This window comes from Hippocampus bargibanti, linkage group LG02 (genome assembly GCF_051943395.1).
Source record: "Hippocampus bargibanti isolate YZ-2025 linkage group LG02, ASM5194339v1, whole genome shotgun sequence".
Classification (NCBI taxonomy): Eukaryota; Metazoa; Chordata; class Actinopteri; order Syngnathiformes; family Syngnathidae; genus Hippocampus; species Hippocampus bargibanti.
In genome coordinates, this window is record NC_142735.1 from 8,107,508 (window position 1) to 8,239,006 (window position 131,499).

Below are 131,499 nucleotides of genomic sequence, written 5' to 3' on the forward strand. Positions count from 1 at the left end.
GTCACACGACTATGAAGCTCCTGTAACTATAATTCCCTCAGCAGTGATTGGACAAGCAATGTCATGTTGAGTCATGTGTCTTACACTCCATGGCACAGGTTCCGTTAAACCCCTGAGACCAAATCACTGAACCCGATCGAACCCAGGTTAAGAACCTAATTTGTAGTCATTTTTACCAGGAACATAGCAGACCACTGCATACTAATCTTTCGGTGCCTATGAGTTTCAGATTTATTTGTTATTTTCAATATTTCTTTTTTTTTGTTTGTTTTGTTTCCGCATTGTACCAGTTTTTTAGCAAAAAAATGCACAAAACCGGGATAGATGGAGGACATTGATTCGCTGTGGCGACCTCTGAAGGGAAAAGCCGAAAAGAAAAGAAGAAGAGACCAGTTTTGTTCGCAAAAGTTCTCAATAGACATAAATAAAAAACATTTTTTTTTACTGTATGTGGGCTTGCCTGCCTCAGGTGGTCCAATGTATATTTATTGTGTTGTTGTTGTGTTGTTAAAAAACTAATGCAAGATCAAACATTTGGTTTGCGCAGACTTGGACAAGTAATTAATTTCAGTGGGAAAGAGTGATTAAACTGACAAAAATATAAGATCCCACTCTGCCAGAGAACAAGGAAAAGTGGTACACCTAATCTCGTGTCGGTTGACTGCTTATTTCTGTGGAAAGGTGACCACATACATGTACACACAACATAACTCTGATGATTTCATTTCAGACATTCTAGAAGCATTGGAAACACACACTCAGCAGATTTTAAAGCTAGACAATATCTTGGGAATTGAACAAACTATGAGGTTGAAGTGTTAAGTCTGCAAATTGTCCGTGCGGGGCCCTGCTCTCCCATTGGTGGCTTGCCAAGGAGCCAGATGACAACATTCTGTTTGTGCTGAATGTTGACTCAGACACACAACAGGTACCTGCACTGAACCAGCCAATCTGATCAGTGCGTCAGCTTGTCTCTGATTTGTCCTGCATTGGTTGTGTGACAACAAACACATCGTGATGATCCCATGAAAGAAAAGGTCAGACCAAAGCCTTGGGCCGAAAGCTAAAGGGGGCATTCGCTGAGAGACGGACTGCTACCCTCGGCCCACAACAATGACAAAACAATGGCACTGCTTTAGACAATGTCATGGCAATCTGTCGAGATTCCTATGCAAATGCAAACAACCACTTACTTTCACTCATCAGGAGTTTTATCAAACCTATTTTTTTAGACTGAGTATCTGTGGAAAACCCACAGAGGCAACTAGAAAACATTCATTCTTCAGAACGGTAGGTCAGAGACCAGATTCAAACCTGCAGCCTTATAATTGGGTGGTGGTATGCGAACCACTCAGTCAGTGTCAGCCAAAATTGTCCATTATTTCCTAAATGATTTTCCTAGTCGTGAAAGACCCCTGGTTAGAGACCTGAAAGACTCCCATTTGACATACTTTGTCTTCTGTTTAATAAACCGCAGCACATACAGTATGTCTTATCTTGCCCCGAACCAATGCATGTCTTAATTAAGTCCAAAATGTGCAATGGAGAGAGGAAGAGGAGGAAGAGGAGGATAGTTATTAGAGGAGGAAGTGAAGAGCATGACGCTGCATTTTACTGCCGTTGCTCCCACAAGCTATCCAGAGAGAGGTCATTCAAACAGGATGCAAGCAACAAGTATGAGCACGAAAGCATCATTGGTTTTCTCCTTTTTGTGTGTGCCGTAAATAAAACACACTGAAGATCTCATCTCATCTTCCGTACCGCTTATTCCTCATTAGGGTCGCGGGGGTTGCTGGAGCCTATCTCAGCTGTCTTCTGGCACGAGGCGGGGGACACCCTGAATTGGTTGCCAGCCAATCGCAGGGCACACAAAGACATACCACAGTCACTCTCACACTCAGGGACAATTTGGAGTGGTCAATCTGCCTGCCATGCATGTTTTTAGAGTGTGGGAGGAAACCGGAGGACCCGGAGAAAACCCACGCGGGTCCGGGGAGAACATGCAAACTCCACACAGGGAGGCCGGACCGGGACGCGAACCGGCGTCCTCTGCACTGTGAAGCCAGTGTGCTAACCACTCGACTACCGGGCCGCCCACACTGAAGATGTCTCTTGTAATGCAAACGAACATGCAGGAGTTGCATTCAGATCAGTTGCAATGTCTTTATGCATCAAATGGTTAATAGCTTCCCATATGAAATTTCAATGACAGCAAGAAAAATATGCCAAATTTTCTGGGACAAAGGTTTAATAGTATCTGTCAAAATGATTGTGAAATGTTCTTTAAAATGAAAAAAAAAATGACACCACTGAAATTAAATGTTTCTTTTGTCGTTCCCGCTTGCGTTCATGTCTGAATTTTGTACCATATCACATTGTCTCATATCATATTATGTAAAGACAGCTGTTTTGGGATGATTTTATGACTTCATTGTGACAATTCAAACATTTCAAAGACATACTGTATTTTATTTTATTTGATGATTTATAATCGGAGTAATTGTAGCGTGAAGTCTCAATGCACAGAAAATCTTATTTCTGAAACTTTTAGAAATCTAAAGTAATGTTAAAGTGAATAGTAGTATACATGACATCATCAAGTTATCTGACGACTAGACCAAATGTACCACTAAGTAAAATAAACTGTCAGCTTTTCCAAAATATTGCAATCCTTCTCATTCTGAAGGCCAAACGGGTGATGGACCTGTTCTCGTAAGACACCCACCTCAGAGAATTAAAACTAACCATCACTCTATCTTGACAGTTCTGTTGGCCAGTGTGGGTGGACATGCAAACGGCTCCTCAAACGAGCAGCAGTCATAACGTGGTAAATGCAACAGATGAGTGTCCCGCCATTGGAGGAAAAACCAACTTGAGAAAGTCAGTGATGTAATGGGTGGAGTGTTTGCAAACCTTCCGACTCACGCAGCCTCTCTTCGAACAAACTCTCCCATCACAAATGTCAGGGGGTGGGGGAACCATAAAACCCAATACAGTACGTTTTATATTGAACTCTAAATACAACGAGGGCTAAATGTTGTTGATCGGTGAACAGCCAGTCAATCTTTCCACATCCGGTGCATCCACTACCCGCCTGCATGGTGCACATCCAGAGACCAATATCTTATGTACTTACCTCTAAGCTCAGCCTTGGTCGTCTACCACTCCCACGATATGACACGAGTGAGTACTCAACGCAGCAAATGAGCGTCTTTTTTATGAGCCAGTTCGCCCCTATCTGCAGCCAGCCTCCCGCATCCGATCACATCATCCGCCCTCTCCGGCTCCAGATCGTTGGTCCAGCTCGGCTGGGTGACCAGGTTGCGCTTTCTCTCTGCGCCATCATGTCCAGCTGGAAGCAAGCGGCGCTGTGGAGCTCCTACAAAAGGTGTAGCCAATCAGAGCTGAGGAAGAGCGGAAAAGGAGCGGGGGTGGGTGGTCGGAGCGCGACGCAATCCGCAAGTCAGGTGACTTTCGGGAGCGAGTGGCAGGTAATGAAATCTCCCATCATCGAGGTCGACGTCATACCCGGAAGTATTGTGATGGTTACAGGCTGTTCACATATTTGTCTGAATAGCTGATATAGTTCGTCTTGCTCATTGGCGGTAAGCCGCTCACAACATTGGGAAAACTTGCATTAGGGAGTCTCGAATAAAGATGTCAAAACCGCATAAACACTCTAACCATATTCCAATTATTTTGCATATTACAGATAAAATAATTGTGAAAAAGGAGACATACGGATTAATGCAATTTACTGAAGCAAAAGTAAAATGTACAAATCGGAAAGGTATTTTTAGCTCACAAATAAAATCTGTTTTTTTTTTTTTATTCAGACTTTAGCATCTGGAATTTGTGACCACAAGCGAATCAGTGTCCTCGAGCTTCAGAGGTTTGATTCGCATATTTGTTTTGGCCAAGCTTTTATGTCAGATGCCTAAAGAGTTTGATGTTTCTCTTTCTTCCTAAATTGGTTAGTTGTCAGATCTCCCAGGCAAGTGACACGCAGATGTAATGAGTCCAAGAGCTTGATAGTGGCGTGGAGTCGAGCAAGTCGTGCTGTGGTCTCCATGTGACGCCACAGCCCTTCTTGACATAAACCTCTGTATTTATCCGGGCTTGCGTCCCCTTGTGGCTACAGAACAAGCAACTTTATGAACTTAGTAAAAATGAAGATGCTCAGGAACTCTCCCGAACACTAAATGTTCATGTACCTGTATTAAATTTGAGGGGACTGACTTTCATTTCAGACTCATAACTTGTTGTAAATTGTTTAATATCAGATTATATAATTCAACACGGTTTCTACATTTTCATTTAATGTTGTTAATTCCCCAAAGAGATATTTGGTGGTTTACCAGACACTAAGGTGCTATTAGCAATTTAGATTTTAACAAGTGGGACAGGTTTCTGATGATCATGGAAAAGATGTATATTTTGATCTGCTGTCTCTGTCGGCTAAAATTGTGCTGTACTCCTTTGAATTAAAAAAAAAAACATTGATATTAATTTAAAGTTGTTTTATAAAATGGCAACTTTAACAATAATCTAGAATGGAAAGAAATGAACAAAATTGGGATTTTATATCAAAGAAAAGAACTGATGTTGGTTTCAAACAAAAAAATGCAAAACATATCAAACGTGTTAAATATTACGACAATGTAGCTGGCAAAAAGGCTCCTGAATTCAAACGGGGCCTGAGGTCAAGTCCTCTATAACAGTCAACAAACGTTAATTTGAGTCTAAAATTGAATCTAAAAATACAGCTGCAGGTGTTCCGCTATATTATAAATGCACTTCTTGTGGTGAATTCATACAGTCATGGAAGAGTTACAAGGTACAGATAAATAAATTGTAAGTATAAACAGAGAGCTACATGGGTGTTTATACATATAAACTTTTATTGTGTGTCTCATGTGCTCTCACTAAATTACACATGCCTGCATGCATGTCCACATGGAACACACTGATCAAAACAGAGCTGCCATAGGTAAGTATCGATTATAGCTTTAATTGCTGCATGCAGTAAACGCTTCCAAAATGTGAAAAAAATCACTATATTTTAACACACGTCTGTGTAAGCTCTCTGTCGCACAGGAGTGATCCATCAATGAAAAGTATTATTCAGCCGTCATCTGTACTTCTTTGAAGGTGTCGGACATTTCGTCCTCATCCGAAAAGCTTCGATAAACGGATGGAGCGCTTTGACAAAGCTTTTCGGATGAGGAACCTTCAAAGAAGTACAGATGACGACTAAATAATCCTTTTCATCGATCAACCATAACACAATATATCCAACAGATAGCAGTTCGTGTAACTCTTGGCAGTTATCCGACGCCTACCAACCACTGGCAGGATCTGGCCTCCAAATTTTGGGGATGAAGATGAAGAGGGCTGGTGGAAAGCACTGGAGCAACGATCATGCTCCCGGTACTCCAACAGTGATGCAGGAAGGGAAGGGCATCACCCGGAGAGGTCAGGGGCAGCTGGAGGTCCCGGTCGGGCACAGAGAAACATGGCGAAGAACGAATGGAGCGCAACACTGCAGGAGATGGACGAAGTACCGGTAAGTCACTTCTGGAGATGGCGCACGAGATGCGCTTTCACTCACCATCTGTCTCAATGGGGGATCTCAGGTAGAGCTGAGCCTGCTTGTTGCCTGCTTGAGCAGCTCGTTTGTACAGTACAATTGCCTCCCTGAGACTCTGCCGGACGCCAAAGCCGCTCTCATAGCACTGGGCCAACAGGAACAGAGCAGTATTATCCTAAAGACAAGCAAAAATAAAAACCACAGGTTTATACAGAAGTACTTCATGATAAATTGTCATTTCAAAGCAGCCGTTACAGTGAAATTCATCTACAAGGAAACCTACATGGGCATACATACCCCTCTAGTGTGAAAAAAAATCTTCATGCATTAAAGCCAAACCATCTTTTCTGCTCCCCTTACAATGAAAAATCCCACTGTTGCGTAATATAAAATCAATCTCTCCGCCCTTGCATCGCAATGACGTTTCCTACAACAAAAACTATCCTTCTGCAAAACTGTAATTCAATCTCATCCTGCCAATGTGACTCCGACTGCTCAGCTTGGAAAAAGTATTTGTTATTGTTAGTTTTAAAGCAGCACAAATGTTGCGTTACTAAAATAGGTACCGCACAGACCTTTGTAAAAAAGAAAACGGATGAAGACAGAATAAAAGTAATAAAAATGAATGACGGAGGAAGCACAGAAAAAGACATTATTCAAGAAATTGATGTTATCGAAAGTGAATGCTGATCATAAATGTCACAATCTTCCCTTTTTTCTTTCTACACTGGCTATTTGAAGTGTCAAATAAAGAGTACACATAGGTTTGTGTGTGTGCGTGTGTTTTCATCTGAGATAAAATGTGCTGCTGTGAAAAGTCCCCTGTTGTGAAAAATGGCTTGATGATTTTGCTGTAGAGTTGCATTGTAATTATATCAATGCATGCTGGCATAAAATAATACATTTTCAACACACTTCCAGGTCAACTTTTAGAATATCTTTTAAAATATCTGTATGGCATTGATTTTAAAGGGTGCTGTTGTAATAATAGTTTGGATTGATATTGGTGTTTTGATAACATAGTTTGGTGTATATTTAAAATGAAACCTATAATACAATTAATTAGGAACAGGATTTATTTGGGTGGTGGGGTCGTTACTTTTTCTTTTTTTTTAACTATTTTGGACAGTATGGGATGCACAGGACTTCTTTAGCTGCTGAAATTTGATGTCGCCAACATTGAATTATTTTCTTAACTGAAATCATTGCGTTACGGCTGACATATGTCTTGCTTGCAGACTTTACAACAGCCGCAACTACAACAAAAACCTTTCCAGATATTTCTACAAATATTGACACTTGATCTTAACTTCTCATGCTCGTTTCCTTTCCTAGAGGGTGGTTGAAAGAAGTAACCTTTGGTAAATGTGGCATGAAAAGTTGCACCGAGACACCTCTCTTATGTATTCCAATCATGTGAACGAACTAACCCCAAAGTACTCGTGGGTCATCGTGTTCAGATAGGAGAGGAAAGTCCAGCTGCAAAAATGACAACCCAAGGCCTTTCACTTCCAAACGACAAGCATTAAGAGGAAAGAGTGGTGCTCACACTGCTCTGTGCTGCCATCTGCAGGTAACGCACAGACTTTCTGCCATCTCTCACTGGCTTCAAGGAGTACACAGACGCTAGGCATAATTGTGCCTGCAGACGAAGGTGGTTGATAATATCGCACAGAGACAATATCAATGGTTATAACAGATGTGGACAAAAAATTCAAAACAACACGTGATGATGACTCCTACCTTTGTCAGACCAGCTGCAGCAGCCTCCTCCAGGAGGCTGATGACTGTGTTTAACCTTTCTTCACTTTCATATCCACTCCTGGTAAGGAGCAGCTTTGCACAGCGGTATTGAGCTTGTTTGTGACCTTCTGCCGCTGCTCGCCAATAGTAATGGGATGCCTTCATGTATTAGAACAACCAGTAAATTGCAATATATAAAAATCAACATCTATGTTTTTTTTTCCAGTGTCTCCAAAACAGTGACTCTCAAACTCTGTTTTTTACAACTGAACTCCACACAAGCAGCTTTTATGCCCTAGCAATAGGCAGTGACTTGACAAATATATACACACCATCTCTTGCCCAAAATGAGCCGTGCCAGGCAACATCTTATCCGCCATGGACAGGCAGTATAAAAAAATGCGTTGACAGACCTTCTCCTTGTCCTTGTGGACTCCTCTGCCCTTCTCATAACAGACACCGGTGTTAAACAGAGCCTTGCTATAGCCATGTTGAGCTGCCGCTAAGAAGCATGTGAAAGCTTCCTCGTTGTTTCCATTTTTGGCTTTTTGAAGACCTGTTGAGAAAAGATAAAAAGGAATTCAATCATGAAACACAATTTACATAACAACAAACACCATCACTTTTCACAGGTGACACATAACACCTACATAAATCTTGTTTCTAAAATGCAAGAGGTAGAATACCGAACTGATGATTTCAGAAAGCATCCACGATGGGTTATCATGTATTTGGGATGCAACCGCCAGTCCAAAGTTCATAATATCTCAGTGTGTTTTTTTTAATTTGAATTATCTGATTTAGAGGGAAGCAAAAACATCGCACAACCCACACAAGAGCGTGGTAACACTGCAATAAATTAATCAGAATCTGCGAGAACCAAAACTTGAACTTGAGAGATGGATGGATTTGCCTGTATTAGTCTCGCAGTGGAGAAATTTACATTTCACAGCAACACAATAGACTCATTAAGTGTGAAATAAAATTGGCTAAGCGGGTAGCAAATACAGTAAAGTCTCGTTATATCGATATCGGATATATCGATAGTCCCGGTTATATCGATACTATTTCTATGCACGCACGGAGAAAATTACATGCAAACAGGGTCGGATATATCGATAGTCCCGGTTATATCAATATTTTTTCGGACTCCCTTGAATATCGATATAACGAGACTTTACTGTAATTAAATTGTGATATAATATATACATATCTATATACCAATGATGTTGAGGATTATCGGGATGCTGCTGTCAGCCACTTTTTCAAGGTTCTGTACAGCTTCTGCCAGTCTCTCCTCACCTTCAAACATAGACTGAAAGGCAAAGTATTACATTTTGTCTTATACATAGAAACACCCAATTAAAAATAAACATGACTTCACATGGCGAACCTTGTTATGAGTCTGGTCCCTCTCTGTGCTCTCTTCTGCCAAAACATTTTCTTGCAGGCAGGAGGCAGACATAAATGCATCACCTGGACAGGGTAAATATGTAACTCAAACACTCGGCCAAAAAAGTTTAAAAGTGCTTCAAAGATAGCGGCAATAATAACTTGTACATAAAACATTTTGTTAGCTTCAGTGCAGCATGGAGAGGTGACACACCTTGTAAAGGAAAATCATGGCCCAGTTCCAGGTCATGCTTTGAGATGGTGGCGTGAGCACTCAGGCAGTTCTGATCACTGCTGTTTGACGTGGCACTACTTCCAGTACTGGTCTGCCCAAAGGACTGATTGTGCAGACATGACACGCTCGTTCCTTTGAGTACCACATCATTCCTGGAAACTGAAGACCACCCCCCGCCCCCACCGTCCCAAAAAAGAAAAAAAAAAAAGAAACAAATGGTGTCATGAGCTTGAAAATTCAGAAAGTGCAATTCTACTTGCAGAGATGCAACGCTCACAAATGTCCCACAGGAGGCGGTAACCACACTTCTGCAAAGTGGGTGGTGTCTTTTGGACTGAAGAAGTTGTAGTGGACTCATTGCACGAAGAGAAACTGGAGTGGATCCTCCGGCAGATCTGCATGAACAGCACCGCTGTCGCACCCTTTAAATGAACAGTGGTCACTCTCATCACTGATGAAGGATTGTTAGGTGTGTGTCAAATGATCAATCAATACTAACGAGTTGTGCACCAAGCTGTAACTTTTCACTCTATTGTAAACACTTGTTTATTCAAGGATCATTCAGACTGGATATATGCAGGTGGCCCTTTGTGACACATTCACACCCGAAAACAATGCTGGGTCCAAACAGATGATGGACTACAAAACACTATTTTAACAAGATTGGAATCTTATCCATAGTTGATATTGTATTTGGATAAAACTGAGTATCCCTTCATGAGTATCATTGTGCAATCGTATTGCTTTCAAATCTTAGCATGAGTTTGTTCTGCAAATGAATAGTGTAAATATGCTCAAGCAAGCAACAACAGTTTTATTCTGTGACTATAAAGTGTCCTTGAGAGCTTTGAAAGGCGCTTGAAATAAAATGTATTATTATTATTATTATTATTATTATTGTTATTGTCAGGACTGTGGAAAGTCTGAATTTAGACTGAATGACGGAAAGACTGAATTGATAAGTAAAAACTATCTGATGCTTTTACACTGTCTAGAACGCAGCATTTTGAGTTATATTTGTTTTTAAATGTGAAAAATCATATTCGCTGATCCAGGCCCTGTCGGGCATGACTACAAACACACACAATACAGTATCTACAAAAAAATTTTGGGACGAGCAGAAAAATGCCCTATCAGGTCATTTCTGATCCCTTGACTCCTCCCAGCCTCTCAAGGTAAAAGAAAAAAAATCAATGGACTATGTTTCAGGCTCATTAACAGTTTTAAATGACAAGAAAACATGCCGAAATGGGCTGACTCCGTGATAATATTGTGTGTGGTTGAGATCAGTCAGAGATACCAAAAAAGAGGACATACCCATCCGACTGCATCAAGAGCTGTGTAACGAGGTAGCTCTGTGGAAGAGAATTTAAAGGCCCGCTGTTTCTTCCTCCTCTCATCATCCTCCTCTTTATGAGAGCTGAAAGAGTTTTAAAAAGGAACATGTCCATTACGTACTGTACAAAGGGCAGAATATTCGGAACAACTATGGAAAATACAATAGAAAGATAATGTTAACGCACTGAATTCAATTTTTGTAGAAATAGCTATTTCTGAGCTGAAATGCTGTGGAATTAATTGAGTTGTTGAACTACTGAACAGGACATATAATTGGGATGGTTTGAATCAACCGAGAAACGAAGACGGAGACATCAATCTATCCATTTTCAAAATTGTTTATCCTGTTCATGGTCACGTTGGTGCTCGAGCCTATCCGAGCTCATATGAGGCAAAAGGCAGATTCCACTTTGAAGTGTCGGTCAGTCAGTTGCAGTGTACACACAGAAACAACCAACCATTTATGCTCACATTCACACTGTCACTGAGGGTGACCTGAACCCACGCTACCTGCACACGTCGATTGTTTGAGTGCGCTGTCACACTATGAGTGACGGCAGAAAGAGACAAATATGCTCCATATGAAATGACAGAGCCCAAGATGTCCCTAAATGTCCAAACGGTTTAAAGTAAAAATGATTTAAATTGATCAGGAAAAGTGAAAGGAGGAAGTAGTTAGTGAAAACATTTATTAAATTTGGTGTATGTACTGTGAAAATAGGTGAAGTTTAATGTGAAAAGTGTGGACTTCTAAGAACATGGAAAATATTTCCCAGGATTTTTTTGTAACGGTTTCTTTTATTTAGACAGTGGTATTTTAGGTTGTTTAATTACCTGACATGTTTCGGCGTGCACTTCCGCCTTCCTCAGAGTGTCACTAATATTGTTGTGACGTGCCTTTATCTGCTATGACCTGATTCTATGAGCTGATAAAGGCGCGTCACAACAACATCAGTGACACTCCGAGGAACGTGCACACTGAAAATATGTCAGGTAATTAAACAACCTAAAATACCACTGTCTAAATAAAAGAAACCTTTATAAATTAGATAATAAGGAGACAGAATGAACTTAACACAACTATTTCCCGGGATATTGTAAATTAGTTCCAGAGTTTAAATATGGGATTGGGGAAAGTGGGCAATTTTTTAGTCTAATGTCTAAATCACTTGATTGGTGTTATTTTTTGAGATGTAATAATTTGACATTCTGTGAAAACTGGACATTTTTGGAATGTTAAAATGGTAACTAGTCTGGATAATGGATCAATGGAATGCAATCCCACTCTGAATTTTGTGAATATTTTAAAGTTTCAATGGGTTAAATCAGTGCTGAGATGTGGATGGAGTAGGATACCAGAGCATTAGTGCTCACACAGGATTAATCAAACAGGCATTCTTGTCTGTATTCTTTAAATTGGAAAGCTGATATGGCCAAGATACACGTTAAACAATGAAAGGTCAAACATAGCTTCTTGTGAATGTGAATATACCTGCTGTCAGAAGAAGTTCTTGGGGAGGAGAGAGCAGTGGAGGTGTTGATCACCTCATCTTCGACATGGTGATTTTGGGGAAGACGCAGCGGGTTGTTGGAGTGATACCTATGCAGCACTGCAAACACATAAACAGAAAAAATGTTTTACGAAATGGTGTACATCTGGGAAAGTGACCAGGTGAAACCAGGTGACCTGAAACAGATACAATCACAAACTTGGTGTCAGACGAGTATTTAGAAATATGTTGAATGATCTTAAATCATCGACATTTCTACTATTCAAGTGTTTCCATTATGGCTTTAAAAATAAAAGAAGTTATGTCCCAAAGACAGTTAATATGTAATATTTACAAAAAAATAAACGGCGTCCTTGAATCTCTCGTTAATATAACATTAAAGCACAAGTGTGAACATTTTTTAAACTGTCTATCCTTACGATTTAGGCCCTTTTCCAAACAAACGCCGTGAAATAAGGCGAATAAAAACACTCTGATCGTGCATACCATGTACGACAGGTAAAACAATAACGCCAATATTAAATGTTATAAATAATTATAATTCAACACATTACAAAATACTGAAGACCTTAAATTCACAGTGACCAAAATAAACAGCAGGCCAAATACCGGCGTCACTCGAGAAGTTTCCATGGTGCACAACACATTCGTCTTACCTCTCCAGGCGAGTCCTTTAACTCGCCACATTTTTCTTCTTCTATCTCACCAGAGCTTCCACCACCGAGGAATGCTCATTTTCTCATATTTCGTACCGTAAACAGATATGTCTTTCGTAGCAGGGTCGGTCCATGTCACCAAATCGCACGAAAACAAAAGTCACGAGTGTACTAGCGAGAAGCAACCCGGAAGTGGTCGACCTGACGCAATTGAAAACGTCTGAGTGGTGCAAAAGCGTCACCTTGCGGTGAAGACACGTACCAGAATCTCTTTCACATGGAAACTTGCGTCCGACAGAAGAAGAAGGCTTTATCCTCACGAGAGTCGCGGGGGGAGCTGGAGAATTTCCCTGCTGTCTCCAAGCAGTAGGCGGAGGACACCCTGAACAGGGCAACCAATCGCAGGACACACAGAAACAACCAACCATTCGTGTTCACACTCACCACAAGGGAAAATTTCGAGTGTTCAATCAGCCTCCTATGCATGTTTTTGGAATGTGGGAGGAAGCCGCATCATCTAGCGTAAACCCATGCCGGCATGGGGTGAACATGCAAACTCCACACAGGAAGACCGGGGCTGGAATCAAACCCGGTACCTCTGCACTGTGAAGTCGATGTGCTTGACGACAAGGCCATCCTGACTCTTAATATTTCCAAATTATTAGTATGTTTACTGTTGTAGAAATATCAACCAACCCATCTATCTATCTATCCAAATTTCCCCACTGTGGGACTATTATCAATTCTTCTTTATACATTTAAAGCTCTCCATAACCTTGCCCCCCATACCTATCTGACCTTCTTCAAATTTCTATTCCCTCTTGTTCCCTCAGATCCTCTTCCTCCCTCCACCTCTGTGTGCCCCCCCCTGCTCATCTCCCCCAAACTGTGGAACGCTTCTTCTTCCTCCCAACATTTGTAACATCGATTCTCTTCCCACCTTCAAATCCCATCTCAAAACCCACCTATTTAAAATTGAATTTTCTGTGTAGCTCTATCTCTTGTTTCTATGTATGATTGTATTTTATTTATTATTGTATCCATGCTTGTCTGTGACTGTAAAGTGTCCTTGAGAGCTTTCAAAGGCGCTTGAAATAAAATATATTATTAGTTTTATTATTATAGGCTTTCTGAATTTGATTCTGATCCATCCACCATGACACCTTGCCATTGCTTCGCAGTGTCAAACATGCAAGGTCCTTGCTATCTAACCCACACTTCCAGACAGACGGAGCTCAACACCGAGTTCCTTTGAATTCATAATACAGTTTGAATAGCCTTCCTCTTGAGTGGTTGCCATGGTGATACACTGGCTGGACAGAGCAAAATGTCAAGGATGAGGAACGAAAAAAAATATCTGTATTTCACTCTGACAAGAATGGCACGGTGTTGAACCTATTAGCACGGCCACTTCAGTGTAAGAGGTGCAGGGTTCAATCCCATTCTTCCTGTGTGGTGTTTTCATATTCTCCCCATGCCTACGAGGGAACTCTCGTTTCCTGCCACATTCTAAAAACATGCATGGTAGATTAACTGGAATCACGACTGAGTGTGTATGGTTGTTTATCTATGTGTGGTCTGCAATTTGCTGGCAACCAGTTCAGGTTTGATCGATTTCACTCCCCCAAATTAAAACTCTCGATAGACCAGCAATTACACTATGTGCCCAGAACACAGTAAAATGAACTTGTCATTTCAGAATCAGAATCAGAATACCTTTATTCGTCCCACAATTTATTAGAATAATCAATATTTTTTAAGCATGGTTCATTTTTAAGACACATTCACTTGTCACTGAAGTCATACATAAAAAACAATGGGCAGAAAATGGAAATGGCAAGCAGAAAACGTGCTGAGTTTCAAGACGTTGTCAAAAGGAAGTAAAAACTCAAATTAATCAAACTACTGTACGTAAATTATTATTAATTATTATTGTTATACTGTGCGTGACACGGTGAGGCATTTGTGTTTGATGTGTTCATTACCGCATGCATACAGTAGTTGTGCACGCTTTGGTGAAGTGCTGCCTCCTTGAGTGAAAATGTTTTAACAGGTGTTCCTTTCCTCTAGTAACATGAAGCTCGTTCAGTTGCACAGCCCCATCTATCGTCATGGTAACGAAAGGCCATGTCCATTGACCCCACAAAACAAATGGTGATCAGTGTATATGTATTTATTTATTTATTTATTTATTTATTTATTTATGGATTTATTTTTAGCATGAGACAGAATTGCGAAATTATTTTCGACCGGAGTATTCCAAGTAAATGTAATTCTTTATCACATTTTTACCCACAAATATCAGAGACCTTGATTAGGACATTTGGAAACAGTCTTAAAACGTTGAAAATAATTAATATGTCTCCTTTCATGTTTTGATTCTTTCACATTCAGTAAAATCTACAGGAATGAGAATTCTCAAATGGAATTAATCTGAGTCGTTAATACATAAAGCATGATATTAACTACATTTTCAAATTATAAAGCAATACATCATTTTGTTTTCAATGTTTTTCATTTTCTTTCGTATGGTGCTTTCAATACTTTCTATTATAGACATTTATTTATTTTTTAAGTTATTTGGAAATCACCATTGTGGTTAATTTATGCATAAATCTTATATTGAGTGGAGATCTGATACTTATTTAAGCTCTGTGAACATGTGCAGGAAACTGTATTGAAACTTTCTAACGTTGACTCAGTGTGAAGGGAAAATTGGCAGATGTCTCAGGATCAGGAGACCATGATTATTTTGTTAGCTGTTATCCCCGTTGTGAGGATGCTTTCTACGTCTGTGTATTTGAGCAGTGTAATTTGCCAAAGCCCATGACATGAACAAAACTGATATCGAGATTACTGAAAATATATTGGCTTGTTGTAGTGTGTGTTTGGGGCCCCTCAGCGAGAGGAGACATGACCTGTGCTGACCGACTGCCTCGATTACACTTCCCAGTCAGTGCAGTAGGCTCTCACACTCCTTGGAGAAAGAGAGATAGATAGATGAAGAGAGAGAGAGAGGGAGAAAGAGATAGACAGAGAGGTGAAATTTGTGAACTAAGGGGTGGAGGAAACCAAGGGGGTGGGAGGTTGTCGCCCCCGTTTTCTTTACTCTCTCTTTTACTCTTCTCTTCTCTTGGTCACATACATCCTCACACATAAACACAAACACACACACATATATACAGATGAGGACTCCAGTCCTGCGATGGCGAACACAATTAGCCCAGAGGAGAGCTCCTCCGCCCAGGGTGCCGTAGCACCATTGGAGCCTGACCTGGAAACTAGCGGAGAACCCGACTTAGCAGCAAAGCCTCACCTCAGCGAGGCCTGTTATGAGAGAGAAGATGAGAAAGAGGAAGAGCAAATAGCACTTGGGCAGGCAAATGCTCAAGGTCAGAGTGTGGAGCCAGAGTGGGTGGAAGAGAGATTCAGGATCAATAGGAAGAAGTTAGAGGCAATGTTGTACGGTAAGTCAACACACACAACACAATTCTAATTTTTGGGTAAAATTGGATTCTGGCCCTTTGTGTCCACCTCACTTTTTGACACACGCACACGCACACACACACACACACACACACACACACACACACACACACACACACACACACACACACACACACACACACACACACACACACACACACACACACACACACACACACACACACACAAACAACTGTTCTCGCTCACACTCATATATAGGTACGATTTAGCCTGCCATGCATGTTTTTGGAATGTGGGAACAAACCAGAGTTCTCTGAGAAAATCCATGCAAGCACGGGAACAACATCGAAACTCCATACTTAAAGGGCATAGTCATAGTGAAACACTGCCACTCTGCACTGTGAGGCAGACGTACTAAACTGTTGATCACCGTGCAGATCATTCAGATGATGATGATGATTATGATAGTTAATCACATTACAATATATCATTAACCCATTTCCAGAGAAGGGTGTAAATTCCTGTGATAATACGAGTTGAAATAATAAGCGAAGATAACTTCTGGTGACTTCTGGTGGAGAGGATTAACTTTAAATTGAATATGTTTCAGCATTTGTGCACTGAATAAAAACGGAGGACATTTCATATAAAGACAGGAACCAATGTTCGTTAGACATTAACATAAAATGGCAAATTCCTAACTGTCTGTGCCTTGTCAAAAAGGGCCATAATTGACATTGCACAAGGCCTGGGGTTTAATCAAATGAGCTTTTTTATTGCAGCCAGCCTAAATGCTGTACCACAAGTCTCCCAGCGCTTGTAGCTTGTTGCCACCATCCATGCAGTAAAGTCATGTATTATGAATGATTAATGACACCCAACGGGTGATGCATTCATAAGTCTTATTGCTATTATCATGCCTGTCTGGGATGAGGAGGTAACTGCAGCCATTATTTATTTCAGTCTGGCGGTTTTATGCCGAATGCCTCTACTGTGCCATTTTGAAGATTCATTCTGGCAACGCTGTACATTTTGACTGGTCAGAAGCAACTAGGTACAAATAATTCTGTATATATTTTTTTTTCTCGGTTACTGTATCTGTACTTAGACAAAGAATCTCCATGGCCTGAATGAGATACTTTGTGTTTGAATAGCCTCAGTGAGGCTGTTAATTCTGCATCTTGTCAGATTGCCCTCTCTTTGACTGTGAGGTGTTTGAGTGGATTTTCCTTCACAATACTTTTTAGTTTTGTATTAGTGCTCTAATTTATGTGGTTGAGTGGGAAATATTTGCGTCACTAAATATCACTGGCGTCATTAGCCATTTCCAGGCTAAATTGTGGGTCCCCACTGCTCCCAATCTTTGACACCTCCTCTCTTGACCCAATACTATTCTCTACCCATTCCTCAGCTCTCACTAGAGTTGCCCTTAGTGATGGTGCGTAGGCTGTCCAGGCACTACCCCCAACCTTGTAAATGTCACAGTGGATATGTGGCCTTTTAAAATTGTTTATGTTCCAAGAAATTTCTCATTCCTTTTGTGCCGGTTGCTTGGCTAACGTCAACATTAAAAAACTGTTTGGAGAGTTGCAGTGTGGAAGAATTCACAAAAATGGAAAACAACTATCTAAATTCCGTACTGCCAAGTTTCATAATATTTAAAAAAAAACCCTTTTTCCAAGACAAGGTAGCTTTGCCTGTGCCATTTCGTGCATTTAGGTAACTCAATGTTCATCAGTGTTATACACAATACAATACATTACATATTGGTTTATATAGCGCTTCAACAACAGCTGAAGCTGCTACAAAATGCTGAACATGTTATATAATTAAAATAATAACATTTGTAACCAAAAGAATGTACTCCAATCAAAGCAAAGAAAAAAAAGAACAAATTCAAACATTCAAATTTAAATCAAAAGTTGTTGACTAAAATTACTTAAAAAAGTACATATGTATTATTTAATTTAGTTCGCTGATGTTGTAATTAATTTGCATCACTTGACTGCATTCATTCTGTGTTCGGTTCTCTCCCAGCGACTGTATGAAGGTGCAATTGATTGGTTATATGTAATGTATACTTTCAAGCCAATATGTATGCAAGTATGACAAATTTACAAATGAAGATTTTTTTTGGTATGGCAGAATGCTAACGCTCATGTGAATGAAGTAGATTAAAAAAACAGCTGAAACGTGGCAGTGGTTCATCTCTTCACTTGTATAACTTGATTCATTGCAGAACTGGCACATTTGAAAATGGTTTGCATTTCTTAACGAGGATATATTGATCAAGGTCTTTGGCTGATCCAGAAAGTGGCAACTGCAATGATTTGTAGTCATTTAAATCTGTTTCATTTTGCTTGTATTTATTTTAACTGTCTTTGTTGCAGCTCCAAGGGTTGGAGATACTATGACGGGCGAGGAGTTTTTTGAGAAAGTAAGTTAAACATCAAAAGTGCAAAATTTTATTTGCAATACAACACAAATGAAAGTTTCCTCCTCAGTAGTGACCATTGCTAACATTGCTGCATTAACTTTAGTGAGTAGTTATGGCTGAGAGATTGGAGCATTTCTGTGAAAAGTCCCGCAATAACAGGTGTTTTCATTGAAGTGATGACAGTCTTTGAATTGCAAATGAGCCTTTGTATTCTAAGAATATGTACACATTGCAAATATTCCCGAGACTAACAATGACAAAAGCCTTACTCGGTCTTCGCAGCTCTTTTTCACTCTCCTCATTGTTTGGGCTTTCACAGGTGATGAAAGAAACTGACACACAGGTGAAATGGCCTTCTAAATTGAAGATCGGAGCCAAGTCAAAGAAAGGTCCGATAATTTGCTCATTTATGTTATACCCTGTTCATTTACATATCCTTACCAGTGAAACTACATGGAACAACTTTTGATTATAGATGATGTCAAACTGAGCTGTTACCTCTTGCAGACCCACATGTGAAGGTGGAAGGGAAGAAAGCCAATGTTTTGGAAGCCAAAAAGAAGATTCTAGAAGTACTCGAAACTCGGGTACTGATTGTAATTTTAAACAAAACTTGTATATTGACATCAGTGGCAAGGTGAAATGAAGTCTTGATGCATTGAAATACTCAGGTAAACAAGGTGACCCTCAAAATGGACGTGGCTTACACAGAGCATTCACATGTGATTGGCAAAGGTGGTGGAAACATCAAGAAGGTAATGGAAGTCACGTCCTGTCATATCCATTTCCCGGACTCCAACCGCCACAACGCTGCAGGGGAGAAAAGCAACCAGGTATGTGTATGGAGCCAAAGGAAGCAAGTAAGAAAGACAATTGCCTTGATAAAAGAAAACAAACAATTTTCCCTTGTAACTATTACCAGGTGTCAATTGCCGGGCCCATCGAGGGAGTGGAAGACGCCAGGAGGAAGATTAGAGTGAGTGATCCATTAAGTGGCCGGCAGTGCATTTTGTAGCTGGGCCTTCAGTGAAGTCAAAACACACACATTTTGCTCTGTCCAGCCAACTAAGCAAGGGAAGAACGTTAATGTCATCAAGATGGCCCTCAAGAGACAAAATTGATACCGGCTTTCTTAAGAAAACAGTCTTAATGCATTTATAGAGCACCAAAACTCCAATAGAAGTTATCTCAAGGCACTTGACACATTGAGAGCAGGTCAAAAACCTCCCTCCTTGACAGTGACGTGCGGTGAGGTTCATGGCTGGTGAGGCACTGACGTCATAAATGATGTCACTGCCAGTCTCTACTTAGTATTTGAACGGTAAATATGAAAATTCAGCGATTTTGAAAAAAATCCTAAAACGGTGAAGTTCAATGGACAAGAACTTTAAAGTACAAATCACTACATACATCTAACTGTTTAATTTATTTTTTCATTTGATATTTCCATGACAGCTTTCCATGATGACAGGTGAGGCACTGCCTCACCTGCCTCCACTGACTGCACGTCACTGCTCCTTGAACATATCTACCCAGTTTGTATTTGATAAAACCAACCGAATCCCATATGAACAAACACTTTTTTTGTTTTTGACCGAGGACAGGATAAAATCCCTTCAAGGAAGAAATATCAAACCGAAACTATGTTCTGGGGAGCAACGGTCTGACTTGTTCGATTGGTTTGATATAGACGCAGTGTAGATAGAATTGAGTAGACAGGGGAGAATTTGGATTGGATTGGATGTACCTTTATTCGTCTTGCAGTCGAGAAATTTGCATTTCACAGCAGCAAAGTGATGAAAGGAAAAGGAAAGGAAAGGAAAGGAAGATGTAGAAAAACAAAATACAGGACCTATTGTAAATGCATCTTGAAGTCAAAACAGCAACAACAAAAAACTATATAATAAATAATGTGACAACACAAAAGACACATCTTAAGCACTTTCTTCACCCTTTTTGTTAAATGAAGTAGTTCGAGATGAAAGAGGAGAAGATCAAAGCATCCCTTTCACCAATGGATCAGGCACCTCATGGTGAAATGTGCACATCGGCTACAAGCTAAATGTTAAAAGCAAACATGGAACTGTAGCATCCATTGATGAAAAGAGACTGTCTCATGTCTCTTGTCCCACGTAAATCCACTTCAATTCCAAGCTGTGACAGTTCCATATACTCATCGGCGCTCTGTGCTGACGGTCCTTTCTTCTCATCGTGGGCTCCTCGGGCCATGCATCCATCCAGCCACAGACTGTCCAGCAGCACCAACCTTTACGCTGAACAAAGCAGGGCTGTGAAGATAGATGCTGCCCATTACAGGAGCAAAAAAGAACACTCGCCCCAGAGCTGTATAGCAAAGACATTACACACATATTATACACAGTATGATGAAATTTAATGTGTACTGGAAGCATCAGAATTAAGACGAACATTATGAAATGAAAGCAATACACTACTGTGAATAAATGACAGTCATTTCATGGCACAAATATGAGCAATTAGGTTCTCAATGCAGATCAGTGCTGGTGACATTTCAATGGCCACACAAAAGCTCGTCCCAGAAGTGGGACAATTCATAATTTGACAGAGCTCATTTCTGGGTTTATTTTTTAATTTTACCAGGATATTTGTTTCCATTTGGGTCAGGATTCACTGATCAATAGAATAATAAGAACAACACCTGATCCGCAATTACACCGCCATACAGTGGAGCCAATTATAGTATTTGGCAAAATGGTTCAATTGGTCTTTTTCTGACATCAACTCATGCTTCATCCTCTTTTTTTTCTTTTATATTCTGCTTTTTTTATGTGCTAGGATCTGCAGCCACTGACTTTAACCTTCGACCTGCCTGTCAGCCTGGCTCCTCAGCCCCTGCCAGATGCCAACTCACCTCTCATCCAGCAGGTGGTACAGACGTTAGGGGTGAATGTGAGCTTCAGAGCGGTGCCAACCCAGCCTCAGGCCCAGCCTGCTTTCTTTGGGAGCTGTTGCACAGTGTGGGGCCTGCAGGGTAACACCTCCGCCGTTAAGGTCAGTGCGACACAGTCAGTGCAGAATGCATCGACGAATACACACCAGCTGAGAGCAGGGCAACACGTTCTCATGTATTACGTGGCAGAAGGCGACCTGTGTTCTTATGGAGCTGCTCGTGGGGTCAGAGGTAACAGGGAGCATTGTGAACAGCCAGTTGGACGTTACCTCGCAGCAGCATCTCTTCTTGCTGGGGCAGAACGGAGCTCACTTCCTCAGTGTCATGCACCACACCCAGACTCAGATCATTTTACCGGACCTCAGCGCCCCCCAGAACCTCCCCTCATTGGTCATCCAGGGTACCCCTGATGGAGTGTGTCTGGCCCGGCAGCAGCTCATGGTATGGTTCTCATGGCTGTCTGGAATAAAACGTCAGTGGTCAACAAATTGTGAGGCACTTTATAATCCGGTGTGCTTTATACTGTATATGGAAAACATTTTAAAATACAACATTCATTGAAGGTGCGCTTTATGATCCGGTGTGCCTTACAATTCAGAAAATAAAAAAATTATCAATGTCAGTGTTTTTTTTCTTTTTCTGTGTACACATAGGACTGTCTGCCTGTGTGTTTGATGTTTGACATGCGGGAAGGTGTGGAGGCAGATCCTTGTGTACTGGCTCAGATGATGCAAAACCTTGGTGTCTTCATTACTGTAAAGCCTAAAGTGAAGCAGACAAACAAGGTGCCACCATATTATGAACCCTGTTCAATTGCACCCTACCCATGATTTATTTCTCAACAACACAGATTTGTATTTTGGTTTACACTTTTGTTTTTCTGAAATATTACTGCCTTTATGTATCTATTGCAGTCGGTGGTAGTGAAAGGTCTCGAAAGGAACATCCAGTGTCTTTATGAGGCCCGTCGGCTGTTGCTGGGTTTGGATTCTTATGACTCCACCAAAGTAACCAATGTGGCCCCTGATCCCATTCTAGCTGGGAATGAATTGACCAGTTATTGGCTCAACATGTTACTCCAGCAGCTGCGGCTCTCAGAACATGGTAAGTTTACCCACAATCCAAGTCTTTGAAGACACTTTTAAGTTTTGAGTGTTGGAAATTCTTGGCTTTTCTCTTCCACCTTTATTTGTCCATGTTAAACATTTTGTTACAGCTTCAGCTGCTGTTAAAGCACTATATAAATCAATATGTATAGTATTGTATTGTATCATTGTTTGTATTCAGGTTCTTGTCTGCTCATTCGAGTGTTATCATAACATGAGAGTTAGCATTTTATGTTCTATAAAGCGCTTTGTTTTTTACAGCTGCAGCTGTTGTGAAACCATGATAAAAACACATATGTATTGTATATCATTGGATTCATGAATATTTACATTCAACTAAAAGCTTGTGCTTATAGAAAGTTTTATAGAAGTTAACAAAGATTTAAGTGGCAAGTCCACTTCCTACACGCTTGCACTAAGGCTACAAGAACTATGCTAAACATACAGTTAAATTAATGCATCTCCGACGGTATCACTCAAAATTGACCATTACATTTGCATGTCTGGTTTTGGATCTCATTACATTGTGTAAGTATTCACAATGCTATGGCTAATCATTTTTGGACAGACTGACATCAATCAAATGCCATTTTCACATAACTTTCTCATCTTAAATAGGCCCATTCCCTGCACCTATTACAGAGGTTCAAAGTGGTACAAAGGCTCGCCCATCACCTCCACCCGGGCTTACCTCTCCCACTGACGAAGTGAGGGCAGGACTGAAGGGAACAGACAGTCGTCCTCTGGAGAAGGTGTTTCGTAACTTTCATCGCTGGAAGAAAAGAACACACACATTCAAAGAGTCATTTTTTTTATTTTCAAAATGTCCCTCCTGTTTAGATTCTAGAAAATGATGACCAGTCTGGCCAATCAGATGATGAGAGCTCGAAGGACACGGTGATGATGACATCATCAGAGGATGCAATCAACATCCCCACTGGACCCAGGATGAAAATAATGTGTCGGAGGGGGAGTCTCCAGGGTCCAGAGATAAGCAAAATTTTCAACCAAGTCCGACGACACTCAACAGGGCAGGCGATTACTTGCAGGTAAACGTCAAGACAATCATGATTACTGAGATGGCAGCCACGAAAATTTGAATTTGCATCTTGATCATAGTTATCCTGTTGACCTCATTCGCTCATTTATTTCATTTAGTCATTCATCCATCAACTACCCCACTTGTTCTCATTAACAAATGAGAAATAATGAGCAGTTTGAAATCACAGTAAGCGTGAGCACAACACAATTATTCGTCTGAAAGAAAAAAAAAACAATTGAGTAAACGCCTATAAGAACCCTTCAAATGTATGTTTTGGGCCGACAAAGGGACTTTGAATGGTGGCAGAATCACGTTTAAAATGATTTTGATTGTGGTTAGTTTTTTTTCTAAAAAAGGTCACATCCCATTTCTGAAAGTGTGCCCACTTGTGCAACTGCATTATGTTTTTAACTTTACTTTTCAAAAATACATCCATTCATTTTCCAAACCGCTTTCTCCTCAATAGGGTCGCAGGGTCTTTGGGTGCCTATTCCAGCTGTCTTCGGGCAGGAGGCGGGAGACCGCCTGACCGGTTGGCAGCGATTTATAGGGCACAAAGAAGCAAACAACCATTCACACTCACCTTCACACTTAAGAACAATTTTAGTGTTTAATCAGCCTGCCATGCATGTTTTTGGAATGTGGGAGGTAACCGGACCCCCCGCAGAAAACCCACACAGGGCCGCTGAGAACATTCAAACCCCACACAGGAAGGCTGAAGCGGTACCTCTCCACTGTGTAGTTAATGTGCTAACCACTTGACTACTGGGCCACCCGCTTCTCATGAAGACAAAAAAAAAAAACAAAAAAAACTCAATCATATGATTGAGATTGTAGGCCAGATAAATGATTGGAAAAATTATAGAATAATTTTTCTTGGTCTCTTTTCTAGCTCACAAAAAAATACATTTTATGTCCACTGTAAGGAGCCAATAACATGGTGTTTTTCTTTAGAGAATGGAAGGAAGCCAGAAAACCTGGGAATAGTATCTTTCCTCAACTAGCTGCCTTAAAAATATTATATATAGCATAGCTATGTGTTATCCTATCTTGATGCTGCCCTTGCCATGTCTGCCGTACTTGATTTTGTTGCGTTGTGTCCCTAGGCCTGCTTTATTTGCTTCTACACAGCCACCCAAGTTAATCCTGGTGAATGTGTGTTATCTCCTGAAAGCACAAGGATGCTGAATGCAGAAATGGAGCGAGGGAGGACGGAACGGAGGAATAGCCTTAGGAGAGACGTGATGCTGTCCCGGGATGTTTGCGCAGACATCTCGGAATCGGAGGTGTAAAAGAACACACAGAACTTTCTTTTCACTGTTGTAAATTGCATGATAATTGTGCAAATTAACACTTGGGTGCACACATTAATTCAAACCGATGTCAAATACCATTTAAAAGAAGTATACAAGGAAGATATGGTTCACAATTCTTGTGTTTGTATCTGCATGTTGCGCTTTCTGGTTGATTTTGGGGCTTTTTCGAGAACTCCTATTTAACCATTCACAATCCAAGATTTGTAAAAATATAAATAGGCTTTTCACTGTGGTGATGGCAGGAAGTGGTGTAAGCATTGGCACATATGCTGTAAATGGAGTTTAACATGTCTGATTTCCAAAGGGCAAACTTGATTTTCAACTCCTTGCATTATTTACCTATTTCATATCCTGTTTGTGCGCTGTAGGTTTATGACTATGAGAAGAAGAAATTGCTGGCGACCAGAGGTTAGTGCCTCTAAATCATTAATTCTTTTTCTGGTCATAAACTCTGCCTTCTGATGCAAAGTAAATAGTACAGAGCAAAGTCAAATCAGTCAAATCAAAGTCAAATCACTTCATAAAAAAATGTGCAGACATGTTTAGCGAATCATACATGTCCAAAATCAATTCAAGTCTGCCTGATGCTGAAAACAAAAAGGAAAACATTACATTTTCCTCTTTGGGCTGGTGTCTCAATATTTGTGTACTTTTTAAGGATTCAGGTCAATTGCGGGAACAATTGCTGACATTATAATCAAATTTACACACACAAAATGCTACTTCATCCATCACACAGAAAGATACGTACAGGGAAGATGCAGTGAAATGGGCCAAAATTGCCTCAGTGTTGTTTTATTATGGGATTATGAATTAGCTGTTTGAATGGGCCATCTGCCTTCTAGTCATTTAAACACACGTATTCCTCTCCATGGATGCAAACACTCTTGGCGGTAGCAGCGTTTTGTGCTTTTGTCGGTGTGACACATTCTGTTTCGAGTTCTGTCTGGTGCTGCTTGTTTTTCCTTTGTGTGTCTCAAGTTCACCAATTTGAGCTTGATGAAATATGCTGCACACTGGCAAACATAAGTACTGTTCCAGATGAATCATTTAACACCTCAACTGACTGTCCATTCGGTGAATTGTTGAATTAGCGGTGGAACAACTGCAGTGATACAGTAAACATACTGCATGGATCTGTTCTTGCCAGGACTGGTATTTTTCAGCTTTTTCGAGCTGTCTATCAAATGCTATTTGATTGATTTGTCCTATGACATTTTCAAATTGACCAAGTCAGAATCACAGCCCCACCCAGTTTCTAGGATAGAAACGTGGTCAAATTACCCCCAGTGGATCCTGAATAGAAGTCCAGATAACAGAATAAAATACATTTACACGATTCCTATCAACTTCCATACAAATAGGGAAACATTAAGGAAAAATCTCTCACAAAATAGATCCCATTTCTCATGATTTGCTTAGAGCGCACACAGTGAAATAAAATAAATTCTGAGAGGGGAATCCCGACTGGGCTGACAACAAATTGGGCATTAGCCAGGGGTTACCCTGAAATTGTTCCCAGCCAATTATTTTGTTGTTTCTTTCTATGGAATTAAAATCTGTATTCTGAAAAGTTTTTTATATGACATGATTCAAACGAAAAAAAATGTGAAAAAGAAATTTTTTTTTTTTTAATCTGCATCAAATTTGAAGCCCTGATTTAATTTGCTGTTAACCAGTGTTACAATTGAAAAAGAAACACTTCATCTATCCATTATTTGAGTCGATAATCCTGACAAGGTTCACGGTTCAGCATCTTCTATTCTTAAAGAATCATTGCCAGTATGCAGCATTGTTAAACACATGGGCAGTGATCCTACATATCACTAGTTCTTCCAATCTGTTTTCACAACTATCAAAGATAATGACAGTTATTTGTACGCTTCTTCACACAAGAGTACTTATAATTTATCTCTATGTTATCTTCTTCCAGCGATGCAGAGAAAGCCAGTGGTGACTGAAGTGCGGACACCCACAGACACTTGGAGTGGTCTTGGTTTTTCCAAGTCCATGCCAGCAGAGGCTGTAAAGGAGCTGCGGCACATCAGCCGTCGAAGCTACAAAGCCTACTTGAGCACAAGCAGTGGCCAGGTAAAATGACTACAATGAGCCATCTGACCAGCGACAGCTGTCAGGAGTTTTTCAACAAATGGTGCCATGTAGTGTTTTTTTAAGATCTGTGTGGATTCATGACAACCTCATACAATTATATTAAAATATTATCATAATTTTTTTGCTAGCTTCAGAACTGTCCAACCTTTGTTAATAATGTCCATCTATTTTTTAAAAGTCCATCATGAAAATGGCTTTAACAGTATATCTGAAACCAAATCCATTTCTTCTCCTCTTTCGGCTATTGTGGGATGACATAACCGCAATTAAACATCACAATATATTTGCAGTTTGCCACAGAGACAGCGTGCGAGCTCTGGCAGGTATGGGTTGCCAACTCGAAATCTGATTGGTTAAAGCAACAGTTTCATCGACATTCATTTTTATGTTCAAGAGCCCTCAGAACTGATTGTGAAGGTGCTGAGTGAGGTAGATTTCTGACCCTGAAATGTGATTGGTTAAATGCTTAAATACGAAACACATATCCGGAAGCAGCACAACAGGGGAAAAGCAATCAAAGGTAACTAAAAGACCATTTGGAATTATTTAATAAGAATTCATGGACAAAATATAATCACATATTTTTAGGCCAGAAGAGAAGGTCTTGCAGGCCCTGACGGCCCACCACTGCTTGAAATCATATGTTGCAGTGTCTCTCAAACAGTTTGTTATCTTGCTGAGTGGTGAACCAAGGAAATGCAAATACTCAATCATTCACGCCCTGATTCTTTGGTCAGCACGACCAGTTACATCATCCTGCTAACTTGACGCCTTCTTGTCGTTAAAAGAAAACAACTCTCAAATGGAGGAGAGGGTATCTGACTAGCTACTGTTTGATGAAAGCTATTCTGCCGTTTCTTGTAACACAATGGCGGTAGCACGTATACATAATATTGTGCCGGAAAAGAAGTTCCTTATTGGATGGCACTTGGTATTTTACATTTTGAACAGAACACCATTTGCAAAAATCACAATACAGTATCAGTTATTAGTTTGCTGTTCAAAATGCCCTTGATTAGTTGTTGGTGAATCCCTCTAGTGGTAGGTAGATGAATTACTGAATTGAATATGCACAAGAGTGAAGTGAAATGAAAGTTACTTTTGAAAATCAAATTGAATCATTGCACCATTGCAGCCATGGGCCAACCAAAGCGGGGCAGCATCTCATGGGAGCAATTCAGACAACTGGAGGGAGAGACGCGGATCGCAGCCCGCCTCATCATCTTCCTCCTCATCTACTTCCTCTCCATCCTCCCCACCACCAGCCTCGTACTCATCCTCTGCCCACTTCCCCTCGTTCGCATCCACCAGAAACAGAAATGACAAACCCTGTGAGTCCAAGTCCTTTTCTTAGTATTCATTTGCCCAAGACAGACATTAAGGCTTTGATTTTAACCCCTCGATGCCGACAGCCGAAGGCTTCCCGGGCTGCAACTACTTTGACGACGTGTGCCCATCGAGGAGAGCATCCACCTGCAGTCAGCGTAGCCCGTCTCCCCCGATAATGGATGATCTGCCGGAGCTCCTAAACCAGCTGGGGTTGATAAAGTACATTGATGTGTTGGAGCAGCAAGAGGTACAAACAAACAAAAACAAAACAAGCCTTGGTTTCATGGAACAAACACCAAAATTGAACTAAATACATTGAAAACAAACCTTGGAAACTCAGAACAAAAACAAAACATTCTTTTAGCTGTTATATACATTTTAGCTAGTTTTATACACATAAAATGCAGTTCCTGTTTCTTCTTTTTTAATTGGTTTTTATGTACTATAATGATGTCTATTTAGATTGACTACCAGACATTCCTCACACTGTCTGATGATGATCTGAAGGAAGTGGGCGTGTCCACATTTGGAGCTAGACGTAAAATGCTGTTGGCCATCTCAGGTAATATACTGGAGTTCTCCTTCTACAGTGGTGACTCGTTCTCGAAAGAAATTGAAATCTTCTTTTCCAGAGCTAAACAGAAGCAAGAGGAGACCTTCAGACACATCCAGCGTCAAGTCTGGGTACCTGGAAGGCGGTGCCAGCGGTCGACTGCCACGCATTGCAGACATGGAAGTCGCAGCACTGAGTAACCGCTGGTGAAAGGAGCTTTTTGCCAACTTTGATCTTGTCAGTTATACAAATACAGTTTGAACAGACATCTAATTTTTTTAAATCAGACAACAACAAACAGGTTGTAGTCATGAGTGCCTTATGCCAACATCCAAACTCCAAAGGTTTTTATAAAAATAATGACAAAGAGGTCTTCTCTTCAAAAAGTTTATTTTAATATGAAAAAGGCAATGATTACATGGAAGTTCTTGATAATTCTAAGATGAGTTTGATGTTTGCCTTTCTTCTTGAAAAATGTTGCTTTATGCCTTCACAGCATTAAACGCTATATCAAAGCAATTGTATATAAACTATATTGTCACATTGAAAAAATGTTAAAGTTGATTGCAGTAATCTGCATTTGGCAGAAAATAGAAGGACTGTGACGTATCTTGCATATTTATCTGATTGAATATTTAATAAATACCATTGAAAGTATATTTTAAAATAACTTGGAAGAATGCATTGGAAAAGTGTCATTTATTGTCTATCCTTGCTTCATAAAATGAAACTTTACCATGAAATACAGTAAAGTCTCGTTATATCGATATTCTCGGGAGTAGGAAAAAATATCGATATAACCCGGACTATCGATATATCCGATCCTGCGCGCATGTAATTTTCTCCTTGCGTTCATGGAAATAGTATCGTAATAAGCGGTACTATCGATATAACCGATATCGATATAACGAGACTTTACTGTATAAGCATTCTAATCCTTTATAATTGTTTTTTTAAACATTTGGGATATGGGGAGACATTCAGTACTTGGCCTTATCCAACCATCCAACCGTCCATCCATCCATCAATCCCTCCATTCACCCCGAGTCCACCCGTCCGTCCATACATCCGTCCGTCCGCCCATCCATCCATCCATCCGTCCGTCCATTCTCTGATTTTCAGATTATCCACACAAGGGGCACGGGCATGGTGGAGCCTAACTAAGATGTCTTCTGACAATAGGCGAGGGACACCCTGAACCGGTTGCCAGTCAATCGCAAGACACACAAAGACAAAGAATCATTCACACGCACAGGCACAACTAGTTATAATTCTTTTCTCTTGCATGTTCTTGGAAAGTGACAGGAAAGCAGAATACTTCATGCGAGCCCGAGAAGAATATAACATGTCCAAACGGACGGCCGGAGCAAGAATCAAAGCCTGCATTACTGCTCTGTGAGGCGGACATCTTAACCAGTCGAGTACGGTGACACTAGATATTGTATTTATTTTATCTTTTAAAATGTTTTTAATCAGATTTTTTTGCATCACTTTAATGTTAGTGTCAACATGCAAAAGCCTATATGACAAATGACAATAAAACAATGACAAGTTCCACCAGAGGGCACTGGTGTCACTCTTATATTAGGAGGTCATATTTGCGTTGCATGAATAACTTTTATGAACAATTACAATAGGATTAGCGCTCCCGGCTCGAAAGATGGAGTTGATGGTAACAAATGCATTTGCAATAAATAGATAAGACTAATGGAAATCACAATTAGAGGGGTGAAACTCCTTTTAATTTGGTTGCCTCATTTGACAGGTTAAATTGAATTTATCATCACAGCAACTGCCCATGAGTAATTTCTTATTCAATTCATTTACTGAGGGGCCCATCCACAATCTGATGCTGTCAAGGGGAACTACCTCGCTGGAAGAGTGTTAAATGAAAACAGTGTGAGCACTTTCCAACTGTGGCAGGGGTCGTCTGCACGTGGATGCAAATGAACCTGCACAGAATTTGAACGACAGGCTTTGCATGCTGCGAGCGGGTTGAGGATGAAATTGCCCTTGAGTAGAGTTGGTGGGCTGTGGCAGATTAGCGAGGGATAATCCCTACTCATTAGAATTGATATGCCAATTACTCTGGAAATTTCAGACTGGTGAACCTTCAGTCCCTTACACAGGTTAACGGTGTACTCGCTGCTTTGAATTTTGCCAGGTAGCTAATTGTTTTTCCCGAGTGAGAGCAAGTCACAGTCGGTCTTTGATGATGCAACCGGCATGGGCTGTAAATGGAAGTAACTGCAAGCAGAGTTGGGGAAAGTGCCATTAGTCTCATGGCAAACCCATACTGTAAATTCAGTCACAGTGGTGACTTCAGGTGTGTGTGTGTGTGTGTGTGTGTGTGTGTGTGTGTGTGTGTGTGTGTGTGTGTGTGTGTGTGTGTGTGTGAGTGAGATAGAGAGAGAGAGAGAGAGAGAGAGAGAGAGAGAGAGAGAGAGAGAGAGAGAGAGAGAGAGAGAGAGAGAGAGAGAGAGAGAGAGATCATTTCAGGCTACACGCAAAAAAATCTTATTCTAAATCACCGCTCCCCAGTCATTTAAATGGAAATGCCAATAACACGTTCCAGTCTACTCCCCTGCCCAATAAACACCCCCCCCCCCAAAAAAAAACAACAACAACTCATAGAATGCCACAACTCAGCTTGATGTGCAAGTGCAACCAAAATGTCATAACGAATGACCTCAAGCAATCTCTCAAATGACGAAGTAAGTGCATTGCATGCAATACGTAGCAATTTATCTGCCTCCTTTGTAAAAATCCACACAAAACAGTCAAATAATAGGTGACATCAGCAACAACTGTGTCTGAAATGTTATAAACATACTGTACTTGAAAAGAGAGACGACACATTTTCTATCACATTGGGATATTTTTGAACTGTTTTGAAGAAAGGAAAAAGAAAGGATATCCAGTGCTTTCGTCAACACAAAAATGGAAGGGGGTAAAATTGAATTGTAACATAATATGAGGGTTTAAGTGAAGTGCAGTCCATGTAATATGATTAGCGATAATGAGACGCACAATGATAGAAAAACAACTGGTACAGTAATATCATGGTACTTAGTAGTGGATTTTTACAGCGAATGACATTGAAAAATAAAATAAAAAATGCATACCTCCCTATTCTAAATACAGTTAATGTCTTTTTTTCCCTGTGTGGGCAGTAAGATGGGAATCTAGATCTTACCTCTCTGTGGAGTGTGCATGTTATCCCTGTGGTTGTGTTACAATACCTCTATCAACGCATGTTAGCAGTGTTTGAAATAGCGTCTGCCCGGTGGCCCGGAGCGTACAACTTTTACGTCGGGCGTACAACTTCAAGAAAAAAAAGCGAGGTTTCAAAACTCTGAAGTACACTTTTCAGTGTACTTCAGAGTTTTGAGAGGAGTGTAGTCCGAAGAATGCGTCTGATTGGCTGCCGGTGGCGAGTATGCAAATTGCCAAACGAACTTTCGTTTGGCAATTTGCGAGAGGATTTAACAAACATTATGCGTAATAATTTTTCGCGTCTTCGAACGTTCGTTTGGCAATTTGCATACTCGGCACCGGCAGCCAATCAGAAGCCTGCTTCGGACTACACCTTGACTGAAAAGTGTACTTCAGAGTTTTGAAAGCCGCCGAGAAAGTGCAGTTCAGGTTGCTTTTAGCAGACAACACAACGCAAGTGTTGCATTGTACACCGTGATGACAGCTGGAGCAGAATTTTCAACAATGTATATTTACCATAAATTATTTGTGGTTGGTACTTCCTTAATTTTAAAAAACCCTTCAAATTTTTGGGGGGCATTCGACGTCTTTATGTGTTTTAAATTGTGAAAAATCGGGTAGGCAACTTCATGGCCAGTCCGGCAACTTTTCAGAGTTGTCTGCCCGGGTGTCCACTAACTTCTTGTCATGAGTTTCAGACAATGATGTTAGGTTAATCAAAAAATTTGCCCATGAGCCTGAGCAGTTTGTCTGTACGTGTCCTCTGATTCAGCCCATGCTGACTCCCGCCTCGCGCCAATGTCAGAAGAGTTAAGATCTAGTGACCCATGACCCAAATGAAGACAGCACTACACTCACACATACACAAAATTGAGCCAGTGAATCATGCCAATGAGTTTGATGTACCTTTTTTTTTTTTACATCAAATGTCCATTTACCGACGAAACTCATATCATTGTTTCGTGATTACGTATTGTAGTGTTGTGTAATCTGGATCAACATTATTAAAGTGCATCGCAAAGATGTCCTACATAAAGTACTGACGGATGCCACATCTAAGCAGCATACCAACAACAAAAAGAAACGATGACGACTGGCAGTATAAGGAATCCGAGGCGGAAAGCTGCTTGGGAGACATCTCCAGTCATTAGTCTGTACGATACTCTCCGGCATCACAACAACGGAATATGAATGGGATTGTCACATAGTTAGCGCTCAAACCTCCAATGCAGTGGGATTTGTATTATTTAAAACAAAGACCGTTAATAGTCAAGCGATGAACTTGAAAATGGCTGGCTGGCTGAATGGAGGGATGGGTGGATAATTATCTCTGCAAATCCAAAGTTACACTGGACTGGTTTCAGCATATGTAAAACACACACACACACACACACACACACACACACACACACACACACACACACACACACACACACACACACACACACACACACACACACACACACACACACACACACACACAAAACATGAAAGGTACCTCTGTAAATTTAATTCATTATCATTATTTATAATAATAATAATAATAATAATAATAATAATAATAATAATAATAATAATAATCTGTTAATGAGTTGCCTACTCATTTTTGCATGATTATCAAGCATTCATGTCACAACAAGCAGCAGTTGGGCAGAATCCAATTACAACAATACCCCTAAAAGAAGCTCAAGCTATTTATTGTCATTCCCATCCTAAGTTAAAACAGAGAAAAGAGACTTATATTTTGTATATTTAAAATATCCACACACAGTAGTAGCTTAGCTTTTCAGACTACTAAATCAATGGTAATGTTAATGCATAATGTGAATTGCTGTAGATATATGGACTAATGAACAGCATCTACGTGATTCCAGATCTCTTCCTATGTATTATATTGTGGCCAAGGTCGGCGGAAAAGGAGCAGCAGCATAATGTTCATTGAACTCAAGCAAAAAAAGGTATAAGCCTCTATATGCATATTTATTATATATATATTTTTTGCTGTGGACAGTATTTATCAATGGTTCGTTCACTCAAATCCATTTTCTCCTCGTCGTTCTACAGTACCCATTTCATGACGTCATCCTAAAGTTGGTTACTGCGCACATCAACTATGAAAGAGAATTTAACAGTTGTTTTTACTCAGCAGCGCCGCACACCACAGACCAAACCAAGCTCATTGTCATTCATTTGGTTGCCCCTGAGAGTCAATGGCTCACCGTCATCACTCTGCCCATCTGAAATCGGTCGCCGTCTGCCCACAGCTGCCATCCTCGAAGCGTGAACCACAACCATCGGGCCGAGCAAACGGTGATGTTCCGCTCTGGTGGGTGGAGACCTCCTATTCAAGTGAATGAGACCCAGAATTTGAAAGGAGCTGCTGCAAATGAAAATGGTCGCTATGAAAAAAAATGGATGTGTTTAGTCTTTATAGAGGTGGCTTGTCACTTTCTGACATACAAAAAGGAAGTCTCTGTCATTTTCTCAGATTGGGCAGTGCTGATACTTCCAGTGGAGGAATGAGCAGGAACCCTGAATGGGTGGGAAAACAATATATTTAGGTGTTTGTGGAGAGGAATTTGCAATTAATAAAAAATGTTAACCGATAACCGGTCGATCTCGTCCCAACCCTCATCTATGGTCACGAGCTATGGATCATGACCTTAAGAAAGAAATCCCGGATACAAACAGCCGAAACGTGCTTTCTCCATAGGGCGTCCGGTCTCTATCTTAGAGATAAGGTGAGAAGCTCGGTCATCCGGGTGGGCCTCAGAGTTGAGTCGCTTCTTGAGAGGAGCCAGATGAGGTGGCTCGGGCATCTGATAAGGATGACTCCTGGATGCCTCCCTGGTGAGGTGTTCAGGGCATGCCGCATTGACAGAAGAACCCTGGGATGACCCAGGACATGCTGGCCTGGGAACGCCTCGGAATTTGCCAGGAAGAATTTGCTGGGGAGAGAGAAGTCTGGGATTCCCTACTGAAGCTGCTGCCCCTGCAACCCGATCCCGGATAGGCGGCAGAAGATGAATGGATGGATGCTGATTCAGCATCCATCACATGACCCCTTTAATGCTTTAAATTGAATTGAATTGTAACAGTGTTGCATTATTACACCTAAAGGAGAAAGGAGCGTCAGCGCAGAGCGCCGATGCGTATGTGGAACTGTTGCGGCTTGGAATTGAAGCAGATTTATGTGGAACAGGAGATGTGAGACAATCTCTTTTCGTCAATGGATGCTACAGCTGCGTGTTTGCTTTCAACATTTAGCTTGTAGTCGACGTGCACATTCCACCATGATGTCCCTGATCCACTGGTGGAAAGACGCTTTGATCCTCTCCTCTTTCATCTAGAACTGCTTCATGTCATCACACAGAGGGTACAGCAAGTCCTGAAGAATGAATGTCTCTCCGTGTCTATGTTTTGTCATATTGTCTCTATGCTGTCATATTATTATTATTATTATTTTTTTTTGTTATTTTGACTTCAAGACGGCGCCGCGAGAGTGGCTGCCTTTCCAGCAGCTCATGTATTTTGTTTTTCTACTTTCATTCCTTTCATCACTTTGCTGCTGTGAAATGTAAATTTCTCCACTGTGAGACTAATAAAGGCATATCCAATCCAATCCAATCCAATCCAATCCAATACAATCCAAACATTTTTTACTGATTTTTTTGGTCATTCTTGAAAAGCCATGGAACAAACTCAAGTGCTATTTCAAGGCACTGGTGGATACTCAAAATGCCTGAACCAGGCTTTTCTCTACTCAAGAAAGGGGTCAACTCACCACACTTTTGGCCTGTATATCTCTGAGCGACGGGGGTTTGCGCATGGCCCGAATAGATTTTTTTTTTCATCGGCACAAAATTTTTAACATGTTCAAATTTTCAATTCTGTTGCGACGAGACGAATGATATTGATTTAGGTGAAGACACTGATTATATTCGGCTTTCATTATTCTACTGCTGTTAATTGGGAAGATCTCCATTGTGAGACAAATAAAGGTTTTGTGTTCTTATCTGATCACATAGACACAGAGAGGACAGTAAGGTTCAAAAGACACCCAAAGTGCAACTTTACTTAAATTGTCAAACTAACAAAGAAAAGTTCACTTGGTTGGCGCGGGTTGGGGATGCTGAATACAGCCTCTTCTCTGCTCCTTCTTAGTCCTCTCAGTTCAGGGGCAGCAAATTCCAGAGTGCCCACGCGCAGCAACCCAATCTCAAGTACTAGCAAAATAACAAATTGCTGTTATGTTACACTCTGCACCCACTGCTATCGCCTTGCATTGCAACTTCCTACCTCCTGAGATTGGGAAAAGAACAAAAAAAAAAAAAAAAAAACAACAATAAGACACTAGACAGCATCAACATAGCGACATAGTATTGTAGCAGCCAAATAGGTATCACGTTCTGTTTTAAGCCAAGCCAGGTAAATCTCTCTTTTACAGGAACACGATGAGAAACATGCAGCAACAACAATAACGACACACCATTAAATCTCATTGCTACCTGGTCTTTCTGAGACAAGATCAAGAGTTAAATAATTTACAATCTTCCGTGAAATGGTAAAGAGAAAGAGGGAGCGTGTATTTGCAAGAACATCATTGAACACGGACAGAATGGAAGAATAATGTTGGGATCTACACTGGGGAAGGTTCTGTCCATATTTACATCCAAGACACTGGCTTTTGCATTTTGGGCAAACAGACAATAAAAGAGCAAGGCCATCGAGATGAAGAGGAACGCTAGTCCATGCTTGAATATTTACTGCGCACTGCCAATTCGGAGCAGAAAAGACAAAGGTTTTGTGTTTCCCTTCAGTGTTGGGAGAAACATTTTGGAAAGGAAAGAATGTGGCCAGAGACACAGACGAGGGCAAAGATGCGGATGGAGTTTACAGGGCCGAGTTCAGCGAAAAGATGGACTTGCAGTCGCGGCCACTGGAATGGATGCTGGAGTGGCTTCAAATCTGTGCTGGACTTTTCCTGGTTTGGCCGACGACAGTGTCAGAACCAATGGGCGGGGCGGAGCTACCAAACATAGCCAATCTCGTCATCTTTGTCGTCTTCTTCATCGTCGTCATCTTCAGTGAGATGCCGGGGGTGGATCCGCCCCCGTCTCTTCTTCTGCCGACCCTGTGAGGCTTCTTCCTCTTGGTCGTCGAGGAGGATGACTGCACCGCTGCTGCCGAAATCTCCCGAACTCTCCTGGTCCTCATCTGAAACAAATTCAGCACACACTAAATGTCTCTCATAAGTATTGGCAGTGCCCCCTTAGATGGTGCTGTTCCACCAATCTGCAGTAAATTTCATTTAATATACAGTATGTTAAATTGTAATGTAAACTGGAATACATGTTAAATGTGTGTCAAAAGGCAGTGTTCCTCTTTTTACTGTCCCTCAGCTCAATGAAAAATGTGAGTTTCTTCCATTCGGGTGCTTTCCTATATTTTCAGATTGGTGCCACCAGACACCTTGTTTTACCATCAACTACCATGACAGCTAAATCAAAAATGAACTCTACATAAAATGCTAAATCAGGACAAAATATGCGTATCACATAACTTGATCAACAATGAACTATACTTGCGCTTTATTATTCATTGAAGAGTAATTCAAGCTGTTAACATATTTTTCCCATAGAACAACAGTTAAGAATGTTCAAATAATATACTTCTTGCACACTAACCCATGCGGCCAAAAGCGGACCATTTTGACAAAAATCTTCACTGCCCACCAAGTGAGGCACACTGCAGATCGAACGTTGTGATCTAATAATAAAATTGCAATCCTTTATAGGGGTTTAAGACTCAGTAAACAGCATACTGTACTGAATAATTGTTGACTGAACCGCCAAAATGGCATGATTGGTAAGTAAGATGAGGGCTTACATAAAGAGAGGTCATGAGCGAGATGAGTATTTGGATGACAAATTTACCACAATTGGTTTTCTTGTCACAAGGATACATGAAATAAATATAGGTTATGGAATATACAGTATACTGTACTGTACATACACCCTTATGAATGGTTTGCTGTGCTGCCGTGGCCATCTGTGTGTCACTTATATTTGAAATGTGGAAATGAATGGTGTACAAGTTGCACCCAAAAGCCTACATTTTCTTCAAAAGACAACCCGGTGCCCTAAACGCTGGGGCATCTTATATGTGAAGTAATATTGAGCCGCAACAGGTTTCGCAACTACTGTCAGACTCCATTTCCCCCTGTAGAAGAAGTAGTGCGCGGTCCATGGTGATATATATTAAACACCGTTTCATTTCATTAATCTCTTAAAATTATGTTGCAAAGGGGAATTTTTGTGGCATAATGATTAGAAATTGATTTTTTTTGTTTTTTTTTTGCTTGTTTTTGTATTTAGTGCCTCAAGAATAACAAAATGTGTTCATTTCTCATTTTTTAGGCTTAAATATTAAATGAAACCCTCTAAGGAACATAAATGTTTTAAAAAAGGAAAATTTGTAATCTCTGAAAATTATATTTATTATTGTATTGTAATAAACTGAGATGAAACCCTGGAATATTTTTGAGCTCATACAAATGGAGAAAATACCACACATTATACTATTGTGCAATTTGTATTTTTGTGTTGGACATCACATAACAGAGTGTTTAAATATGAGAGATTTGGAAGCACACTAAAAATTCTCATCGGTCTTTAGAGTTGCAACAAAACAATTGCTTTCTGCATTAATACCAGGTTGTCATTATTTTTCTTCATTCACTGAATATTTCAAGACAATACATGGCAGTTGTTTGTTGTGTGGACTCTTATTCCCATTAACCTGACTGAAAACGTTGACAGCTGTGCTTTGCCGTCTCGTGTGACAAATTCTCCTCCTTGCAGAGCATTGGCGTTTTATCAAAGTGACACCCATGAGCAGAATATGAAAAGTAAACACAATCCAACATGAGTGACCCGAGGTTTGCTTACATTATCAAAGAATTACGGATGTATGAGAATAAAAGTAGAAATATCTGAAACAGTTTATCACAAACAGCACAAAGTTCGAGACATAGCAGTCAATCTGTAAGAAACTGCATGCTACGACAAGAGACAGACCGGAAGGGAATTATTACCTAAAGCTGCGCCTGTCTTACCGCAGTTTGGGTTGCCTTGCTTTCTGGAGCCGGCAATCTCATTACCATACTTGTCCACACACCAACACTGACCAATGCTGCCATGACACTGTGTTGGTTTAAAGTAGCCCTCTTCTGTACAGCGAGGGATATAGTAACCTGTATATTGACCACAGAATACATGGGAAATATTTAGGGACACACAAGAGGAAAAGTGTACAAAGCGATCAGATGATAGATGTCAAAGCTCTTTTAGTAACAGTGGGAGATTGCCCAGCAATTAGTACTGAGAGGTTTGTCGTACAACAGCCATACATCCTGCTTTAAGGCGGGCAATCACGTTCAATAACATAGATAAGCACACACAGGAAAGAAAGACTTTTGGCCAGACTCATTTTTCAAACTGTGTTTTTTTGCAATGTGTGATGGTGGGACAGATGGCGCTCAATGAAAAGTGCTCCCAGGAGAATTTAGTTGGAAACTCAACCAAACAATTGGAAGCTCTATACTGGATTGCAGATGGACAGGATCTCTTTTTCATGCTGTACTGTATCTACACTTATCCGCCCTACAAAATGGAAAATTGGCATCCACTTTCTCTTTCGACAGTGGAATCTGGACAATTCGAACCCAATTCATTCATTAAGATTCCAAATGACATGGGCTAAATGGCACGTTGACTCACACTAACAGATTGAATGCGCCGCTGTTGAAAAAAAGGTGTAAAAGTGGGACAGACCGCCATTTTTTCTTTTTTGTGCCTTTCGCCGTGGACCATTTGAGTGTGAGCACCACATGCGCAACATGAAGTGATGGAGTAGGAATGCTTTGGTGTAAAACAAACAAAACATGAGAGAAATGGATACACTCTCTTTGTAAATGCAGAATTGAAAGGAGTTTTGTCATTTTTTACCTTACAACTACTCCTTCTTGTATCGGCTCCGAGTTCACCTTTGGATGATTCGGAAGGTTACAAAATGACATTGCCAAATAGTCAATATGTTCTGAGAAACTTTTGTTCCTGTCATTTGACAAATAATGGGTAGAAAAGATCAGTTCTCCCATTTTGCCTGCACCTCCTGGTCATGAAACTGTACTGTAATTTGGCAGATTTTGACACGTTTTCACACATGTAAATGTGGCCCTTTGTGCTTAGAATGTGAGTTTTTTTGTCACATCACATCTCGTGTACCATTTTCTGTTCACACCATTTCTTTAAATAGGCCAGTCAATTTAATTAATTACACGATTCTTGGTGAACTGATGAGTTGAATTGATGAGTTGAAGAGATGAGTTGAACTGATGAGGATGCGGTTCAGCATTAATTGAAATGGCCCAAATCAACACACAAAGTGCCCGATTTGTACAAATTATTCAAATATTTCACACAAAAATGTATACACTAAAATTTGCAATCATGTCAAGCACATGTCATGACTTACATTCAAATACTATGCAGCAGTTTATTTTATTTCTTTTTTTTTGTGCGGACAGTTTATTGGATTGCACTGTTTTCATTGTTTTTTCTGCATCACCCTTGAAAAATCTACTGCAGGAGACTACACAATCCAATAATGTCGCCATTAAGCACATAAAGCTGTATACCGACCTATGAGGCTTTTCCTGCGACTCGGATTCTGGATCCTGCTCTTCTCAGCTTGGCAAGGCAAACCTACACACAAAGAGGCTCATCAACTTTTCACCCCAGTTACATGATTTTTTTTTCATGTTCTAAATGCATTTGTTTACACCTACCCAAAGATCTGAAAATGCTTTCATGTTTTAGAGCAAATTGAATGGTTCTGCCACATACAGAGTTCAATTGTGTCATCTTAGATTGATTTGATGTTCTCCCGAAAAGTCAAATGAAGTGCATTTTAAAGTGTGAGAAAATGAAATGAACTCATTGAGATTTTAATGGGTTGTAGTGGTGGCTCTATTTGGGAACATCCAAAATTGGTGCGAGACGGCTATCAAGCAAACATTATTACATTATATGCATTTTGATCGTTTCTCGGAAATGGGAAAGAGAAATTTGTCAAATATTTTTTTGCTTGCTGCGCAATAACGGTCCCTGGGCAGCAATACGAGAGAGATGTAAAGTGAAATGCAGAGTGAGCAGTTTGTTACATTGGTTCGATGGTCCGATCATTGTGTGAAAAATGACGAGTCTGCAATGAATTTTAGCTGGGTTAGATTTTGACATGGATTATTATGAGCAAGTATCCTTCCAAAAGACATTCAAACCTGTCTGTCCATGCTCACCCTCGGGTTTCTGGAAGCAGTAGCACCACTCGTTGTTTGACAGCTTGTCGTCCTTGAAGGAGTCACAGGAGTTGAAGAGGGGCTTCATGCACAGTTCGTACTTGTCCATGTAAATGGCACTCAGCTCGGATTCGTCCAGCAAGAGGTCAAAGTTTACATCTAGTTTGTTGAACATCCATCCCAGAGACTCTTTGCAGATGGGCAAGATACTTGTGTCAAAGTCTAAAAAGTCAAAAGTGCAGACAGGCCTCAAGTGAACATTTTACAGTGCAGCCCACAGGCTCTCTTGTCTGTTATGGCGGAAGACTGTGTCTTTTTGCGTGTCACTACGTGAGTCTAGTTTAGCTGAGTTGAAACATGATGACTTTACAGAGAACAGCGCAGGGTCGCTGTCAACATCGCTACCATCTCACATGAGGATAAAAAAGCTGCTATACAGAAATTGGCCACACTCACACACTTCAGAGAGCTGATGTACTCACGTCCGGTGGCTGAGTCAGAGCTGTCAGTGGATTTGAGATCTCTGTTGGCATCGAGGTGGAGAACTCCGAACCAGTCCTTGAGTCTCGCAGCCAGGCTGTGGAGCTGTGCGTCAGTGCACGCTATGCAAACACAAATGTGTGAACACTGAATGATAGAATGGTGTGTTTGTGGGATTGCAGGTGCATGATTGAACCCACAAAACAGCAGTACCACCATTGTACCCCAACATAATTGTGCATGATTTGTGCTGGAAACATTTGAAAAGGATATATTTCAAATCCAAAGTAAAACAAGCTTTCCCCTTTGAGGAACATGTTTCCAACTCTTGAGTGCCTAAAGGTTCTTTTTAGTGTAATGTCTTAAAACCCTTTAGCATCATGGTTAACACACTACTCTTACACGCCTCATAATCTTGTGATCTTGAGATGATCCATAGCACAGCTTTAAATATATAAAGAAGAATTTTTAAGTTGATTCTATATTTGACTGAGAGCCAGTGGAGCTCTTGGAGGACGGAGGTGATGTGGTGAAAGGATGAGGTTCTGAAGAATTCTGGACTAGTCTGTGGAGAAGTTTCTGAGGGACACCAAGGAGAAGTGAATGAAGTGTATGGAGCAGACTTCAGTGTATCTAACTTGCAACTTTCCAGATGACCGATCTACAACCCCAGCCAAACAGACACTTTTCTGTGTGCACGAAAACATTTGACCAAGTCCATTATTATTTTGACCCTCCGGGAACAAATGCTACAATTCAGTTGAAAACGATGAGCCTTCACATCTGAAAATAAAACTTTGATGCAGATATATGGGGTATCTGACCACAAGGAATATGGCTCGATTAGTTTTTTTTTGCTTCTCTCTGAAGTGTACTTTTTTCCTTCGTATCCCTTTTCCGTCAATGAAATATTGCACTTTTGACATTGCTCTCAAATTCCCATGACAGATTCGCTCATTTCCCATCTCTTCTGTCCTACCGCACTGTATGCATTTTCTGAGCTTGATATATACACCTGAACTTGAACTCGCTTGCCTATCCTTAACTCACTTAGAGAACCATGTTGATATTGCTGTCTCCTCCTGTTTCTTTTGCTCGCCTAAATTACTTTGAGAGCTACATTTCCCATCTCTCCTCTCACACATCACCCTACAAACTCCAGCGATAAGTGCTTCTATGGCTCGCTTTGATATCCACTCACTCTGTCCTCCTTTTCCTCTCCTCACTTTTTCATCCTTTGCTTTGACCGGTGCAGCTCTCAATCTCATGTTCTCGACACAAGTGTCCATGGTCTCTGATTTTACTTCACTTTGTACGATCTAAATTGCTTCTGGAAGAAAACAATATTGTCACCTGTTCTCCATGTGTAAGAAAGAAATCTGGAAATAAAAACATTTGCGCACGATGGGCAACTTGTTTTGTTTTTTTGTTGTTGTTTTGTTTTGCTTTCTGCTACCCTTTTTTTGGGGGGGAGGGGTTGCGGGGTATTACAAACACAGACTTTGTCCCCGTGGCACATATTTTAACTCTTGTTTCTCCTCAATCACCAAAACTATGACAGTATATTGTATGTTCCAGAGAATTACAAAGCAATTAATTTTTACAGATTTTTTTTGTAGTAGTGAGGCTTTTGGTGAATAGCAATTAAACATTCTGGCTGGAACGAGAAGGGCCGATGTCAATTCAGTCTCAAGTACCGTAGTTTGTTTGTGCCCTGTCTTGTGGGACCATTCACCCAGGAATAATTATTCTGCTCAACACTGTACTTGTATGAAAAATAGGAGTTCAAGGCATTTAAGAGAATCTCCAATACCTCACTTGGATGAAAATTAAATCAAGTCATCGAAAATATAAGAAATTTACTATTCCTTTATTTGAAATCTGCTTGAAAATAGCCATTGAAACTGCCTCCAATTGTTGTTGTTTTTCTGGTCAGTACATTCCAAGTAGCACAAGGAGAAGCATTTATAAAGAACACAACAGATGCTAATTTGTGATGAGAAACTTAAGCCAATAAAATGTGTGCCTGCTTAATGATCAATGAAATGACTCCGAGACTTTATTATCGGCCAATTTCTGTAGCCTTAACAGATCACTCGGAAACGCTTTTGGGTACAAGCCAAATGTTTTATGGAAGGCTGAACTATAGTAATCACAACGTCTGTTTCTTTTCATTCCAAAGGTGTTTGGTGCAGTTTAGGTCAGGTCTCTTATTGTTCCTCACAAACTTCACTCAAGTGCTTTATTCTCCCAAAAATTCACAGCATTTCGGAAGTGACTACAGGGTCTTCAACCTCTTATTGGCGAATCACATGAGTAAAAGCACCATTTATATATATATTTTTTTTTTCCAGCTGAAGAGAACCTCTCTAAATCGTGCCAGACGAAAGGGCCGTGTTGACCTCCAGACTGTGGCGAAGACAATTGACTGGCGCAGTGGATGTGCAGTATTAGGTGACACTTCACAAGTTATGAGTGGCTGGGAGCTGGATGGGTCAGTTTCATTAAAACGAAAACAACAGCATGCTGGATTTACTTTTACTCGTTTGCCCTTTATCACCAGCACTGGGGGTGATGGGCGAAGGCTCAGATCATGATCACTTTTACATTGCTCCTTTAAAAACATTCAACAGCAGTGATATATAGACCGCACTAAACATTTATTAGTAAAATGGAAACACATTATAGTTATAAGTATAGCAAACAGTCTACTCTGTGCCGTGTATACAGATAGTGCAAATAAAACTGTAGTTGGGTTGTTTCAAAGAGTTATTTGAGGACATTTCGTTAGTCATCATACAGACAGAATTAACGGCTTATTTGTTTTAAAGAAGGAAAGAACATAATGGAAAACAGAAAGCGAGTGGTCACAAGAAGTGAAATTATCGGTCAATATGTCAATAGATTAATTATTGAGTGTCTTTTTTCCATTTGTTAATATATTGGTGCAATCAAACAATTTGAATTGTCACTGCAACAGTGACTGAAAGAGGTCGCAAATTCATTTAATCCAATATAACTATTAGCCTATGTTTCAATACAATTCTGTAAGGATATTCAAATGAACACAGAATGAAATGATGCAAAATGAGAAAGCATGGCTACATTGGTTTGTGGGCACCAGAAGCATTAACAGTGTAGTCCTAAGGCCCAAGATTTAACGTGCCAGCATTTGATAATTTGGAGGAAAAAAAGACTATTAAAGGTTGTGGAGCAACAGGGTGAAAAGTACAATATAAAGCATATGGTGTTTTTACTTCTTCATCCAGAGATGTCTTAATGGTCATTGGAGATTACAGGAAACTAATGAAAGCCCTTTAATGATGATCAAACAAACCCAACAAAATGGGCAGTCCTTTTTCGGGGGCAAACGTTTGAAACCATAAGGTTTACACTGATAATGGTGTTTATACGCCAATGGCTGCACAATGGGCTCCCACTTAATTGCAGTTCCACAAGCGTAGATTCAGCAATTTAGAGATTTCTTTTTTTCCTGGATATTAACAAACTTTAAGATTTGTGATCTTTCTTTTTATGAATAATGCTTCAGAGTGGTGTATCATTTCAGGCGTCGAGATTTATTTATGTTTTTGTTAAAAAATACAAATCCACAAAAAAACTGGTAACTTTGGGTGATCCAGGGCGATCCATTGTGATGTTCCACAGGAAACCAAGCAATTGGCAGGACCACATAACCAGAGTAAACATTCTGACAGTACATGGTCGTGTATCTTGAGAAAATAAAGAGGTCATTTAGGTCAGCTGAAGACTTCATTACATTCCTTCCCTCAAATTAACATAGACGGACGGCATAGTTAAGGTTGTCGAAGGAATGTAATTGAACAACCACAAAGTAACCCTTTTTGTGTTATACACATACAGTACTAATCAAGGCAAATCCAAAGAGCATTTATTTGATTTTTCATAACGATTCATATTTTAGCATGGTAGCATTGCTATCATTCTGCTTTACTTCTGTCGCTTCAGCATAGACTATTTTCTTTGGTTACTGCTGGGTTGTCAAAACAAAGCCCATTTACATTTTATTGTACATCTCCTCTGGATATCTGAATATAAAACACGTAAGCAGCATTACATCAATAAAATAGGTTTCATTTCCGGCTTGGGGTGAGAGCACAGTTTGGTGTGTACGATCACAACTTCATGTTTACTAATATCCAAGTTAAAACTGCTGAGTCTTATCAACAGAACATAATCTGGCACACATGTGGACACACAGGCACGCAGACACATACACCTTTAGTGCCAACTCCATCTGTTTACTATTCTGAGCCACTGATCTGATGTGAGATCCTATCAGGTTGGGTGACAACGCATATGCCGCATCCGCAAGCATGACATTTACTGCCCGAGTCAGCAAGAAATTTAAAAAAAATGTGACATTGGGATGAGAGGCATTAGAGAGGACTGCATTTAAAAAGCCAACTGACTGTGAGAGTGAAAGGAAGAGACCTCGGCAAAATAAATTAACTCTGGAAAGGGCTATACTTTCTGCAGTCCAAAGTCGTAGACATACACAGTTGAAACTTGGTTTTGTTCCTTTCAAAACAAATCTGACTAAAATCAAATTGTGCGAAAAATACAGCAATATTTTAATGACTTGCTTTGAAACACGCGACAAAATAAACAACAAAAATAAACATTTCGTTTAACATCCTGAAAACAGGGCGGCCCGGTAGTCGAGTGGTTAGCACACCGGCTTCACAGTGCAGAGGTCGCCGGTTCGCGTCCCGGTCCGGCCTCCCTGTGTGGAGTTTGCATGTTCTCCCCGGACCCGCGTGGGTTTTCTCCGGGTCCTCCCGTTTCCTGCCACACTCCAAAAACATGCATGGCAGGCAGATTGACCACTCCAAATTGTCCCTAGGTGTGAGTGTGAGAGTGACTGTTGTACGTCTTTGTGTGCCCTGCGATTGGCTGGCAACCAATTCAGGGTGTCCCCCGCCTCGTGCCCGAAGACAGCTGAGATAGGCTCCAGCAACCCCCGCGACCCTAATGAGGAATAAGCGGTACGGAAAATGAGATGAGATGAGATCCTGAAAACAATGGGAAATATACAGGACTGACTAAATTCAATAAACATTTTTCCTCCGTCAAAACTGTTGACCTATACTGCATGGCAAAAAAAAAGGAGATGGAATAGATGTTTGCATCTGGAAGCGGAATCTGACATTTGTACTTTGCTACAAGGGCCATTTGGTAAACCTACGGCGTGTCAGAAAGGAATAGCTAGGTGGAACCTTTCTTTGGCACCATGGTGGTTTATAGAACAGGCACGCTCGCTAAATAATCTCTCCAAATATGGTCAAAATACTTGATGTATTCATGATAAATGTAAATTTATCCACTGCGAGACGAATAAAGGTGGATGTACCTTTATTCGTCCAATCTGTACCTTTATTCCAATCCAATCTGAAGAGATGAACTGAGCAAGTGTGCAAAAAAAAACATTGGAATTTTTCTGTTGTCGATCTGAGTGGTCGGAGTAAGCCAAGATCTTTTTAATACAGCACGTCTGACAAGATCTACACACATGCATGTAGTTATCGGAATACCCGGTGAGTACAATGCATTTCATTTCAACCAATTTTTGGACGTTTCGCCTCCTATCCAAGAGGCTTCGTCAGCGAACTAAAAACTAAAAACTAGTTCGCTGATGAAGCCTCTTGGATAAGAGGCGAAATGTCCGAAACCTTCAAATTTGTACAGATGACGGCTGAAGAAACCTTCTCATCGATGGACCACTCCTGTACGACTGAGAGTTTACACAGACGTATAGACTCTAAAAGCATGCACCTGATGCATGCTGTTGTATTACCTATAGCATTAATGGTTTCTATTATGGGAATGTGACAGTGGGTGGGTGGATGAAGGTGGGTAAGTAGCCACTGAAGGCGAAATGCATGGCTGGCCGCTGTGAGAGGGCTGAGACAGACGGTCAAATGATGGATATATGGCTGAGTCCTCCTCCTCCTCATCATCCCACTACTCCCACAAAGGGAAGGGAGGATTTTTTTTTTAACAACCACAATCCGTCCTTTTTTTGTGCTACACCACTTTAGATTGAATTTCTCCCGAAGAATCTCTCCATCTACCTGACAAAATCCTATTTTTGTGACAAACAACAAGACACACAGACTCAATCCATCAATGGCCACTGTAGCTGTCAAAGAAATGGCGTCGGGGGAAAACAATATAAATATGTGGAGGAGTGAGAAAGAAGCTAAGGAAACGTGAATTGCTGGATATTTTGAGGCATCACGACAAATAATGTATTTTTTCTTTTGTAGATGGCGAAAAAGTCAAAAAATGTCTAAAGAATTGAGGGCTGAACTCAAAAGTGAATTCAAGTATGACAGACGTTCTACTCATCTGCACATTTATTTATCCAAACCAAATAATCAAATTCAAATAGACAGTTTGGCATGTAAAGAGATTAAAGCAAATTATGCAGCGTACTCACCAGTCCTGTCAGTCTTCAATTGTGTCTTGCTAAGCAATTGTCCAGGCAAACACGGACACTGCCCATTGCATTTCACTGATATCACCTTTCTGGCAAGGCAGCTCTGGAAGTCAAGTTTACACTGCCAAATGATTTAAAAAAAAATCACAATTAATTGGGAACTTGCGTTAAAATTCAGTTAAAATAAAAATGGATCTATTGTGGCAAAGGAAAAAGAAAGGAAGGGAAAACAGACAGACATTACGCATATTCCTTCCTGGGGTACGCCAAACACTCAATTATATTCGTGAAGGGTGGATTCTTTATTCATTGTCTCAATTTTTTTTTTCAAAAAAAAAATCTAATTTTGGTTGGTTTTGCACACATCCGTAATGACAGTGTCTGAAACTCATGACAAAAAGTTAGCGGACGCCCGGGCAGACAACTCTGAAAAGTTGCCTGCCCCATTTTTCAAAACTTGAAACACAATAAGACAACTAATTGCAAAAAAACATTGTTGCGAAGTATAAATGATTTTTTAAATTAAGGCAGTACCGACCACAAATGCTCCCTTGCTTAATTTATGGTAAATATCCCCTGGTGCACAATGCAATATTTGCGTTGCGTTGTCTGCTCATAGCCACGTGGACTCCTCTTTCTAAGCGGCTTTCAAAACTCTCAAGTACAGTTTTCTGTCACGGCATAATCCGAAGCACGAAACAGGCTTCTGATTGACTGCTGTGCCGAGTATGCAAATTGCCAAACGAATGTTCATTTGGCAATTTGCTTTTGGCAATTTGAATACTCAGCACGGCAGCCAATCAGAAGCCTGTTTCGTGCTTCGGACTATACCGTGACTGAAAAGTGTACTTGGCAGTTTTGAAGGCTTAGAAAGAGGAGTCTACATGGTTTGTAGCGGTTTGCTTGTAGTATTTGCTTTATTGAATAAAACAAACGTTTGATTTGACTTTTTTTTCTTGAAGAAGTTGTCGGTCACCCAGGCCGAGATGTTTTGAAAGTTGTACGCCCGACGTAAAAGTTGTACGCCCCGGGCCTCCTGGCAGACGTTATTTCAAACACTGGTAATGATATGCTGCAGTGCAGATTGAGTTGAAGATATTAAACAGTAAAAGCAAACAAACTCCTTTGTATTAGTGTATTTTCCGGTGTACAAGGCCTTGAAAAAGCCTCAATTTTCTTCAAAAGATAACCCTGTGCCTTATACGCAGCTATGTCTTATATCTGAAGTAATATTGAGCCACGACAGGTCTTGCAAATACTGTCTGCAGCCACCGACTCTGTCCCCCCCACCCCGTAGAAGCTGTGTGTAACGCCAGCCTTTACTGTCCTGCCTATAATGTGGTGTGCCTCATATTTGGAAAACTTTTATATATTTATATATTATATTTGGAAAACCTTTGTCATTCATTGGAGGTGCACCATATATTCCGGTGTGCCCTATATATGGAAAAGGTTTGAAAATACTCCATGCGCCTTATACTCCGGTGCGCCTTATACACCGCTAAATACGGTATTTAATTCCCTCAGGTGGTTGTTGGGGAGTGTGATTGTGATTATTATTTTTTTTGTGCTTTGTGATTTTCTGGCAACCAGTTCAGGGTTTACCCAGCCTACTGACAGAAACCCTGTCACCTTGTCCAGGATAAGCAGTATTAGAAATAAATGGCTGGATCGGAAAATGGTTGGAGAATGTATCAATAAAGATTTAAATCGATAAGTAGTACTGCAGTGTTAAAAATAGAGGCAGAATCACATATGAATCTGTCCTTCTGCATCTTCTTTCTGCATCTTTTAATCAAAAGAACCACGTTCAAAAGTACATTTAAAACGGGAATGTTAGTAGTGACTTTGTCTTGTCTTTTAAACGTATTGTACAGTATACACTTTATTTAATTTCAATGCAAAAGTCAAGCTTTTGCATATGGCACGGTGTGTTTCTATAAGTAAGATAATTGGATACCACAAGCATGGATAGATGACATTGAACTCACACACACCGCCAAGGCACTTGATTTTTTTTGACACATTCTTTACACTTAGCTCGACTCGCTATACCAACTCATATTTCTCATCTGTATCTCTGCTACTGCGACCATGATAGCTTGCTTGCAGCAGCATAGAATCATATGTAGCTGATTATAGACTTAGGCAATGTTCACATTGCAGCTAAATTGCAATTTTTTTACCTGTATGCGACACATATCTCTTTTTGTAAACGGTACAATTGGGACTCTTTCATATATGGATATAAATTGGATATGAATGCAACATGGTGGCCGGGTTGCCGAGTGGCGAGTGTGTCAACCTCACAGGCAACGGTGAAGGGTTCAATTCAGGCTCCAACCTTCATGTGTGCAGTTTGCATGTTCTCTCTGTGTCTGCTTTTATTAAACGGGAAAAGACAAACATCAGGTAACTTTACCTTTGAAGAGTAGGTGTGTCCATCGGAGCCACACACCGGATTTGAATTCATTGATGAACACAGTTTGCAGTGCTCATGATGCTTGTGGCCCAAGCTGCCTTTCTGGGCTTTCACACTACATGACAAGAAAGAAAAAAAAAACAATGTTGTCTTGAAGAAAAAATAAACCTATGTTACAAGAACGTATTCAGTTCCACGGCGAAAAGATATTCCTCCGAAGCATATGTGCTAAGTAAGTGAACAAGAGCCAGATTGTACTTGTGAATAAAACAATAAATAGCATCATGTATGAAAATATACCGTCCTAAATAGAAAAAGAACACATTTAAGAGGATTAAACAAAAAAAAAAAACATAAAGGAACATTTGAATATATATTCATAGATATTTTAAATATTATTTAATTACCTATTTGCTTATGGTAAAATGAATCCCATATGGTGCCAATGTGGTGTTAAATATCCGACTGAGCATGGGGAAGTATCTCAAAATAGTAACAGCAATAGCAGTAGTATTTGTTCATATACCTTTTTTATTGCAAATTTTAACTGCTACATTAGTTTATCCAATATTTATTTACCAATCAGATAATGGCAGGCCTGGTCGTCGAGTGGTTAGCACACCAGCTTCACAGTGCAGAGGTTGTGAGTTCAAGACCTCCCTGTGTTTAGTTTGCTTGTTCTGACCGGGCCCGCGTGGGTTCTCTCTCGGTACTCCGGTTTCCTCAACATTCCAAAAACATTCAAGCCAGGCTGATTGATCACTCCAAATTGTCCGTTGGTATGAGTGTGAGAGTGAATGGTTGTTTTTCTTTGTGTGCCCTGCGATTGGCTGGCAACCAATCCAGGGTGTCTGCCAGCAAATGGCCGAAGAAGGCTACGATAGGCTCCAGCACCCCCAGCGACGCTAATGAGGATAAGCAGTCTAGAAAATGCATAGATGGACAGATTGATCGTATATTTGAGTCAAATGCTACTCCAATAAATAGAAGAAAAAACAGTTAGAGCACATGCAAAGCTGGCCTGACATGCATACCACTGTACTTTCAGGCATTTCTGTAGGAAACCCTATAGGATACTGGCATTAAATTACAGCAGAAAATGTGCTGTGCCTTTAGATTCAATCCATTATTCACCAATCAGAGCAGAATATAACCACAAACATACAAGTACACAAACTTGATGAATTAAAAATATACGTCTAGCATACTGCATACAATAGGCGGTAAATATCTTTACCGCACCATCCCAAAAATGTTATCATATAACTTGCAAATATCAGTTTAAAAAAAGTAAATATGGACAACTGGATACATCAATTTATCACATTACCATAAAATACAACACTGGAAATATCTCCTCTTCATTTCTCAAGTTGCACAAAGCTCTAGGATGTCGCTAGAATTTCTCATGCTGCACTAATTAAGAAAGGCTACAATTTCTCAGAATTAGAGCCTCCTCCCTGCAGGATAGAGGTGGGTAAGAATTAACACGGGAAAGCTTATTCTGGATTCTTGAAGTGTTGCTGTTTGCGAAACAGCGTGTATGGGGGGGGGGGGTGGGGGGGTGGCATCCCATACGTCCAAAGCACCCCATACGGAACCCCCCCCGTGTTGAACGGTCTCTTCAAGTCCCCAAAGCACAAGTACACTGGTTGGGAGTGCTCCCGTGCAACCTCGAGGACCCTGCCAAAGGTGTAGAGCTAATCCACAGTTCCACAGCAGGAACAGAAACCAGAAGAGACTTCAATTCCCGACGACCCTCCTGTCCTGCACCCCAGAATTGACCTGGTAGACTGAGGAGTGTGATCCCTCTGTAGTTAGAAGACACACCGCTGTTCCTCTTCTTAAAAGGAGGGACCACCAGCCCAGTCTGCCAATTCAGAGGCACTGTCCCTGATCACCATGTTGCAGAGGCATTTCAATCAGGACAGCCTCACGACATCCACTCATCTAACACCGGGGAGCTTTTTAACCATGTTGACTTTAACCTCAGCGGTAGGACAGCTCACCTCAGAGTCCCCAAACATTTGCTTACTCTAAGGAAGGCATGTTCGTAGAGTTAGGGAGGTCTTGGCAGTTCTGCTCACTTACTTTCAACTTCCCAGGTCGATGTCAGTAGCGTCTCAACACCACTAAAGTGTTAAGTGTGCACAGTCTTTGTTTGTGCCTTGGCAACCGCTTTCAAACCCTGTGCCACAGCACAGTGTTTGATAAACATTGCATTACATATACATTTACATACATTATGTACCTCAAAGTTCAATACACCAAACCAAATGTTGTACAAACAGTACCATTCGAGTCAGCTAGGGGTGAGCCTACAAGAAATCCTCATCTGAAATCAAATCCTCAATGATCTGCATAAAAACAAAGTTATTGAACCAGCAATGATGAAATAAGACTATCATGAAAACAATTTAAAGCAGGCTAAAATTACTTTATGGTCCATGGCTTAAGTGAGTGATGCATTGGCAAAATACAGATTGCGTTGGAATCATTTGATGCATTAAGCGGTAAATTGGATGTGTTATTCGTTTAATATGAGGGGGAAGGATCAAAACAAATTGATTTAGAAGCTAATGACTGAGAAGCAAATGAAAAATCAATTAAAACCAGTGACATAAGACAGTTACAAAAAAATTACTTTGAGATGTAGATCATGAGGTTTCATGATGAAATGTTTTGGAAGTAACGGGTTAATATTGGTATCATTGCAAGGTTGAAAGCACAGACAAATTAAAACTGATAGTGCATTGGCTGGGTGCAACGAGTCTGAAAATAAGTGTAATAAGTGTATTGTTTGACAAGAATGAATTGGTTTTTCAAATAAGTTTAAGATTGTCATTGAAGCACGGAGTAGTAATTTTGCAGTCTTATGTTTTCCCCGTTATCTACCAAGTCTTGTGGAATTGTGTGTTGTAACCATCATTCTCAACCCTAAATTACGCATAATAGGCCATAAAGCAATTCCTTACCTCTGAGATGGCTGCTTGTGATTGGTACATATGGCTGTCTGGTAGTCATGGCTGACACACACCTTATGAGGGGGACAGTGCACTCTGAGACATGGGTTCTTTGTGGTGTCAGAACCTAAAGAGGAAGAGATAATATAGAACATGTCATCTTTGGGGGACACTCAAAATGAAGACTGAAAAATATGTTATGGTTTTGAGAAAAAAAGGTCCCTGAAGAAACAGCATTGGAGCATCTTTAATAAGTTTAAGAAGCTCTCAGTCTATACCCAAGTGAATGATTCAACAAAGAAAAGGACACTATCTTTGTCTCTGGCAGCCAAGGCAGACGTTTGTCCAAGAATTAATGCATGAATTGGGTTTTGGTCATTTTCTTCCCCTCATGTGAGGCATGTGCTATCCCAGTATCAGTGGTGGGCCCGGGAGGGATGAGGCCACCACATTATCTTCCTGCCTGTGGTTGGGATGCCATTCCGTTCCCTGTCAATCCAATACGTTCTAATAGAGGGCCTTCATGTGCATGAAAAATGTCAGAAAATGGCCAGTTATAAAGCAAATTAATGTACAGTACTAATGAAGTAAGATTCCAAGTAATCAGAATCCGAATAATCTTTTTGGCCAAGTATGTAGAACACACAAGGGATTTGTTTCTGGTAGTACAGGCTGCTCTCGTATAATCATAAACATGGACATTACAAATAACTATGGAAGGACATTCCGTATTGTAAGTGTACCGATGTGCGATGATACAACCCAATAACAACTGTGTGAAAATGCGCGAAGTATCAAGAAGAGCTAAAAAGATCACTGGTACAATACTATAACAGTGGTACAATTGGTGCAGAATATCATAAAGTGACCAAAACCCTGCTTTTGTGGACACTACATTTACCTTCACACAGATTTCATCCAACACAAGGTGCAAAAGATTTTCAAAATTTAGTGTACGCTTGCAAATACTAGACTAATAAAGGCAAATCCAATCCAATCCAATCCAAATGCAATGTGATCAGAACATAAAACCATGCCAGCAACTGCTGAAACAGATATTTCAGTGAGGGCTAATTATTGAGAAAGCATGCACAAGTCCTTGCCCCGTTACTGCAAGCATCATGTAAAATGACCTTGTCTTCATTAGGCGGATAACGGCTTGTATTTGTGCCCCAGCTGGCATCTGATGAGATCAAAGTACTATCTGACCTGATCCCACAATGTTTACAGGCCACTCTAACAACATTACTGCAAAAGACAGTGACATGATTAAACTGGCTTTACTCTTTCTTGCATAATTTTCCAATCTGCTTCATTCTCACAAGGCTCCTGAAGCCTGTCTCAGCTGTCTTTGGGCAGAAGACAGGGGACACCCCAAACTGGTTGCCACCCAATTGCAGGGCACAGACGAACAACCATCTGCACTCACACCTAGCGGCGATTAAGAGTGTTTAATCTGCCTGCCATGCATGTGTTTGGAAAGTGGGTGGAAACCGAAGGACCTGGAAAAAAAACCACGCAACCTCGGGGGGAACATGCAAATTCCACACAGGGAGGCCGGAGCGGGACCTCTGCACTGTGAAGCCGGCGTGATATCCACTGTAACACTGAGCCGCCTTAGCTGGCTTTACTGTCAGTCATATTGTCATGCAAAAATCACAAAGTACTTGCTACTGTCAAATGATACACACAGTGAGACAGTTTCTTAATACATATCACTATATGGCATACCCAAGCTTATTTCACACAATCTGTGAAACATGCATTGACACAAAAAGCACATTCCATATCATCGTGTATTTCGATCACATGGTTATTTGGGAACATCCTCACCTCTATCTATCAGTGCCGGGAAAAAAGCCATCTTATATCACTTCATTTGAAAATGACTTTATCTCCACAGGGGAGTCACAAGCGAGTGTGGCAAAAAGGGCAAGAAGTTAAGAGGATAAGAAGGCAGAATGATCGGTGGGGAATGAGAGTTCCAGCTAACAGATGATTGGAGGACAATTAAGGATTAGTGTGTGACCTCTGCTCAGAGAAAAAAAATGAAAATAAAGACACATCCATACAAATGAGGGATTTTTATCTCAGATACACATTATACACTCATTCAGTATCTGAAATATAGACATTTACACAGGCAGTACTGTTCTCTGAACATTAAAATATGTTGGGCTCTATTTTTGTAGACACTTGCAGTTCGAGGCGGCGGCGTAGGCAGTGTCATGTGACTGGTGATGGTGCAGGGAGACATTTTGAGCTCCACTGACGTGTGGTAAACATCATCATATTTCATTCATTAATATGACAGGAGTGTGCATTAAGGCCTCTGAATCATTGTAGAAATATTGTTGAGCAAGTCATCATCCACATCTTTATTATATTTTTTAATTCACGCGTGGGTCACAGCAAAACTGCAAAATTGTAGGTTGAGGATACCCTTGCCGCCTGTTGAAGTCTGCTTGCAATTCTTTATAAACGTACTTTGCATGCTTTGCATTGATTGTCTGCATAGTCTTAAGCGAGTGTATTGCTCCTTCTGTAAAGTTAAACACTGTGTGCACCTCTCATGTTCAAGGAAGGGTTTGAAGCGGGCTACCTTAGAGCTTGCATTTTGATTTTTAATTTCTTTATTTCGAATATGTGAAGACTTATCGAAGCTCAGAAAGTAATGATGACCCAAAATGAAATAAATGTTCTCATCCCTCCTTATTTTCGTGGGATGCCCCAAAATGTAAAAACTGACCAGTAGAGTAATAAAATTCCTGAACCTACAACATAATAGCGTTTGACCAGTAAGGAAATAATTTACTGCATTAATTTGTGGCTACCATGATACTTACCAAGTAAATGAAAAATCTTTGCAGATGTAATAACCGAGCATGTAATGATAACTTTAAAACCGCAATATCACCATATTCAAATTTCCACTATATTGCCATCATGATATGAAAGATCACTCATGGATTTTATTTCCCACGGAAAAAATGTTGGCTAGTAGAGGGTTGTGACAATGTGTTGTGTGTGTCAAACGATCTATATTTGTGGGATCTGCTTTGATTCAAAAATTCAGGACAACGTATCTACTTCAGTTAACATAAACAATGGCTGTGCCTCATTCAGCTCTACAGTAAGTGTCTGGATGAATTAAAAACAGACTACAGTCGTAAAAAATACTCAATACTTTTATGACATCTAATTAACTCAGAATTGAAAACTGAGTACACAAGGTCTCAGCATCTCATATCAGCCTGAAGGCATTGGAGCACTTAACTTATTTGGACAGTGTGTTTGCATATTTGCACTGATTTTCATCAGAGCAGACTAAAAACATGACAATTTGTTGATGCAAATAGGAAAAAAAATGATTAATATTCAACCCAGGACACATCTAAAGCATCATGAAACTGCTGCAACACTTCAAACAAGACTATGAGAATAAAAATATGCAATATAAGTTGTAAAATGGTTCGACAATTGCAACTGTCAAGTAACTCTTAACAAAATAATTGTCACTTGGTGCACTTCTGTTGCAAATCGAGTCAGGCTTTATTAAATGTGGGTATGTCCTTTAGGAAGCAAGAATGGAAACTATTGATTGGAATGCACAGTTCAATATAAGAGTCTAAATTGCTGACAAGGCCTGTCAGACACAGGAAGGTGACCTCAGAATAATTGCGACATACGTGGACGAGGGTCAACAACATATTTTTGGACTCTGTGTGCATTGTTTTGATTCTCCAGCAAGGCAAGACGTCTTGGGGTGACACCACGAACAAGGAGGCGGGACATTCTGAAACCGGCCACTTCCGGGTTTAATTTGAAGTAGTTTTTGGACACTTTAAGTCATTTATTGGTGGTTTGCATTTGACTAAAAATATCATACTGCGTGTTTTGGGTATTTTAGATGCTAGAAAACGTTTTTCTGATGTGAAAACAAAAAACAAAAAAGTAATGTCGGTTGTCCTTTAAAATTAAATAAACAAGAGCTTAAAAAAACAAACAATACCCGGTGGACAAACTCATGGCCGTTGTTAGAAACACAAGCATCACTGTAAGCCCATGACTAATTACAATTGTCTTTCTTTTATTTTACCTGGGGGTAGGGGCTGCTACTGAGGGAAACAAGACAAACAGATGATGAGGAGATAAAATTGCCGCAATTTCCCATACCTTCAATACTCCCCAGGGGTTCACTGTTTGGCCTGTGAGAATCACCGGAGCACAGGATGATGGAGAGATGAAAACACAGAGAGGGGGCCTCTGGGAGGATGTGGTGACAGAACGGCTTCATCATGCAGAAAATTAATTATTGAAAACACGGGTAAATCATATCATTGTGGATGTAAGTGAACAATAGAGAAGATAAACAGCCTGCTGTTGTTTGGATATCAGTGGAAGTAGTTACACTGAAGCGCAAATCTTGGCAATAGATGGGTGAATCCCAATTCTCAACACCACTGCAGTCCGATTATAAACCACCCAAAAATATAGTGAACATTTCTGCATGCACACAAGGGCGGGAATTTGTTGCTGGCAGCTAAATATTTTATTTAGACGAGCATAAAGGAGCCAGCTTAAGTCTTTGAAGGCAGCTTCAAAGTGAAATCGCGTGAAGGATTAATTTCAGGTAGAAATGTTTTTTTTTTTGCCAGAAACAAAACACATTTTGCTCAAATTGCGTATACCAAGCAACAAATATCAAATACAAAGATTGGCTTGCTCAGAAGAAAGCAAAACAAGGAAAAAAATGGAAGCATGGTAACTATAGGTCAGTCATCGTTAAATGCTTGTTAAACGCGTTAGTTATTTATGTCATTTGTTTTGTAGAAAGATATTCAATAATCACCATTATAAGTGTACTGGAGAAAAGACAGGAAGCAGAGCTGGAGGTAGCAGAGCTGAAGATGTTGAGGTTTTCTTTGGGAGTGACCAGGTTGGATAGGATCAGGAATGTGTCCATTAGAGGGACAACTCATATTAGAGGCTTTGGAGAGAAAGTCAGAGGGGCCAGACTGAGATGGTTTGGACATGTCCAGAGGAGAGAGAGTGACTATATCGGGAGAAGAATGCTGAGTCTTGAACTGCCAGGCAGGAGACCAAGAGGAAGACCGAAGAGGAGGTTTATGGATGTGGTCAAAGAGGACATGAAGGTAGCTGGTGTGAGAGAAGAGGATGCACAAAACCGGGATAGATGGAGGACATTGATTCGCTGTGGCGACCCCTGAGGGGAAAAGCCGAAAGGAAAAGAAGAAGACCATTATACGTGTACTCAATACCATCGATGAAAGTTTCTTCAGCCATCATCTGTACGTCTTTGGAGGTGTCGCACGTTTTGCTTCTCATCCAAGAGGCTTTGTCAGTGAACAAAAATTTTGCTGGTAGCTCTGGCCATATATATAGTATATACATATATATACACACACATATATACATACACATATATATACACACACATACACATATATATATACACACACATATATATATATATATATATATATATATATATATATATATATATATATATATATATATATATATATATATATATATATATATATCCTTACTGTCCAGGGGTGGTGGTGCCAGACCTCTGCTATGATAGGTCCCTGCTCTAAGGTTGGGGGGAGCAGAGGACTATTTCCTGAGGCTACACTGATTACTTCTATTGTCCTGAATGATTATGGTCTACGACTGGCCTGATTGGCCCATTTTCTGTGGTATATATAAATACCGCTTCTGTAAGACTGAGAGCTTACACAGATGTACTCAATACCATTATTTCCTATATTATTTGCTATATAGACATCAGAGGATGTGTAGATGACAGGGCTCTGATTTTTATGCCTACCGAAAGCCTCCTAGGTGAGGTGTAACGGGCATGTCACCCAGGTAAATAGCCTTGGGGTCAACCCCAGACATGCTGGAGACGATGTCTCGTGGCCGGCCTGGGAAAACCTTGACATCCTTCTGGAAGAATTGAAAGAAGTGGGTGGGAAAGAAAAGATTCCATGCTTAATATGATGCCTTCCCATTTAAGTGGCTGCTAATGGATGGATGGATGTAAATTCTCAAAACTAAAACTTCAGAACCAATAAAATTTAGAGTCTGTGTGTGTGTGTGTGGGTCGGAGGTGGGGGGGGGGGGGGGGTGAGAACCCACCCGAGTTGGTTCGCTACCAAGAAAAATATCTCCTCTCATTATCTTTAAATGTGGCCCGCAAAAGGTATACAGCTGATCCTTGACTTGCTGTAAAAAGGAAGTGATTTTCTGGTGTCTGACAGCAGGTGCTTAACGTACATTTATAGGGAGCTGCAAGCAAACCTCCACGGACTAATGATGTAAAGTGAACTTGGTACATCACAGGTGTGTGAGATGGGCACTTGGAGACCATCTAATCGTTTATGTCAATTTTTCAGAAGTAAAATGATAAATTGGCATTCCGTTTATCTTTCTGTTGATGTTATCAACCACGTTTTCATTGCTCACAATATACAGTTGTACATAATCTGATGAAACAAGAATGTGATCCATGATACGTATTCATCCCATAAAGCACATAAGGCACAAGGCTAAAACAAAGTCACATTTTGTTGCAATAAATACTATGATTATTCTCATTGATAATAATTAAATATTAAACATTTTTTATTTAATTCGTAAGTGGCAGAAAATATAAATATATGCACTATAAGCATTATCATCATTTCTGACATTCGCAAAACAGCCTCCTTATATCTGTGGTGATTAATATTCAGAATAAAAAAACATGTACACTTATGTTGTTATTTCAATTTGCATTTGTGATTAGTTTCTTTCTCTTCCATTTGCCCACATGTTCTTTTAAGCAGCTTTCTGCAGCCTCATAGAAAAAGTAGCATAAAAAGTAGCCTCATCATTGGATATCTGTGAGAAACTCCACCACATTTTGGAAAAAAAACTGAAGCATCAGGATCAGAATCAGAATACCTTTATTCGTCCCACAATGGGGAAATTTGCAGTCCACAGCGGCAATTGAAAAGGGATGGGGTTGGGGTGGGGTGAAATGATGGAAAACAAGATATTCTAAGCATAACAAAATAAAAATGTCAACTGTATACTGTGCAAATGTAAATGTGCAAAACCGTTCCATAAGAGAAAAAAAAAACTGTACATAGTGCAGAATCAAGAAATGCATTTTGATATATTGCAACAACCCATATTTATAAGTGTCCATTTTTTTTCCACATGTGATCATTGAGAATTGTAAAGCCTGACAGCAGTCGGTAGGAACAAGCGGCGGTACCTCTCCTTCTTGCAGCGTGGGTGTAATAGTCTCTGGCTAAAGGAGCTACCCAGTGCTGTCAGGGTGGGCAGGAGAGGGTGGGAGGGGCTGTCCATCATAGCTTTTAGTTTAGCTAGCGTCCATATGTTGCCCACCTCCTCCAGAGAGTCCAGCGAGCAGCCCACGACAGAACTGGCCCGCTTGACAAGGCACTCCAGTCTTTTTCTGTCCCGGGTGGTGATGCTGCCTGACCAGCAGACAATGCCATAGTGGATGGCTGATGCCACCACAGAGTCATAGAAAGTCTTTAGGAGTGACCCCTGAACTCCAAAAGACCTCAGTTTCCTGAGTAGGAAGAGGGGACTCTGTCCCTTTTTGATTAGGGCATCCGTGTTTGTTGTCCAGTCCAGTTTATTGTTGAGAGTAACACCCAGGTACTTGTAGGAGGTCACCCTCTCAATGTCCGAACCCTGGATGTTCAACGGTGCAGGTGACGATTGTTTCCTGCATAAGTCCACCACCAGCTCCTTGGTTTTCCCGGTGTTGATCTGGAGGTGATTCTGCTGGCACCAGTCCACGAAGTCCTTTGTCAGTCCCCTGTACTCCCTATCGTCGCCCTCTGTAATGAGGCCGGCAATAGCTGAGTCGTCAGAGAACTTCTGAAGGTGGCAGGTTGGGGTGTTGTAGTTGAAGTCCGAGGTGTAGAGGGTGAAGAGGAATGGAGCAAGGACTGTTCCCTGCGCCGCTCCGGTGCTGTAGAGAAGCCTGTCCGACTCACAGTTCTTTACCCTCACGTACTGTAGCCTGTTTGTGTGGTAATCTGTAATCCAGGATGTGAGGTGATGGTCGACTCCGGCATGCCGCAGCTTGTCCCCCCATTGCACTATTTAAAACCTCCTAACTTGTACACGGCGGCCCCGTAAACCAGTGGTTAGCGCACAGTGCAGAGGTCTTGTGTTCAATCCCCGCTTAGGCCTCCCTGGGTGGAGTTTGCATGTTTTCCCTAGGCTTGTGTGGGTTGTCGGTTTCCTCCTAGGTTCCAAAAACACGTATGATACGCTCTAATTCAGGCATGTCGAACTCAGGTCCTGGAGCGCCACTCTCCTGCATGTTTTACATGTCTACCTGCTGCAACACACCTGATTCAAATGTGCAGGTTCATTGTCAGGCTTCCGCAGAGCTTGATGATTATCTGATCAGCAAGGACAGCTGCCCTCCACAACCAGATTTCGACTACCCTGCTCTAAATTGTCCTGTTGTGAGTGTAAGTGCAGATGGTTGTTTGTCTCTGTGCGCCCTGCAATTGCCTGGGTGTCCCCGAGGACCGGTTAAATATGTATAAAATCCGGTGGCATGGTTGACTTGGTAGCGCAGTTGGTGGCTGGACTTTTTGCCTGACATTGTCAGTCAAACTGTAAGATATCCCTTTTCGGATGATACATGTGCGTCATGTGAAATTGCAGGACACCTTGCACCTGTACAGATTATGCAATTCTGCATAATCATAACTGATAGGTGGTGCACCAGGGAAATTTACCTTATGTGCCTTTACTCCTTAACATTCCATGACACATTTAATGTTTTGTGACTGTAATGATGTTAGTGCTCCAGCTAAAATTGGAAATAGATCCATGTTCCTGAAGGGGATGACTTTGATAATTTTGCAAGCATTAGCCATGCTTCTAACTGCAGGAGATGACAAACTGCATACTTGGTTCTCTTCCCATTCCATACTGACATATCTGAACACGACCTGAGACAGAGCACAAAATGCAGTTGCACCAAATATGGCTGTTTTATGCCCACGGTTTCATGGGGACCAAAATAACAACGCAGAACATTTGAAGCTCATTGTAAATTATAAATCCTGTGGCGGAACATGATTGGCTTTCAAGCAAAGCTTTATGCTGTAGGAATTGATGTATTAAACAGTGGTGCGTAGTGTTTCTTAGTCGTAATGCAGGGATCATACAGCGGTGTGTATGGATACTGTAGACTGGATGTCCATGAAAGGTCCGGAAAAAAATACAAATGTGATGTTATGACAAATACTAAATACATTTTATTAGAGGTAAAGTTGCTACATGACACAAACAATATAGAGGGTCAGGAGGTCCATGGATCTGATGGAAATAGTTTCTCAAACTCACCATCCTGCATATTTTTGACAGAACCAACGTGAGTCTTCCAGGCTTCGTTCCCGCCCCCCCCCCCCCCACCCCCCCAAAAAAAAGACAGACTAAAAGTATCACAAAAGGAATGCAGATTGTCTTCTCTTTTTAGTTAAGGATGTTCTGCTGAGAATATATGATCAACGGCAATTTTTGAAGGGTAAAATGTTGCCAGAAACCCTGAGCCAATGTACAGTAGTACAATATACAGGTGGTGACTGTTCTTGAAAAACATGGCAGGATGAACTGGGATATTTTTATTGTTCTTCTAATAATTACATCTCACTACATTCGATAAATGGTATTTTGCATTATTTTTGGTCATACATGGGTTTTTTAAATAATCCATTCATCCATCCACCCTCATTCAAGCTTTATGACATTGTTTTCTGAAGCAATAGAAAGTGCTCGAGAAAAAAAACCATGAAATTGCCATAGATCCACTCAGTTGATTGTATATAGAAAAAGAGGGACCACGCAGACCAAGTATCAAAATAGGTTGCCCAACATGTTACAATGGTGTACCACCTTTGCCCAGAATCATCTGGGAAAGATTCATGTTCCTCGTTATCCCAATTAGGACAAACAATAATGAAAATAATAGATGAATAAGTGAAATCAAAGTATTTCTGTGATAATTTCTGTCATTTTCTAGATCTTGTATTCATTTATTTCTTGAGTTCTCACAATGCATTGTAAGCTCTTGGGTCTGTTTTGTTGGCTTTGCTGTTGTTGTATGTGCCCCCCTCCTCCATTGTTAACTTCTTTGCAACTGTCACTGCCACATGCGAGTATTCAGCGTGACAGACTAAGACAGCAGGCATTGACGGTCTGTTTTCTGCAGTTTATTTAGCCTCATTTACAATGATCACTGGGGTCTGTTGGCTAAGTGGCACAGTGGGCTGAGACCAAACACATCCACACACAGTCACTAGTGAGTTCATCTTCCATGCACGCACACAAACACGCGTGCATACATACAAACGCAGTGTCGGTAATTCAAAGGTTCACTTTGTCTTGAATTTCCAGCTATTTCTGTATGTTATTCAAGGAGGTGCCAGCGCGAATGACTGGCTTTACCCACTTGTCCTCAGCACATAATCAATCTTAATTTCTCTCGGCAGTTGAGTGTTTATCACACATTTTAATACGTTGAAAAGAGCCTTTGTGGCTTTCCCTTCACCTGAATTCCCAATAGGCATTCCGTGACGCTGGTTTTTGTTTCCGCTTTGCACTCCAGCAAAATAACATTTCCAAGAATCATTGAATTCTCTGTAGGTGTAACTGATAGTTTTGTGTAGATGCAACCTCACTCCACTTGCACATTTACCCTTCTGAAAGAGCAAGATAAGAGAGCCTTGGATACGGAGTTGTTTTTTTATGATGTGGCCAACAAGCCATTAAAACCAGAGTGGTAAACGGTGCCTAAAGAATTGCCTGTAGAGCAAGCTATAAAGCCTGTGCGCATGTGTGCTCATTGTTTGTCTCCTATCTCTGTCTTCACTTATCAGTTTCTCTCGTACTAATTCTTTTAGCTCCGTGCTCAGCGGATCAAAGATGGATATGCCACAATGCATTGTATTATGAAGCAGACAGCGAGTGAGAGAGGGTCGTCTGCAGAGAGACGGACTGATAAGAAATGAGCGCAGGCAGATATGTATATTCAAAGAGACAGTAGGGTAATGAATCAGAGAAAGAGCTGATGAAATCCTAAAGAACAATGGTGGGAAAGGAAAACGCCACATCCAATCAGGCTGACTGGCAATTTGGAAGATGCAATGCTTTGTTTTTGCACTCATTTGCGCCAACTGGAGTGGTAACATAAAGGGCTTACTGATTAGGTGCCAAAATCTTAACTGCGGTATCCAATGACTCATTCATGTAACCTAACCAGATCAAGTGCGGTAACCGAGGAGTGCTAAACACCTGACAACTGACCTTGGATGAACTTTATCGTGTCTTTAAACTAGCCCCTCTTTTGTGTGTCTTCACTGTGTCCTCAAGCAATCTCTCTGTGCCAGTTTCAGTCTCCTCTGCCTTCCTGCACTGACTGCGATCATGGCTTTGTGCTATTTGCAATCCTCCCTTTGACTCCCATCCCTGGATAATGCGTCGCAATCACAAACTCACAAATATGTTGGGCAAGCTGATATAAAAGAAACCAGAATGCAACAGCCTAGAATACTGATTTGGGTATTCGTCTTGTTCACAGTACAATGGTTAACTCCTGCCAAGTATTCTTCCAAACCTCTTGACCAGGCATCTGCTATGAAGGCCATTTGGGGGCAAATTTGAAAATATTGAGAAAATGGTGGTTAAATATGAGTGTCATTCCTAAAGATAAAGGCCAAATGCTACAATGAGTATGAGTAATTAGGTATGAGTTCATCAGTAATACAGTGGAGAAAAAGCCATCACGAGTAATTTTTTCTCGGCGCACTGTTCACAAAGAGGGGCTAACATGCCTCATCTATTTGCTATGAAGGAGGCAGCCAATAAGAGATTTCCATTTTGGTTGAGTGTGCGATGGAGATTGTTTGACAGTGCGCGTTCTGACGCATTTGAATGGTAAAAGGAATGGATATTGTAGAATACTTTGCTTCAGTTGGTCACAGGTGGGCCGAACATAGGAAGAACAACTGTGCGTTCCTGAAAACATATGGTCACCCGCATAACAATATGTGTACTGCATAATATCCAGGCTTTTTGTTTTCATGTTTAATTCAGCACAAAGTGTGTGTTGACCTATTGCCATTGTAAAAAATCATCGTCACAGTATTATCGTAAAATGCATTGGAGAGAGAGAGGGTGTGAATCCAGGATTACCTTCAGCATGATTTTCATTCAAAGTCGCATTATTATTAACAGTCTCTGCTATTGATGAAAGGTCAGATTAAAAAAAAAAATCTATATTATATGTTGTTTGGATCTGTACAATGTTTTTACTGACCAAAAGAAATGCACATTATAATTTAATATTTGATTTTGAGCAATATGGCCTGCTGTGACACACACACACACACACACACACACACACACACACACACACACACACACACACACACACACACACACACACACACACACACACACACACGCGCGCACACGCGCGCGCACACACGTGGTACATAACATTTACAGACAGAACAGGTTAACTATCAAGTCCCACCAAATAGGTCACTGAGCTGTTTCTATGGAAACAGAAATATTTTGTGATTGTTATGACGGCATGCCCAAAATTTTTAGAGTTGGGAGATTTTGTGTCACACATCAATTTTCAAAACAGAAAGATGCTTCAAGCCATAATAATGAGCTCAATAATAATAAAACAAAGGCACATGCTAATGTTTTCCATTAATAATTTTACTGGAAATAATAACTATTTCTAGAGAGTTGGTGAACAGTCAAACCAAACACAAGTGAGTCTTTCAGTTCAATGGGTAAACAATGACTATTTATTGAATCCATCCATTCTTCATGCCTTATTTAGTCATCTGTTATGTTAGAAAACATGATACGTGAAATGCTTTAGATGTTGATTCATTAAATTAACACTGCAGACTTATCACACACTATGCCGTAGTTTGAAGAGAAGTATTGGATTGGATTGGATTTGCCTTTATTAGTCTCACAGTGGAGAAATTTACATGTCACAGCAGCAAAGTGATGAAAGGAATGAAAGTAGCAAAACAAAATACATGAGCTGCTGGAAAGGCAGCGAGAATGAGCGAGAATTTAAGAACCCCCCCCCAAAAAAAAAAGGCATTCCATGAAAGCAACACAGGGAAAGACATCTCCTCCCTTAGTCGCCACCTTATTATGGGTTTATATATTGCATTGACCATCGGTGATGTAACCGGACAAAGACACAGGCCTCATGATGATTAAAACGAATGGACAACGTTTTCAAACATAATTGCCTGAATGCGGCTCAACTGGGTCTCTCCAGTGAACCAGGTTTGGAAATTGTTCAATGCCGACCACCTTCAATCGACTCGTGAACTGTTGTTCGCCCTGAACAATGAAGACATTGTTAATTAACGGAAGTTTCAGTCTTGTCTCGTCTAGTTTTCATCTAGTTTCTGTTAATGAATTTAACAAAAAGTACTTCACATAGGATTTGGATGAATGATATTTAGTCTTTTTGAAAAAGCTGTTTTGTTGTGATCCCGTGCTTATAAAGATAATTAGAAACACATTTAAAAACAATTAATAACATTTCATATAACTACAGGGCACGTACCGTACCGTCTTACAATGCAGTACTACCAACAATTCAACTGATTTCATTCTTTCGATTTTAACCAAAGATGCATTAATCACTCACTAATTCATCAAGGGACTGGATTTTCCTCCATCAATCTTGTAGCAACTGATTAGTCTCCAAGGGCGACAAGTGATTCATTAGTCAAACTCAGATCAAAAGGCCGTGAATGATACTGGTATTCTTTCAGGTGTATTGACCTGCTGCCAAGTGTTGTGGTCACAGTTGACATTTTAATTTGAATTATATAATTTGGTCACACGTGCTTATACATACTCAAACGCAACTGAGTGTAGAGTGATAAACTGAACCTGGAACAGTGAAAGTGGATGTGGATGCCTTTATAAACATGGCATTGCTGTCATTCAGACCACAGAAAAACATAATAAATTGTTTTGTTTGCTGTAAAATAAAGCAAATCTTAGTTCCTTTCTTCTGTCGACACATGTGTAATGTTAGGATTAGCTCTTTGATACAGCCAGATGCAAATACAGTGATACCTCAGCTTCCGAACGCTTTAGCTAACGAACTTTTCGCCGTATTAATGTTAAATTCACGAGAATATAATCTTGATATACAAACTAGGGAAACACACAGAGCGCCACAATGAGTGATGTGTCGTTTGCGAATGAGCCAGTTCTTGGAGCTCCTGAAACGGCACACAGGGGACACACAGGGGACACACGCAGCAGGACACACGCAGCAGTGAACGGGGGGAGGGGTTACAGAAACAGAAACACACTCACACACACACGAAAGTGAGACAACAAAGCTTGAAACAAAAACAAAAGTGAAATGGGGAGAAAACGGATAGAAAACAGTGAAATTTGGACTTGTTTCAACTTTATTGATAGTTCAAAGGCAGAGTGTAGATTGCAAGGTTAAAATATCCCACAAAATCAGGCTCCACAAATAACCCGCAGAAGCCATCTGTACAATTTGAAGAGAACATACAAGCAAGGGAACCGGATATTAATGAGTTTTCTAGTGTGTCTGTCTGCAACTGTTGCTGTTGCAATATCACAACTTCTAAGAGGTACAAACCAGAGCTCCTTGAGACACTTTATGCAGAAAGCTATCCATTCCATCAAGCCATCAATGACCATCACAAAGGTAAATAAAATGACTTTATTATTCAGTCCAGTGTATTTATTTAATTACAATACCATAGAACATTTATTATACAGTGAGACCTCGGTTTACGAACACCTTGCCTTACGACATTTTCGGTTTACGAACATCAAATTTATGAAAATGAAACCATGAAATACGCACTACTTTTCGCGATACACACCCACCACGGCTGGCGGAGTGATCTTCGGATCTGGCGGAGTGATCTTCGGCGGAAGCACACAACCGAACAGCGCTCCAGCCGGCGTACCTTTCCACACCCCCTCTCTTTGAATGCACACGTCGATCGCCTCCGAGGAGCTTTTTGCAGATAAATTTATTATTATGGGACCGAAAAAAACTCACCACAGGCTCATGTTCAGCCGAAGAAGACACGAAACAAAATCACCGTCGAGGAGAAGAAAGAGATAATTGAAAAACACGAAAGAGGTGTGTGTTTGTGTGATTCAGTGGCCCAGTACGGCTATGCTAAGTGAACCATTCCTACCATTCTCCGCAACAGAGAAGCCATCAAAGGTGCGTCTGTTGCAAAAGGTGTTTCCGTGCTGTCAAAGCAACGGTCTCGGGCAATCGAAGAAGTTGAAAAACTTCTGTTAATGTGGATTAACGAAAAGCAGTTACCAGGGGACAGCGTGAATAAACTTTACTCACTCTGTGGTCACGGGACACACGGAGCAGGCGTGAATTAGCCGTGCTTTCTCGCATATAATTGTAAAGCAATTATATGCGAGAAAATCTTAGCGAAAGAACATAGATGGTTTGAAAGGGGGGTAAAAGAGGCGATTCTTATAAAACAACAAAATCCTTCATTAAACCGGTCTGGTGGTGTGAGGTTCAATTTGGATCGTTCATACAATAGCCTGCTCAGGCAAAACAGGTTAGGCAACTTTCGCAATGCTGATGAGGGTCGTTATGCTGATGAGGTGATACCGGGGGGAGTGGGGGTAATAGGCCAATCGTTAGTCAGGAATGTAGGAACAATCAGTGGGGCCACAGGGGGGGGGGTCCCGCGCCCCCCCCCCAACCTGAGAGTAGGGACCTATCATAGCTGTGTCCGGCGCCACCAGGTCTGGACATTAGGGATATATAAATGGGGCCGATACGACCAGTCAGACTTTAATTCGCTGACGAAGCCTCTTGGATAGGAGGCGAAACGTCCGAAACCTTCACTTTTGTACAGATGACGGCTGAAGAAACCTTCTCATCGATGGACCACTCCTGTACGACTGAGAGCTTACACAGACGTATATGCGAGAAAGCACGGCTAATTAATTCACGCCGATATCGCCATGCGCCAACTTGGAAGTTTGGCGCTTATTGAGGATTTTAAAGCCAGTTCGAGAACATCTGAGGGTGAGGAGGAGGAGATGGCTGCAGCATCAAGTGAGCTCATCAAGGCAATGTTGGCAAAGTGGAATGATGTGCAGGCTTTTATCGAACAGTTCCATCCAGAAAAGACTGTGGCTATGAGAATCATCAACATGATGAACGATAATGTGATGCCTCAGCTTCGTAAGACCTTACAAGTCAGAAAGGAACAGGTGTCAATTAAGAGGTTTTCAATCAGCAAAAATGATGAGGAGTCTCCAAAGAAGCAAAGAAGAGAAGCCACACCAGAGGTTGAGTTACCAACAGTCCTTATTGGATTGGATTGGATTGGATATGCCTTTATTAGTCTCACAGTGGAGAAATTTACATAGTCTCACAGTGGAGAAATTTACATTTCACAGCAGCAAAGTGATGAAAGGAATGAAAGTAGTAAATAAAATACATGAGCTGCTTATGGAAGGTGACTCTCCTTTCATAAGCCATCAACGACCATCACAAAGGTAAATAAAACGTTATTTTACAGTACAGTTTATTTCTTTAATTACATTTCTCATGTAGTGTGCCTCTCTTTATAAATAGCAATTCCCTCTGACCTCCGACCTCCCAACGCCATTCCATCAAGCCATCAATGACCACCACAAATGTAAATAAAGTGACTTTATCATATAGTGCAGTGTATTTCTTTCATTACAATACAATAGCACATTTATTATACATAGAATAAGGTAAGTTGTGTATAGTTATAAGGCTTATTTAGTTGAAAATTATATTTTATGGAAACCGGGGAACAGATTATTCTCATTTCAATGGTTTACTATGGGAAACAAAAAATTGGGATACACACTTTTCGCCTTACACACACTTTCTGGGAACCAATTAAGTTCGTAAGCCAAGGTATCACTGCATATCTTGTGCTATATTGTGAGATGCTATGAATTTATTTTCACAATTTCTTTTTGAACGAAACTTAGAGGTTCCTAAAAAAATCTTCAGGGGAATTGACAGATGAGTAATAGGTTGATGTCCATTACAACCAGAATAGCCCGACGGCATCTGGAGCCTTTAGTAACTGAGGCGAATCTCAACCACCCCTGAGGCCCTGTCACCGAGGAGCTTTTTAACTGCCTCTGAAAAGCATGTTGCCCGAATAGAGTCGTATTCTTTCCACCGACTCCCACACTGTCCCGTGTCGAGGTCAACAGTAGTCATGGGAAAATAACTGGTTTGACAACATACTGTGCTTTTCAAAAATCAAGGTTTCAATACCCGCTCATACTATGTGTTACCAGGAATGAGCTTAATGGGCTGCTGGCAGAGTTGAAACAATCAGAATCAGAATACCTTTATTCGTCCCGCAATGGGGAAATTTGCAGTCCACAGCAGCAATTGAAGAGGGATGGGGTTGGGGTGGGAGTGAAAGGATAGAAAACAAGATATTCTAAGCATAACAAAATAAAAATGAGCAGCCCTTCTTAATTGCTTCCAATTAACTTTTTTCTCCGTCTCTGCAAATAATAGCAGGTGCATGAGCGGAGCGTGTGGGTGGAGGGAGGTTAGGTGGAAGAGATACAGAGTTACACAAATGCATTGGCACTGTCTTTCCCCCCCCCCCCAAAAAAAAAAAAACTACACATGTACATGTAGGTGCCAGTGTCCGTCCGCAAGGACAATGCGAGTAGTCACTTTGCTGCTGTGAAATGTAAATTTCTCAACTGTGAGACTAATAAAGGCATATCCAATCCAATCCAAGGGTCTGTTCTAAAAATAGCTCATGATTGATGGGACACTGTGTGCTGATTTATTTCTTTAGTTCCTTCCTTCCTTCCTTCCTTCCTTCCTTCCTTCCTTCCTTCCTTCCTTCCTTCCTTCCTTCCTGCCTTCCTTCCTTCCTTCCTTCCTTGATGCTTGATGCTGACCAGGGTCGCTGGAGCCTATCCCAGATGTTTTCAGGCATGTGGAGGACACCCTGAATCGTTTACCAGCCAATCGCAGGGCACACAGAAAAAAAGCCACCATCCACGCTTATACTCATCCTCCTCCAGACAATTTGGAGTGTTCAATGAGCATGACGTGCATGTTTTTGCCAACATGCCAACTCCACACAGAGTGAAATGAAGCTGGAATAGACCCTGATACCTCTGCACCGTGAAGTTTATTTTTTTTTTCCTGTTAAAATAATGTATCTGGATCAAGATTAGATTTTGTGCAACCACTGAATAAAACAGTAAAACCAACACACCATTTTTTTTTCTGTTCCGCTTGCTAAGAATTAAATCATAATGTTGGTATGTATTCATTTTTAATTTCTGAATTTATTCACTGCATTGCACACTGTTCATGTAGAAATGTATTTTTAAAAAGGACATTCAAAGCCGTAATTTTAAAACTGTGAAAAAAAATGATATTTTCGGACAATCTGTGACAAAAACAGAAGTCCAATAATAGAGCACCACACAGTTTCTGACTGCTGGCAATCACACAATTCCACGTCTCACCATCACTGCCCATGTGGGCATAGAAATCAGGACCTGTGGCTTCCCTCTCGTCTACTGGTATGAATCCCAAAGTCCAGGTGCTAAGCCGGGTAGAAATAAGTAGGCCCATACCTGATATGCGTCTCTCATAGTAGGCAATTACAGAGTGGAAGACAGACCAACAACTGGTAACAAATCCCAAGGTGTGAGAGAAGGCAAATCAGAATTACCTCTAATCGAAACATCTCAGCCTCAAACACAATCTCAGGCTCCTTCCAAGAAACACAGGTGACATTCCAAATCCAAAGAAATAGCTACATTAGCCGGGGATTGGAGCATCAACCCTTCTCTCAATACATCCAAGCCTTTTGGGCCCCTCTCAGGGATAGTGAGCCCATTATAAGAGAGAACTCTCTTGTCTTATAGGGCTGAATTTGGCAAGGCCCCATGTCAACCTTTGAGACCCTCCCCCAGACCTGGCTCCAGGGAAAGATCCTGTTGACTCACACCTTGGTAAATGTAAAATTAATCACTTTAAATGTATTCCTCATAGGCAGTCTCTTAGCCATTCTTATTCTGGTCTATCACGTTAGACCTGATTGGTGACTCTGCCAGGGGCATGACAAGGTAGCCAGACAAGGTAGCGTCTAGGATCAGAAATCCCTCCACTATGATAAGGTTATGGGAGACAATCTCTTTTTTTCATCTCACAAAAAAATGACATTTAAAGAGGTGTGTGTAAACTTTATAATAGTTGTAGATTATGGAAAAAGATTAAGTAATTTAAGCTTTGGACATCCAAACAGAGCAGATGTCTTCATTTACTGGCTTATTTACCCATTATTTACCAATATTTTTGACAAGGTTTGCTCTGTTGAGCACAAGGCCGTCAATGTTTTTCATTGGCAGGGAAAATCACCACACACCGGCTGCGTAAAAATTTACTTATTGAGAAGCAATGCAGTCCCAGAAATGTAGCAATTGTTTCCAAATTGTCAGATTGATTTCCTTTATTCAGTTGCCGCCTAATAGTTTCCCTGTACATTACTCTCCCAAGGACTGTTTACATTGAGTGTGCCAGTAACAGCACAGCAATACTAGCTCTGCAGCAAGGGAGACATTGCAGTGCTGCAGGAGAATGGAAAATAATCAAACAAGATTGAGGAGTGTTCTTTTGGTGCGTTCGTGCGGAATTTTACTTTATCGTCCCCACAAAAAGCTACTTTATACTTCATATCTCATAAAATTAAATTGTAGTTGTCACATGGACAAAACATCAAAAGCCACCAAGAAATCGTTTGCACCTTATAAAACTGTTTTGCCGCAGACGAAACAGCATCCACGTTTTTGATTTCTCAGTCGGTGTAGGCTCCTCACAGATACTAAAATGACATGTCATGTCATTCTGCATAGATGCATCGAAAAATGTGGTATTAGTTGTACCTTTTTGAAGGCATATGAACACTTTAACATAAAAATACGTACACGTAGTTTCGTTTTATTTACCTTTATGATGGTCGTTGATGTAGTTGCCTCTTGATTGTATCCGAGTGAAGTTGCCGTGCTTCTCTGCGATAATACCCTCATTCACACTGTCCCCTGCTAGCTGGTTTTCATTAATCCAAATCAACAGAAGTTTTTCAACCTCTTCTATTGCCTGAGACCGTTGCTTAGACAACACACGCACCCTTAATAGCTTCCTTGTTCTGAAGGACAGTAGCATTTGTCGACCTAGCATACTGGGACGCTAAGTCACACAAACGCTTGTGTTTTTAGATTATCTCCTTCTTCTTATACTTATAGTTGAATTACTATGTAACCCAACTTCATTATTCCCTCACACCTGAGTGGCTGACAATAAGCACGTTGATCACAACAAGTAGCAAACTAAAAATACCTCACACATTTTATTAGATGCAATGTTACGTAAATGCTCATCATTTGTTCTTCAGAGTTGTCAGGACGAAGAGACCTTGGTTACTTGTTTACAGGCTGGATAATCTGCCATATTTTCTTCAAAGCTCCTGAAGTCCAAGGGGTGTGTGCTCAAAAGGGCAAGGATAATGAGTGAGACGCTGTCGGTCACACCTCCGGTCACTTTGGCTGGGTGCTTTTTTTTGTAACTCAAATTTGGGGCATGGGATGGGGCTAGATTGGTATGCCATTTGTAATTTTAAAATATATGTTTCTCACAAACTCCCACTTTAACTCCGAAATATTATTTGTACACCACCTTCCAAGAGACCCTCAAAATTATTTGAAAAAAAAAAAAAAACCCAACAACTCAATCATATAGCACGGGTTGAGATTCTCATAAGAAAAAAAACAATGTATAAGTCATTGTCAACAAAATTACAATGAAGGTTAAACTGGACAGGTTGTTGGTGAATGGTCTCGAGAATTTGGTGAACATGGTTTTGAACTAATAACTGCATTGCATGTTAATGTGAAAAAATATATGTGACACATTTAATCCTGAAATGACACACATTCAACATGTAATTTTGGTATCATCGCACAAGACTTATGCCGAGAGTTTCAAAAGTCTTGGTATGTAATTAAATTCTTGTTCCCTGATTATGAAATTCAGTTGACATGTTTTTCTTCTCTGACAAGCCTCTGTAGACTGTGACACAGTAATACAGCATCTGCTCTGTCAGTGTTGTGTGTTAAGATGCAAAATACCCATATCCTCGTGGTTTTTTTTAAATGTGGGAGTATATACTGAAAATCAAAGGTGGTGTGACAAATCCACAGTTTTTAGAATACATTTTTTTCCGTTCTACTGTGTGCGCTGTCCCTCTGTTCTCTTTTTGGTTGCCTTTCCCTTAATTCAGTGTGGGCTGCACATCTCGCCAATCATTCCACCTGTCTCTTCCCTACACGTCTGCCAGTCTTCCCCTTGTCAGCCACACTCTCCTCTGCAGCTGAAGGGCCCATCTGAAGAGACATCCATTGGAAGTTTTTCAGCCACCTTCCCTAGCATACTATTTTCTGCCCTGCTGTCACGCTCAGCCCCCATGAACACCTTTGTATGCTTTCTCTGACTGCCTGTGGTTTCAGCCCGCGTTGACCTGCCACTCTGCCCTAACAATCCACAAGTACTGAGATCATTGTGTCTGCCTGTGGGTCATATGCTTGTCTTCAGATAAGCTTAACAACATTATGTTTGAAAGTGTCAATAAATACAGATATAGTTAGTCACACTTGAATTCCTTCTATTCCACTGATACTTTATCAAAGACTCACGTAGGTCCAGAGACCTGGCAGGTGCCCAGCTTTTGAAGTAGTCATCCTGAATGGAAACACAATATGAAAAATTATGTTAGAACACACTGTTGAACATTAACTTTTGTAGACAGGCAAACAGTGCATCCCCAACAAGGGACTTCACATTTCTTGGCTTCAACTTCCATTCAAATGTATTCCAACAAATGGATATTTTTAAGAGGAAAGATCATACCTTTTAGGAGCCACATGTGACAAGAGTAGTTAGTATTTTATAACGTCAATAAATGTCTACACAACTAAGATGTTACTTTCTTGCAACTATAAAATGAAAATGAAACACATTCAATTTCCACAACAAAGAACCTGGCCCAGACTTAGGTGTGTGATACTTCTCGCACTATACTCCAGTATTGATTCAATAACTTCCCACTAAAATTCAATATTGATTGAGCAAATGCCGAAATCGATTTGTCTCCTGCCCACTAGGAGATGCTTTGCATGTGATTCGTATTGTCTGGATGGAAGCCTTGTTCAACCATTCAATAACGGGGACGAACACAAGCAGTAGCAAGCTGAAGTGATCCCCCTTGTACTTTTGAGTTTAAAAGTCATTTCGGGTCATTTTGTAAATTTGCCATTAAACTGCCACCGAGCTATGGCTGCTCACAGAAAATAACAGTCTCTGTCCGCAATCACTTGTCGGGACATTCAATCATATAGTTTCATGAAAAAGCCAGGGTTGAAAAAGATGGTACAGATACTCGAACCACAATACGAAATACCAAGACAAAAACAGATATCACAAATAGGTGCCCTGAAGCTGTACAGAAAGAGGAAGACAATGATTTTCGAGTTGTCATAGTTGGTCAACAGAGAGAGTGCCTCTTCCATGGACATCCACAACAACTGACTAACGCTAAATTCTCCCCAGGTGTAATTAAGAGCACGAAAGATTGTTCGTCTATGTGTGGCTTGTGATCATCTGGCAACCATAATGCAACAGCAGCCACTCTGAGACTACGCAGCTTACAATGCAATGCACCCTCTATATCAGGGGTGTCCAAAGTCGGTCCTCGAGGGCCGCTGTCCTGCCTGTTTTCCATCCCTCTCAGGAGAAACACACCTGATTCAAATGATCAGCCAGCGCTGAAGCAGCATCAAAATGGTCCTGATGATTTGAATCAGGTGCGTTGCTCCTGGGAGAGCTGGAAAACAGGCAGGACCACGGCCCTCGAGGACCGACTTTGGACACCCCTGGTCTATATGAAAATACTTTTAAAATAGGCCGTGTGGAAAAAAAAGAGTACGTGTTTTCATTCGATTTATATGTTGGTTTGTTTTGTCTTACATCCATCCATGCATCCATTTTCCGTTCCGCTTCTCCTCAGAAGGGTCGAGGGGCATGCTGGAGCCTATCCCAGCTGTCTACGTACAGTTGGTGGGGTACACGCTGAAATAGTTGCCAGCCAATTGTACTGTACACGTAGATTAACAACTATTCACACTTACACAGACACCTATGTACACTTTAGAATGTTTCATTGACCTTCCATGAATGTTTTTGGAATGTGGGGGGAAAGCAGAGTACCCAGAGAAAACCCACACTGGCACAGGGAAAGTAGGAAAATTCCGCACATGAAGGCTAAAGTCAGAATTGAACTCTGCAGCTCTACACTGTGACACACTTGTTTTAGATCCGCCCCAATTGCAAATGAAATATTCACATCTATCGAATAGGATGTCAGAAATGTTTACACAAAGACCTTCAACCTTGAGTCCAAAAGTCAAGATGGTTTTTCAAAATATATTAGCACGAAATAGTTATCTGGGTTCTATTACCCAAACAAAAAAAACGGCAGTTTATCCATGTTCAGAACCACTAATTTTGGGTTAAAATGAGCAGTGGACAATATAACAATATAAAGTGAGGTCTGTTTCTCCATTATTTGTGTATCTATTTTTTTCTGAAAGTTACCACACAGTCAGTGAACATTTTCTTTTTCTTTCCAGAGTACTGCACTGTTGTAGCAGTGGCAGTAGCCATGTGGGGATGCTAGATTCATTTAAATCATTTTTAGGATCATTAAGGTTTTTACTTTATAAAGTAATAACTCTCTCCTTCCGGAGGTAGACTGACCAGAGAAACATTAAAGTCTGTGAAGATGCAATAAAATAATTGTTGGAGATGTGTTAGAAAGCTGGAAACTTCTAAATTGTAAAGTCCATAGATTTTATAGCACACTGGTGGACCAATAATTTTACAACTCTGATAAAGTATTACCTTTCTGCTCCACAAATTCACCACCTTTTGGAATGAGGGAAATTAAACGAGCCACACTTCAAGACCCTTTCAAATGTTGTCTGACTTTACGAACGCAGATGGTGTGTAAATCTCATCACGTCCCAAACAACCAAACTGCTCATGTAAAGCATATCGAAATAAATGTCCCCTGTCTTTCGAGCTAATTCGAGAATTCACTCGATTAAGAATATAATGTGTTTCAAAGCGAGTGAACGATCTTTCATAATAATGATAAAGGCTGATGAACATCATCGTTGGAAGTCAACTATTTCTCCAATGGTTGAGGCTGAATTTGTTTTGCACTCAAATGAACAGGATCTCTACAACTCTACAGCCAGCTTTCCTGTAGAAGCCGGAATAATACTGCAGGGCCATTTGATTTTCAACATACCTCTGAATTATCATATTACAAAGATAATGGACCAACTTACCTCTGCCTCCTTTAAATGATTGCAAAGCCGATGGGACAGAGAAAAGAAAAAGAGAGGTCAGTGATAATTTCAGAGGTTTTGATGTCCATTTTAGATAGTACCCATTCTGGGTATTGCATTCAACGAGAGATTCATTGAACATGAATCAGAAAGGTGGGGGAATAGCAAGAGGGATCAGACTGAGATACACTTGCACTCGCACAGCCTTATTATATGTGGCATGCAATTTGAACTGCAATCGGAGCGGCTCAGAGAGGTGAGAGGCACAAAGACAAAATAAAAAAAGAGAGCAATATGGCCAGGATTATGCTATACATTATGCTTTGTACGAAGCTGATGGTAATTCCTCCATATCAATGTGAGTCATTGGTTGGATAATTCGCTGACAATGAAAACGTGTGTCATGCTGGCAGACATTGAGTTTTTGGTCAGCTTATTCTTGGGACTCATATATGCACATCAACGTGACTGTATTCAAATTCATCCTATTTCCAACAAGATCAAAATCCTCCAAAGTCTTATTTTGACACAAGGTTGTCACAAAAAAAATCTGTTCCTATCGGGGGTCCGCACATCCAGAAAAAACAATCATAAAATGCCCTGCATGATGGCCAAGTGACATTCCGGTGATCAGAGCACACCATGGTTCTTACATGTATCTTAAATACATCCAATAATGTATGTAGCAAGATCCCTAAGATCTGCCTTCTGCTGTCTTTTGGACAAGTTAACACTGATATAAAACGATGATCAAATAACGTGGAATAGGTTTTCATCATAACAAAAAGAGTAAAAATGTTTTTTTCCTCTTGCTCTTTTGTCTTTATGGCAGCAGTTGCAGGTCTTCTTGAAATGTTCAGTCTCAACAATGGGCTTTCCTTTCCCATAACCCTGATTAATATTTCAATGTGCTAATCTAAAAAAACATTAAATGGCCATCTCACTCGCCATGACACATGCCTCAATGTCAACCCTTAAAAATGAATACAAGGGGATAAAATTACCCTATTATGAAACAATTCTCGAATGGACTGGTTGCTGGAATTTGAAAGTGAAGCTCCCAATAAGGGAGCTCATTCTAATGAATGTTCATTTTAATTTCACTTCATTCGTATGGTGATTGTGGTGTTAAACACTTAAATACTACAATTTATGCATCTCCGTGTTTCAATTAAACTTTGATTTAAATGAAATGCAGCATCTGTTGTCTGAATTAGGGCTCCTTCATTACAAAACTACACTGCTGATTTTACTTGGACAGCCTCATTCACTGCAATTATGACTTACTGACTACATAGTTAAGGTCACAGCTTTTTGTAACAATGTGCTATTCCTTTTAGATATTGAAGGGAGAAATGTATGAGCACGTTTTGTAATATGTCTTATTAGGCTCAAACGACAAAGTCTGACTTACAGTAAGGATTTACCCAACTTGCATACAGAGCGTCAGTAGTGATGGCAATTTTGCTGATGATTAATGTATGATGCCATATAAAATAAATCAATAAGTAAAATAAACCCCAGAAAAAAATAACTCAATGACAATAGCTTGTCAATTAGTCCGTGATCCATATGAAACTCCACGATGTTTACATAAAGAAAAAGGCGGTTTTAGAGTGAACCTTATGCTCAAACTAGGAGTCAATTTCATTCACTTATGGTATTGATCCAGCTATCAAAAAGTTTAATCCTCAATAGTCTGAAGTGCAGATTGAAACAGTTTAGACAATACATGAAAAACAAGATGAACATTAAATAAGTGAATCTTTAACTAAACACCTCCAGCTCCAAATATCTTTTTTATTCAGTTGTTTCTTGTAACCTTGACCAAATCAGGTTGGTCAATTTTTCAAATGACACCTGGCCAAGAATGGACCAGACCACACCGATGATCAAGAAGGCTCAAACACTTCTATACCTCCCCTGAAACTCAATTGAGACTACCACCTCCCATCATATGCTCTACCGGTTCATCACTGTATGATGTTAAACCCAACCTCCAAACTGCACATCTTCCTGCCCAAAGACTCTACACATCATAGCGAATACGGCAAGCAAAATCACTGGTGCCCTTCCTCATAGACGTTTTGAACATCCGCATCGCCATCAGGTTTTCTGTCGATGCCAACCACCCGTCAAACTCCCACTTCAGGAAGAAGGTACAAAGTCTCCAGGCCTATTCCACAACAAACAGCTTCATAAATCAGCTTGTCAAGATGCTGAGCTCTTTCCCCTACCTCCCCATACTTCGCTGTCACTGGACTCCAACCCATCTTTTTGCACACAAAAAAAGGACTACATTACATCTTTATGTTCATAATCTCCAATTTTGGACAAAGTAAAAACGCAAAGGCATGACTGCATTATCTGTTACTGTTGCAATATTGTCCATGTGTAACCTAATCTGAAGTTCCAAAATTTGGTGCGAGAGAAATTTTAATTCTCTGTACATGTCCATATTCCGAATGGACAATCAAAACCTTTGAATCTTTAATTTGATTTGAAATGAACGATATATTCCTGCAAATGTAAAACATAATCTATAGGAAGCAGTTGTTTTTAAACACCGTAAAATACATGGTGGGCTCTTCAAATCATGTCATGCGCAACATCTTTTTACAAGTAAAATGAAAGCCTGTTAGAGGTGACATAATTCAAAAGGTTTATAAGATCATGCCACACAAAATCATGAATTTTAATAAAGACAGTTTAATGTGGAAACTCATTAATTGTCAGATTACTTTGCTCAGCCATTATACAGTGTGACTTTGAAGGCCCTACACATGATTATCATTATCGTTGGTACTCAAGCTCTTTGCATGAAGTTATGAGGGATATTCATAAAGTTTTTAGCAAAGAATAGAGTCTGAGTAGAACCTTTCAATAAATATATTCCCTGTTACTTTGGAAACAACTGTCTCAAGTACAAAGGTATGTGAGATGCAAGCATTCTAAAGGATATTTTAACATGGTGAAGTAGTATATTGTAAATATGCAACAGTGCCTATAACTGAACAGTAACAAACCCAGAATGCAATCAAAATAAATATACAACACGACGGCATATCTGCATATCTGCAGGACATGGATTTCATGTTGATGGCTCAACGGTAGGCTGGCTACAACATCATGAGCAAAGAAACATTTTATGAAAAATGTACTTTTTAATAGCTTGTATCAATACTTATATCTTTGGACCAAAATCCATTGTTTTAATTAACTCATTCACTGCCAGGCATGTGCAAAAATGTGTCCACTCCATTGCCAGGGCTTTTTTCATTTTCACTCAAATTCCAGGACATAAAAATACATCAACAAACATAAACAGAAGATAAACATTCAATGCAGCGTGAGAAACCTTAGATTTGCTTCTTTCATCAGAAAAAAAGAGTTAATTCCTAAATTATATGGATCTGGAATTATATGCGCTTGAAATGAGGGCGGCTGTCCAAAATACTATGCAATACCTACATATTGGTTTATATAGCGCTTTGACAACAGATGAAGCTGGAACAAAGCGCTAACATGGACAAAAGGGAAATGCTGTCCTCTTGTGGAAGGTAAAAATATCACCAGAGATCTGGCCAGAGCTTCATCGGCACCCCCAGCAAGAAAAACGAAAAGCCGAATTCTGGAATGGCGCTCTACGTCATACTTTCAATTCCTGAATAAATTCGGAAATGGCAGTGACATTTTCAGTCAAATTTTTAGTTCAATGAGATTAGTGCAAAGCGGTGGGGGGTCACTTGGAGACAGTAGGAGTCAGGTGAACAAAGGAACAAATTGGTGAGTTTTGTGGTGGGGTGGTGTTTTTATTCCGCGATTGACGAATGGAATATTTGATAGATGATTTCAAAAATATGTTTTTGATAGCCCAAACCCTGTTATCATCTTGAGATATCAGACATGATTATCAAGACAAGAAATCTTGTCCACAAGGCCCATCATTAATCGTACCAGACCTGAGACAATAAACAACACAGTACAATACAATATGTGCAAATAGTAAATGCTGGCATGTCGTCGTGTGTATAAGGTTTGATTCTCGGATGCTAACTCACTATATTGGTGTGTAAAAAACACAAAGGTGGTTTATTGCCAGAGGCTGCTGGCTGTTCCCAGAATTCTGAAGTCCATCTGTAATTGCCATCAGTGTTATCAATTGACAAAAACAACTGTGGCATTGCAAGAGATTAATTTGGCAGACTAAGGACATGCTGTCTTTTATCCTTGCTTGTCGGGTGTGGGGGTGGTGGGTGTTTTAGGTAGTCCGTCAGTGTAAGCTGTCAGTCGTGCATGAACTCTGCAGAGTGTGTAAGCCAAAAAGTGTGTATCACAATTTTTTCCCATAGGAAACTGTCGCTCTGTTCCTCTATTTCTCTGCCCAACCCCAAACTCACACAGATTAAAAGTTCTGCCTATGTCTTCTCTACTCACACCCATTCAGCTGCAGCGACAACAAGACGAGAGAAAGAGCATTATTCAAAATGGAACCATGGTGTGACTTCGTAAACAGTATAACAATACACTTGAGTGCCCCATGACAGCAAAATCCTTACAGAAACATGCTGTTCAAACATGTCAAGGAGAATTTCCTGTTATTTTTTTCCTGTTTCAGGGCCAATTACAGCATTTTAATGTTATGTAAACTGCAAATCTGTTGACAGCTGCCAGGTCGGCCTTGGAAATGTGAATCTGTTCTCAATTGTTTGGCCTGGATATATTTTAAATAGAATAAGAAACTAAATGTACATTTTTCTGGAGAGTAACTTCATAATTGTATTCTTTGAAATGTGGATCTATTGAATCACTACTTTGTAGAGAATGTTTACGATCTAATTCGGAGAGGTCCCTCAGCTCCTTATACGGATCCCACAGTGATAGTGCCACCATGGCTGCGGGCCAAGAGTTAAGCCAATCAAACAGACCTTCTTATCCAACTGTTCCACTGGGGGAACAAGGAAAGAGCTCAGGGGGATGAAGAGACAAATATGCTTTCAGTTTTGCAGGTGTGTTAGTCTCCTCTGTTCAATTCTCTACCCTCCACTCTCATTATTTGTACATTTCTCATACCTTCGTGCACTCATGACGTCTTGCTGTCCAGTAATATGCACATCTGCTTTTCAATATCCATTGTTCATACTAGTGCTATACATTATACATACTAGTGTTCATACATTGTTCATACTAGTGCGTATTTGCCTTTCTTCTGATCTGACATTTTAAGTTTTTTTTTCTTTTTCGACTTGTCTAATTACTGACAGATGCAAGCGGGATGTTTAAAGCAATCCTGTAGCAGCTCACTGTATGTGTGTTTATTGGTAGATTTTTTAAATTGATATGTACCTATCTCTTGACACAACAGAGGCAAATCAAATGAATGCAAAACTGCACGAGTCCATTATGTAGATTGTAGATGTTTCACAGATGAAATGAGAATTCAAAATCGTTTTGATTGAAAAAAAAAAATGATTCTGCTTTTGCTTTCTGCATGTGGTCCATTTTGGAAAATCTTCCATGAAGTCAATGGTTACGTCGTCAGCTACAAATCCACTTAGACTATAGAGTAGCTTTTTATTGGTCCATCCGTAAAAATATTGATATATTGCATAATCACACCGGTGACCATTTTATTAGACAAATGTACATGAGTAAAAATGATATTACCTACCCATAAAATGGTCATGGTCTAAAAAACTCGATTTAGTAGTTAAATATTATTATGCTCCAACTACTAAACTGTGCTCATCTTAACTTTTCACAGGGAGGTGAAGAAAAATGATGTATGAGAGGGCGTAGAGGGGTTGGTATCCAACAGTGCATTTCATCTGATTAATGCGGATAGAGAGTAGCACACATAATCATTTGCCTCCCTAGGTAATGTTATACCCTCCTATGAGAGTTAAAATGCTTACTCAGGGGCACAGACAATGATACAGAAGGGCCAAATGTTGCTGATGTACGACAAAAACAGCTTTGTAAATTGTATGAGTTGTAAAGGCTAATCTGGAATCAGGATCAGAAGTGAGAGAAGAAGAGGTGAGATATCAGAATCAGAATACCTTTATTCGTCCCACAATATGCTTCGTCAAACAAAAATATTTATAGAATATATAGTCGCAGTACCATAGTGGCAACCCCAGATTTTTCTTTACAATGGACTTGAGTAAATTCACCTGTTTCCAGCCATCGGGGGCTATTACTTTGTACTTCAGCTTCAGAAATCAGCTAAAACCTGACTGTTCCCTCAGCAACTATTATGTCATTTTCATTTGAAAAAAAAAAACAAAAAAAAACTACCAAATGGATATTGGTCGACGATTTGACTGCTTAACTTGCAATCCACATATAGAATACTAATAAAAACGCCATGTTTAGACTAGTCGGGCTACATGGAACTCATTATAATAAAGAAATCAGCTAAAACCTGACTGTTCCCTCAGCCACTATTATGTCATTTTCATTTGAAAAAAAAAAAAAAAAAACTACCAAATGGACATTGGTCGACGATTTGACTGCTTAACTTGCAATCCACATATAGAATACTAATAAAAATGCCATGTTTAGACTAGTCGGGCTACATGGAACTCATTATAATAAAGATTTTTCTTTTTTGGGGTCAGGGGGGAAACTTCCCTTTTAACCAATTTGAAACAAGACAAACCTTTATTTCATCTTAGTTTGCACTGTATTGAATGTCAATTAAATTAGCAGAAACCTGCATTAAGCAAAGGAAAGAAACAGAGTAAATGTATGGTCAATGACAGGAATCAATATCCAAATATATACAGTAAATCAAGTCTGATCATTGGGCACGCAAGGATGTTGAAAAGAAAAGATTTCATAGAATTATTAGCACTGTGTTTTCACAGTTGCTTCGGGATCTATGCCACTACAGTATCTCAAAATTAAACCTCACTAAGAATCAGAATCATTTTTATTAGCCAAGTACGTAGAACACATAATGAATCCATGTCCGGTAGAACATGCTGCACTCGTACCATCCTAAACAAAGACATGACAAAATACGTATGGAAGGGCATTCTGTAATGTAAGTGAACCATCGTGCGGTGGTACCAGCCAATGACAGCTGTGAGACGATCTAGGTTTATGGTAGGTCACTTGGAAAAATAAACGATTTAGGTGGGACACTGTCAACAACAAATTATGCAACACAAAACAAAAAATTAGTTTTATTTGAAAGGAATGCTATTTGATTGCTTGTCTTTTGTTCTATACAAATATCTTCCGCATTTGATTTTTATTGATGTTTACCTTACTACAAACAAACAACTGTCGCTCTCTAACAAGCCCATAAGGGGATTGGTACTGCAAGCTCGGTGATCTGACAACTGATCGTTTGAGGGGTATGCACTCTCACCACTGATAATGGTTTCCAGAAATACCTTGAATGCACCCTCACGTAGGTAAACATATTTATTTTTTGATGTTGTGTCTGAATCTGAGCGAGAAGGGCTTATTGGCAAAAGGCATTCTGAGTTAGCAAAAGCAAAATAGAATTTAATTAGCTCTTCGGGGAAAAGGGCCCATCCCATGAAGCATTCTGTGGTCCAATGACGTCTTGTTTTCCACTTTAGAGGTGATACAAGAATCCCTGATCAAATAAAACCCATTCTTTTGTGCAGTTGATTTAGTGATGATCTACAATGCGGTCGGGAAGCATTAGGCTGGTCATATTTCTTTTGAACCAGTACATTGAATCTAAAAGGGCACAATGACCGTGAGATGGGTGTTGACTTTCAGGCTAACTTTAATGTAGATCACATCCACACGAGTACTTCTAGGAGTCTTCAAACCACAGCTATTAAAACGCAGCGACAACAAGGGCATGTGGTACTATAAGTTATAGATTTCGCAATGTACTATTCAAATATAGCTCTTTGATCCCAACGGTATTTTGGGGGTGACATATCAATTTCAGAAAAACTGTGGACGTTTGTTTACAGAATAATGAAACAAGACAATCCTTTAACAGTTAAATGACTTCTTAGAGTCTAGGTACCCAATTATTTAATTATCACCATACAGATGGAATAGATTTTTTTAAACAATAATGATCAGACCCCTTTCTCCCATTTCAATCGGAGCAAAACATTGACTTTGCACCAATTGGCTCGGCTGGATCTGATCGGTCGATATTTTGCATTTAATGTCTTGTTTTGTGATCGGCCATCCTGTCTATAATTGACTGTTTGATTTGTGACATCAGCTCCATGAAATAAGATTACAGCTGCAGTGTTTTCCACATACACATTTAACTACGGTGGGTGTTCGAATTGAATTTTTTGCCACACCTTATTGATTTGGGGGAAAACTGTCAATATGTAAGTGAAGTAATGACTTACATTGCTGCATGGAAAACTACTCTGGTGCTTGTGTGGTCTCTGTGGGAATCTCCTAATCAATACCAGTACTAATTTCCTTTGTGATACAATAATGTCAATTCAATAAAATCGTTAGCCTGATCTCCTAACAGTGCAGCGGTAAGGGGTTAAATTTTGAGCCTGGGCCTCTAGGATAAGCAGTTCATATCACGTACTGTATTTATGAGTATTGCCTTTGGATTGGATCGGGTTATTTTTTTTAATTCGCTGATCGGTGATCAGGCCCAAAAATGGTTTAAGGCCTAACTAGAAGCCTACTGTCAAATAAGAAAATTCTCATCTGAGTACTTCCCACCCAGCCGGAGTAAAACTCAACATCACACATCTCAACTGAGGATTACTCTTTCGATGACTGAACTGAAAAGCTTTTCCTCTGAATAGAGATGTGGAGAACCCTGTGGAGATGGATCATCTGTGTAGCAAACTTCCCTGTTCACTGCAGTAATGCATAACCAAGCCAGCCAGTGAGAGAGAAAACATCAAAGTGCAGAAATCTTCATCTAATTGTGATATTTCTTTCAGGTAAAACTGCCAAAATCAGTTTTCCTGTCAGATTGATACTAAACAACTGGCATTGATAATTTGAGCGGTCTTCTAAGTTGTGTGTATGCAGAACTCCCAATTATCATGACATTTTTAATGAACATTTTAAAAGAGAGGAGGTAAATATGTCAACCTCCAAGGGAGGAAGTCTGCAATAAAATGCATGTGGCACAGATAATGAGCCAGATCTCATCCAATTTTTTATCAGATCAGAAAAATCTGAATCAGAAAACCTTTATTCATCCCACAATGGGGAAATGTGCTGAAAATTGAAAGAGCATTGATAAATGCACTGTGTAGCACAACCGTTTACTTCAAAACCAAAAATATATACTTCCATTCATTCATGCAGATAAAAATTGCATTTCACTACAAACACGAGCGGGTTGTTGATTATATAAATCAACACATTTATATTCCATGATTCAGACTGCAGATATTATAAAATTCATGATAAAAAGAAGAAAACTCTTCCCCACAGCAAAAAAAAAATAAATTAAAAATGACGAGGAAAGATGACAATATGAGACATCTTCAAAATTCAATATGTATCTGCTGAAGTTGTCCGAATGAGTGCAAATATTGTGCAATGACATACATACACACTTTGCAAAACAGAAATCAATTTCCTTATTTTCTCCAGATAAACTTATTGTACTTTTACAGGATTTATAATCAGAGTATTGAATCCAGAATGTTTTTGAGTTTCACAAACTAGCACAAAGACAGTCTCATTAACTTTGGAAACACGTCCGGACAAGCCCGTGCTCTAAACTGTATTGTCGGAGCATAGACACAGGCTATATAAAAGGTTGCATGTGACATTAGCAGAGTAATCACAAACACCATCATTGTGTCATAACTATTATGGCTGCCTTAATTGACTTCATTACGGTACAGCTGACAGGAAAGATAATCACATTGGTTCGTGGAAAAGTACAATTCTTCTCCAAACGCTATACCTATATACTGGAGCTCATTATATAGGCGTAATAGCGACATGGTGAAAATGAGTTCCCTCTCTTTGACATGCTCGTGCCAATCTTAGCCATATCCTCTCTGTGTCTTTGTTTTGTCATATTGTCTCTATGCTGTCATATTATTTGTTATTTAGTTTTTTTTTTGTTCTTTTGACTTCAAGACGGCGCCGCGAGAGTGGCTGCCTTTCCAGCAGCTCATGTATTTCGTTTTTCTACTTTCATTCCTTTCATCACTTTGCTGCTGTGAAATGTAAATTTCTCCACTGTGAGACTAATAAAGGCATATCCAATCCAATCCAATCCAATCCAATCCAATCCAATCCAATCCAATCCTAAGCATTGCACAGTCAAAACCAGGCAAGTAAATTACAAATGGACAATGGCAATAATTAGCCCGCTAAAACAGTTGGTCAATTCGATATATGCACGACAAAAGAGTAATTACTTCACTTAGGTGGCATTTTTCTAACACTATCGGCAAATACAACGATCAACGATAATTCTTTTGCATCTTAAATAAGCATTTCCAAAGAGGGGGGTATAGTATATAATACCTTTCAGGCATATAATAAACTGAGCGCTAAAAGAAATGTTTTCACACCTACTGAGAAAGGCAGAAGCTATTTCTCCCAGTCTCACTTTCAGAGCCACATCAAAATGGCCCCAAAGACCTCATCAAGAAAACTATAAAAATAATAAATACTCTGGATATAAAAACTAAGTAAGAAGTAGTGAGACAGAGACACATCAATCTTGTAATGAAAAAGACATCTGACCTGATAGGGGCTAGGGCGGTGGCTTGTGCCTCTAATCATATGACAAAAATATTGTCATGCGCAAAAGTCGTATATAGTTTATGTAAGAAGTTATTGTTTTTGGCTAATTCCATAAAAAAGGCAGTGTCTCATCAAATTGGGTTCAAGTGTTCCGTGAAGCTTACATATATGTTTTTGGGAGGAAACCGGGGAACTCAGACAGGCTCAGGTAGAAGTTGATACAGGAAGGCCGGTGTATACTGTATTATTTTGTTATTTTGACTTCAAGATGGTGCCATGAGAGTGCCTGCCATTACAACATCAGCTATATATCTGTTTTGTTCTTCTACTTCTTCCTTTCATAAACTTGCATGCTGTGAATTGGTAATTTCTCCATTATGAGACAAATAGAGGTTTTCTTATTTTATCTTCTAAGTTTGGAAAATTGGTTAGAAGGCACAAGTGAAAAATAAATAATCCCAATCACAATCAGGATCAGTTTGTATCAAACACAAGAAATGACTGTGGATGTATCGGATGCACTAGTATTGCAATCACCAGCATAAATGAAGAGATTACAGATAAGTATCGAATAATTTCCGTAATATCAGGGGATCATTGTGCAGTTGTACCATCTGATGACAGCTGTGCAACAATGTCATCGAGCACAGATAAAGTGATCAGTAGTGCAATTGAATATTTTGATGGTTGTACAGTTAGTTCGGGTAATCATTGGACTACTTTTTAAGTGATCAATAGCAGAATCAAGTATTTTCTTAAATAAACAAACAGCGTAGGGTCACCAAAAACAAGGACCATATGAGGGAGCGTGTAACTGAGGCAGCCACTCATGCCCGAGTCATCTTAACTCAAAGGAATAAATAGAAAAATACTGAAAATGCTAACGTGCTAACGCATGTATACAAACGCTAGCGGACCATGTAAACCAACTCGAACTAAAATATCCAAATTCACCCCTGATCATTTTGGGCGATTTTAATCAAACACAATCAAACTGTGAACTTCCCAAATATAAGCAGCATATTGACTGTTTCACCAGAGGAGAAAACATTCTAGATCATTGTTACACAGCACTCAAAAGCGCATACCGGTCTGTTGCGCATGCAGCATTGGGTCTTTCTGACCACTATTTAATCCACTTAATTCCCACATACAAACAGAAACTCAAATGTGTAAAACCAGTAGTCAAGACAGTTAAAAAACAGACAGATGACAGATGAAGCAAAGTTAGCGCTACAAGAATGCTTAGACTGCACTGATTGGAGCGTCTTTGAAACTTCAACGAGCACATTGGATGAATACACAGACACTGTAACATCATACATCAGTTTCTGTGAGGACATGTGTGTACCAACAAAGTCCTTCCGCTCATTCAACAACAATAAGCCATGGTTCACTCCCAAACTCAGGCAGTTTAGGAAAGAGAAAGAGTCTGCATTTAAAAGCGGCGATCGAGCAGTTTACAAACTCGCCCGAAACAGGCTGACGAAGGAAATTAACATCGCAAAGAAAAGTTATGCGGAGAGGCTTAACAAACAGTTCTCCGCTAACGACTCTGCATCGGTGTGGAATGGCCTGAAAGCAATAACGAATTATCGTTTACCTTCCCCCCAAGCAGTGTACAACAATGGTATGGCTGATGAGTTAAATACATACTTTTGCCGATTTGAAAAGGACACCACCATTTCCCCGGTCTGCCCACCATTACCATAAACTACCGTATCTCCGCCCTCTGCCCTACAGATCCACGAACTGGACGTTAGACGGATCTTCAAGCAGCAGAAGATCAAGAAAGCTGCAGGACCTGACAGAGTGTCCCCCTCCTGCCTGAAATTCTGCGCTGACCAGCTGGCTCCGGTCTTAACACAAATCTTCAACAGATCCCTGGAGCAGTATGAAGTCCCATCCTGCTTCAAACAGTCTACTATCGTCCCAGTTCCAAAGAAACCAGCACCCTCGGGTGAACGACTATAGATCTGTCGCTCTGACGTCTGTGGTCATGAAGTCCTTTGAACGCCTCGTGCTGAACCACCTAAAGAACATCACCGGACCTCTGCTAGATCCTCTTCAGTTTGCCTACCGGGCAAACAGGTCTGTGGAGGATGCAGTCAACATCGGACTGCACCACATCCTCGACCACCTTGACAACACAGGAACCTACGCAAGGATCCTGTTTGTGGACTACAGCTCTGCGTTCAATACCATCATCCCAGAACTCCTCATCCCCAAACTTCTCCAGCTTGGTGTGTCCGCTAAGATCTGCCAGTGGACCCTCAGCTTCCTGACAGGACGGACACAGCAGGTCAGACTGGGAAATATATCATCCACAACACGAACCACGAGCACTGGAGCCCCGCAGGGATGCGTCCTCTCTCCATTGCTCTTCTCTGTCTACACGAACGACTGCATCTCAACGCCCCCAGCTGTCAAATTCATAAAGTTCGCAGACGACACCACGGTCATCGGTCTCATCAAAGACGCGTATGCGTACCGACAACAAGTGGTGCAGCTGGAGCTCTGGTGCAGCCGTCACAACCTGGAGCTGAACACGCTCAAGACAGTAGAGATGATCGTGGACTTCAGGAAACATCCATCACCACAGCTACCCCTCACACTATCCAACTGCCTTGTGTCAACCATTGAGACCTTCAAGTTCCTGGGAATCACAGTCTCCCAGGACATGAAGTGGGAGGTCAACACCAACTCTGTCTTGAGGAAGGCCCAACAGAGAATGTACTTCCTGAAGCTGCTAAAGAAGCATGGCCTACCACAGGAGGTGCTGCAACATTTCTACACGGCTGTCATCAAATCCATTCTGTGTTCTTCCATCACCGTTTGGTTCGGGGCCGCCACAAAAATGGACAAAATCCGACTTCAACGGACAGTTAGGACGGCGGAAAAAATCATTGGCACCGCCCTACCCACTCTCGAGGACTTGCACACTGCAAGAATCCAAACTAGGGCGCGGAAAATCCTACTGGACCCTGCACACCCTGCCCACCACCTTTTCCAGCTACTCCCCTCAGGCAGGCGCTACCGATACATGCGCACCAAATCCAGCAGACATTTAAACAGCTTCTTCCCCCGAGCCATTAACTTTTTGAACTCTTTCAACAGTAGCCAAAATGGAACTGTATAGTGCCACTTAGCAGTTTTTTGACAACGATACTAGTGCAGCGTGTTCGACCGGAAACAAATTCCTTGTGTGTTCTACATACTTGGCAATAAAGATGATTCTGATTCCGATATAAGAAATTAAGGGGTAAACTATGGAAGAGGACAATCCTCATTTTGTCTCCTGTTTAATTGCTATTCATCAAAAGCCTCGACACATACTTGTTGATTGGCATTCAGTTTGAGGCTCAACATCAACGCTGGGTTTGTTTTCTCTGAGTGCAGCTGGTTCATTTAGATCTCTAATGACTTTGCTCGCTCTTCACACACGATAGAAATATCAGAGCTGTCATTGTTTGAACTCAATGTCCTTAAAATGAAGTCATTCTTCAAAATCTTATTCTCATCAAGACTGATGTCTGTTAGATCCATTTGGAGCCATCACATATAATAATTACAAACACTTCTTATCCACCCGGCGTCTCCAACTCTCTCTTAACCTTGACCTCGGTGGTCATAGTAAATCTCCATCATATAAGAAGTGACTCTTAACAAGGATTCACACAAAGTCAAAGTCTTCAGAGAAGATAATAGATTACCACCATCCTTTAAACACATACTATGTTTGGAAAATGCACTGGACAGCTCCTAAAAAAAAAAAAAAATCTGCCATATCCCCAAAAATGTCTTTATTTATATGGAGTTGGAATTATATTTATGATTAAAAAAATATGCTGGCAGTTATTTGGGTGTAGTGTGCAAGCAATAGATTCTCCAAATTATCTGACGCACCTTATTGAATTGAGAGAGCAAACAAATTCAACGTACAAATAATACTGCTTGTGGGTCTAGATAGTTTTTCATTGCGATTATAGAAGAAAAGGATAATATGCAGGAGAGAGAGAAGGGTAATCTACTCTTAGCAAGACCATAAAAATGAAATATATAAATAAATGTTAAATTTTTCGATATAGTTTGTGTTGCTTTATCGTACGATTCCAAAATATTTTTCACACAAGCAGAACCACCATCGTGGAAATAGATGAAGGCTTCTGTGCCATGATATTTCTAAGTCATTTTAATGTGTGGCCAGGGAATTAAACTTGCATGGACTAATAGCAGTCTCAACTGTCTGCAAAATATGTTATCCAGTTGCTGACACATTGCTGATGTTGCTCTGTATAGACAGAACCATATTGTTTGGTTTAGTTTTTTTATTTAAAACCCAAATATTTTTAAACATGCTGATAAAACTCTAGTACTGCTGGTTCTCAACATTTTAGATGCACCACCCTACCCACTCCCGAGGACTTGCACACTGCAAGAATCAAGACAAGCGTGCCGAAAATCCTACTGGACATTCCGCACCCTGCCCACCACCTCTTTCAGCTATTCCCCTCAGGCAGGCGCTACCGATCCATGCGGAACCAAATCCATCAGGCATTGAAACAGTTTCTTCCCCCTCACCATTAACTCTCTTAACAGTAACCCACATATAACTGTATACAACAAATTTCCCCATTGCGGGACGAATTAAGGGATTCTGATTCTGATTCTGATAGTGCCTCTTTGCAATTTTGCACAACTTGGTGGAACGTCTGTGTAAGCTCTCAGTCGTACAGGAGTGGTCCATCGATGAGAAGGTTTCTTCAGCCGTCATCTGTACAAAAGTGAAGGTTTCGGACGTTTCGCCTCCTATCCAAGAGGCTTCGTCAGCGAACTTCGCTGACGAAGCCTCTTGGATAGGAGGCGAAACGTCCGAAACCTTCACTTTTGTACAGATGACGGCTGAAGAAACCTTCTCAACTTGGTGGAACAACATCCCGTTATAATCATTGTAGCACACAACACACACACACACACACACACACACACACACACACGCGCACACACACACACACACACACACACACACACACACACACACACACACACACACACACACACGCACACACACACGCACACACACGCATGTCTGCGGTTCATTAAAATGTGATTGAGGCTGCAGCTGACTCAGCTTCCTTTTAATTAAAACTGTCAAAGAATCCATGTGGCAACCTCTAACATACATAAATGTATTTTCATACCCATCTTAATTCGTCTTTACTTCCCATCAACCGGAGACTGACATTCTCGCGATCAATATCCTTTTTTTTCATCCCAGACACGTGATTGGTCTTTCGGCTTCCTTATTCTCGAAGTCTTTACACTGCCTACTGCTCAATCACAGAGCCTTTCTGCTGGTGTAGATAAAGGAGGAAGGTAGGTAAAGAACTTGACCTATATTACAACAAAGTAGATATTGATTCAAGCACATATTTGATCCGGCCTTTTTTTGCTTCTTGGCCTTTTTAAGAGTAGCTTCTTCCAGCATTTGCCTCCAGTTATATACAAGGGTGCAATGATTCCTGGATAGGTGCTGACAAATGTGTTTGTCGAACATCTTAACAGAGTGACAGATGGTTTGCTGTAATTGGTAAAAACTATGAAAATAATAAGCTTCAGGGTAACATCTGTTTGTATAAAATCAGCCCCATTATTTGTTATTGGTTGTTCTTACAATTTCAAACCGTTTCCAGGTGTTGCTGGCTAACGCTAATTTCAGCAAACAATGTGGCTCTTTTCAGCATTGACATAATTGCACACCAGTGGTGCCTTTGCTGTGGAGCGTCGCCCAGCCAAGTCATCAATTTTCCATGATATTTTTCTCCTTTAAATCTCTTGGTGTAATTCTATTTTTACTCTGCCAAGAATGAGCAATTCGCAATGCAGAGATGCTGGGGTGGGAGTTCTGCACACCTTAAATGCAAAACATAATTTTAAATTATATCACTGGCAAAAATCATCCATTATCTTTCCATGGTCTGATGAACAACTTTGTCTTCAGGATTGCTGGTGGCTATGTTTGCTGACTTGCGGAAGTAGGTAGGTGAGGTACACCCTGAACTGGTTGTCACCCAATCACCTTTCTTTTATCACATCAATTCTCTCAAGATACCATCATGTGTATCGCTGGTGTTCAGGAAGAACAGTTGAGATGTGGTCGGTGTGAAACGGTGATCAGATAATCACCATTTTTGGATTTAAATCAGAATGAATCATCGAATACTGTTCCATGTATCTTTTAATACTTGAATGCAGGGGAGATCTTTGTATATGTGACATATCTATAGCATGGGGGGAGTGCAAATGCATGGTGTTGTAGCCCCCACAATTATTTTGCTAATTGACCAACCTTCAATAGCAGTTGCGATTAGTCAACGAAACGGTTCAAATAAACGATATGCGCCAGCTGGTCGCTATATTACCATCATTAGCTTACAGTCTGAACGTTTTATGGGATTTGTGAATAAAAATTGAGACAACCAAGGTGATGGTACATTCAACTTTGATTAAAAATTTCAGTTAGTGCTAGTATTTTTGACATGTTTCTAAAAAATGGTGCATTCTGAGTTGAAGGAGGTACTGTGGACCTCATATGTTTTTATTCTTAAATGCTCCGTGCATTTGCAGTTACATAAAAACAAATGCTTGTAAACATATGTGTGATATGATGTAACTCACAGTGGTGCTCTGAGCAGCGTCACTACCCTCAACTCATTAAACAATAATACCAATAATAATCAAAATATGTATGAGAAAACCAATGAGTACTAAAGAGTTGGGGGGAAAATGTGCTATTACTTGTCAACCTACTTTGACAGAGAAAATGGGGACTTACATCTACAGCAAACCTTAAAGGGCACATTGATTGAAAGATCATGTTAGGTGTTTTAGGTATTAGCAGGTGACAAAAAAATAATAAATACTGTAGTCAATGTTAGCCCCCCTCCTAACTGTAGTCGGATTTTGTCCCCCCCCCAAACGGTGATGGAAGAACACAAAAGAATAAAAATTGGCAGGCCATGTTTCTTTAAAAAAAAACACGAGAGGGGGTAGCATCTCCCATCCACCGCAGGAAGACCTGGTTTTGGAAGTACAGTGATACCTCAGTTTACGAACCTAATTGGTTCCCAGAAAGTGTGTTAGGCGAAAAGTTCGTCTTCCGAATATGTATTTCCCATAAGAAACCATTAAAAATGAGAATAATCAATTCCCAGGTGCACATAAAACAAAATGTTCTACTAAATAAGCCTTAAAACTACACACAATATACCTTATTTTATGTATAATAAATGTGCTATTGTATTGTAATTAAAGAAATAAACTACCATATAAGAGTTGTTTTACTTGCCTTTGTGATCGTCGTTGATGTAGTTGCCTCTTGATGATATCCGAGGGAAGTTGCCGTGCTTTCTCGGCGATAATACCCTCACTCACACTGTCACCTGCTAGCTGCTTTTCGTTGATCCAAATCAACAGACGTCTTCCTCTTCTATTGCCTGAGACCGTTGCTTATACAACACACGCACCCTTAATAGCTCCCTTGTTCTTAAGGACGGTAGTAATGGTCGACTTAGCGTACTGGGATGCAAACGCACATCTCGTTTGTGTTTTGATGATCTCCTTCTTCTACTCGACTGTAATTTTCTCTTGCGTCCTCTTCGGCTTAACACTAGCCTGTGGTGGGGTCTTTTTCTGTCCCATAATAGCAAAACAATCCTCGATAACAAACCATGTCCGCACTCAAAGAAAGGGGGTGATGAAAACTAGTCCATCCGCCACCGTGGCGCTGTTCGACCGTTTGGTTTGATGTTCTTCCGCCGAAAACAAGTCCGCCAGCCACCGTGGCGCTCCGTGTGGTTTGGTTCGTCCGCCGAAAACTAGTTCGTGAGCCAAGACGATATGCTCGTGAATTTAATGTTCGTGAGGCGGAAGGTTTGTGACCTAAAGCGTTCGTCAGCTGAAGTATCACTGTATATTATCGGAAACCTACAGCTTTTGAGTCAAGTGGAATCCCTGCTTTCATACAAATTATTTACCTGATTACAGTGTGGTTCTTTGGGCAAACAAGGGCCAAAATAATATATATCACCAAAATGAAATGGTTTGCACATTGCCCTTGCATTACATCATTGGTTTCCTTTCTCAGTCTGGTTCCTATAGCAGATTGTAGATTATGTTTGTTGCAAATCATTAAAAAGACAAAAGTCCGTTTTCACCATGCTTGTGATACCATATGGCAATCAAGTAAGTACGGGCAAAAACCAAGGGGTGTTTGTGGACTTTGAATGATGCACTAAAGTTGAAATACTTTCCATTGACCATAACAGAGTGACCATAACAGAGTTAAATGATTTATCTTTTAAGGTTTGAAAGTCCACCTTGAACAGCCATCCTCTTTGACTTCGCCATCTGACTAAGGACAACTTGCTACTTGAAAATTCCAAGTGGATTAAAAAGCAAGCAACGTTTCAACAGTATTTTTTTCTACATGCCCATTATTTTTTACTGATTTTTTTATTATTATTAGAACAAAGAGTGCATAGTTTTTCTTGACACCTATCATTGTGCTGTCTCAGCTGTTGTCTCTTTGTACGTTATCACTCATTCAAGCCCTTTAAGCCCTTCATTTCAGCCTGTTTATTGCTCAGCCGGGGCTCAGCTGTGAGCTTTGGGAATTCCTTGTGACCGCCATCTTTACCTATTTATTTTTGTTGCACATTAAATAAATAGTTTCCTGTGGCCTTGTGAGACTAGCTTTATGCACTTGCAGTAATCTGCCCGATGCAAAACCAGTTATTTCTACTCATTTATTGTAGCAGCGCTGAAAAACAAAAACAACCCCCCCCCCCAAAAAAAAAAAAAAATCACACTAACTGTATTCTATGTTCCTTAAATTATATAATTTGATCTAGCTCAATAAACTCTTAAAGGACAACCAACGTCACTTTTTTTGTTTTTTAACTGACACCAGAAACACGTTTTATAGCATCTAAAATACCCAAAACACGCATGATATTTTTAGTGAAATGCAAAACACCAATAAAAATGACTTAAAGTGTCCAAAATCTGCAAAAAAATGAGCTGCGAATTGGGCATTTTCAGAAAGTCCCGCCCCCAGTTTGTGACGTCACGCCAAGACGTTTTGCATTGCTTGAGAATCAAAACAATGGCTTCAGATTCGGAGAATATGCTTTCTTGTTACACCTCCAGTTATGAATATGATTCAAATCGTTCTGAAGAGGAAAGCATACATGTTTGCAATCGATTAAATAATTTATTTGTGCCATTTTGAGGCAACATTGGGGGAAAATCTCTCACCCAAAAAAAGAGGCACAAAATGGCAACATCCTGTGGCCACCTCCGTTTACACAGGCTGATAAACTCCTTATATGGCGCTTGGACCCCCTCTTCTGGCCTTCTGGCGGCTTTTGGGTGCAACACGAGGCCCCCAGACCAAACAAGTTCAGCAAAATACATTGACGTGATGGAAGGACCGCTACAATTCGTCTTTTTTTACGGTAAAGGGTGGTCCTTTAGTGACGTCACGTACGGACTTGTCACCAACTCAAAAACAAGACTTCCTGAATATTCAGCAAGAGTCTTAAAACGTAAAATATAGCTATACGTGGTGGAATCTTTGTAAAATACGCTCAGTAGAAGTCATTTGAAGCCATTTTACAAATTATGGACACAACTTGTCCGGAGACGTTGGTTGTCCTTTAAGATAAAGCAAGGGACTGAACAATACATTTGCACAGTAATTTTAAGGTGATACCGGGGGGAGTGGGTGTAATAGGCCAATCGTTAGTCAGGAATGTAGGAACAATCAGTGGGGCCACAGGGGGGGGGTCCCGCGCCCCCCCCAACCTGAGAGTAGGGACCTATCATAGCTGTGTCCGGCGCCACCAGGTCTGGACATTAGGGATATATAAATGGGGCCGATACGACCAGTGAGACTTTAGTTCGCTGACGAAGCCTCTTGGATAGGAGGCGAAACGTCCGAAACCTTCACTTTTGTACAGATGACGGCTGAAGAAACCTTCTCATCGACAGTAATTTTAATTTACAACAGATTTTTTTCTGACAGTGTTTTTTAGGTGTTCAATTACCTGACATGTTTTGGCGTATACTTACGTACGTACGGATGTTGACAACAACACAACTAATTTGCAAAGTAATTGCAATTAGGTAAAAAATATTCATCCTAAAAGCTGTAATTTTAATGGTCAATGAGGCGTGAAGTAGTGTTGGGGTTGGAGGCAGACACATCTTTACTGTCACTAAAGCCTGCTGTCGCGTCAGTGCCCATTATTTTTGCTTTAGTTTTCTCCCTCATAAGACCGCAAGGCCAATATGAAAAGCGCTTGATGTTTTTCTAGTCGCTAGGTTAAAAAAAAAAGAAAAACCTTCAATTGTTTGTGTTTTGTGTGGCTGCCGTCGTGATTAGAGTGTTCGAGGGAACCATCTGCGTGTGAAAATGCATGCCTGACAAATACACAATGAGTGTCTGTCCTGATAGATGACGAGTCATGTATGAGCATGTGTAAAATAAAATGAAATTGCTGACTTTGATTGACATGTCTCTGATTGCACATGGGGCGCCATTGAAGGGTAACAAATCAAAATATATCAAGGGCTCAAATGATTTGAAAATGGAAGCAACCTGCTGAGTTGACTTATGATTTGAGGATGAATGCATCTATACATGGCCATATGTTGGGCTGTCTGATTATCTGAGAGAAAATGTAGACAGAGACATAAGAAAAGGACACTTAAAGGTCAACCGACGTCTCCGGACAAGTTGTGTCCGTAATTTGTAAAATGGCTTCAAATGACTTCCACTGAGAGTATTTTACAAAGATTCCACCGCATATAGCTATATTTTACGTTTTAAGATTCGCACTGAATATTCCGGAAGTCTTGTTTTTGAGTTGGTGACGAGTCCGTACGTGACGTCACTGAAGGAACGCCCCTGGCCAAAAAAAAGACATTGTAGCAGTCCTTCCATCACGTCAATGTATTTTGCTGTACTTGTTTGGTCTGAAAACCTCTTGTTGCACCAAAAAGCCGCCAGAAGAGGGCGACCAAGCTCCATGGAAGGAATTTATCAGCCTGCGGAAACAGGCTGATTAATTCCTCACAGGAGCTAGGTCGCCATTTTCTGCCTCTTCTTTGGTGATCCATTTCCCCCCCAATGTTGCCTCAAAATGGCACGGAATACATTCTTTAATCGATTGCAAACATGTATGCTTTCCTCTTCAGAACTATTTGAATCATATTCATAATTGGATGTGTAACAAGAAAGCATATTCTCTGAATCTGAAGCCATTGTTTTGATTCTCCACCAACGCAAGACGTCTTAGCGTGACGTCACGAACTGGGGGCGGGACTTTCTGAAGATGCCCAATTCGCAGCTCAATTTTTTGCAGATTTTGGACACTTTAAGTCATTTTTATTGGTGTTTTGCATTTGAATAAAAATATCATACTGCGTGTTTTGGGTATTTTAGATGCTATAAAACGTTTCAGTTAGGAAACAAAAAAAGTGATGTCGGTTGTCCTTTAAGGTTTTTGAAAAAGGAACATCCGACTTCAGGTAAGCAGATGTAACTTTATCATCTGTAATGTTACTGACTGGAGATCGCAATGTTTATAAACTGAGTTTCATATTAATAAATGCTTTATGTCTTGTTTATGCCTTTATATGTCTTATTATCTCAAGTAGATCTGTTAATTGTTATTTGGCTTAAAGATGGATTTATGACTTGTTTAACTCATTCACTGCCATTCCCAAATGTATTTAGGAATTGATTTTCCTTGTGAGGGTGCCGATAAAGCACTGGTCAGACCTCTGGCAATGTTTTTCCCTCCGACAAGGGGGCAGCATTTGACTTTTGTATAGACACCCACATTTCAAGCTCAGATACAATAACTCCACATCCATAAAACTTAGAAATTAACTCTTTTTTTCTGAGGAAAGAAGAGAGTCTGAGGTTTCTTATGCCGCATCAAAAGTTTATGTGGTCCTAAAACTCAATATTCTGTGAGTCTTGCAATTTGAGTGAAAATGACAAAAACCTCACTTGAATATCGATATAACGAGACTTTACTGTATATGGGAATTCAGACAAATCTGAAAGTGTATCTCTGGAGGTTGGCTACTCAGCTATGGACTTTTTTTCTTTGTTTGTAACTTGTTCATTTGTATTTTTGAACTGCAGTCTTTTTCTACTGTTGTGTGAAATGGGCAGAGATGCACCGTTTTTAGTGGTTTAGAGTTACAGTTGTCAAGTTCCAAACAATGTTTTTTTTTAAGGATTAAAATGTTGGAATTTAAGAAAAACAACTTTTATATCAAAACTATTGAACCGTCTCTTTAAAGGAGATGTGTCAAGCTAAGGCCTGGGGAAATTACCTCATTTTATGTGGCCTGCAAAGGCAAATTATGTCCATTGAATTTGTTTTTGCAAACTTTCTCCACTTCACAACACTGACTTAGATACTGCAATATTTTTTTTTGTTACCAATCCTCGTTTCAAATTAAACTGAAACATAATTGTACTAAAAATTTACTGGCTTCAGAAATCTGAAGGAGGGAATTGATTTTCCTTCTGAGGGTGCGGATAAAACACTGGTCAGACCTGTGGCAATGGTTTTCTCTCTCCAGAGGGGGCAGCATTTGCCTGTTGTACAGCCACCCCCATTTCAAGCTCAGATAACTCCAGAACCATATAACTTGGAAATTAACTATTTTTTTCTGAGGAAAGAAGACAGTCTAATGTTTCTTATGCCGCATCAAATGTTTATGTGGTCCTAAAACTCAATATTCTGTGGGTCTACAATTTGAGTGAAAATGACAAAAACCCCGGTACTGGAGTGGAAACGTTTTTGCACATCGTCTGGCAGTGAATGAGTTAAAAACAAAAACATAACTTAATAAAACATAATAATGGAAAATGAATGAAAAATAAATGCATGTCCAAATAGATTGCAGTGCCGCATGGTGTCTGGTTTACTAAAATATAATCTACTTTGCTAGTACGTTTGTTTTGGAAATCACACTGGGTAAATATATTTGTCGGTTATTTTTGGATGAATGGTATTGTTTCACAGGGCAAAAAAATATTTTCATTTGGAATTTTGAAAGGAAAAAAATAATATTCTACAACCTTGACTTTCTCCTCAAGCTAATCCAGTCTGACTACACTACCCAGAGGGCAACCAGTTTACCTGCCAACACTCTCAAAGACAAGTCTATTACTTTTCATGCAGTATTCATAATAAGCCTGCAGGGCTCAACAATTATTTACAATTCACAAACATCCGCAGTTTGTCTAATAAAACACACATGTACATCAGGGACACGCCTCGATGCAGATGTTTTCAAAATGACATGGTGGGGAAGAAGAGGCAGTGAAAGCTATGAGGAAGAGATCTTTGTGTCAATCTCCTGACAACATCAACCCCACCAGCCCACCCCTTCACTCTTTCGCTTTCTCTCACTCTAAGGAGCATCCTGCGAGCTGCAGTAGCAGAAACTCCTGAATTATTGAAGCAGACATAATCTCTCACACCCACACAGCCTCACACACAGAAATAGTAAGCGTATCCATGTTCACATGGGGATAGGTTAGATAATGATCAATTCAATCTGCCATTTTTTTCGAGACCACAAACATCAAAGTGGAAAGGTGACAGACAGAGAGTGCAGAATTATCACCAGTGGCCGAAAGAAGACGTGGACAGGTGTGAAAAAGAGAAATAGATGACCCATGACTCCTTTCACACTCATGATTGGCGGAGCAGCTTTCAAATGTCAGCCAAGCTGAAGAATGCGCTTGTAAGAATAAATTCACTGAATGAGTGATTGGCAATGCTCACTTTAATCCCATTTATACGTTGAGAACTGTTTAGGTGCTGTTGCAGGGGAAAGGCAGTAAAGAGGGTGTCACAGTGAGCAGAAGTCGACCTATACCAACATAATATACAGCACAATAAAGCTCAAGATAAAACCTCATTAGTTGTTCGGAAAGAGGAGACAATGCTGGTGCAGAGCGAGGCTCAGACTGATTGCAAGAATCCAAGAGGGAATAGAATGATCATTGTGCAGAACAAAATGAACAGCACTGATCAATCACGCCATAATCCACCTTAATTTAGTGGTGCACAGTACACATTGGTTTTGCATATGTGTTTTTTGAAGGAGTGCTTTTGAGCAAAGGTTTATATCTCACTCCAGCACTCATGGCGGTATGCCATGGAAGATTAGTACTAGTGCATCGATAGGAGGTGGAATTTTAAGACCCTAAATAATTGGTCCCCTGATAACTTCTATAGAGAATGGTCGATTGGGTGGAGTCCACTCTAAAGGACCTGAACACTGAAAGAACCAAGACAAGGGCATGGAAAATCCTATTGGACCCTTTGCACCCTGCCCACCACCTTTTCCAGCCACTCCCCTCCGTAAGGCGCGACCGATCCATGCGTACCAAATCCAGCAGACATTTAAAAACCTTCTTCCCCCTAGCCAGTAACTCTGTCAACAGTAACCCAAATATTACTGTATAGTGCCTCTTTGCAATTTTGCACAACCCTGCGGAACAGCATCCCGTTATAATCATTGTAGCTCTAGCTCTGTACTCACTTGAACCACTGTTACTGAAAAAAGCCGGGAATTCTACTTGACTCCAGCACCAGTCACTTTGAGGCGCTCAAGGATATCTGAATAATTTCAGACTTGTTTTACGACAAATACGGCGACTGATCACTTTAAAATGGTTCACCGATTTTCTGCACCAACTGTACAACTGTTATCGGATTTTATTCTACCACTGGTCACTTTAGCTCTGCTTGATACCTTGCACATTGTTTCACTTGTTCCTGAGAGTTACCACTTACATTAAGGAAATCGATGAGATTCGCCTTGATTAGTGTCCTTCAAACTTATTTGTCATGTCTTTCTTATGATGATACTAGTGCAGCGTGTTCTACCGAAGACAAATTCCTTGTGTGTTCTATACACGTGGCCAATAAATATGATTCTGATTCTGAATTGTTTGTTGATCTGGATTCAACACTAACCTTTGCAGTGGTAGCAGCGGTGCTTCTAACTTTTCCAGTTGTTCGCACTGGCAGAGATTTATTCGACCCCTTTTTGGGGAAGTACAGCATGAGCATATTTGCTGATGTATTTCTGTGTAATCGGTCCATCGATGAGAAGGTTTCGTCAGCCGTCATCTGCACTTTTTGAAGGTGTCGGACGTTTCGCCTCCTATCCATGAGGCTTCGTCAGCGAACTAAAGTCTTACTGGTCGTACCGGCCCTATTTATATATCCCTAATGTCCAGACGTGGCGGCGCCGGACACAGCTATGATAGGTCCCGACTCTCAGGTTGGAGGGAGCAGAGGACCACTCCCTGTGGCCCCACTGATTGTTCCTACATTCCTGACTAACGACTGGCCTGTTTGCCCCACTCCCTCCGGTATCACCTCATCAGCATTACGAAAGTTGCCTAACCTGTTTTGCCTAAGCAGGCTATTGTATGGACGATCCAAATTGAACCTCACCCCACCAGACCGGTTTAATGAAGGATTTAGTTGTTTTATGAGAATCACTTCTTTTACTCCCCTTTCAAACCATCTATGTTCTTTCGCTAAGATTTTAACCTCATTGTCATCAAATGAGTGGTTACTAGCTTTTAGGTGCAAATGTACTGCCGATTGAGGCCCACTAGTATTATCCCTGCGATGTTGATAAAGTCTTTGAGAATTTGTTGAGTCTCCCCAATGTCCTGCTCTTTACAATTTTCATTCTTACAATGTATTGAATAAAATACATTACTTTGTTTTTCATTTGGCAACCTATATTTTGGATGCACTAATTTTTGCCTTAACGTGTTTATCAGTTTGAAATAAGTAGGAATTTTGTGTTGACAAAGGACTCTTTGTAATTTTTCAGAAACTCCTGCAATGTAAGGTACTGCTACTCCTCTCCTATTTGTATCTTGAGAATTTTTGGATTCATTCCCTATTCTTTCTTTCTGACATTTGTTGAATGACCACTCAGGGTACCCACAGTTAGAGAGTGCTCTCCTGATATGTTTTGACTCTCTCCTTCGACCAACAGTAGTCAATTTTCCACTGGCACCCTGAAGGTCAACAGTACCAATGGCGGCCGTTGTTAACCCGGGCCTCGACCGATCCGGTATGGGATTCAGAGGTTTGATTCGCTTATTTGTTTTGGCAATTTTTTTTACGGCGGATGCCCTTCCTGACACAACCCTCTGTGTTTATCCGGGCTTTGGACCGGCACAATAAGACACTGGCTTGTGCCCCCTTGTGGCGACATTATAAATGAAAGTTATAAATAAAAGTCAAAAATTGAAACGATGCCAGCGAAAAAAGGTAAATCAGTAAGAAGTGAAATAAAGTTGACAGCTCAACTTCAACATTGATTAATTTGTATTAGTTGCAACAAAATGAATATACGAAGATAAAAAAAACAAACATTTTCAATGATGTCGCCCCATACATGTATGTTGTATTGCGGCGGATAGGTTTATCCTGTTTACTAATCGGCTGCGCATCATCACAGCGTCACTCAGCACCATCTCTTGATGTGTCTTGTCACGAATGAGGGCGGTGACGATGTTTAATATCATGTTCGCTTTCTAATCCGATCCGTTTGGACCACTAAAATTGAGTGTATTATCAACAACAATACAAATATGCAATCACAAGCATCTGCCCGTTATCTGACACGGGTGATGCAAGTGATCAGTCCGCTATACACAATACGTCTTTTCTCATATTTCAAGGTAGCCATTGCTAGATTGCTAGATAGTTGGAGACCATTTGGGTTTTACAACAGTACCTAACAGTATTTATAATACAATATGAACCTGTGAAAATAGACAAACACGCAGTATCTGTGACCAAAATGTGGAGCGTGATCCCCTTAGTGAGTGTGAGCAGACGGAATGAAAAGCTGCAATGTATAAAATAAAAAGTGCTTGTTCACATCCAAACTTGGATTTCTGTTTTTAATTTATACATGAAATGTTTAACCTGCAATCTGAAACAGAGAGTTTGAGTGGCTCTGCAGTACATACCGGTAGGAGAATGAAAACATGCACTCACGGTATGTGACCAGATGATTTTTTTTCCAGAACGTATTGAAAATATTTGAGTCATTTCAGGCATAATGGGCTCCTGTGTCGAGCATTGTTGATTGATCATCTCTTCAAGCAACTGAGACAAATTTGAGTTCACTACATGGCATCAACCATGAGAGAGGGGTGATGTAGAATCAGCCTTATCTAATTTAAGGGTTTTTGGAATAAGGGAGAAAAGCAGAGCGACCAGTTCAGAACATTTAGCTGAATCAACTTTACAGTCCAAAATCACCCAGAAATACCCCTTAAAACTCGACATCAGAGAAAAACAAAACCTACAGGGTGTCTTCATTATGTTGTCAGTCGGCAGTGCCCAATAAATTATGCACTTTAATTTCAGATGTCTGTTGGGATGCATTGCAATGTCAGCTTTTAAGAATCATAAATAAATAACTAAATCTGTGAGCAGGGCTCAAACACAAAAACGTCATTGTCCCCGATGCCACTGAATTCTAACACGACCAAATGGGACTTTATGTTGGGTGTCGAAGCTTAATCAGGTTACTGTGGCACATACTTAAAAACGCAACTGCTCAAAATAGAATCATAGTGAGGCAGCAGGCCCTGAGGAAGAACCATCCCAATAGCATATCAGAAACTACATATCGTAGTTTGACTATCATTAGTGTCTGTGTAAGCTCTCAGTCGTACAGGTCCACTTATATTATCCCTGCGATGTTGATAAAGTCTTTTGTCAGAGATATGACAGACAGACACCGTGGACAGAGACTCAGAACCAGAAAGATTGTCCCCACTGCCGGCAGGAGACGCAGTCATCAGATGACATACGTCTGAATTGTGCGCCCCTCTGCCAAGCTATTTATTGAGAGTATATGCAAATTACAGTGATATATTAGTAAAACACAGTTTTCTTGATTATAATGCCACGCCTCTGGGCGTTCTGAGCACCAACAGCTGCAAGCAGTAAAACATAAGACATTTTAATTGGTTGTCTTTTCCAAGAACTGATAAATTTGTAATCTGGCGCTTGTGCAGGATGTTTAAGCCGTAAATAACTTTGGTGGAAAAGGAGTATCTCAAGCCCTAAATTCTGTGCAAGGCCGGACCTTCTAGAATCTTGATGGAGACGACAGTTCACCTTGCCGTGTCTGTTTCACTCAGATTTACTGTGGCCATCTGCGCTTTGACTGTAGGCCCATTGTTTAGTTGGTCAGCAAAGCACGGCACTTTTAAACATGATAAATTATTATTCTCCATCATCTTTTTTTGAGAATTTGTTGAGTCTCCCCAATGTACTGCTCTTTACAATTTTCATTCTTACAATGTATGGAATAAACTACATTACTTTGTTTTTCATTTGGTAGCCTATCTTTTGGATGCACTAATTTTTGCCTTAACGTGTTTATCGGTTTGAAATAAGTAGGAATTGTATGTTGCCAAAGGACTCTTTGTAATTTTTCAGAAACTCCTGCAATGTACGGTACTGCTACTCCTCTCCTTTTTGTATCTTGAGAATTATTGGTTTCATTCCCTATTCTTTCTTTCTGACATTTGTTGAATGACCACTGAGGGTACCCACAGTTAGTGAGTGCTCTCCTGATATGTTTTGACTCATTTCTCTACCTTCAGTGCTAGTTGGTATTAGTTACAAAAAGGAGAGGAGTAGCATTACCGTACATTGCAGGAGTTTCTGAAAAATTACAGAGTCCTTTGGCAACATAAAATTCCTACTTATTTCAAACCGATAAACACGTTAAGGCAAAAATTAGTGCATCCAAAAGATAGGCTACCAAATGAAAAACAAAGTAATGTAGTTTATTCCATACATTGTAAGAATGAAAATTGTAAAGAGCAGTACATTGGGGAGACTCAACAAATTCTCAAAAAAAAGACTTTATCAACATCGCAGGGATAATATAAGTGGACCTCAATCGGCAGTACATTTGCACCTAAAAGCTAGCAACCACTCATTTGATGACAATGAGGTTAAAATCTTAGCGAAAGAACATAGATGGTTTGAAAGGGGGGTAAAAGAAGCGATTCTTATAAAAAAACAAAATCCTTCATTAAACCGGTCTGGTGGGGTGAGGTTCAATTTGGATCGTTCTTACAATAGCCTGCTTAGGCAAAACAGGTTAGGCAACTTTCGTAATGCTGATGAGGGTCGTTATGCTGATGAGGTGATACCGGTGGGAGTGGGGGTAATAGGCCAGTCGTTAGTCAGGAATGTAGGAACAATCAGGGGGGCCACAGGGAGGGATCCTCTGCCCCCCCAACCTGAGAGTAGGGACCTATCATAGCTGTGTCCGGCGCCACCAGGTCTGGAGATTAGGGATATATAAATGGGGCCGATACGACCAGTCAGACTTTAGTTCGCTGACGAAGCCTCTTGGATAGGAGGCGAAACGTCCGAAACCTTCACTTTTGTACAGATGACATTAGTGGCAACAGAAGCACTAAGAGATATTAAACGATCTTGACGTCTACAGTGGTACACTGACTACAAAATGCGAGGATATCTCAATAAGATCTGCATATGATGACATCAAGCTAGGATCATCTCTTACCAACAATAATATAAGACATCATGTGAGTGCACATGATGAAACTGCCATACACATACAATATTTTGTGCACAAAACATGTCATTTTCGACCTGCAAAAGATTTGTTTCAAAAAAGTATGACAAACAATAAAAACTTGACACAACATAAATTTACTCTGATTTTGCTATGTTATATCTTATGCGCTCTTTCATTGTGTCTGATTATAATTTCCGGGGGGGGGGGTGGAGAGAATAGCATTAACCTGTTTTTAATTATTTCAATTTCCTGCAATTTCTCCTTCTGTGTCTTAACTTCTGCAGAGTGACACACTTTTAAGTCTGGCATGAATCCCCCAAACCCCACTATATAGGAACTTAAGTGTCTTTGTAGACATCAGCAATTATCCTGCACAATTGCAATGTGCACTCAACTAGCAAGCTCAGCCTGTAACATGAAAAGGCATGTTCTTCTCAGAAAGCCTGCCAGTGTGGCCACTTGAGAGGGCCTTGTTGTTAGCTGTGACTATGCACATGTCACACAGAGCAAGGCAAAACAAGCAGAAGGGTCAAAAAAGAAAGCTCCACTTGCAAACTGGCATGTAGTCTAGCTCTGGGCTAGCATGGTCACTTTGGAACGCCTCATTGTCACAGTGTGGAACAACCCTGTGGTGATCTGGTGGGACATATTCCAGGAACCAGAGGCTTTAAAACAATACATACATAGAGTGACTGCATGTGAGGGTCGAATAAAAAGGCAGGATAACCATCCATCCATCCATTTTCCAGACCGCTTGATCCCCATTAGGGTCACGGGGGGTTCTAGAGCCTATCCCAGCCGTTTTCGTGCACTGGGCGGCGGTCACTCTGGATTGGTTGCCAGCCAATGGCAGGGCACACAGAGACAAGCAACCAAGATTTCTCCACTGCAAGACTAATAACGGCAAATCCAATCCAAGTCCAAGATGCAGGATAACATAAAACCTATTTTTGTATGTCGTAGCACTGGTAATTTATTGAAAGTTGAGCATTTTTCCGATATTACTGTTTCACTTATACAGATAGACAGACATACAGACCGAAATAAAATACCCACCAGCAAACTGTACTGTATATTACGTATAAGGGGTGAAAACATTAAAAAAAAATTGCCGTTAATTGGCAAATTGGCGTTTTCATGTTTATGTTTGTTAAGTAATTATGAGTGCCTTGCATGCTGGGTCCGAGAGGACAGTAATTTCATCTGTGCTGTATGTCATGCATATTAGCATATTTGACAATAAAGCTGACTTTGACTTTGACTTTGAACATTAACAGCATACATTGAAAACAGATTTGACTGTCCATAGAAAAAAAAGTAATATTTTGTGGGGTCATATTTTATCATGGGGTGTCTTGTCACAGAAAATTATGATCTGCCAAAATAAACATTTTGCAGTCAAATACAATGTTTGTGCTGTCTTTTCAAGGAGCTCAGGTGTGTTTTCTCCATCTTGGTCAATTTCTCAACTTGATTCCAAATCCCCACAGAGTCAGTGAAGACTTTCGATCAGGTATGACAAAGCAGACTGAAACACAACACAGCATTTGTGGTGGATTGCAATCCGTTGTCATCCTCTTTCTGTTCAGCTGCTCAGTCCACACAGTCAGTGGGCCGGACATGAAAGCTTCTCCTTCTCGCCTTTGCTTTCATCCACTTCCACATTATCCAAAGGAAGTTGGCAATCCTTTCCAGCACTTGTTTTGAGTCTCTCTAGCACAGAATCATTTTATCTTCACCACAGCAAACTGTGACCTTTTGTTGGCCTATGACCGAAATGCCCCCAATTCTCTGTGTGCTGCAGCATTTCTCACTCTTATTGATTATTTCATGGTAGCTCACGTCTGGATTACCGAGCCCTATAATTTGTCAGATCAATCTCATTGCGAGCCTAAGGGTGTGTGTATATGTGTGTGTGTGTGTGTGTGTGTGTGTGTGTGTGTGTGTGTGTGTGTGTGTGTGTGTGTGTGTGTGTGTGTGTGTGTGTGTGTGTGTGTGTGTGTGTGTGTGTGTGTGTGTGTGTGTGTGTTTTGGAACACATGCAGAGACAGCAGCTGGAGAGACACATGCACATTGCCAGCCAGTCCCTGTAAAATGGGATCACTAGGGACACTGCGCGATGTTTACCCAGTTCTCAACTGAAGATTGGATATGCAATGTCTCATTTGTGATCAATAGCTCGACAAGGGACACGCTAAGGGTGGGCATACATAAGGGTCGTAAAGCAACCAGAAAGAGGGGGTATATTTTGAAGGGCAGCCTTTGATTGGGAATTAGTGACGAGAGGAAAAGAAGCGCTGGGTGAGAGTGGAGATGACAAACCATGTGTAGGAAAAAATACGGCAGCAGCTTAACTGGAAGAAAAAGAAATAGAGGACAGCGCAGGTTGGAGATAAGAAAGATTGACATGTTTTCAACAAAGCCTTAATTGTCTGAAATACGATGCGCTGCCTGAGAAGTGTTTCTTCTGAAGGTGACTCTAAGATTTGTTGAATCAGCCTCATTCAACCGCATGCCCACCCCCTCCCCCTATGCAGTAAAACCGCAACAAACATTCCTTGATGTGCATATGGACAGCACAAAAAAAATATGTTTATAAGCACAACCTGTAAATATCTTCCCAGTACAGTGTTTTAGTTCCTCAGAGAAGCCCGTCTTGTCCTTCAATGAATGGTGGAGAACAAAAAAGTGACACACTGGTATTTCCAACAATGTTGAAATGAAACTAAAAATGCCATTTCAGTCGACCAACTTGTACAGTAAATACGCAAAATGCACACACAAGCATTCCTTCACTGACTGGCAGCCCAAGATAGACTGCTGTCTATTGCAAACAATAACATATGTCTGAAAGATGACAACATTGAATATTTTCTATGAGCCTAAACACTTTGAACAACTACCAATTACATAATTGTGAACATTTTTATAATGGAGCATAGAACCTCATAAACAGAGGTTGCATTTTTTTTCTTCAGGCAAAGCACATATCTGGAATAGAAAGTACATTGAACTCACACCTTCGAAATTCTCACCCAAAACTCAAACGTTTTGTAACATCATGAATTAATTTAGTGGTGTGGATATTTACGAATGTTCAGTCTAATCCAAGCGTGACGTGTCATACACTTTTTTTCAAGTACAGCACGTTTTACAATTGGATGAGGGTCTCGCTAAGTTTGTCTGTGAACTTCGGGTTTGTAAACCTCTGCAATGACTAACAGTGTCGTATAGATGGCAGGTCTGCACCATGACAAAAGCTGATTCAATTAATGAAGTGACTTATGAACAGCATTTTTAAAAAGTCACTGACATTTAACTAATTCACTGCCTGCCTTTGACAATTTTTTTTCGGGAATTGAAAATATGATGTAGAGCGCCATTCTCAAATTTGTTTGGGTTTTGTTTTTTTCTTGCAGGGGTGCCGATAAAGCACTGAACAAACCTCTGTCAATGTTTTTTTCCCTTCCACGAGGGGGCAGCATTTCCCCTTTTTTCATGAGAGCACCTTGTTCCTACTTCAGCTGTTGTAAAATGCTACATAAATCAATATGTACTCTATGTATTGCATTGCAGCCACCCTCATTTCAAGCTCTTAAAACTGCATATAATTTAGGAAGTAACACTTTTTTCTGATGAAAGAAGAGAGTCTAAGGTTTCTTACGGTTGCACTGAATGTGTATCTAGTCCTAAAACTCAATATTCTGCGGGACCTGGAATTCGAGTGACAATGACAAAAATCCTGGCACTGCGTTGTACACATTTTTGCATGTATGGTAGTGAATTAGTTAATGTGAGTAATACTTTACTAAGTTTAAGAGTTTTAAATTTCACAAGAACATTATATCTTATCAACACATTCTCCATGAAATGTTTATTTCTAAATGTTTGTTTTCTCATCTTTTTGGTCAGAAAATTGTGTTTTAGGTAAAACCAACCCGTGTTCGATTGTCGATTATGGGGGAAAAAAATAGTAACCAACTTTGAAATGGATAAGATTATGTTGCTCATTACACATCTGCTTATACAAATATTTTTAGAGGATATTTTTACGATTGTGTCATAACACCCAAAATGGGCAATGAACTCACGCGGCACTTCTCTTCTCCGGTTTGGGTGCCCGGAGCTGATCCCTGGATTGGGGTTGCCGTCGCTGCTCAGCACTCGATTAGAAGGTGCTAACTCGAGAGGGCAGAGTATAAAGGAGAACTTGGTACATTTTGTAAAGTTTATTGTTCTTTATTGGTGTCTCAGGCCTTCATAATTTTATTAGCAGATGACGTAAAACGATTGTTCTCAATGCCAAGCACGGTAATGCTAATTTTCATAAATATACAAAGGGAGGGTGTGGAGAAGGAGCAGTCTGATACTGTAAGAAGAAATGTGCTTGACTGCATTAATACACAGAAATTCACGCATGTAGATTATTTCCTGCATGCGACATCTTCTGGTTTTGGCCATATGTCGCGCTTGTTTTAGTATGCAAGCCACGCAAGTCTTGGTATTGTACTTGAGGGCCCCGGAGTACTGACAGAAGAAGATGTGGTTATGTTGCCGCTGCTGAGTTGAGTACTCCGGTGAGGATCAAAAGCGCGACTGTCATTTAAACGTGATTGCATGCTGTGTGTGCAAAGGCGCTAGTTTTTCCTCACTTGAACAAAATGTCACCTTTGCAACTATTGCAAGCTATTGGGATGCGTTCGGTGTAAAATGTTAACAAACTTTGTCCGGCGCCATGTTATGTAGTATTGGCGCTACTAAATAACGTCACAATACAATGCATGTGGTGACATCATCCTGAATGGAATTGATCATGGAACATTTACAAGAACAGCAAAATATGCCGATGAAGTGAATCATTGGGGACTAATAAAAACAGTTTTATGGTTCCATGCCTGTTTGTGGTTTGTGAAAATTCTGTCCAAAAGCTCTAATATGGCCGGCAATAAGGGGATATATGCTTTGAAAATGGTTGGCTGGGAATCAAAGACATCATTTTAAATACAGCTCGTTTTTTATTTACTTGAAATATAATTTTGAGAACACATATCTTTGATGACTCGTACTTTCATGAAGAGCTGATTACTGGTTTGCAGTTTTGAGATTTGGGGTTCGATGTGCTGTTTTGGCCCATGATTGTGTGGGTTTTATCCACCTACTTGAGCTTCCTCACACATTAAAAAACACAGTCTAAGTTTACTGATGGTTCTAAAACAGGGATGTGTAAACTTTTTGCAAAGGGGGCTAGATTTGGTGTGTAAAAAATGTAGGGGGGCGACTTTGGCGGGCGTTCTTTACATAAAAATAAATTTCAGCGAGCCATTTTGGGTTTCATATTTGCATTTTAAAATTTAATTTCAGCTATATTAAGCATGTGTTTTTGTTTATTTTAAAATGCATATCAGAATTTAATTGACATTGAAAATTGAATATTCACTGAACTTCACTTCTTTTAAACACATTGACTTTTCTATTGTCATTGACCTAACTAATTCAAACCCATTCCCAATTTTATTCGAGAATTGAAAATATGACGTGGAGCGACATTCTCGAATTTGTTCGGGTTTTGGTTTTTCTTGTAGGAGTGCCGATAAAGAGCTGGTCAGACCTCTGGCAATGTTTTCCCTACCATGAGGGGGCAGCATAAAGATGATTCTGATTCTGACTGTACAGCCACCCCCACTTGCATCTCATATTACTCCAGACCCATATATTGTAACATAGGAATTAACTTTTTTCTGATGAAAAGAGTCTAAGGTTTACACTGCATTGGATCTTTATGTAGTCCTAAAACTCAATATTCTGTGCGTCCTGGAATGTAAAATAAAATGACAAAAACACTGGCACTGGAATGGACACATTTTTGCGCATGTCTGGCAGCGAATGAGTTAAAAACAACCACTGTATATCTCTACAAATGTAGCAGACACATTTAAGTGAATACATAGTCCAATTTGTACCCATCCTAGAACCGTCGACCCTCACATGCAACTTTCCTCCTTTTGTTGATTGACACCATTTTAGAAAAATGGAGGGCTCATTCGGTTACTAGCTCATATACTAATTTGCTGTTCCTAATTGAGCCTCTAGTCTAGATGGCAGCATTTAGCACACACAGGTAACAGCGCTACTGCTCAATGTATTACTTCTACATGCGGGCCAGACATTATTGATTTTATGACAGAGGCTGTGGTCCGGATGAAAATTAATCACAGGCCGCATTTGGCCCCCAGGCCGGACATGTGCTCTAAATTGCATAAGAACGATATGAAATAAGTGCACTGCAATTGGCCGGTTGAGTAGTCCAGGATGTTCCTCGCCTCCTGCGCAAAGTCAGCTGGGATAGGCTGCAGCTCAGCCATGAACCTCTTGAAGTCACACATGAAAGAAAATGGAAATGCCACGCTAAAGATGTAATCAAAAGTGACTATCAGTATTTGCTGCAGACAAAAACAAAACAAAATTTGAAAGGTGCTTAAAATGTAATGTAATGTATTTATTATTATTATTAGAATCAGAATCAGAAAACCTTTATTCGTCCCACAAAGGGGAAATGTATTATTATTATTATTATTATTATTATTATTATTATTATTATTATTAATCAGTGTGGTTTGAAGAAATCTCATGGGGCCGACTTCAAGTCCTCCAACGTCTAAAAGGTTCTTTCACATAAACAGAGGGCTATTTCCACAGATACAGTACCTTCAAAAATAACGTGGAATACCGGTATCATAGAATAGTGGGGGCTTCATATTATCTTTCAACAATGCATTTCCATATTCTTTTTACAAATGAGTGTCGTCAGCTTTCTGGCACAAAGCACGCAATCATTTGGAAAGAGAAAATGTAATGATAGGCTGCAAAGGAGTTCAAGAAGTACTGTACTTGTTTCTTGCAGGAAAATTGTGACGCCCACTCTCATGGCTATTTTCAAAATTTCACATTTATCAGACAGAAAAAAGAGAGGACAAAATATGGCCTACAAGATGCTTGAAAGGCTTTAACCACTCGATGAACCTTGCTGTTTCTACAGTGATCATGCAGTTGATCGTCCAACAATAGCTAAGTAAAGACAAATGCAACATGATTGTTTGACAAGAACAGTTTAGGATTCCAAATAGAAGCTTTTAATTGTGGTGATCCATAATAGGATGATTAAAGTTGGGTAGTTTCAATTAGTGAGATGGACCAAGCACTTAGACAAATGATTCTCAAAAACAATGAGATGCATCCTCAGCATCATAACTACAGACGAGACATCTGTGCCTCCTTGTGTTGTTTACGCACGTTTGGGCCCCACCCTTTGTCAAAATGTGGCCAATGGAGGTCATACACATTTAACAGCAACAACGGAAAAAAACTCAATTCCAACAATTGATGCACACTACTATGTAATTTGTCCAAGTTCCCTGCAGCAATACTCATGAAACAATAATCCAGTGGTTATTGTGACTGAGTGGAAATTAAATTGGCAGTAACTCGACTTTGTGGATTTTCATGAACATAAAACTCAACACTAACAATGTTAATGCGACGGCCTAACAGAGACAAAGTGTGCAAGCATGCATGCATGGATGCAAGCACGGGTGAGTGACGAATTATGCTGGCTCAGACTTCCACACGTCATCTAATGAATTGTGTCAGCAAATTCCCACAGTCAAAACAACGGATTGGTTCGCAGCCTGAAACCTTGGGATTTGGTTTTGCAAATGTAAGGCAACAAGGATACGAAACCAAATTGCTTCTGCAATTGAAACAATGCAACTGAATGTTGACAGTGGCTAAATTATCAATACTATATTGAATATTACCTGTCACATGAATCAAAACGAATTTCAATTGAGAGAAACCAACTAAACTCTGCCTATCAGACCATTTCTGCAGCTCCCCTGCCAACAAATGGACAATCATGCATATGCAGAAAGGGACCAAGTGGCTCATCAGCAGGGATGTAGGGTGGAACATGGCAGGCAGGGCCGAACAGCAAAAAAGGAGAAGAAATGTGGGGGAAGGGGGTCCGGCAGATAGGAACAAGACAGTGTCATGGTTGAGGAAGCGAGGGGTCATTCTCTGCTCCAAAGACATGGATGAAAATGTGAAAATGGAAGGAACATGAGGTAATAATGCGGCGTTCATGACGCCAAGAGAATTGAGTTGAAGATAAAAAAGGCACCAAGAAGCATGTGAAATAATTCCTCTAAATGTCAGAACGGCAGGCAAAAATATTTTGAATGGAAACAATTTGTTGACATGATGACAGGCAAACAAATTACTTTCACACTTGATTTGTAACTGAAGGTTTGGTGACATATAACAATGACTACTTGAGTATCATTCATTAGAGGGGACGGTCTGTGTAGATGTGGACAAATAAGCACTTGACTATGTCAAGTTTGAACTTCTCGACCAGGAAAATTGCCACCAAACTCTCAGTGGTGTGACCATGAGAAGTACACATCAGATACAAGAAATCGAATACAGTGATTCCTCATCTTACGAACGCTTTAGTTAATGAACTTTTCGCTTTACGAACATTAAATTTGCGAGAATATAATCCTGGCATACAAACTAGGTTTTGGGAAACACACTGAGCACCACAATGGCTGGCGGACTAGTTTTCGACGGAAGAACACCAAACCACACTGCAGTACAGCACCACCACGGCTGCCGGACTACATTTCCACACCCACTTTCTTTGACTGCACTCAGTGCAATGTGGTTTCTTATTGAGTGGATACTTTTGCTGTTTTGGGACCGAAAAAGACCCCACCCATCAGTATGCTAAATTGACCATTGCTACGTGTGGCTCAGGGATTTTCTGTGTTGTCTAATCAACGGTCTCAGGCAATACACGTAGAAGAGGTTGAAAATCTTATGTTGATTTGGATTTTAAAAAAGCAGCTAACGGGGGAAAGTATAAGGTTTTCTCCGGGAACTCCGGTTTCCCCCACATTACAAAAACGTACAAGAATGGTTCAGTGAAGACTCCTAATGTTCCTAGATGTGACTCTCAGGGTAAATTATTGTTCTTCTCTACAGTACGTACGTGGCCATTGGCTGCCACCAATCTCCAGTGAGGTCACGTGACATGCTCATCACAGAGTTAATCATTAAAAAAATGTGCATGGAAGCTACAGCACTTTAAAGGACAACCGACACCATTTTTTTTGTTTCCTAACTGATATCAGAAAAACGTTTTATAGCATCTAAAATACCCAAAACATGCAGGGTGATATTTTTAGTCAAATGAAAAACACCAATAAAAATGACTTAAAGTGTCTCAAAACGATTTCAAAATGAAACCGGAAGTGGTCAGTTTCAGAAGGTCCCGTCTGCTTGTTCATGACGTCACGCCAAGACGTCTTGCCTTGCTCGACAATCAAAACAATGGCTTCAGATTCGGAGAAGATGCTTACTCATCCAGTTATGAATATCATTCAAATAGTTCTGAAGAGGAAAGCATAAATGTTTACAATCAATTAAAGGAGTCCTCCCATATCACTTCGAGCCGTCAATGGCATCCGGACTGAAATGTAGTGTCCCAAAAAATGCAAAAGATGGCGCCCAAGCTCCGTTGGAAATGGGCTGATTTGTCTGCTGGGAATTTGTGTCAGCGAATATCAAATAGTTTTCTTGGTGCAACACACAACGATTCACCATCGCGTTATTTATGTTTTCCTTCTAATTTTGCCATCAACATGGATCAACACGAACCTTTCAGACCAAAGTACTGCAAAAAGCATTGTGTGTCGCTTTCTCGGTCAGGAGGGTTCCAAACGTGACATCACGTGGGGATCGTCATCAACTCGAAAACAGACTTCCTGAATATTCAGCGTGAGTCTTACAACGTAAAATATAGCTATATGCGATGGAATCTTTGTAAAATACGCTCAGTAGAAGTCATTTAAAGTGATTTTACAAATTATGGACCCAACTTGTCCGGGGGCGTCAGTTGTCCTTTAAGCCTCAACTTTGTCTTCTGAATAGATCAAGTTGATATTGCAGGGCGTGCATTATGAACCACATTTTTGTAGCAATTAAACTGCACCATTTCTTGTTGCTTAGCCATTAATTGTGTACCATTTGAAAAGATGTAACTGTTGCCAAATGATCTCTTTTCATATGACTGTCTTTTTGTCATAGGCATCACTATAGCTGTTTCCTCTATGCGGGGGAGAAGCCAATACAAAATAATACACAGGTAAGCATGTCTGCTTCTGCTGTATGTGGTGTGTTGAGCCATAAAAGAAAAAGGTCACAGCTTCTCTCATCCTTTGTTCCTTCTATCCCTTACAATCCTACCCTCCACAGACAGTTTGCAGATAATGACTTCCAGTCACATATATACGTACAACATTTAAATATACACACACATTGTAAGTGAAAAGACCCTCGCTGAATAGAAGACTAATTCTCCTCATCACATCACAGCACCAGTGAATGAGGACAGCCATCTTTAATAAGGCTAAAGGTAGCTTACGCTTTGCTGAAATCTCCTGAGAATATGGCAGCGGGCTGTATCCTGTTGCAACTCAAGCATCGTGCATAGTAAGGCAAGTCAATACTGTGCTGACACTAATGATTGCACAGCTGCAAAGACCGCAGAGGGTCTCTTTTATAATTGAGTCTGGGAAAATTAAAATAAAATGAAAAATATGGCCTGTTTATCAACTGGTTGAGGCTTACAAATGACAGAATGTAATTTCATAGAGAACAAAGCCAGCATGCTTTCAGCTATGCTTGTTTGGATTATTGTCGCCAGAAGAAGTCAATGTCTGCTTGACTGAGTTCCATGAAACAATCAGTCATTGTAGTTATTCACATTTTTTGTGTGAGTGCATAAAGTCAAATTTAAAACTCACTTACACTAAACAGAATGATTTTTATATTGAACAAAACAAAACCCAGTGTCTTTACAAAACAAATGCTAGTTTAAAGCCAAAATATAGGGTGTCATTGAAGTGCTAATACAATTAGCATTGACCTTTTGGTAACCTATACTGTGCAAAGGAAAATTAGGACTATTCAGGCACAATAACAGAAGGAAAAGATTAGATAATTCTTCTACTTTGCAAAATGTGTATTATTGCAGCCACGCTCGATTAAAGTTCTGTTGGTAAAGAAAGCAATGCAATAAAACAAATGTTCATCACAAACAGAAGACTTTATAGCATGTTTGACTATCAGTCATTATATCAATGTGTACTCAAATGTAAATATGTGTGCTCGGTTTGAAAACAGTTGAAACAGAGACGTATTAAAAACACATTTCACAAATATGTGCAGGTATTAACGGCTCGACTGGATTATAGGATTGTAATTTTTTAAATACAGGATATTCATTTTCATGAAAGTTAAAATGTTTATCATGGAAGGAATTAAAAACTGTACGTTAATGTACCAATGTATAGGAAAATGTATCATTGTGTACCACTGTTATTAGGCTGTCTACTTAGCAGTCTAATTATAAAAAGTCCAAGCGTGAAACTCCAATGACATCGAGTTCTTTGATGCTTGAAAGTGTTGACCAAAGTCACACAAACAAGTTATCTGAGACCTTCTTCCTGTGTCTCAACAAGGATGGATGGGTGCCTGCTGGCGCACATTTAGTACAGGTTTTATGAAGGACAAAGTGAGCCAAAGACACGCGCAGGCACACACACAATCTAATTACTTGTCCCTTTTGGTGAGATTTAGTGGCTCCCAAGAAACTCACATCTCTGTATCTGTTCCAGGATCTGTCCTTGGAGTGTTGGCCCACGGTTGTAAGCCGCTTGTCGTTGGTTGTGCCAGACAGTGCAGATTGTGTGCTCAGTAAGAGAGCCACAACAGGGAGCAGAGAGAAGAACATCTTCTGGAAACCAAAGCATGCAAGAAAAGGACTTAGTAGTAAAATGAGCTGTCGAGTGGCAACATGGACGGGATCGGGTCTAAGCGTTCAAGTGGGATAACAACACTTTCCGCACGTATGCACACACGCTCGCGCTCCCAATTGCAAGGTGGAAAGGAATTGGAAGGAGGAAAGCAAGGCTGTGTTTTTGATGTTGCAGAATTGGTCTTCATCATGTGTGTGCTCTCTTTTGAAATCCATCGACAAACAACGCGGAGTTGTGGTCTCGAAGCAACCAGCTCACCGACTTGTTTTTTTTTTTTTACTATTTAGTCGTTTTGTTTTGTTTCCTATCGGATTGTCTCAGCCAAAAGTCGAACAATGTGCGACTGTTTATTATCGTCTTTACATTGCCAACTTACCTGCATTTGTTCGGCGGCGTCAGAATCGGAACCCTGATGCAAATAAGTCCAAGTTCCGACCACTTAAGTGCAGGCAGGCCACCTCTGTGTCTGACTGACACAATGCAAGCAACGAGGCAAATGGGCTTGCTGGAGGTTTCTCCCGTCACAAGACACCGCCCTCTCTCTCTCTCTCTCTCTCTCTCTCTCTCTCTCTCTCTCTCTCTCTCTCTCTCTCTCTCTCTCTCTCTCTCTCTCTCTCTCTCTCTCTCACTCACTCACTCACTCACTCACTCACTCACTCACTCACTCACTCACTCACTCACTCACTCACTCTCTTTTCCTGCGACTTCGCACTCCACCGACAGCCCTCGAACCATTGTTCCTCCTCCCAGTCAAGCAGTGGCGTACAGTCATGTAGTGGCTTAAGTGAAGGAGCCCCTCTCATCCACACGTAACTAAATCAATTTCCACCTCCAATAAAGGTGAGTCGGTCAGCGGGATGACTTTTTCGTGTTTTTACAATTAATTAAATTTATCTAACATTGAAAGTGAAAAGTTGCATTACCGTTTTCGCCTCCTGCCCAGTGAGTACTATTTATCGCAAAATATTTTGGAAGTGACGTGTAACACTCCCACAGAGTTAAAGTCTACTCTACTGATATAAGCGTGGAGCAGCAGTGGAGCAGGCTGGGCGCTGCTTCTCTCCCGCGAACTTTTTTTTAATGTTTATAAAAATATATACATACTAAAACGATGTGTGGATACTAAACTAATGTTGTTCTTTGTTTATGTTTCTACCTATAATTCATGTATGTATATTTAATACATTTCTGTGTTCTCTCTCTCTCTGATAGAGAATAGATAGAATAGAAGTTATCATATTTAAAAGTTTCAAGGTTCGTTAGCTGCCCAAGACAAACCCCACAATGGAAGCACAGAGAAACCTGAGGTCAATCTGAGGTCAACAGACACAGCCTGTTAACTTGTCATCTTCATGTAGGAGATCTGGCCGTGGACTAATTTAGTACTTGGTCAACTCCTTCACAGGACATAAGTTCGGACTTGGGAAACTCCTTCCCATCAGGAGGTCATTAACCAGGCTACAAATCTATCGGTTCAGGGAAAGGACAACCAATTAAAATGTGTACGTTCTGTTGTTTTATAGTTGTCTGTGTTTGAGACGTACAGGGGTGTGGTATTCAAATCAAGAAGACTGTTTTACTAATGTATCGCTTAAAGGACAACCAACACCATTTTTTTGTTTTCTAACTGACATCAGAGAAACGTTTTATAGCTTCTAAAATATCCAAAACGCGCAGGGTGATATTTTTAGTTAAATGAAAAACACCAATAAAAATGACCTAGCGTGTCCAAAAACTAAGTCAAAATGAAACCGGAAATGGCCAGTTTCAGAAGGACCCGCCCCCTTGTTCGCTACGTCACGCCAAGACTTCTTGCCTTGCTTGAGAATCAAAACAATGGCTTCAGATTTGGAGAAGATGCTTTCTCGTTACTCATCCAGTTATGAATATGATTCAAATAGTTCTGAAGAGGAAATCACAAATGTTTGCAATCGATTAAAGAAGTTATTCCGTGTAATTTTGAGGCATCTGGACTGAAATGTAGCGTCCCAGGAAATGCACAAGATGGCGCCCAAGCTCCGTTGATTATGATCTGATTTGTCTGCTGGGAATTTGTGTCAGCTCGTATCAAATAGTAGTCTTGGTGCAACACACAACAATTCACCATGGCGTTATTTTTGTGTTTTCCTTCTAATTTTGCCATCAACACGGCTCAACACGAAGTTTTCAGACCAAACAAAGTACCCAAAAATGCATTGTGTGTCGATTTCTCAGTCAGTGATAATACCTACCGTGACGTCACGGTTTCGTCACCAACTCAAAAACAAGACTTCCTGAATATTTCAGCGCGAGTCTTCAAACGGAAAATATAGCTATATGCTGTGGAATCTTTGTAAAATACGATCAGTAGAAGTCATTTGAAGTGATTTTACAAATTATGGACACAGTTGTCCTTTAAATGTGCATATACTCTCAATAAATAGCCTGGCAGAGGGCTGCAGAATTTGGGTGTTGATCATGAATGGCTGCGTCCCCTGCCGGCAGTAATAGACAATATTCCTGTGTTCGAGCCTTTGTTCACAGTGTCCGACCAAGTATCTCTGACACTCTCTTGAAGTGGCGTGCTTCTTAAGGATGCACCGTGCCTAAGCTACACCATTGTAGTTTCGGCACAACCCGTCAAAATGACAGACAACCTTACATTTTCTGTCAACTCTTAAAAAAATGACAGAAAATAGTTGGTTCACGTAACCTCCCCAGAAATATAAAATATGTGTTTATTCAGTCTTGCTTAGATTTCATTCCAAATGCTTTCATTTGTTGTTATAAATCCTTCCAAGTCCTCAGATATGACCTGAAATTTCGGGTTTGCTTTAGGCTCGGGGCCTGCAAATCAAGTAAATTGGTCGGGCTCGGGTCAGGTCGGGCTTTAAGACCCGCGGGTCAGGTTGGGTTACCTCTAATATGGTGAACCTTTGATGTTTTAGTGGCTGCAGCAAAGCCTCCCACAACTATAATGAGACAATCAAAGCCGCATTTCACAGAGTGCAATGTGATGAGAGGGCTTAGTTGCCAGCTGTAAGACAAAAACAATCCCCTTAAGACAACATTCCATCAACGGCAAGAGTGTGCATAAATACCATTACTTTTTTTATGCTTTTTTATGTACAGTATAGGAACTATCCTTGGAATTATAGGAATTTCTCTCTTGTCACTTGTTTCAGTTGTTTTACTAAACACAAGAAAGAAGAAAGATCAGTTATAGTTGGAAAAATAAAATCACCCTTTGAATATGAATAAAACAATATTGAGGCAAGAGTGCACATAATGTAAGGCTTCTAGCTAAACCTAAACATTCATAATTTTAAACAATATTGCACAAGTAGTACAAATGTACACACCGTGTTAATAGTTTCAAGGCTGTTTGCTGTTTATTTGTGGTTTCATCATGGGTTCTGCATCCACACACACACTGATAAATGAGTTGCGCATGAGGGGCTACCTAATTTCTCACTGCTTGGAAGCACAGTTGTACAAATTTTGAATTGAATCAAGAACAACCCTTAAATTCCAAACAGGAAAAATAATTGTGGTTTAAATTCATTTTAAGTGGCGCACATTAAAAAAATAATAGTTTACAGTAAATAGTAAAGTATTATCATTTTCTTTCTATGTTAACCCTTTTGGGGACAGCAGGAACCACAAGCAGGAACCACAGCAGGAACCACAACGGACAGTTTATTATGTTATCAGCATACATCAGTCTATGGCATGCATGGTTTTGGTGATGCATGAAAGGGTTAAAATCAATCTCAGATGAAACATCATTTTTGCAAAAACTTTCGAATGGTTTGATATGGTGACAAATTGGTTAGCAAATATCTCCTCTTAGTGCTGTGTTTACCTCATACTAAACGGAAAAATGGAAACCATTCATTGGTACCAGAATTGGATTTAATTTTCTGTAAATATATCTGCTTCTTTTGATCAGCTTTTTTCATGTTTTTTTCAAAACATTTTTTCATACGAATTGTTAATGGCCTCTCTTGTCCTGTCTAGAATATACATGGCATTGATTTTTCAGATGTAGGATTTTTTCATGTTCACCCCCAAGCACTGACAGGATTTAGGTAGCTATAGTGCTCTGGGTGTCTAAACATGGATGTCATATTAGTCATGCTCATCCTACATTTTGTCCATGAGCTAGTCATGTGAAACCTCTCAGTCGACTTTTAGCACCATGGACAGCGATGCAGGCGAGTTTAACAGAAGACAAATGAAAAGTGAGCAATATAACTAGGGCACTCATTATTGGGGTATGTGTTTAAATATTTAATCTGCAGCTCTCTAATTTACCTCCCTGTGGGGAGCTGGCAACACTACATGCTCGCTCTTTGAGGCGCTTGGATTTCCGCTGAGCTGCGTCTGCTGACATGGGCATGATGTGAGAGCAGACACTGGACGTGGTGGCAACTTACGTTTGTGTGCTTAGGATGGAGTGTGTTTAATTGACCATTTTTGGAGTGCAAAGGGAGCAAGCAGTTGGGTACAATGCCTTATCTCAGTAAGGTTTGCATCAAATGTTTTCTCCATTAAAAGCTGACATGACACTTCTCCTTTGCGTTGCTCGCATTTTTGGAAAACATTTGGCAGGAATAACGTTGTTGCAAAAGGTGAAAAATGTTTCTATATTTTTGAATTGCTCTAGTTCTGCTCTCCGAAACTTGTTATGCAAAGACGAAGGTTGATTTTATTACATTTAGAAAAGTGTCAATGGTAAAATTAATGTGTCACCCAAAATCTGTTTTGACCTTTTCATTGTTGGGGGGCGGGGGGTAAAACCCTTTTTGTTCCAGCTTATTGCATTATCCCGCATTATTGCCTGCCATAGATACAAGGTAAAAGTTAATAAATTAAAAGGGTGACACAGTTCAGCAGACAGAAAATGTTGTCTAATTTCACATTTGCACACACACACACACACACACACACACACACACACACACACACACACACACACACACACACACACACACACATAAATAAAAACACATGCACACATTCCTGTCAATGCGTGGCTTCCAATAACAATTTGTTATTGTGTATGGAGTTCGCTTGTACAACAGACAACCAACTTCATAAACCGAATGCTTATTCGCAATGAGAATTTAAACCTAAGGTTAACTGATGTATGTTAGATTCTATCTTAAAATGTACATCGGATAGTGATTGGGCTCCTTTCCATGACATCTTTTGCATAGTCAAGTGTGAGCAATTTTAAATCTAAAGGAAATTTGGACGTGACGGATAAAATTCTAATACGCAGCAGTTGGGTGACTGTGTACTATACATAATTTCAGGTGTCAGCTGAGAAACAGTTTTGATGCTACCTGGCCGCCACAGCGCAAATTTGTCACCATGGTCAGGAGTAAACATCCACAAAGAAAGCAGAGATGAAACATACCCGCTGATCAAATAAACATCAATGTTTACATAGTGGATATAGATTCTTATCACTTCATCTTCAATGATTTTGAAAATAGCAGCTAATTATCAAAGAAACGCAATAATGTCAAGATCATATTCAGCCTGGAAACACATTTAAAATAACCACTAGTAGCACGTTATGTTGGATCTAGAGACCCTTCTATTTATAAACCTCATATGATGTCTGTCTTTCTCATATGATGGTGCCGTGACAGTTCTGAAATTTATCCAGCACTGAGGTGTAATGATGCAGGCAAATGGTGCAGACTTGGAGCAGACTGTGAGGTCGAAACATAATGATTTGTCATGTCACCTGACAAAACCCCAAGCCTATATTTTACATTTTGATCAGTGCACTATAGCTGATGAAAGTGGATAAGCTTCGATACTGTAAATCAAAGATGTTTTTGGCTCATAAAGTAAAATGTACAAACAGGCTACGAATCAAAGTTGTGCCCCAACATAACAAGATTCCATCGAAAGGCATTATGTATAGGAGATACCAAAAATGCAGCCACAATTGCGGCAGGAGTCCGATAACATATTCTGCTGTCTGCATTTTGTTGAGGATCGAAAGAGTCTTGAGTGTTTGTAGAAATATCCCAGAAGAAAAGGCAATCTTCTAAGACCAACTACCTGTTTGCAGAGGACACAATACAAATGTGCTGCAATGCCTTGGAAAGTACTTCCGTTTTCCTGCCGGCGGGCTGTAAATCTGTAGCAGTGAAGGTCACCATAGTTTTTGACTTTTATTGTTTTACTTACCCTTGCAGGGGAAAAAAGTAGAATATGTGCGTTGTATGACGGCAGGGAGTTCAACTAGACTCACTTTACAGAAATCAGCAGTTTGGAAGTTAGGGGGCAATTCTTAAAAACAAAAAACAAAAAATAGTTTAACGTCAAGATCAACATAAAACAAAGAGACTCACAAAGTGTGTATTTAAAACAACTGCATAACTTCGTCTCTCCTGGATTAACTCTTACACAACGCATAACGATACATGCCATAGTTGGACTAGCAAAGAGCATCGATCTAATAAGCTCTATAAAGCAACACACAAGCTCCTTCAGTCTGTTCGTGGTGTGAGAGAAGAGGATGCACAAGACCGGGATAGATGGAGGACATTGATTCGCTGTGGCGACCCCTGAGGGGAAAAGCCGAAAGGAAAAGAAGAAGAAGATTCTTTTAGCCAGTGACTAGAGATATTAACAGGTCATTAAATATCAATGGCATCGGATTTCCTGAAAATAAGCGAAAGCTGATTAATTTTATATCATACCCTGCATGTTGCCATATTGGACATTTTTGACAAGTTCACACAATCACTGGTACAACGTGCCAGTGTTCATTTTAGACATGTTTCACAATCTATTGTGCTGTAAAAACACAGCATGGAGCCATCAAATATTCCTGTCAGGTTTCATGTTGTTCCTTCGAGAAAGGATAACAAAAGAGACGTTGACAAAAGCAATGTCTGTCGATGCAGCCAGCTCGTGAGCCTCCAAAGCTGCTATCAAAATTCTATATCCAAAATTGAGATGACTGGTCATTAAAATGCATGTGCACACATACATACAAATAATATACTGTAAATATTAGAATATAACTTGAAACATATTTGTTTCAAGTTATATAGATATATTGTCATACAGTTGTCACACAGAAACATATTGTCTTACAGTTTCCTTTCTACGAAAATAAAGAAAAATAACACTATACCTCTTCGTGAACAAAAAAATATGACAGATTGCCAGCAAAAGTAACATGCACGTGGATGTAAATCACAGTCTGAAAAGCATTTTAGATTGTTTTTATTTTCTTACTATCATAAGCTTATTCATATGCATGTCAAATGAGCAACATGTACAGCCAAATGACGACGATAAAGTGATGACATTACCTTGTCAAAAATGTCCAATATGGGAGCGCACACTGAATTTCACGATTGCAATAATTGGACTTGGTTAAAATCTTTTTTTTTTCCAGGGAGTTAGATGCCATTGTTATCTTGACTATTAAACACCTTCCCTAATAGGATGAAGGAACGTGAATGTGGCTGCTTTTGGCAATGATGGAGCAATTAATGTAGAGTAGACTGACAATTTGCCAACACTGACAATTATATTTTCTTCCCTTACTGCAAATCCGGTGAATATTATTATACTTTACCCATTTTCTGTTAAAGCTGTATTGTTATTCTGTTCTGCCCTTTAGTGGACAGGGAGCATGCATCAGTGATAAAATGTCAATTATATGAAAGCAAAAAATGTGCCAAATATTGTTTAATTTCGTCACATTCCATTCAACTATTTCATTTCTGCTTGTCCCATAGTACCGTACTACGGAGCCCCTAAGGGGACATCGAAGAAAAAAAAAAACTTTGCGAGATCTCGCAAAACTTTGCGTTCCCTCGCAAAAGTTTGCGTTCCCTCGCAAAACTTTGCGTTCCCTCGCAATACTTTGCATTCTCTCGCAAAGATTGCGAGATCTCGCAATCTTTTTTAAAAAAAATGTGCGTTCCTGTACTTCCGGGTCAGCTTGGCTCAGGTAGACGGTCGCGCGCGCTGCTTATTGAGAGAAGGTAACAACTCGGCGCATCATGGAGGAAGACTTGGAACACTTCTTGCAGTCAAGAAACGTCCCTCACGTGGACATTGCACGTATGAAAAGCGACAAGGTGGGCATACAGCTACAAAGTCTGATGTAATAAGCAAAACAAGAGAAACATGGACATTTTTTTTCGAAGTAGTATTGGTAGTAGGTCAATAAAGTGAAAGTGAAGCTAACATTTCTATCTACTCTACCTGTACTGTTAATTCTATTTTAATAATGAGGTTATTAACACAATTTAAAATCGATATTACAGTTAGTAATTGGGCTGCCGCTACCTAATATACTATTCTCGTGTAATACTGAATACAAATAATGATGACTGTAGTGTCCCATCACTAATGTGAATATGTTAAATGTATTAAAAGTTATTGATAATTAAATAAACATGTCAAGTATTTATTCTCACAATTTATCTTTGCAGGTTGACATGGCAGTAATTGCTATGATGACCGAAGAGCAAATGGGCAAATATATCACTTCTTATGGTGATCGAATAGCTGTCCTTTGCTTTTGTCATCAGAAAATGTCCAGTGGTGATAATGAACTGCTCCTCCAAAAATTAAGAGGCAAAATAAGATCAAGGAAAAAAGGTGTACTGGCTGAGACTTCGGGAGTACTCCAAAACCATGTTGATGGGATGGCAAGACATAACAATGTTTCTGCAGAAAAGACTCAAAGGAAGATTTATGGCAACGATTACCATCAAGTGAGGACAAGCAAAGGTGGAGGAACAAGGTATGCCATCCTGGAAAAAAACAGCAACTGTCGCTCAAATTTTGGAGCTGGGAAAAGGGCTATTTTTCCCAGATGGAAGCTAAACCAAAGGACCTGTTGAAGACTTTACTTTTGAGGTCTGTGATTTCAAAAGAAACCACATTGCTTTAGATGAAACAATTGGCAGACTCTATGAAAAAAACAAATTGAAACTGTTAAGATTTTACATTGGCACAAAAGAAAATACTCCAACATCTCATTTGGATGAATGCAGTGAAGCTCATTCATCTGTCACCAACATGGTGGGAGAAAGTGCGCAATTGATTGATTGACTCTCTTATGTCTACACACACATCAGTTTAGGAGCATTTCATTATTTGTACTTTGAGATGTAAAACATCTGTCATGGTCAACCTTGCGTAGGGCAGTCTACAGTTGTATTTTCCATTTGTGTCTACAATTGATTTCATGGTTATTATTCATTCATTCCATTTTCCATATCACTTATTCTCCTAATGGTTTCGGATATGGTGCCACTTTCAGTTTGACCTAAAGGTTTGAAGTTGATATGTCATGTAATGTTGCAAATATTTGCACTGTTCAAACAAAAGCAATTCTTTTTGTACTTGATATTGTATTCCATTTATATGTTTGTGATTGCTGTTCATACCAATTTGTCAATGTTAATAAAATTTGTTCCAAATAATTCATGTTTTTTTTAAACACAAGACACCACCTGCTGACGAAATTGAAGAGTGACAATTATGTTATCATTTACAGCCAAGTGATTGTGTACTGGGGTGCAGGAATACTATTCAGATCCACATTGGTGAAGTATTTGTGGTTAAAATCAGCAACCAAGACAGTATATTTATTGACACCCAGAATGATTTGACAAATGAACATTTCATATTGATCAAATATGCTTTCCTTATACAGTAACAAAAACAGCAGACAAAAAATTATTTAAATTGTGATTGCTATATATTATTCGTCCTCAAATGTATCCCAATAATCCATTTAAAGTGAAGTGATAAAAGAAATGATGAACAAAGGGTTGAAGAAATGGCAATGGTCGTCGGATTCAGCCTTCATTAAATGTTACTTCGAACCAGTTGAGGAGCCATAAAATGGTTTCACCCAAACACACACCAAAAAATATATGGTTATTGCTTTGAGTAATTCATGTTTAAATTTTAATGTAATATAATTCCAGTATGACTGGTATACGGAAACAAAAATGCTTTCACCAAAGGTTAATGTCTCTGACCCCTGAAAACATCATGCTTCTAATTTAGAATTGCAGTAAGGGCCTCTCTGAGGTGCAAGTACAAGTTCACAGCCTGATACGGCTCTTTTGGTGGCATCAGACCAGACTGGGCCATTAAGGAAGCACACAATACAAATACATCCGGATCACAAGGCATAGTTAAACGGAAGACACACTGGCTTTTGCATAGTTGAACTTGTTCATTGTCAACTGTGGAGAGGAAGTCCCTTGTGCCATAAAGTTCAGGGAAAGAATACATCACGTTGGGCCGACCACTGGGGACATTTATGTTCTTTGAGGGCCTGATGAGATGGCTGTTCCAAACACGGGCAGTATCATCCAACTCATCCTGTTGAGAATAATATCAGAATCAGAATCATCTTTTTTTGCCAAGTATGTAGTACACACAAGGAAATTGTCTCCTGTAGCTGCACTAGTCTCATCAAAAAATGGAGGCACTATACAGTTCTATTGGGGTTACTTTTTAGAGAGTTAATTGCTTGAGGGAAGAAGTTGTTTAAATGCCTGCTGGATTTGGTGTGATATACAGACAGATTTAGGAAGAGTTGCACAGTCATAGCAGCTCTTATGAGCAAGAAATTATAGAATTAGACTGCTTTTCTCTCCCTGCTCCCTCCTTTCTACCTTAAACTCGTCACTCATGTTTACTACTCTGCCCATCCCCACTTTTCCTTCATCTTTTCCTTGATCATTTCACCTTCACCCTATGTCCCCACACACACAGACCACTATCTTCTTTCCACTATCCGATTATTTACCTTCTTTTGTGTCCCATCAACACCCTCTCAAATACAAAAATACATATTTCATAAATGGAGCTACAGAATATATGAACTCACCTGAATAAGTCCCATGCAACAAAATTGCAGGATGCTTTTGTCCAGAAATCCAC

General features: G+C 40.2%; 4 protein-coding genes across 12 annotated transcripts in view; 1 reads left to right on the top strand and 3 right to left on the bottom strand.

The window, feature by feature from the left end:
• The window catches only part of LOC148901429 (amyloid beta precursor protein binding family B member 2-like), a 37,995-nt gene extending 34,570 nt beyond the window's left edge, over positions 1-3,425 (bottom strand). For 3 of the 5 annotated variants that reach the window (XM_089023569.1, XM_089023593.1, XM_089023561.1), the window contains exon 1: positions 3,137-3,425. The gene's annotated coding sequence lies outside the window, so the exon portion shown is untranslated. The remainder of the gene's footprint in view (positions 1-3,136) is intronic. The other 2 variants (XM_089023586.1, XM_089023577.1) reach the window with 1 other exon arrangement.
• Positions 3,426-4,986: 1,561 nt separating this feature from the next.
• dele1 (DAP3 binding cell death enhancer 1) lies at positions 4,987-12,658 on the bottom strand. 2 transcript variants are annotated; one of them, XM_089023616.1, is made up of 12 exons: positions 12,466-12,658; positions 11,791-11,908; positions 10,278-10,380; positions 9,238-9,382; positions 8,940-9,119; positions 8,727-8,809; positions 8,555-8,648; positions 7,747-7,889; positions 7,334-7,492; positions 7,140-7,232; positions 5,612-5,765; positions 4,987-5,542 (listed from the first exon to the last, which is right to left on the bottom strand). In XM_089023616.1, exons 1-12 carry the CDS (start codon positions 12,494-12,496, stop codon positions 5,328-5,330), a joined length of 1,518 nt encoding a protein of 505 aa, XP_088879742.1. In that variant the 5' UTR covers positions 12,497-12,658; the 3' UTR covers positions 4,987-5,327. The 2 variants fall into 2 exon arrangements, with proteins under 2 accessions (XP_088879742.1, XP_088879749.1); XM_089023623.1 differs by lacking the exon at positions 7,140-7,232.
• A 2,918-nt stretch (positions 12,659-15,576) lies between these two features.
• On the top strand, positions 15,577-30,273 carry bicc2 (bicaudal C homolog 2). 2 transcript variants are annotated; one of them, XM_089016965.1, is made up of 19 exons: positions 15,577-15,932; positions 18,303-18,349; positions 18,669-18,738; positions 18,857-18,936; positions 19,021-19,182; positions 19,272-19,325; positions 21,164-21,379; positions 21,468-21,719; positions 21,932-22,063; positions 22,193-22,382; positions 23,003-23,136; positions 23,225-23,433; positions 24,601-24,712; positions 25,111-25,150; positions 26,676-26,833; positions 27,990-28,185; positions 28,267-28,430; positions 28,646-28,745; positions 28,816-30,273. In XM_089016965.1, the coding sequence occupies exons 1-19, from the start codon at positions 15,671-15,673 to the stop codon at positions 28,944-28,946; spliced, it is 2,709 nt and encodes a 902-aa protein (XP_088873091.1). In that variant the 5' UTR covers positions 15,577-15,670; the 3' UTR covers positions 28,947-30,273. The 2 variants fall into 2 exon arrangements, with proteins under 2 accessions (XP_088873091.1, XP_088873101.1); XM_089016975.1 differs by lacking the exon at positions 15,577-15,932 and having other exon boundaries at positions 18,324-18,349; positions 18,825-18,936; positions 28,816-30,272.
• Positions 30,274-36,310: 6,037 nt separating this feature from the next.
• spock1 (SPARC (osteonectin), cwcv and kazal like domains proteoglycan 1) lies at positions 36,311-121,077 on the bottom strand. 3 transcript variants are annotated; one of them, XM_089023652.1, is made up of 11 exons: positions 120,938-121,077; positions 120,402-120,539; positions 75,548-75,593; positions 53,672-53,786; positions 50,697-50,811; positions 48,275-48,395; positions 41,796-41,915; positions 41,314-41,535; positions 40,658-40,720; positions 39,070-39,207; positions 36,311-37,169 (listed from the first exon to the last, which is right to left on the bottom strand). In XM_089023652.1, the coding sequence occupies exons 1-11, from the start codon at positions 120,941-120,943 to the stop codon at positions 36,982-36,984; spliced, it is 1,272 nt and encodes a 423-aa protein (XP_088879778.1). In that variant the 5' UTR covers positions 120,944-121,077; the 3' UTR covers positions 36,311-36,981. The 3 variants fall into 3 exon arrangements, with proteins under 3 accessions (XP_088879778.1, XP_088879761.1, XP_088879770.1); XM_089023635.1 differs by having other exon boundaries at positions 39,049-39,207; XM_089023644.1 differs by having other exon boundaries at positions 39,049-39,207; positions 120,402-120,536; positions 120,938-121,062.
• Between the last annotated feature and the right edge of the window lie 10,422 nt (positions 121,078-131,499).

Bases quoted from the DNA above. Each gene is read 5' to 3' on its own strand.
- dele1 (XM_089023616.1), bottom strand. From the start codon at position 12,496: ATGTGGCGAGTTAAAGGACTCGCCTGGAGAG. The intron at 11,909-12,465 runs GTAAGACGAATG...ATGTGTTTGCAG, and splicing joins TAAAGGACTCGCCTGGAGAG to TGCTGCATAGGTATCACTCC. The intron at 8,810-8,939 runs GTGTGTCACCTC...TACCCTGTCCAG, and splicing joins CCATGATTTTCCTTTACAAG to GTGATGCATTTATGTCTGCC.
- bicc2 (XM_089016965.1), top strand. From the start codon at position 15,671: ATGGCGAACACAATTAGCCCAGAGGAGAGCTCCTCCGCCCAGGGTGCC. The intron at 23,434-24,600 runs GTAAACGTCAAG...ATCTCCTGAAAG, and splicing joins GGGCAGGCGATTACTTGCAG to CACAAGGATGCTGAATGCAG. The intron at 28,186-28,266 runs GTGAGTCCAAGT...CGATGCCGACAG, and splicing joins AAACAGAAATGACAAACCCT to CCGAAGGCTTCCCGGGCTGC.
- spock1 (XM_089023635.1), bottom strand. The intron at 53,787-75,547 runs GTGAGTCTTTGA...CTTCCTCTTTAG, and splicing joins TGCCAGGTCTCTGGACCTAC to GTTCTGACACCACAAAGAAC. The intron at 40,721-41,313 runs GTGAGCATGGAC...CTTTGTGTGTAG, and splicing joins CTGCTTCCAGAAACCCGAGG to GTTTGCCTTGCCAAGCTGAG.